The 144179-nt window shown below is 44.1% G+C and overlaps 2 protein-coding genes across 2 annotated transcripts; both read left to right on the forward strand.

The window, feature by feature from the left end:
- The first annotated feature begins 507 nt into the window (after positions 1 to 507).
- GEM (GTP binding protein overexpressed in skeletal muscle) lies at positions 508 to 12631 on the forward strand. Its single transcript, XM_045805952.2, has 5 exons — positions 508 to 641; positions 2002 to 2341; positions 8445 to 8521; positions 9620 to 9824; positions 11259 to 12631. Exons 2-5 carry the CDS (start codon positions 2011 to 2013, stop codon positions 11534 to 11536), a joined length of 891 nt encoding a protein of 296 aa, XP_045661908.2. The 5' UTR covers positions 508 to 641; positions 2002 to 2010; the 3' UTR covers positions 11537 to 12631.
- A 35781-nt stretch (positions 12632 to 48412) lies between these two features.
- On the forward strand, positions 48413 to 118661 carry CDH17 (cadherin 17). Its single transcript, XM_045805638.2, has 18 exons — positions 48413 to 48898; positions 58942 to 59012; positions 64290 to 64388; positions 77062 to 77196; positions 78111 to 78249; positions 80339 to 80497; positions 80601 to 80800; positions 82790 to 82921; positions 83223 to 83373; positions 87721 to 87936; positions 91703 to 91779; positions 93708 to 93899; positions 102579 to 102823; positions 105630 to 105760; positions 109990 to 110229; positions 115198 to 115314; positions 115449 to 115562; positions 117756 to 118661. The coding sequence occupies exons 2-18, from the start codon at positions 58965 to 58967 to the stop codon at positions 117854 to 117856; spliced, it is 2496 nt and encodes an 831-aa protein (XP_045661594.2). The 5' UTR covers positions 48413 to 48898; positions 58942 to 58964; the 3' UTR covers positions 117857 to 118661.
- The last annotated feature ends 25518 nt before the right edge of the window (positions 118662 to 144179 follow it).

Here is a 144179-nt window from a genome sequence, read left to right on the forward strand (position 1 = left end):
TTCCTCCCTCGTCTTCCAGGGAGAGAGTGACAGGAGGAAGGAAGAGGCAGCTCTCCGGGCAGCAGATGCGGCTAACACAAGCCCTGGCGACGCAAGGTGGCTGCAGCCCCATCCGAGAGGCTGAAGTCTCCGCGCGCGCCCGGCTGATCCCTGCTTTCCTGGCAAAGCCGGGGTCCCAACTCAAACCTGCCTTTCTCCACCCTGTGTCCCGACAGCTCGCAAGCGCTCTGCCGAGAAGCGCGATTAAGTGGCACTCAGCGTATTTTCCCAGCTTCTTGGACCCACCTGGTAAAAAGAAAATAAAACCAAATAAAGGAGCCCGGGATGGAACCCTCGTTATTTTTTAAAAGGGAGAGAGGGGTCACATGACTGTGAGTAACGGCCTCGGCGAAGTGGCTCCAAGTCGGAGTTTGCTGCAGAGCCGCCCCCTCCCGCCGGGGGCGCTGACGTCACGGAAAAGCCCCGGCGCGGGCCGGCCGGCGCGCTATAAACCGCGGGGCCGCGGCGGCTGCGGGCGGCGGCACGGACGGCGGGCACGGACGGCGGGCACGGCGCGAGCACCCGGCGCTCGGCGGCCCCGCATCGCAGCGCGCACCCACGCAGCACACGCCGACTCGCGGGCACCCGGCCGGCCGAGTCAAGTAAGCGGGCGGTTTGGGGAGGGGTCCTCTGGACAGCGGTGGGCGTGGGCGGGCGCGGAGTGGGCGTTCCCAGCCCGCAGAACTTTCTAAGTTGGGAAAAGAGCCCCTGGAAGTTGCCGTCTGCGCTGTGGTTTTCTGGTCGGGGGCAGTTTAAGGTGCAGAGGATGCCATTTGTCATCAGGTTCCTTAGTTCAGTTCAGTAGGAGGGTCACCTCCTCCTGCAGACTCTGTGGTCAGAGGGCAGCCCTTGCTGGTACGTCATGCTTTTGTTTGAACGCCAGCCGGCCAACTGAGGCACTGCTTAATGAGATTGAAAAACCGGCTGGTCATCCCCGTTAGTGGCCGGCGTGTTGGAGTGTGGAGTGTGGGTGTGAGTCTGGGAAGGGGAGTGTGCATTTCTCACTCTCACGAATGATCTTGCTTATACAGTGTATAATGAGAAGCCTTCTACTTTATCTCGAGTAGCCGGAGAGAACAAACCTCCGTACAAGGGGATGGAGGCTTGCAAAGGAAAAGTTGTAGCGAAGTTGTTGAATGGCATTTAGCAGAGTCTCTGGCCTTCTGATTTTCCTCAGGAAGGTGGAAATCTGAGCTGAATTTAAGAACTTTTGGAGTGGACGTGGTTTAATGAGAGTGAAACATTTTCTCTGCCAATTCAATAGGTCCGATGGTGAGCAGGTCATTTCCCTGCAGGAACAACAGGACTTGGGGCTGGGATTTTTGAAACATGATGTCTGTGGGCAAGAGGGCAGAGCCCAGGCATAAACCTCACACAGAAATTCTTTTTTGCCCCCAAATAATAGCTTATTCAGGCAGCTGGAAAGCATCAGGGCAACTTTACTAAACATGGAAGTTCCAATAAGTGCTTGTCCAGTCCAGCCAGAGGGAGTGATGTCATTGCCACGTGTTTCCCACCCAGGCACAAAAGCCCGCTGGACGCTGGTGCAATTAAGAGCCATGTTTAGACAAGAGCAGCTAACCTGGCCAGCTGGTCCCCAGCTGCATTAACTTGTTGCTTTTCAAGCCACCTCCGAAGGCTGCTGGTTTCTTCGGGCTGCCACTGTGTCAGTGCTGAGTGGGCTTCCTTAAGGCTTCCTTAAGGATGGAGGAAGCTAGAGGACAGTGGGTAATACTCACGGTACTTGTTTCCTTTTTGCAAAGGACAGTCTGCCTGAGGAACTGGTTACTAATTGAAAGCCTCTTGGATTTGGGGACAGCGTCCTTGGGGTTCCTTGGGTCAGGGTTACTTGGGTCTCACCGCATCTAACCAGATGCCACTGATGACTGACTGTGCGGTTGAGCCCCCTGAGCTCTCGCTCATGCTTACTAATGCTTACCCCTTGGCTGCTTTGCTCTCCAGGACCCGACGATGACTCTGAATAACGTCACCATGCGCCAGGGCACTGTGGGCCTGCAGCCGCAGCAGCAGCGCTGGAGCATCCCAGCGGACGGCAGGCACCTGATGGTCCAGAAAGAGCCCCACCAGTCTGGCCAGCGCGGCCGCCCTTGCGCTGCCCCGGAGGACCACTGCCGCCGGAGCTGGTCCTCGGACTCCACAGACTCCGTCATCTCCTCCGAGTCGGGGAACACCTACTACCGGGTGGTGCTCATAGGGGAGCAGGGGGTGGGCAAGTCCACTCTGGCCAACATCTTTGCAGGTGTACACGAGAGCATGGACAGCGACTGCGAGGTGCTGGGAGGTAGGTGGCCCAGCCCCACTGGGCTTCTGTCCATCAGCAGGGGTCCAGTCCGAAAGAACGAGGGGGTGGATCCTTTCTCTGCAGAGTTGGGAGTGGTGATTATGCGTCCTTGGCACGGGCTGGGGAAGCTGAGTCCCCAGAAAAGGCCTGGCATGGGTCCTCAGGACGAGAAAATGCAAATGCTCGCAGATGGAACCCAGGCCAGAAAGGGAATTTCTTAGATTCCAGCTCCGCAGGGACTGGGGTGTAGACAGATTAAAGAGGGCAGGGTCAGAGGGTCAGGATCCCTCCTCTGGCGTTCGCCAACTCTGAGCTGGACTTTTCAAGAGCTCAGTGTAGACACAGCTTTTTTCCACGGTTATACCTAAAACCAAACCAATTTCAAAAACGATTAGGGTAGATTCATCAGTTTCCACCATTATTAGAGTCTTTTGAGGGTGTAAAATAGTTTAATATCTCTATTTGAAATAGTACGATATTAAAAAAAATTTTTAAGTATATCAATGGTGATACTTATGTTTGTATAGAGTCTTACAGGTTTTCAAGACAATTTTCCATGTACTATCTCACTTAAAATATTTATTATTTAAGACTCGCCTATTTCCAAAACTGATTTGAGATGACATCATCACAAAAATGCGTGTGTTCCTCAAATACATGTAAAGCATAACACAGTATTCTGGGAAGTACTGATTGTCAACTGTATTCATACAGTGACTTTCAGCCGCAGCTTCCATCTTAGCATATGTGACAAGGGGAGCTGCAGGTCCTTATCTGCACCTATCGACATAACGGAAGAACCTTCCAGTGCTTGCCCAGGTGTCATGGTCTGTCTGCACTCTCACTTGAGCTCACAGCTGAATCACAGACCCCAGGGTGAGGAGATGCCTTAGTGGTGAGTTGGTTCTGCCCTCTGCTTGACGCACAGGAGCCCTGCTCCTTCCTCCCTCCTGTCAGCCCATCTCGGCTGTTTCTTCTTGACTGTCTCCAGTGTCAGGGAGTTCACCGCTTCACGTGGCAGCTCTTGAGCTGGACTGCAGATGATGACTCATTGATAGAACATTGATTTCTCTCCTCACTTCTGGAATCTCAGGGACGATAGCTAAATGAGAGTCAAGGAGAAATAGGGTCAGTATCGGAAGGCTGATTTTCTCTTTCTCTGTAAAGGCTGGTGGGTGACTGTCAGTATAGGAGAAAGGGAGGGAGGAATGAACACTAGAATGCACATTTGCTATGGGAGAGGCGCTTTCTTGGGTACCTTATATCTGCTACTGTTAATTTTGGTTCTTATAAAATTCCTGTACTCATAGGAGTAAACTGGCCTCAGGGATACCAAGTGTTTTACCTAGAATCAGTGGGGTAGCTGGAATTAGAACTCAGGACTTTGTAATCTTAGTTTGGGGATGTTCTTGCACGGCCATTGACAGGGAACCTGCTACGTCCCAGATGCTATACTGAGTCCTTCTCCTACGTTTTTCCTGATAAAACAAAAATTGAACCAATTTTGTGTTAATATCCTATTTTATAGGTGAAGAAACGGAGGCTTATGACATCATGTAACTTTCCCAGGGTGATAGAGCTAGTCTGTGGTATGGCTGGGAGTCAGACCGAGTTGTGTGCATTCACTGTATCCTGCAGCCCCCGGGTTTAGCGCCCACGTGCTGTGAGTATCAGGCGCATGCCTGGCTCCGTGCTAGGCTCAGGGGTACCCAGCGATGCATAGGATGCAGTATTCCCTCTTGGGAAGGAGTGAAGTGGCCGTGGCTGTAATTCAGAGCACGGCGAAATTGGTGAACACTGTAAGAAGTAACAGTAAAGTGTTTCGGGAGATTGACAGAAGGAAGAGATCAACCAGGAGTTTTGTTTGTTTTTTGAGGGAGGTCTTGAAAAAGTTAGTGGGTAGCAGACTTTCAAAAATGTTTGTCTGTTAGAGTGGTGTGGTGCTTCCCTGGAGGGTGGACTCCCCATAGGCACAGAGTGTTAAGGAGACTGACTCGTACCTGGAATTTGGGAAGGCAGGCTCCAGTATTTGGCTGGGGGGGCGCGAAGGGAAAATCCTTTCCTTATCTCCTCCAACAGAGAATCTTTGGCAAGAAGCTTGTCTGTTGGGCCATCCTATCTAATGTGTCCTATTTGAGTAACTTAATTTATACTGTCTAGGATTACATCTCTTATCTGTAGGCAGCTGTTGGAATCACTAGTGGCTTCGTGTTTCCAAAGAAGAAGGTTTTCCAAGGCATGCCTCCACATTGTTCTTTTTTCAGCATTAACCATAAAAAAACCCTCTACATAATACTCTCATCAGAATTTCTTCTAATAAAGATGGATGTTGTTACAGCTATATTGCAATAATCTTACGACTCTCTCTACACATTTAATGCCCTTATTTATTCGTCCCTTCATTCATTCCTAAATAGTTATGAACATACACCATGGAACTTGGTGAATCACTACGGGGCCGTGCAAAGAGTCCTAGGGCTTCCCCCAAAGATGCTTACAGTACGTGTGCTAGAGACAGATACACGCCAGCTGCACGCCAAGATCGGGTGTGATGAGTGTCTTGAAAGAGGTGTGAGGACAGTGCTGTGGGAAATCAAGAGGAGAGATTACTTCTGGCTGTGGAAATCAGAAATGGGTTCGTGGAAGAGGTGGTCTCAGAGCTGGACCCTAAGGACGACTGGGGTTTGGAAGCCCTGAAGTGGGTGGGAAGGTACAGCAGCTGCACACGGAGAGTCTGGAAAGAGCACTGGACTTAAGTGTGTCGCCGTGGGTTCGGAGCCCGGCTTTGGTACAGACATAGCTGAGCGCCCTTGCACGAAGGGCTGACCCTCCTCAGACCTCCTCGTTAGTGAAACAGGGACAATCGCTGCTTTACAGGATGTCAGAGGAGTCAAGGAGAGAACGCATGCTAAGCACGTAGCCCAGTGCCTGGCACACACGAAGTATGGAATGCACGTTAGAGCCGATTCTGAATCTACCATTTCCTTTCCCTGGACTTATCTTCCCAAGCGGGCACTTTTGTTGCTTCTGGTCCCCATCCCCTCTCGTCCTACTCTTGGCCAGGGGTCCGTGAGACGTCGCAAGACGCCAGCACGGTGTTCCTAGTGCAGGTCTTCCTTCACGGACCCTTGGCATCTCCTGGGCTAGGACAGCTGACCGCAGTTGAGAGTTTTGGGGGAGAGGGACGTTGGAACTCAGAGCTTTTGAGAGTCTGCCGGAGCCCGTTCTAGCATGAGAGAGAACACCTGTGCAGGTCCCACACAGCACTTGAACCAGTCCTGGACTGGAGGGTCCTCCACACACAGTGGGGGTCAAATGAAAGACAGGTTGATGTGTGCTAGTCCAGGGGAGATGGCGACTGTCACCAAGCTAGAAGCTCCGTCCCACCCCCTCAGGATGGTCTCTCTCGTTACGCGGAGTGTTCAGGTACACCCCAGCTGTCAGCGAGAGCACTGGAGACGTGAGGACTTCCCCAGACCCAGGATGCTGACAAGTCCTACCAGCCGATAGTCCTCAACCCTGGCTCCACACCCCTCAACCCAGGGCAAATTTCAAAGGACTCTTCGGAATTTCATATTCTTTGATCTCCCCTCTCCTCACCTGATTAGCCTTGAGAAGGCTAAAAGGTGAGTGACAAGGGGAGGAAGAGAAACTAGAGCTTTGGGTGCAGGCAGGGCCCTCTCCTGGTTAGCAGAGGGCCGAGAAACAGGATGCTTTGTGTGTCTGAAGAATCTGTGGGGCGGGTAGCCAGAGGCAGTATATAAAATGAGGTGTAATGCAGCGAAACAGGGTGGAGATCTATGGTTTTAGGCTCTTGGGTTTGCAGCACAATGATTTTCAGGCAGGGTTAAGGTCAGGAATCTTCCAGAACCGCAAAGCAGTTAGGCATCTGCTTTTTAAGGTGTAATCCTTAATCCACTTTTTCTCTAGGGTAATGATCTGGTATCTCTTAAACCAAGGGAAGATTCGGGTTTGCTTTTCCCCCTAGCTATTGCAGTGTAGTACGTTTCTGTTTGAACTGCTGGGGACCTAAGTGAGTCCTTTGTACCTGCTTTTGGGTGGTGAGTGGTGGGCTGGGGACAGAGAAGGTGCTGTTTTGGATTTCCTGAACACAGGGAAGGCTTTTAGAGAAAAGAGAAGAAATCCAAGGTAGCAAGGGGCAGTCAGCCGGCCCCCCTTCTGTGCTGCTCAGCCTCTGACCATTTGGCTGCATGAATATGCCTGTTGCGTCATGAGGCCCTACTCTGCAGTAAGCCAGAGTGTGCGTCCCACTGTGATCCCATTCATGCTGCACGTTGTCCATGGCAGACAGGATGGGCATAACAGACTTTTAATCCCCCAGTGGGACACCATTACCATTGATTAGAATGATACCTTGTGGACGCAGGGAGACTGACAGAAAGACAGAGCCATCCCATCCTTAGTTAACTTTCTTCCCATTTGTCCGTGTTTTCCTTCCTTTCCCTCTGCTGATTCCATTTCCTAGATGAAGAAATGTTTAAACCAGGAGCATTGCTTTTTATAAACCCCTCACTACTATAAAACAAGAGATGCTCTGGTTTCCCCAGTGTAGCACTGTTAAGCTAGGTTTTGGCAATAGTAGGAAACGCCATGTCTGGCAAGAACCAGCTTCCTCCAACCGAACAAGTGATGACAACAGCTAATATTTATTCCCTTTCTACTTTGTGCCGAGGCTTAACGTAGGTAATTGTCACACAACCATAAGGCATGAATACGGTTATCAATCCCATTTCATAGATGAAGAAATTGAGGCTCAGAGCACTTAAATGGTCCGGAGCCACATAGTTAAAAAGGAATGGCATCCAGATTCTAATTCAGGTTTGCTTGTGTTTATATCCCCAGTGCTGTAGTTCTCATTCATTCATTCATTTGATAAGTATTTGCCCACCTGCAGTGTGCTGCGCACTGTCCCGGGTGCGGGGCGATACAGCGGTAAACAGCGCGGAGGCACATCTCTGCCTTCACCTTCCGGAGGTGAGAGGGACAGAAAATAATCAAATAAGTTAAGTGGATTGCATGTTAGGTACCTGTAAGTACGGTGAAGGAAAACTGGAAGGGAGTAAGAAATACTGATAGGGGAGATGTATTGCAATTTTAAGTAGATGGTGAGGGAGCACTTCTCCTGGAAGGACGTAAGGGCACAAGCCTTTTGGATATTCCAGGGAACAGATTTCAGGCCAAAGGAGAAGCAAGAAAAATGGTAAAAAAAAAAAATCATTATGAAAATCATAATTTTCAAATGATGAAATTTAAAACAGGAAACTTCACTGTGAAAATAGAGTGGGGATGGGCTCGTTTGGATGCAGTTGATGGGAATCCCTCTTGCAAAATCCCTTAACTCAGCCAGGCCTACCCCCCAACTGATCTCTGGGGGCCGGAGCTGCTCTGGTCCGTTGTACTGCTCACCCTTCACCTATACTCAGTCTGGGCTCAAGTGCAGGGAGGAAAGTTTCCATTACCACGTGGAGCTGGAGGCCGCACTTACGCTGTACTTAAGATGGAAAAATAAACCCGTTTATTCCTAGGGAACTGTATTTTTTTAAGGGAGAAAACCTCAGCCAAGACAGGGATAGTCTCAAGGTTTTTTCTTGTGTGTCTCAAAACAGGAAAAGTGTCTCAGCCCAGAGCTCCCGAAATTGCCAGTAATCACCCCACTGAAAGGGACAGTGGATTTCCATGTAAGGCTCATGGATGAGCCTTACGGTTCCACTGGGTGGTTAGCATTTTCTCAAGGCATTATCCATTGACTGAGTCCAAAGCTCTCAGTGAGTTTCTCCTTATGAATGGTTTTCCTATAACAAAGGTCTAGGAATGATGAAAACGAAAGCCTTTCACTTCAAGTGGCTCAGTGAGACACATACAGAAGACATAGGCGTTCTGCTTAGGAAGTACTGGAGGAACATCCGTAGAATGTTGTCGAAGGTGATTAAAAAATAGTAATTTGCATTTGTGAGTATCTGCATATTTGCATTGTTAATTGCATATTTAATAAGCTTATGTTTTGCATGATTTTCTACATGATGCTCATGTAAAAGTGTTGTCTATTTTCCTGACTCCAGTATCACTGTTCTTTCTTTTCTAGAAGATACCTACGAGCGAACACTGATTGTTGACGGGGAAAGTGCAACAATTATACTCCTGGACATGTGGGAAAATAAGGTATGCAGAGCCTGTAGTTCTCCGCAGCTTGCCTTCCCACAGGCCGTTTGGTGCAAGGGTGATCTTGTCCTTTTCAGCGTTCTAGGTGAGGTGGGCTCATTTTCTTGATTAGCTTTTTTTTTTTCTGAAGTAGGAGACTGTTCTAAAGAAGAGGTCATTCACAAATGAGCTCTGAATAATAAGCAAGTTGCAGTGTTTTGCCCTTAGTTCTATTAAAAAAAAGACAAAAACGTATATCTGCTTTAGGGAAAGTGCCAACAAGGACGGATGATCATTTAAAGCTATTTAAAACCAGATTCAGGGGCGCCTGGGTGGCACAGCGGTTAGGCGTCTGCCTTCGGCTCAGGGCGTGATCCCGGCGTTCTGGGATCGAGCCCCACATCAGGCTCCTCCGCTATGAGCCTGCTTCTTCCTCTCCCACTCCCCCTGCTTGTGTTCCCTCTCTCACTGGCTGTCTCTATCTCTGTCAAATAAATAAATAAAATCTTAAAAAAAAATAAAAAAAATAAAACCAGATTCAATGAAAGTTGACATTCTTTTTTTTTTTTTTTTTTAAAGATTTTATTTATTTATTTGTCAGAGAGAGAGCACAAGCAGAGGGAGTGGCAGGCAGAGGGAGAAACAGGCTTCCCGCCAAGCAGGCAGCCCGCCATGGGGCTTGATCCCAGGACCCTGGGATCATGACCTGAGCCAAAGGCAGACGCTAAACTGCCTAAGCCACCCAGGCGCCCCTGAAGTTGACATTCTTAATACTAGTCTTCACCATTTGCTTTTTACAGATTTTGGGCTTCTGAGCCTATATGCTAGACCTTCTGTTGATAGCGAACCCTCCTCGTCTCACAGAAGTGTTAGAAATTTCATCAGTTGGGAAAGGCAAAAGGGAGTTGTGGGAAGTCGAAGAAGGCTCATTTTTGGTAGATTAGATAGAAATTAGAAATGTGGTTCAGCAGAGTCGTTGTATAATTTATCGACTTAAGCTGTAGGAGGAATTGGACAGGGTCTCCTGGGATACACATACTGTTTCTTTGCAAATGATGCTTCATTTCCCAGCACCCCCTCCCCCCCCAGCACTCAGGGAGTTTCCTCTCGTTTTATCAGGGGGAGAATGAATGGCTCCAGGACCACTGCATGCAAGTCGGAGATGCCTACCTGATTGTCTACTCCATCACAGACCGAGCCAGCTTCGAGAAGGCCTCCGAGCTGCGAATCCAGCTCCGCAGGGCCCGGCAGACCGAGGACATTCCTATCATTTTGGTGGGCAACAAAAGCGACCTGGTGCGGTGCCGGGAAGTGTCTGTATCAGGTGAGAGGGGTGGCGCCTGCCCCAGGGAGACTGGCTTGGGGTCCCCTGCTTTTCCTTCACCTAGGCGCTCTTTTTTTCTTCTTTCGTAAAGCTGGAACCAGGCACTCATTAAAATGCTCCGTGGAGTTTTGTGTAGAAGACTCCAGCATTCCCAGCAGACTGTCTCTGTGCTGATGGCCGCTGCCTTGTCCATCTGGGCTACTTTCTGGATTCCCATTTCCCCACCCTGGAATTCCTTTAGGGAAAAGATCATGCTTGGGGATTTACTGGTGCTCCCCAACCTTTTCTCCTTGTACTTTTCTCTTCTCTAGGGAACTCTTAGGAGTTCAGCGAAATAAAAGTAGTGTCTTTATGTAAGAATGAAGGGAACTCTGATGTGGGGAAACTGTGGGGGTTTCACTGAGAATAAGAATTCTGCTGTGGCTCCCTCTGGTTCCTGGAGACCCTAGGAACACCCTCCCGTCACCTACCTTTTGCTTCCTAAGTTTCCGTGAAGGCATCAATCTGATGGTGTCGCGTAGACATTTTCATGCTGAGTTCAGGGATATCGCCTGTTTGCTGGGTGATTCCCCAAGTGCTTTTGGGGCCCTTGAGATTTTATTGGCCTAATACAGATTTGGTTCCTGGTGCAATGGTAAAAAATAAAACACTGCATTGCCAGGCCCCACTCAGGAGAAAAGAAACCTGATGAATACTTCATGTATACAACTAGCTCGGGAACGTCTTACTCTTAGGAGACGACTGTCTACACTGATCATTTTTTTCTAACCAAAACTTGGAGACGTGGTCAGTGAACAGAACGGAACGTTTGCCATGAAGGCTGCTCCGGAAAAGCTTGGTTACACAGTTTGCTCTAACTGTCTTGTTCATTTGTGAAATCATCAACATTTTTTCAAAATACCTCATCAGAGCTTTAACATTGTTTTTTAAGAGAGGAAAGTCAAATAGTAGGATTCTTTTTCAATCTGGGGAAACCAGGTCAGGAGAAAGAGTTAAGAATCTGAGCGTGAGGGCGAAGCAGGCCTGGGTTCACCTCTGTCGCTTACGGGCTGTGTGAACTCCCTCACGCGTTGAAAAGCTCGCCCCCACCTCAGTTTCTTCATCCGTCTGGGAGGGGGACTGCATTTTTCAGGTAACATAGTGCAATTAATGAAGGCTGTGGTTTTTATTGTTAGAGTCGATATTACTATATCTGATGACATTGGACCTCCACACCGTGCATTTGTGGTGGACCAGCTCTAAAGCCCACCTCTTGCGCTTCCGCGAGTCTTCCTGTCACTCTGCCTCTCTCTGTTCCCTGGGAGGACACGTGTCACCATCATAGGACCGACTGACCTAGAGCTGCCTTGAGCCAGCTCCAAGTCAGGAGTCCTCCAGCTCGGCCGTGTGCCGTGGAGCTCCTCTGACTTTCTTCTCCGCTCCTCTCCTCACCAGAAGGGAGAGCGTGTGCTGTGGTGTTCGACTGCAAGTTCATCGAGACGTCGGCGGCTGTCCAGCACAACGTGAAGGAGCTGTTTGAGGGCATCGTGCGGCAGGTCCGCCTCCGGCGGGACAGCAAGGAGAAGAATGAGCGGCGGCTGGCCTACCAGAAAAGGAGGGAGAGCATCCCCAGGAAAGCCCGGCGCTTCTGGGGCAAGATCGTGGCCAAAAACAACAAGAATATGGCCTTCAAGCTCAAGTCCAAATCCTGCCATGACCTCTCTGTGCTCTAGGCCCCCAGAGTCACCCCAGATGTCCCCCTGATGGACATCGTTGAACACCTTTGGGACCGATAATCTATATTAGATTGGATCCTTAAGTATTATTAGATATGGCTTCCCCCATTGTAGCTGGGAATTAACTTGTTAGCCTCAAGGGCAACATAACGCATGGGAAACGAAAGATCTTTGTAAAATCAGTATTTATTTACAGGAAAAGCCTGACCTTGCTACTTGAACACCAAGACTCATTCGAGGATGTGTTTGGTGTTCACATGTGTTTCCTCTCTCCTCTGGATAGTAGAGAATTGAAGCCTACAAAAGAATGCTCAGAACAAGAACTTTTCGTTATTAAAATTTTACCCAGTGTTCTGATACATGAATTTGAGGCCAGTGGGTCATAGACAAATATAGGACAGCTGTCAAAGGATTTATCCAAAGGAGGGAGAATTTTTTTCTCCGTACCTTATATTCATGGAGCTCGGATCATAGAATCGGGCTCATCATAATCATGACTATTACTGCTCCATCAAGCTGTGAAAAGAAATGATGGACCTTGCTGGAAACTAAAGCTTAGCCAACAATTTTTGTTCCATGCCCACAGTTGGGGATCCAGAAATTTGTAGAATTGGGAACCAATACAGGTACCACTTATAGGATCAAAAATCATATCTTTGCTTCTGTGTCTTATAATTTTTTGTTTAGGGGAAAATTATTTAAATCAAGTTCTACTTAGTCAAACCAACATTGATGTTTTATTGTTTTTAAAGTCTGGGGCCATCAAGAATATATTTTAAAAATCCGAATTATTGATAACCTGGAGTGCAAAATGCCAAATTTGGAAATATAAACAAAGGTCTGAATTTTTATAAAACACAAAATGTAAATACTTCCAGTACTTTAGGTTGACCCTTGTATGCCACAGCTCTGCTCTATTTATTGTTTTTTTGCAAAATAATAACCATTTTAACATTTGATAAAGCGTATTTATGAATATATTTCTTAATAGGAAAAACGTCCATTTTATTACCATTTTCTATCTTTTTCAGAATATGCAAGTTTTTACCTATGTGTCTTATAATAAAAGAAATAAAATCTTTGGGAAAAAAAGGCATTCTTCAATGTTTTTCCTTCCCGAATAAGACGATTATGATTCTTTCCATTTGCTTTTAGAGCAAGAACACTCTACAGAAACATACCTGTTATTTTATTTCTTCTTTTCATTGGTGGGAGTCCCATTGTTATTTGTTTCAAAGACTATCCCTGACATCTCTCCTTCAGAACCATGATTCACAATAATGCAGTTATTTTTGGCTAATGCAGTTGGTAAGTATTTGGGGTCCTCTAAATGCTAAGTTACAATAAAAGCCAGATTGATCTTTTACTTTGGCAAATTCCTGACTGAACAGATGGGCCTTTGCTCCCTGAACACTCATGGTCCTAAGCTTGACTAAAACATTAGAGGAAATTATAAAGATTAGGGGGCAAAAAAAAAAAGGCAACTGGTGATTTTCAGCCTGAGATCTATCTTGCCAGGCAAAGCTTTAACCAAATCCTCCTCGCTGGCTTTATTATGGCTTGACCTTCCTCATGTGGTTATCTATCCAGTGGTGGTGTGTGACCCCTTGCTGATGTGGAACGACCCGGTGTCCCCCTTTCACATCAATGGCCCCTGCGTGTACCCTCTGTCACTTACCCTGCCTATGTTTCTGAGTTTGTAATCAGACACACACTAATCGTGACAACCATGGGACCTTGAATTTGCCTAAAGCACCAGCCCTGTGACTCGGTTCTGCTGGCCTGTTCTCCTTTTTCCAAATTGAGCGCAAGGTACCCATCTCTGTGCACTTCGCCTCTTTGAATTGCTCAAAGAAACAGTACAAGGGGATGATAAGAGTGAACATTCAGGTTTCACAGGCAACATCACTGCCATTACATATCAGTGTGTCTTTGGAGCAAAGGCTAAACCTTTGTGGCCACCGGTTTTCTCACCTCCAGAATGGGGTTGCTAATAACACCTACCTCGTTAAGATTGTGAGATGAACATCTTTTAATCTGCCAAACGTGAAGAGCTCAAGAGATGTCCATTTTCATTATCATACACCTTCCACTCTGCATAAATCAGTAAGTTTTATATGTCTGCCTTCCCCTAAATGGAATGGAAACTCCTTAAAATCGGGCACTGCTACTTTTCCCTTTTATTCCTATACTGTTCAATGCAGTCCCTTGTGTATATTGGGCTCTTACCGTGTTTCTTCTTGAATAGACCTTCCCAACAGCCCCATGAAGTTGACAGGCCATCTTACAGCAAACAAGTTCAGGGGGATAGATGACCTGTCCCAGCTGAGATGTTAAGTGTCTGAGCTTGGAGTAGAGTCCAGCTATGACTCGGAGTTCTTTGCATCTGTCAGTATCCCAAACTGTTTCCTGTAGACACAGCTCTTTTCATCTCCAGGTACCACCACGCACACCACACGATATCACCCTCCCCATACCACCCCCCACGTACATAGCACACACACTCCATACGATACCACACCCCCACCCTATGCCATGCACCACGCGCAGACCACACCGTACACACATACCACACATCACATACCCCACCCCGCACACGCCACAGCCCACATACACCATGCATACCTCACCCCCCACACATAGCACACACACAAACGTGTACATACAGCAAACACAGCACATATATCCCACACCACTCACCCCGCATCTCACACACACAACACCGCACACACGCACACACACCCTGAACATACACAGTCTTTGTTTCCGCTATTGTCTGTTCTCCCAGATTCAACCATCCCACTCGCTTATTTCGGACCTTCCCAGCCAAATGGCCAACAGCTGCCAAGACTCTCAAGCTCGGGGCCTATTGCGGATTGTCACACGGGGGCTCCCTCGGTTTGAACCGCGGCGGGACGACGCCGGGCGCGATCCAGCCTGAGAGCTCTACAGCTCTGGAGTCAGACGGACTTGGGCTTCACTCTGGTTTCATCACTTAGATGCACGACCAGGAGGAACTTCCTTCTTCCCTCAGGCTCAGTTTCCCATCTGTGACGTGGAAATAGCCGTAACACCCGCTTCACAGGTGTGCGTGGTGCGGTGAGGTGAGGTGAGACCTGTCAAGGTCATCAGCGCATGAGAACTGTGAGGACTTCTTTTTTTTTTTTTAATGATTTTTTATTACATTATGTTAGTCACCATACAGTACATCCCCGGTTTCCGATGTAAGGCTCGATGATTCATTAGTTGTGTATAACACCCAGTGCACCATGCAATACGTGCCCTCCTTACTACCCATCACCAGTCTATCCCATTCCCCCACCCCCCTCCCCTCTGAGGCCCTCAGTTTGTTTCTCATAGTCCATAGTCTCTCATGTTTCATTCCCCCTTCTGATTACCCCCCATTTCTTTATCCCTTTCTTCCCCTACCGATCTTCCTAGTTCTTATGTTCCATAGATGAGAGAAATCATATGATAATTGTCTTTCTCTGCTTGACTTATTTCACTTAGCATTATCTCCTCCAGTGCCGTCCATGTTGCAGCAAATGTTGAGAACTCGTTCTTTCTGATAGCTGAGTAATATTCCATTGTATATATGGACCACAACTTCTTAATCCAGTCCTCTGTTGAAGGGCATCTCGGTTCCTTCCACGATTTAGCTATTGTGGACATTGCTGCTATGAACATTGGGGTGCATATGGCCCTTCTCTTTACTACGTCTGTATCTTTGGGGTAAACACCCAGTAGTGCAATGGCTGGATCATAGGGTAGCTCAATTTTTAACTTTTTGAGGGACCTCCACACTGTTTTCCAGAGTGGCTGTAACAACTTGCATTCCCACCAACAATGTAGGAGGGATCCCCTTTCTCCACATCCTCTCCAACAATTGTTGTTTCTTGCCTTGTCTATTTTTGCCATTCTAACTGGCGTAAGGTGGTATCTCAGTGTGGTTTTGATTTGAATTTCCTTGATGGCTAATGATTTTGAACATTTTTTCATGTGTCTGTTAGCCATTTGTATGTCTTCATTGGAAAAGTGTCTGTTCATATCTTCTGCCCATTTTTTGATTTGTTTATTTGCTTCTCGTTTATTGAGTTTGAGAAGTTCTTTGTAGATCTTGGATGCCAGTCCTTTATCTGTAGTGTCATTTGCAAATATATTCACTGTGAGGACTTCTACTCCAGAGAAACGTTTATGCCTTCATTCATTCCCTCGTGCCTCCCTCAACTTTATGAGGCGCCCGGGCATCGCTGGGTGCTGGGACTATACTAAGACATTATCCGGGTCCTCAGAGCCCCCGAAAATAGTATATTTGCCTGTCCCCAAAAGCTAAAGAAGGTGGCATTGGTGGTAAGAAGAAACTGAAAAAACCATGGGAGGATTACACCTGGAAGGGGCTGGATTTGCTGCCATTAGATAAGATTCAAATGAAGGAAAACATTATTATTAAAATGACTGGATTCAATGTGGAAAAGTAAACTGGGCTATTTTTTAAAATTCCATTTTGGGGAAGCGGGAGCATGGGGGAAAAGTTGGTTTTGAAGCATCCTACATTTTTGCTCACTAATACACGACTGTTCAATACAGGGAGAGGCAGATGATTATGAGTTCACCTGACTATGCCTATGGAGGGGAATACACAGCACGAGAACGAGGTCGTGATATGTTAGTGGGAAATGGGCATGGTGGGGAGCGAGGACAACTGTGGAAAAATCCAGAATAGGATAGAAGATAAAAAGGAGCAGCAGAGACATGGGAAGTAAGGCGGTTGGAGCTTGGGTGGGAGAAAGAATTCCTTGCTTGGCTGGAGCAATCATGAATTTCTTCCTGGAGGAAGTGGCATTGAGCTTGATCTTGGAGGCTATTCAAGATTTCTACCAGTAAAATATAATTAGTTAAGGATCTCAAGACGAAATCTTTCTGGCGTTTGGATGGGCCCTAAATCCAGTGAGTGCACAAAGGGGGGGGGTAGAGATCGAGACTTGGATACAGAAGGGACACACAGGGAAGAGGCCCATGTAAAGATGGGGCAGAGACATTGGTAAGCCAATGAGTACCAAAGATGCCCAGGATGACCAGGAGCTGGAAAGAGAAGGAAGGATTCTCCCCTAATGTCTTCCAACTGAGTATGACCCTGTCCACATCACGATTTTAGATGTTTAACCTCCAGAGCTGCAAGGGAATACATTTCTGTTGCTTTTAAGCCACCAAGTTTATGGTAAGCTCAGCAGCCCTAGGAAACCAAGTACTTTGGGTTATTTAGGGCAACTTTCTTAGCATCTGTAAGCCTCAATTTCTTCATCTGTAAAACAAGGATAATACCCATGTCAAAGGATTATCGTGGGGATTAAATGTAAAGCACTTAATTTCTCGTGGTCCAAGAGGTGGAAAGTGAGCGATCTGCAAGAGAAGATGGAGAGCAGCTGCAGAGATGTCCATTTCCAGACCAAGAGGTTTGACTCGGTTCAGAAGACGATGCCGGCGCTTGAACGTTTCCAAACTGGGATGTGACAGGCCAAGTGGCACTGCTTCAGGACATGGCCCGGGAGAGCTGCCAGGCAGGAACCAGAAGGCATGAGATGCCCCTGTGAGGAGATCAGCGAGGAAGCCACCGGAACACCGAGCCAGGCGCACGCAGGTGTGCGCTGCTGGCTGCAGGGGTAGGGGGGCAGGGAGGGGCGCTGTTCATCGCGAGCAGCAGCCCCCCCAGGAAGTGCACGGAGGGGCTGCCAGGGCGTATGCGTCTGGCGGTGTTTGGGTTTTGTACCGGGAGGGCACTAAGGCCGGACGCCTACCACAGCAGACAGCGGGGCAGAGGCCATGGAGTGGGCGGGTGGCAGCTGAGTGGGGCAAATGCAAGCGTAAGATTACACTGGAGTCAGGGCTCGGCTTCTGACTTCGCGACTGTCTGGAAAACTGTCACGGAGCAAGAGACCCTAAACCATCAGTCCTCGTCCCGCCTAATGTCGGGGGAAGTGAGGCAGGAAATACGGCACACCTGCTCTTCTTACACTACGGCTAGGGAGACAGGGGTGCCAATAAGGAGTGGAGGCTTTTAGCGAAGGACTGCAGTTGGATGCAGGGGTGGCTCTGCGTAGGTGTGCACATGGAGGCATGCATGTGTACACGCGAGTGTATGCGTTGTGTGTGTGTGTGCACACGCGTGCGCATGTTGGCGAGGGGTACCGATGGGCAAGAGAGGCCTCACAGTAAAAGAAAAAGTAGAGTACTGCAGTTAGAGGAACTTGAAATATCCGCTAGACTCTCATCTTGCTCCACTTTTCGGTATATGCCAAAAATGAGGCTGCTGTCAGTGGTCTTACTGCAGCGTCCACCAAGGGAACGGAGTATTCGAGACGTGCACGTCCTTTCTGAAACTCAGGACGAGTTGTAATTTAAGTTTGCTGGGATTGTGGTCAAGTAAGTCAGACAAAAATGTGCCTGTGTCTTCTGCTGTTGTTTTTAACTACTTGAATCGAAGTAGAGAAGCTAACCCCTTACTGTCAGCTTTTAGAAACAGGGAAATGTGGGGGGACTGAGAAGTGCCCCGCATCTTACTGGTATCACCCAGAGGCCCGAGGGCAGCTATTTGACTCTGAGAAATTAGGCTGCCTTGTGGGGAATTTGAAAGTTTTGGAGGGAGCTTTCTTGAAAGGTGTTTGCAATTTTGTATGACACGTGCATACACGGACACGTAGATACATACATACACAACCAGACGTACAGATGCTTGTGGACGTGTTCACACACACACGTCTGCATTTCCACCAGCCTCGCTTAAAGGCAGGGAGTAAGCATAGTGCAGATGGCAGGTGTTTGAAAATAAAAATCGGATGCGGGAATTACAGCCCTCTCGGCAGTGTTGCCAGACGCTGCCCTACCAGGCGCACCAAAAGACACAAGGAGGAGCAAGTGTGCAAACAGCAGAGAATGGGTTCGGCACAGGGCTGTGAGGGGTGAAACGCCAGCAGTCAGTCGGCTTTTATTTGACTAAAAAAAACCCCGCCATCGGGTGTACTTGAAAGTGGTAATTTTTTTTTTTTTTGTACACGTCAGGCTGGACAAGGCCCTGAGATAGGAGTGGAAATCCTATTAAGTCCAAAGGAGATCGCCTTGTGACTCACCTATTTGACTACGAGATGGAGCTGGTGGCCTGCCAGGGTGTGTTTCACTATTTGGAAACAGCAGCGTGAGGAGCTTGGGTTATCTGAGGGATGATTGGGCAAAAGTAGTTCTGAGCGGAGGTCGAAAAAAAATAAGCGAAACCAGGCTGTCCAGCTGTCTCCTGGACGAGCCGGCAGCGCCAGGAGTCTGCAACCCCAGCGAGAGAAGTAGCGGCCCCAGGGGTACCCCCACCCAGCCCCCGGGGAGGGGCCCGTTTGAACTGTCGCTAGGAACTGTGAATTCTCTGAGTCACAGCCCAGATTAGCGTCGTCGACAGGATGCTGGTGCTGTTGTGACTTTTAAGGTCACATTTGTTAAGTGGAGTACAGGGTGCCAGGTAGGGAGCCACGGTTCAAAACAGACCACATGAGAAACTGAAACAGAGTTCTGCACAAGTCCTGGGCCAAATACACAGCACAGCAGGCCTCGGGGGTCCACATGGGGAGGTCAAGGCAGGTGCAGACAGAGAGGCCCTGGGGCACACGCCTTTATCAGCATTCGAGCTTTGGGGTTGACAGGCTAAGGCTGGGTTGGTGAATTCAAACCAGACTTGGCTCTTCTCAGGGCATCTATCAAAACTTACTTGTCTTGGGCTCAGGCCTCTGGCAGGTGAAGCAATCGTGTAAGAGTAATTGTGTCGGTAAGTGTGAATATCTTATGCCTTGGCGTTAAAGGCTTAGTTCGGTACTAGTCCTGGCTTTGCTCATTACTAGTGAGCTTTAAAATCCTCACATAAAATAAGAAAAGTGATACCAACCTCATAGGGTTTTTAAGATGACAAAATGTGATAAGTGAAAGTGATTTTTAATCCTAAAGAATATTCTAATCTCGGGGCGCCTGGTGGTTCAGCCTTTAAGCATCTGCCTTCGGCTGAGGTCGTGATCCCAGGGTCCTGGGATCGAGCCCCGCATCAGGCTCCCTGCTCAGCAGGAAGCCTGCTTTTCCCTCTCACACTCCCCTTGCTTGTGCTATCTCTCTCGCTGTCTCTCTCTGTCAAATAAATAAATAAAATCTTAAAAAAAAAAGAATATTCTAATCTCTGCAGGGCTATTAAAGTGTTATGCACATATAGGTGTTAATAGGACTTCTTTGCCCATCAGTTAGTTCGACAATGTTTGAGGGAGAATTACAGTGTGACTGGCACAGGCAAAGGTCTTTTGAAGTAGGTGGGTCTCTCAGCGCCCTGCCCCTGGCTTACCTCTCGGATCCCAGCATGTAGACAGTCGCCTACTTTGCTGATATATTCGACTGGCCCTGGTCACCGTCTCTTGGAATGTATAAAGCCAGTTACAAAACATTAGCAGTTGGGAAAATGCCAATGCTATCTCTTCTGGCAGCAAAGGAAGGGAGCTCTTAATTTTATTTCCTTAATTGTGTCTTTGAGAGTCTCTGTACAGACAACGGGCAATGAGAAATGCTATTTTAGGTGTTGAAGATGAGGACGTTTGACTCATTAAAAAATTGGGTTGATCGTGACCTTGTCCGTTCCCCTGCTTTTATGCTGACAAGTCTCCACCCAACAGATAAATGGGACTTGAGGGTTTCGCAGGTGCTTCCGGTTGTACTTGTGTGTGTGAGAAAGAAGAGGCAAAGGGACACAAAGAATCCACTTCCTTTGTGCCTGAGCGGGAAGATGCAGACTGCGCAGCCCTGCACGCAGGTGGCTGGAAAGATGGGATGGCGTGGCCGAGAAAAGAGTGGCTTCTGGAGTCCGGTTGCCTGGGTTTAAATCCTGGCTCCACCTACTCCCAGCTGGGTAGCCTGGACAAGTACCTTCATCTTTCATGTGCTCAGGTTTCTCATCTGAATAAAGAAATCAAATAAATGAATTAAAAAAGTACCTACTTCTTGGTTTTTGTTTTGTTTTGTTTTGTTTTGTTTTGTTTTGTTTACAGGAGATGAGAAAATGCGCGCAAAGCCCGGTTACCGGCCCATGATGAAAGCTCAAAAGCTTTTAGCTATGTTTTATTATTTTCTTATTCAAACAAACACCAAGAGCCTTCAGAGATCAGTTTTAGGAGGAAGCCTGGAGCGAGGGAGGGGCTATCTAACAAGAGACTCGTCTACCCTGGTTCCCTAAATGACTGTCTTTCCCTTGGGCAGTCTCGCTGCCATCCTGGTGGGGAATGCCTCCTGAATGCCGGGGCCAAAGGGGGGCCCAAACTCCCTGCTGAAGGAGTTCCACTTAGCGGCTGAGAACAGGCTAAACAATTCAAAAAGCTCTTTTTTAAGTCCTGACGTTGCTAAGCAACCTGTGTTCTGCACATCAACGGTACAGTCTAGTACGGTGGAGGCAATGAGCCCCCAATCCCTGGGGGTGCAGCCTGGGGCGCATTATCTCTGGCCTCTGGCCTGGCTCTCTTGTTTCCAACCTTCCACGCCTGCCTCCGAAAGAGGGTTCCTCTAAGTTCTCCCACTTGGGAACTGCCTCACAGATGTCTTGCTAGCAGGCCCCGGAGAAGCGGATGCCCCCTCTGCCGGCTGCAGCTGAGTGCTTTCCGTCTTAAGGACCGGCCCGCGGTTCCTTCCCTGCGTGAGGGGAGACCCTCGCCCTACTCCTCCGTGGGATTTTGTCCTCGAAGGTCCAGCCACACTGTGACGTGCCAACCTTTCCCCAAGTATGTTCTCTGGGACCCTTGCTCTCTGTGGTATTCATGTGAGTTCCTGGTGAAAGGGAGAATTCTGGGGTCAAATACATGCAGGGAAAGTTGGGTTCTAGGAAGTGAAGCAGGCTTCTTTTGTATTGTGATGAAATACACACAAGATGAAATTTACCGTTCTAACCAGGCCCAAAGTCCATTCACGCTGCTCTGCATCCATCACCACCACCCGTCTCCGGAAGGTGTTCCTCTTCCCCAACTGAGTCTCTGTGCACAGATCATGCCATGACGTGCCATGCCCCCTTTCTCCCATTCTGTGGGTTGCCTTCTCACTTCGCTTCTAGTGTCGTCTGCTGCACATTTTTAATTTTGATGAAGTCTAATTTTTTTCTTTGTTGCTTGTGCTTTTGGTTTTATAGTTAAGAAATCATTGCTGAATCCAATGCCCTGGAAGTGTTTTCTTCTAGAGTTTTGTAGTTTTATGTTAGGGTCTTTGATCTATTTTGAGCTAATTTTTGTATATGGTGTAAGGTAAGGGTCCAGCTTCATGTTTTTGCATGTGGCAAATAGGTCTCTTTCAGCATTTAGAGTTCATTGGTTGCAAGCAACAGAAACCAAGATAGGCTAACAATTGGAATAATTGGTTGAGTCTTTTCTTCAGTGTCTAAGTTAGACCTATCTCGTGCAAAAGGCAGGAACCCACGTCGCCTACGTGCCAGTGCTAAGCTGTGGTGGGTTTGGACTTCCCAAGTTCATGCTGGGAAGCGAGGAGTCAGACTTGAGTAATCCTCTCATAAACTCACAGCTGGAGTGATGACCTCACAGAAGCCCAGCAGAAATATAGTTTATGGATTTTGGTGGACATATCATCTCTGTAATGGGTACAAATTTCTCTGTGACACTGAGATATGAGGAATGACACATTTCTTTATTTTTTAAAGGAAAATTAAATCTTAGCCCAGCCCCTCCTCCACAGGGCTGGTCTTTTGGGGGAGACCTCCACTCCTTTGGAATATTCATGACACCATGGGATTTATTTGAGGCCAAAAGAGCTGGCCTCAAAGGAATGGTTACTTTTATCACTATTGTTCTTTCTTTTTAATTTTTTTAATTTTTAAATTTTTAAAAACATTTTCTTGAAGGTTTTATTTATTTATTTGAGAGCAAGAGAGAACGAGTGAGCACGAGCAGGTGAAAGGCGCAGAGGGAGAGGGAGAAGCAGACTCCCCGCCAAGCAGGGAGCCTGATGTGGAACTGGATCCCAGGACCCAGCGATCACGGCCTGAGCCAAAGGCAGATGCTTAACCGACTGAGCCACCCAGGCGCCCCACTATTGTTCTTTCTGATCCTCAGTACCCCACTGGGTGCTGGTCCTCACTGTGTACTGGGCACTGACACTCTGGGTGGGTTCCCGAGACGCCCTCCCCTGTATTCTCCTCCTCTGACCTCGGGCTCGACACAGGGCTCTTCGTGCGGCTCCCCACATCTCTCAGCATCCTGCCTCTGCAGACAGCCATGAGGCCGAACCCACACTGAAGTCCGCTGGCTTGTGGGGTGGCAGGCGGAAGGCTGGGATCGCCCTGCAGGAGTCCCATCTCCTCCAAAGGTCTGGAACTCCAATTCCATTTGTCAGCAAGTCATTCTGCTTCTTACCTCGAGGCATCAATGCCTCTCTCCCCTCCTGTGGAACATAGCGATCCAGCACCAGCCCTTGGGGGAAGGGGGCTGCAGCCTGCGGGTCAGACTTCCATTCCCCAGGGGGGTTTTCGATACCCCAGGGCCCTGATCCCAGAGGTTCCATTTCAGTACCAGAGTGGGGCCCAGCCCCAGCCCCCAGGAGAGTCTGATACAACATGTCTTCTGACCACACTTTGATGAGCACTGGCCTAGACCTGGGGACAAAGGCCTGACGAGTCTCCTGGGGGTAGAAAGAGCTCGGTCTTGGAAACTCCACAGCTGGTCTCCCAGCTTCCAAAAACGGAGAGCTACTTTCTTCTAAAGAAGCAACAGCACACAACCAATTCGGTTCAATTTTCATTTTCCGATTTAATTGGCCATGCCTCACCCCCGGAGAGCTGGGTTTTGGAAGTCCCTGTAAACACAGAGGAGAGAGTCTGGCTGTTGTGGCCTGGCAGATACTGGCATGACCTTGGCTAGGCTCCCGGCTTGCTAACTCTTGGTGTCTGACAGGCTTGTGGCTTGAAGTGATTAGGGGCAGACAGACGTGGGGGCCGACAGGGGCTTGTCTCCCCCAGGGCATAGCTGGGAATCCAGTCACAGATTTGGGACTCTTTTGTGACTTTCAGAACCAGGGCCTTTTATGTTCTGTTGCTTCTCCAAATTCCATGCAGGCATCCGTATTTCACTCTTTCACAGATCCTGGTGTTCGAGAAATGAGTGGCTGTTCACCAGGACTGCAGCAACGCCATCAGCTCCAGGTAAGGTGGGAATGGCTGGCTTTTAATTTCAAAACTTAGGGCCAATTGGCAGGGTGATTTGGGGCCCTCTGAAAACAGGTTTCAGGAGGGAGCGATCGGGGCTTTGGTAGGAGCCTCTCAAAGCTCTGACTGGCCTCTCTTTCTGGAGGGTCAGGTATAGGGATAGAGGGCATGCTGAGGGCAATAAGCTAGGACCCATGAGAATGCGCAGTGGGAATGTTCCTGGTGCTGAGAACGTGTTCTCTAGAACGTGACGCAGGAGGCAGGAAACAAGACACGGGACCTGCCTCAGTTCTTCCATGAACGTCTGGTCACCTCTGTGCTTCAGGATTTTTTCTTTGGTCAAGTGAAGAGGGTGGGGCTAAATCTATTAATTCAAAAATAAACATTTACTGAGCTTAATTTTTTTGAAATTTTTATAAGCAATTACAGAGAAGTATGTTAAGGGATTTAAAGATAATTATAGTTTTTAATGCTTATAATATTATCCATTGTGTTTCATGTATTTTGAACCCCTATTATTTGGTCCATATAAATTTAGGACTGTTTTCTTAATAAATGGATCCATCTGTTGTTAAAAAAAACAACACAAAAATAAACATTTACTGAGCTTTGATTAGGCACCAGGCTGTGTGCTAGAGGGATGTGACATTAAATAAAGCAGGATACGTGCCCTTGAGACAATGATTTCCAAGGTCTCTCGTCTGAGTCCATAAAATAATGCCTGGTCCACAGCAGCCCTTGAACACTGTGTTTTCACATGCGTTATCATGACCGCACTGTGAGATGGTTGTCCTTCCCACCGCGTGGGGGTCAAGTGACTGGTCTAAGGTCACACAGCTATGAAGCAGCCCAGCTGGATACAAATCCAGGTCTTCTGATTCTCAGTCCTGTGCTCTCTGCTCTGTAGCTTGCAGTCTATGACTTTCCTTACTGTCTATGATGCTCCCACCTTCCAGATTTTTCCACCCAGTGGACAAATAGCTCTCATTTGCCAAGCACTTACTTTAGGTCCTGCTACATGTGTTCTCGGGGAACTCTCACAGCAACCTCATTAGGTTCTGGTATTATTGTCATCTTACAGAGGAGGAAGGCGGGGCTCAGAAAGACTGAGGGCCTTGTAAAGGGTCATGCAGTATGTCAGTGGCATTTGATCCTAGGTCTGTTCTGGCGCTGCTGTGCTACATTGCCTTCTGGGATCTTGAAGAGAGATGCCTGGGAGCACAGTGGACTCTTCTCTCCTGCAGAGCTGAAGGCTGGTAATGTCCTTCCTGGGCTCCCACTGGAGGATGGGGAGAGAGCCAGAAGGCTCCAGGGAGCGGGTTGTGATGAGGCCTTGGCCAGAGCCTGCTTTTGGAGTCTTCGTGGGGGAACCATGACAGACTTCAAAGGCCACAGAGACATCCCAGGTCCCATAGATCCGGATGTCCTCATAGGAGTCAGCTGCAAGGAGGGAGCACCCTGTCATTTTCTAGAAGATATGGTGTGCACTTGCTGGGGAAGCTGCTTCTCGGGGCGGAGACCCTTCCTTTCCCCCGGTGCCTGCCATCCTGGGCTCCCTGCTCCCACCCTCACGCCAACCATGAGGACATTCTTCTTCCTGCAGCCTGCCTGCCGTGCTCCCTGTCCCCAGCCCTCGAAAGTCCGAACACGAATCAACCTCTGGCCGCGCGGTGCCACCACGTCTGGGCTTCTGCTTAGCCTCATGCCATTGCGGGAAGGCTGAAAAATAGTGGGGTGCACCCCTAATACACAGATGGGGAGTGTAGGTTTAAAAGGGATAGAATTTGGTCACCTCACGATCACTGGCAGAGAGCTGGGCCTGAAGCCCTGAGCTTACGGTTTCCAAGGGCAGGTTGCCGAGCTGGCCCGGCAACGCCGCAAGCATCGCTCGCTTCTGTATTTGCCTTTCGGTACCTTATCTTACCTGCTACAACCCTCGGAGGCAGGTGGTCGTTCTCCATTCTACAAGGGACGAGTGTCGAGCTTGGAGTGGTGAAAAACTTGCCCTAGGCCCGTGGGCCACAGGGCAGGATTCAAAGTCAAGACCGTCTCGTTCGCTCCACTGTGTCCCGCTGTACCTTGTCCCCCTTCTCCCACCTGCGATTCTGCAGACTTGCAGGGTTCAAAGGAAGGTTGGCTTCGCCGGCTGTGAGTGAAGCGCAGATGGCTCTTTACGGTGGGCGGCTGGTAACTGGGGTCCTAACAGCCCATCCATAGCTGACCCTCCAGGCCCTGGATTTTAATTATCTTGCAAGCGGCTCTGATAAGCTTGGACTCATTTGTTAGCAACAGGAAGCGTGTGGGATGTGCGGAGCCTCGCGGCACCGTGTAAGGTAGCCGGCGGCTTGGGAACAGCTGTGGGTAGAGTAGGCAGAGAGGCCGGGACGAATCCACCAGCGGTGGGGCCCCAGGCAAGGGGGCTCTGGAGGCTGGCGAAGTCGCCCTCCGGGGACCGCTGCTAATGGACGAAGTCCTGGCCTTTGCCGAGACGGGTGTGAGGCATGCTTGTGTGAGTCCCCGTGGGAGAGACTCACGGGCATGTTCTGAAACCCAGGGACCCTGAGCAAGCTCTCCCCGCAGCTGCCCTCCCAGAAAGTACGCGATTGATTATGATAAGAGCTTCGCACAACTGTGAGGCTTGAAATTGGTGTTGCAATTAGCGTGAGGAGAAGGTGCTTCACATTCCATTAATTTTTACCTGACCTGCCTGATCTCCCGGGGCAAGGCCCTGCGCACGCTGTGAGGGTCACGTCCTCTGCCGGGGCCGGCGGGCACTGCAGCCATGGATCCTTCCAGACTGGAGCGTGTATTTGTGAGATGGGCGAGCCGAGCAGATGGGGGTCTCATGAGCTTAATTGTCCTCTTTCCCACCCCCTGGAGACGCAGGGAGGTAAAATCAAGCCTGTCCTTTTGGAATTTGAAAGGGAAGTCAGGTGGCACAGTTTTTTCTCAAGAAAGCGTAATTCTTGAAGGGGGAGATTTCAAGTGTACACAGATGATTTTGACTCCGCGTTGGCAGGGAAAGGGAGAGAGAGAGAGAGAAACACAAGCTGTGGATGGGGCTCTTTCTGGGGGCCTGATAGTCCCTGTGACCCCTGGCCTTAGCATGCCCATGTCTTGGATTCTCCTCCCGGACAATGCGGAGGGTCAGAGAACATGCTGGGGTGCTTGAGGCTTGGTCCCAGCGTCACAGCCGAGCTCAGGCTCTGGGGAAGAAGGGCCGCATCTTGGGACTGAATTAGATCACTGGAGGGAGCCGGGAATGTCGATGTGACCTCGGGCCAGTCCCAGCTCCCCATCTGAGTGCCCTGTCGCCCCCCACCCCAGTGGTCACAGGGACCCTGAAGCACTGGCTCTGGCTGTAAACAGGGGGGACTGGATCGCAGAAGCCGATGGAACCATTCACTGGAGTGAAAAGTCCCAGGGACTGCTTAGGGTGGCATTTGCGTGGAACAGGAGAATTTAAATCTGGGGTCTGGGGTCACTTTACCCAGTCTTCAAATAAGGCCAGCAGGCCATGAATGGCCACGTCCCAGGCGGCCTGGAGGCTTGGAGTTTTAGGAATAAGCGTTCCGAGTTCCCACCACCTAATTACCCAGACAGCTCTCAAGTCAGACAGTCCCGGTTCCACCTCTTCCCTGTTGAGTCAGCTCGAGGAGTTTATTTCCCCTTGTAATCCTTACCCTTACAATAGGAAGGGCACAACCATCGCCCAGTTAGGGGGATGTGAGGGAATAATAGCAAGGGACCCCTGGGTCGGCTGCAGGCGTGCTCCTGAGCCCGGCAGCCTACAGACTCGCCTTTTCCTCTGATACCCCGAAGGCTCACTGGAGGCCCTTTCCATATTGTCCCATCTTCCTCCTTCACAGCTCTGAGTTCTCGGTGTGGGGGTGGGGGTGTTTTTCTCCCAAGGCCCCCCACTCTGATTTCCTGCTTCTGCAGGATTCTCAAGCCCCTCTGCCCTCCCCTGCTGTGACTCACCACCAGGTGTGTCCTCCTGTGACTCACCACCCCCTGCCCCTTTCTCCACTGGGAAAAGTGTCATTGACCACAGTGGCTGTGTCGACTGCAGATGTGAGCCTCATTGGGGCTGGTGCAGAGGGTTTACAGCACAGACCAGACAACAAGCAAAAACTGAGGATTAGGTATCAACCTTCTAGTGGCCATCCCCTGGTCATCTGTATTAGTTAGCGATGGCTACGTAACAAATCATCCTGAAACGCAGGGGTCACAGTTCTGTGCATCAGCCGGTGAGGATCAATGATACGGTTCTTCTGGTTTCAGCTGGATTCTCCCATGGATCTTGAGTTAGCTGTGGGCCATTTTGCTGATCTCGGCAGAGCTCTCATGTCTGGTGGCTGAGCTGGGACACGTAGGCTCTGTTTCATGTGGTCTCTCAGCTTGCAGCAGGTCACACTAGGCTCGTGCACGTGGTGGGGGTTGAAGCATGCAAGGTCTCTGAGATCCGGGCTCACAAAGGCATTGTGTCACTCCTGCTGCATTCTGCAGGTCAATGCAAGCCACAGGGCTAGTCCAGATTCATGAGCAGGGGAAAAGGACTCTACTTTCGGATGAGGGGTAGTTGCAAAGTCATACTGCAAAGGGCGTGCGTCTGGGGACCCAGCACACCACCTTTTCCCTCAGGGTCTTGCCTGCTGTCTTGTGGGTGGGGCTTTAGTCTCTCCTCCTGGACGGTTTAGAGCTCTTTCCAAATATTCTCTTCTCCCTGTTCTCGGGTTCCCAACTCTTCTTCCTACCTGAAGAAGACTCCAAATCTCCTACCCTTCTTATGCAGAATGTTTTTTCTTTGTTGACATCCTTTTCCGTCCCAGTCACATTCACACCAAAAATGGTCCTAAGCATGGTGATTAAAGTAAACCAGTGGCTCTCACCTGCCTGGGCCTCAGACTCACGGGCAAAGCTCTTAAAAATGACCGATGTGTGGATGTGAGTGTGATCTGGCTGTGACATCTGTCACTCTGCTGATTGCCTTGGTTGATTTGGCTGGCTGGCTGGATATCCCCTTTCTCCCTCATGGCTCCTTGTGCCTCCCTCCAGAGCTGCACGCTTGGTCCAAGAGGATGACCTTCCCAGTAGAAGAGGAATGTTTTTCAGTCAAGGGTACAAGTAGCTGGTGCTCCCCTGCTAGAAACTCCCAACAAGCTCTCAGGGCCCATTTGTAGGAGAATGTAGGGTAGTCAAGCTTCCAAGATTCCAGATCCCTCCAAATAAGTGTTTCATGTGGCAGCCTAACTTTCTTAAAAAAAAAAAAAAAATGAGTGATGCCTGAGTCCCACCCCCAGGACTGGGGGTAGGTTTTGGATATTGTGAGGTTTTTTTCTTTTTAAATTTTAAGTTGGCTGCATGCCTTGAACTTGAATTCATAACCTTGAGGTCAAGAGTCACATGCTTTACCAACTGAGCCAGCCAGTCACCCCTGGATATTGGTATTTTTAAAAAGCTTCCAGGCTGTTCTAACACATAACTGGAATAAACAAAAATACCATGTATCTCTGAGATAAATTTTGCTCCTTTCTTAAAATGTTGACATTTTAGAAGCTTTTTTTTTTTAAAGATTTTATTTATTTATTTGTCAGAGAGAGAGAGAGAGAGCATGAGCAGGGGGAGTGGCAGAGGGAGGGGGAGAAGCAGGCTCCCTGCTGAGCAGGGAGCCCAATGTGGGACTTGATTCCAGGACCCCAGGACCATGGCCTGAGATGAAGGCAGATGCTTAACCGACTAAGCCACCCAGGCGTCCCAAGAAGCTGTTGTTGTTGCTGTTGTTGTTTTCTATGCGTGAATCCCCCCTTTGTGTTATGTCTGTAAAGCATCCAGTGCACTGCACACACTCACTAAATATAGGCTATCATCACCGACTGTTGCCATCACGGGCACCACAGTGTGGTGGCAAGCAATGCGGGCTCTAAGTCAGAGCACTTCACCTCTCCGCCTCAGTTTTCCTATCTGTAAAATGAGGATAATTAAAATTCCTACTTCATAAGTACTACCTATTTCGCAGTATGCTTGTGGGTATTGCTTAATATGTCTTAATGATTGTACTTAGACACAAAGTAAGTGTTCAATAAATGGTGGATTGTATGTAATTATCGTTGGATTTATTCAGCACCCCATAGTTTACTAAGCTCACCCTCAGTTTGCTTTCTCTTTGATCCAGTTTCCAAATCAAATGTGATGACAACGGGTAGTGAGAGTGCTTGCATAGTACCGCCAGAGTGTACTCGTGTTGGAAGAAGGCAGACAGACAGCGCCATTGCTTGGCGGGACACTCGGCTCTGCCAGCTCCAGATCATTAAAAGCATTAAGAAAATTCTCTGGCAAACTTGGGTATCTTTTTCATTTCCAAGCTGAGTTTTCTTCAGCCCAAGCATTCATTTTAATGGAGGCAGCCTCAAATTTGTGCAATTACTTGAGTAGAGCATAATTGGCACATTTAGCTCAATTCAGATGTCCTGGAGATAATAGATGTGAGCAGGGATGCGAAAATCTAGTGGCAGTCTGGGCTGGGTCCGAGTGCCAGCCTGGGTGCGGTGGGGGGCAGACAGTGCGATGAGGGGCATGGGTGGACAGAGGGCATCTTGGAATCACAGAGTCAGAGTCAGTGGGACCCTTTGAGATCTAGACCCACACACAAGGAGGTAGGATTCTAGAAGAATTAAGCATATCCAAAGTCACATGACTGGTGACTGGTAGAGCTCAGACCAGGGAGAACCATGGGGATTTTGATTGTCATCGTGTCCCTCCTTGTGCCAGGCTTGTGTTGGGTCTTTGTCTTTACTACTTAGTTATATCTCATAACTCCAAGGAGTAGGGATTATTAGCTCCTTTTTGCAATTGAAAGAATGGAGTCTTCAAGAAGTTATGATGTCACAGCAACTCAGAAGTTAGGTCACAGCATAACCTGTGACACCACAAGGACAGTTTAAGGCATTGGAATGACATTAAAAAAAAAACTATGAAATTTTTATTCACTTTGAAACAGATTGCTCACCTGTCACCAGATGCCAAATGAGATTATCTTCATGGTACGGTTTTAGGAAGACCCTAAAAAACAAACAAACAGACAAAAGAAACAACACCAAACCACAAACTTCGCAAACAATGAAATCAGAAAACCCAAATCTCACTTCAGTTTCCTGTCATCTTACTCATGGATATGCGAAACCGAAATTAGAGCTCAATTTACGGTTTTAATTCCTGATAAAATGGAATCATTCTTGAAAGAAGCTAAAAATTAATGTGACAGGAATGAAACAATGTAGTATGGTGGCATGATCTCATATTTTACATAACCAGTTTGGGTTAAAACTTGGCCCACCACATATATGGACAATGCTGGAGGAATGGCATGGATAAGATCTTATTTGGTGGGAAAAAAGTCCAAATTATGAGATATTTAGAAAATATACAATATTATTATGGTCTCTCATAGAAACCAATGTATGTGATATTAAAATGCAAAATAAAATGTGAGAATTAAAAAATGATAAATCTCCACAGTCCTGATAACTGTCTTATAAGCACAAAACAGTTACAAAACTAGAACGTGATGTAGTAGGGTGGTCGGTGGTGGTTTTCAACTTGAGAGTCAGACTTCCTGGTTCTGAACCTGGTGGGACCTCTTTATTAGTTGTGTTACTTTGTGCAAGTTTACTTAACCACTCTGGGCCCATCTCCTTACCTAGAAAAACAGTCATAAAGACTATGGATGTACCTCAGAGTGTCATTTTTGAGATCTGAATGTGTTAATGTATTATTTTCTTCTCTTTATAGGAATCCTCTCCGGGATTACCTTATTGCTAGTAACACGTTTTTTGAATGAAGGCAACCACTTTCCTGGTTTCTGGACATTACTGTTACATTGGACAGTCTGCACATGGCTGCCCTGGTGTGGACTAACTGCTCTTGCACTGTTTTTCACATTAGCCATGATTTTCAGAGGTTTGGCAAATGTGCACGGACTAGTTCACTGTTTGCTGCAAGAGGCACTGTGGAAGGAAAGGCAGGTTCTCCTTTCTGGTTCTCACTCTCACCGGAAGTCGGCCATGATGGATGTGGCTTGTCCTGGACGTGCCTGTTGGGTGATACCCTATGGATTTGTGTGTTATTTTTATGTCTGCACCTGCAGGGTATGCCTGTGGCTCTGCCAAGCACTCAGCCTCTTGCCTGCTCCCCAGGCTTCCAGTCCTACTTGAGATCAGGCACTGAACAAAAGCAGGAGTAGGGTTATCTAGGGGGCACAAGAAGAAACAGATTTCTTTCTCTAGCCCAAATACTAACACATGCTTTAAAAAGCAAACAGCACAAGGATTCTATTCCAATTTTCTAATGTTTCTCTGGCTAAGTGTTTCTACTCTTGTTTCTACTCTTGGGTAGATCTGAGCATGAGCCCAAAACGTGGTTCCCCAAGGGGAGCCCTGGAGTAGGTCACCTGGGGTGCTAACAGGGGCCAGCTAGAGATCAAAGTGCAGCCTTGCCACTGGCTGCCTGCCTCTCAGCAGCTCTTTGGAATAGCTCCAACCAAACTATGAGCCGCCATTAATCTAAGTTTGGAGTTGGAGGAGATAAGAGACCCGGCAGATGGCCCGTGAGAGCTTTTCCAAGGCCTCATCGAGAATCTGCAACAAGTGATGATTGTCAAGAGGGTGTGAGGGATTGAGAAATGTGGGTGTGTCTTGCTACCAAAGCATCCCCAAATCTCTTTAGAAGAGGGGGTACGGTTTGCAGTCTGTTGGCTTGGATGTATATCTGGATGAGTGTTCCTCCCCCAGCTCCCCTAATCACAGATGAAACCATGCAACAGCATGCAGTATGACAGACTGACTATCACAGGTTTCTTCTGTTACAGGCATTTTGTCTGCACTTCACGGTCTCCTCACTTCTGGCACAGCATAAAGAGAAGTCACAAGTTGTATGGAATTTGAAGACCTGTGTTCAGATTTAGATTCTTTTATCAGCTGATAGAGGCACATCACTTAACCGAAAAGAGGTTCTCCATCTGTAAGTGGGAATATAACAATATTTAGCTCACAGGTTTGAAAAATAGCATCTTAGATAAATAATGCCTATTCTCTCAATCAATGGGTTGTTTTTCTCATTAGAGAAGAAGAGATCAAATCATACCTTGGAATCAATGCCATGATGCTCTCAGCAGGCATGTAGACTCTTTGGAGGTTTCTACAATAACCCTGCTGCCTTGCATCCCAACCTGGATACATCCTTCCTCACTTTGGGATGAATCTTGCTCAAGATGTAAGAGAAATGTATGTGTAAGAGAGAGAGAGATTGTGAGGGTTAATTTTATGTGTCAGCTTGGCTGGGCATGATATGTGGTCAAACAATATTCTGGATACTTCTGTGAAGGTGTTTTGGGTGAAATTAAAAATTTAGATCAGTGGACTTGAATAAAGCAGATTGCTCTCCCTAATGTGGGTGGGCCTCGTTCAATCAGTTGAAGGCCTGATTGAACAAAAGGCTCGTTCTGCCACCCCCCACACCCTCAGCCCCCAAGCAAGAGTGAATTCTGTCAGCAGATGGTCTTTGGAGTTGAACTGTAACATTGGCTTTTTCTGGTTCTAAGTCTTTTGGCTTACCCTGCAGATTTTGGACAGGCTAGCCTCCATCATCACATGAGCCAATTCTCTAAAAAGAAATCTCTTTCTGTATAGATACACATCATATTGGTTGTGCTTCTTTGGAGAACTCCGACTGATACAGAGGTAGAGAGCCAATGACAGCATCTGCATTCTCTGCTGCTTCATACCAGCTGAGGGACTTCATTCAACAACACAACTCACAGCATGTTTCCAGGAAGATTTTGCATATCAAGAACAGTCTTTTTGTCTTGTGCCTGCTTTTTATGTATTTGCTTATTTGGGATAAATTAAAGGCAGTAAATGAGGAATAGCCCGGGTAGTTATTAGATTGTACTGAGTTCAAGTAAATCTGAGCTCAAGCTAAGACCAAAGACACACACCCACTCCTCTTCTGAGGACACGACCCAGTTTGCTTCAGTGTAGCTCTATTTGAAGGACCCACAAGGCATGGAGCATGAGATTAACAATTCTAATATGACAATAACAACAATAGGTGCCACCTAGGAGCCCTTACCGATTACGGGCATACAGAGGATTTTACGCATATTATTTCCTTACACAGGACAGCAGATTTGGGAGGCCTCCCCCAATGTACTGGGCAATCATTTTCTACTACATTCTTTCCAATTCAGTTTTAAGTCTATTTTCTCCAAAATCTTCAGGCGCTGAAGTAAATATTTTGGCGGAGGTCATATTTATCTCGACCCAATGGCAGGAAAGTCAGTGTGGTCGGAGAATGTGTTATTCTGGGTAGGCGAGTGTTCTGGGTATATGGATTTCACATAGCCACATGCAGCTGAGCATTTATCAGATACATTTAATTCAATGAGAGATATTTAAAGCTCTGCCTCTCTGGAATATAATTGCATTTTGATGAGTCATAAACCTCTTCAGGACATTTTGCTGCTTCTGGGTCATCTCTACGGCCATCAATACTCATTGTATTGTATCTCTACTGTCTAATCAGTAGGAGGCTAAATAAATGAGCTCTCATTGCATTACTTGCCACGGGGGAAAAGGGACTGCATCTGTCTATAAAAATATCATTCATGATCTATTTAAAAGTGATATAAAGCGATGGGAAAAAGGAGCAGTGAGATGCACTTCCTTATACTCATTGCCCACCAGCACCTGCCAGGCTTTCCGAACGCTTTTGTCCGGGATTTGCTGCCTAGATAAATGACCAAGGCCTGAGCTGTCCTCTGAACTCACTTGCTTTCTGTAACAAGGTATTCATCCTGTCCCAGATGGTGCTGTTACCTGAATGACCCCTGCAGGGACACCAGCCATCAGTGTCCACCAAGCGCTGCCCTGGGGCCTGCCAGACCCAGACCGTGGAGAAAGGGTTTTGCAGGCAGACTTCCCTGGGTTAGAGGACAAACTAGATCACTTACCAGCTGTGGGACCCTGAGAAAATTATTCCACCTCTCTGAACTCCCCAACATCAGCTCCGATTTCCCTGATGGCTGGAGATACAGAACCGCAAATCATGCTGTGAAAGGCTAAAGGCATTCCCACAGTGGCTGCAAATTCCTGGGCGTAGTCTCCAGTGGTCAGTCGGCCCCTTGCCCCCCTACGTTCCCCTCGCTCACAGGTCACGGGCTCGGGTGTCTGCACGTGCTCTGTTTCACTCTGCACCCACCTGGCCACGCATCCCAGCTTCTGCGAGAGGCTTTGCATTTAGATGCTAACAAGGAGAACAGGTTTTATGTTTCAATACTAATATTTTAGGACTTTGACCTCCAAATTTACCTTCTAATTCAGGAGCCTTCATTTAAATTTTCTGAAAGGCCAGATCCCGAATGTGAAGCAAGAGGATTCAGCACATGGTAGGGTTAGGGTTGGGAACAGTCTCTTCTCAGGCAGCTTTCCAATGAGAATGTGCTCATGACTGTCTTTTAGGAAGGAAATGTCTTGATTATTTAAACAAACAAACAAAAAAACCCCATCACTCACCCATTATTGACCCAGATCCACTGCTCAAGAATAAGAAGTTAGGGAAGGTCAGGATGTGTGTGTGTGTGTGTGTGTGTGTGTGTGTGTCTCAAATTTTCTCATCTTAACTTTCTTTCTTTCTTTCTTTCTTTCTTTCTTTCTTTCTTTCTTTCTTTCTTTCTTTCTTTCTTTCTTTTCTCTTTCTTCTTTCTTTCTTTCTTTTTTAGAGATTTTATTTATTTGTTTGAGAGAAATCGCACGTGCACGCGAGAGGGGGAGCAGAGGCAGAGGGAGAGGGAGATGCAGGCTCCCTGCTCCATCCCAGGACCCTGGGATCCTGACCTGAGCCGAAGGCAGATGCTTAATTGACTAAGCCACCCAGACGCCCTGCATCCTAACTTTTCCTAATAGAAAATTATAAATGCAAACAAAAGTAGAGAGAACAGCGTCATGAACTTCCATGGACCATCACCAGCTCCAGCTGCTACCAGCTCATGTCTGATCTTGTTTCACTTCTGTCCCCCTGCACCTCACTACCCACCCTCGCAGCCCAAATGGATTCTTCGGATGCGAGCCCCAGACACTAAACCACTCGATCCATAACTCTTTCCATATCTATCTCTACATTGTAAGGACTCTTCGAGAACTGAAACCACGTAACTCTTATCACACCTAAAAATGGACAGCATTGGAATTTTCCTAATTGTTTCATTCCCCTACCCCCACTCTTTAGAAAGAATTGGTTGTTTCAACCAGGTCCAAAAATTCTCTTAAATATGTCTTAATCTATAGGCTGCTTCTCCCTCCTCCCCAACCCCTTTTCAATTTATATATGGAAGAACTAGAGTCTTTTGTCCTGTAGTTTCTCACATTCCGTATTTTGCAACCTGAGGTATCATATCATCTATAACCTGTTCCTCTGACCAGCATTTCCCGCAAATGAGTTGTTAGACTTACATTCTAGAGTTAGCAATTTGATCTGACGCAGGTACAAATTTTCATCAAGAAGTCTTCATAGGTGGTATTGCATAACTTCTCTCAGGAGCGCAGAGTGACCTAGTCTGTCATAGTCTGTCTGTTCTAGTCCATCATCTCTGCGGAGATCCATTATTTCAGTAGGGGTTGCAAAACGATAATATTCCTTCATTTATTAGCTGGAAGACTTCTCTAAAGAGAAACTTTTCTTTAAAAATTATTTGGCTACCCTGAAATTCAGTTTATATAGGAAAGGCAGGTTAAATCCTCGATTCTTGCCCTGTATTTACATGTTTCCAGAATAATACGTTGGTTCTTTACATCCTCCGAAGTTGATGAATACATTTTTGTTGTGATCTCATGGAACTTACATATTTCGTATATTTCATATTGTGGTCATTATTCTTATTGGTTCTCAAAATTTTCCATGTTCTGCCTGTGAAAGCCTCTTCCTGTTGGCTTCTGAATCTTTGCTACAACTGCAGGAGTTTTTGATAACTTTCTGGCTGTCCGCTATGACAAATGTTCTAGGCACATTTTGTAGATTTCCTGCTGCAGACCTAGAATCAGCAATTTCTCCAAGGAGGCTTAATTCCTTTTGTGAAAAATGGTATTTAAAGATCACAAACTAGTTGTAGGGCTGGCTGTTGCTTACAAGTTGGTCATTGTTTCCAGGCTGGTTCAGTGGACAGAATGATAAAAAATATTTAGGATAAAATACATCATGAGTTCCAGCTAATATTTTGAATTTGGATTGAGTGATGCAAGGTTTTTTATCTAACTTCTTTGATTTTATATTTGCATATTTTCTCTCTTCTGCCTAAAATCCTGGTTCCAAGCAATATTAACATAATTACTTTCTGCTTTACTATGTTTTGGAATAATGATAACAGTATCATTACTAATAGTATGATATCTGAAACAGTTTAAGATTCTTTAAAGTTATTTTTGTCCTTAAGCTCTATCCCACTAGGGGTACATGGTCAAATTACTGTTTTAAAATTACTTGGATTAATTTCCCTCAGTGTTTATGCGGCCAGCCCAATACAAAGTGAAGTTAGTTTGTTTCATTTGCTTTCAATTTTTAGGAATGGCAACTACTTTTTTTTTGGTGTTTTTTGTTTCTATTTTTAGCAGCTCTTATACATTAAATATATCCACCCTCTCTCTATTATTGTTGCTTTTGTTTTTTCCTAATTTATCATTTCTTTTTAATTTGCTTTTGGTGTTCATGTCCATGCAAAATTTTTAAATAAATTAATATTATTAAGTTTCTCAATGTTTTTGTTGCTTCTGGTTTTGAGTTAAGAAAGTTTTTCCATTTCCTGGTTGTACAGGAATTCACCTCTTAGTATTTGTATAGTTCCCTTAAAAAATTTTTTTTAAAAGAAATTCTGATCTACTTGAATTGTATTCTCGTGTGTGGTGTGAGGCATGGATCTTTCCCATATTCATGCAGGTTTTTAATCAGCGGTGAGTAGCAGTCACCAGGCAAAGACTCAGCTACTTGCTTAGGACCTGGAAGGTGGTTATTCTGAGTTGTTGATACAGTCTTTTCAACTCAGCAACTTCTGTGGTTCAGAGTCAGAACTCACAAACTTCTGTGGTTAAGAGTCAAACTCACCAGTGTCTGCAGTTGAGAACGAAAGTTCCTCAAAATTGTCTACCACAGACAAGAAATGTTAAAAGTAATTTGTACAGTGTTGAGCACAAATAGAGTTGGAAAAAGCTCCAAGAATCTAATTTGTCCGTAAGCAAGAGAGCTTCTATACTTCGGATGCCAGTAGTCAGGCAGAGGGCAAAGCTGACATGATTTTATGAATTGACAAGCCTGGCCTGTATTCCAGGCAAGGGAGGACCATTCTACCTGCAGCAGAGTGACCAGAGGGCTGCTTCCAGACAAGACCCCATTTTCTAGAAGCCAATTTAGATGCTCTGGGGTGGGAGATCACGTGGTTCAAGGGAAGCATAGAAGAAACAAGATTGGACATGTGCTGATCATTGCTGAAGCTGGGTGGTGGTACATGGGGTTCATGACATTATTCTCTCTATTTCTGTTTATGTTTGAAAATTTCTATTACAAAATGTTAAAATGAGAAAAATCAAGTCATAGTCACACGGCCAGGATGAAGCATTCAGTGTCTGACTACAGACTACAGATTCTCCTGTGGGCCTTCTGCATCCATCTGTGAATCAAATTAATCACCAGCAGAAAGATGATCCTAGATGGATTTCATTAATTAAAACCCCTGCAGAAAAGCCTCTATTAAGTTACATTTTAATGTTATATCTTTGCTTTTATCAATGGTGGATGTAAAAAATGTCTTCACAGAGAATGTTTCCTCATCTTCTATACAGTCAATGCAAAGAGATCTTACATTGTCGGATCTCACTCTAAAGTTGGAGGCTTGGTCTGATTCAAGTACATTTTTTTTTTCCACATGAATCCTGCATAGACAGTATTGAGTACTTCTGCCAGGTAGTATATAGTGATCAGTTTATCCATTTGTTCTTTGCCTATACTTAATATTTCAGGGTTGGCAAAGTGGTAATATTTGGATTCTATCATTCTCACTTCATGATTCACTGAAAGACGTCTATAAGAGAAACTTTTCCCTGTGACCCGAGAGTTCTTCTCCGCACAGCATGGCCCGCGTGACTTAAGCTTGGAAAATGCTCAAGGAAGTGACCACCAGTTGTTACCACGTCGGGAGGATCTTAGTGAGCCCAGGAGGCTTCTGAAATGGAGAGCTCTGAATTTGGACAGGATACTCTGGATGAATTTATATAAATATGTCCTGGACAGAATATAGGAGCATAGGAATAAATAAGACTGGTATATTATTGCTTACTTAAACATCCGAGAGTTTGCAAAAGCAACAATTCTACTTTTGGCATAAATTCCCCAGAGCTACTTTTTAGACTGTTACAAAACAGAGTTGGTTGTATACTAAGGCCTCTTCCGGTTAGTGGCAGTAAAGCCACCGCGAGGCCAAGTGATAAGAGGAAGGGAGTGGTCAGGGTGTCCAGAGTAGAAGCTGTAAGTAGAGCGTCCCTTTAAGTCAGGACCAGTGTTCACAGTGGCAAAGATCTTAAGTTACAACCGAGTTCAAACCCTAACGGGGTCATCTACCAGCTGTGTGCCCTGGAGCAAGACATTTGACTTCTCTGAGCTTCCATTTCCTCAGTTGTAAATGGGGTCTGGAGAGCAGGGTCTACTTTTCAGACTTGCCCACATGAGAGATAACGTAAGCCAAGCACTTTGCCCGATGCCTGGCACAGAACAGATAATTCTCTAAGTAGAGATAATCAGTGTAACTGCTTATCTCTCAGAGTAAATAGTTAAACAAGAATCGGGACTCATCCTTAAATCCAGTAGATGAATGTGTTTAATTCAGTGGATCAACAGGTGGCAAAATAACTTGTGGACTAATCAGGGGGTTACATTTGAATAAACTGTGCAAAGGTCCTCAAGGGGAGAATTGTAGGCTCCACAAAAGATGAAGATGTCGCTACGGGGCCATGGAGTCAGGGCAACTGTCCAATCAGCTACCAATAGAAACCAACTTCTCACTCTACTTCCAGAAATCATTTGGTGAGAAATGTTATGTCCAAGTCATGTCTGCTCTGATGTCTAATGATCCATCTCAAGCTTTCCACTGATGTTTGCTACAGTTAAGCTTTTTTTCTTCTTTTTTTTTATAGATCAGCTTTTAAAATAGAAACTTACACGAAGATCTGAACTTAACTTCGGTGACTTCCTTTGTATTTGGTTTGGTGTGGTAACGATGCCAGATTTTAATTTTAGTTGTCTAGCAGCCTCTGACACCACGAGATGGGGTGACTAGCCTCCTAGTTACTTAGGTTTATGACAGATGAGGCTAATTGCTCTTGGTTTCTGATCTGAGTGTGGTTGAGAGGGGCAGGTGCTTACGGCAGGTGGAGTAGAGTTGAAAACCTTATTAGAAAAGTAATTAATGGAAAATGTTGGGAATCTCCTCTTTCTACCTTCAATATACACTTAAATGTCATGGTACCATTTTTAGACAGAGTTTGGAGCTCTCTACAAAGACCCCTAATGCACCTTAGCGTTTTACCCCCTTGACTGGGCCATTGCAGTGAGGAGCACAGAGTTGGGGGGTATGGTATCAAGGGTCTAGTCCAAGATGTCCAAATTCATGCTGGTGATACATACAGAAGTCAAAGAATAGCATTAGAATTGGGATTCGGATCCTAACTTGCAAGTTTCCAAAGTCTGTGGTCTTGAACACTCTGCCTTAAAGAATGGTACACTAATTTATCATGGAGCTGTATACAGATGGGGAGAAATAAGTTCTCACTGTCTGTGTCAGGCTTGGGAAATGTGCCACTGACACTGTGACCCCAGGATGGGCTCCCCGGTAATTCTCCCCACATTCCTTTGCTTCGTGACCCAGAAAGAAAAGGACCAAAGAGCTTTGTGTTCCAAAGATAGAAGAAATTACTTCTCATGGCTCAAAGTCCCTGTAGACTCGTGCTAAATTCCAGAACGAAGGTCCCCAAGTCAGCATTGTTGTATTGGGAGCCACGCGATAGCCCAGGAATGGAGAGAATATTCAGTCACTGAAGGGAGGGTACATTTTAGAAAGCCCACCGATTCAGGGAAAATTCAGTTATTTGCTGGAGGCAAGGTGGGCCTGGCGTTATGTGTACCTCTGAGCAACATTGGTCACTAGGCCTGGCTTGTCTGAGCTGAGCTGTAGTAAAGCTAACCACTTCCTGATGAGTTCTGGGAGAGGGGGACCTTCCTCCAGAGCAGCTGAAAGAGAGCGACTGAATCCGAGTCAGTCAGGTGATGCTAGCGCTCCATGACAAGGGGGCTCAGGAGGAACCCTGAGAGCCTGTCAGCGGGGAGGAGATTCAGGTGGAAAACGCTCTATGGGATAAAGTGGTCGGTGTTACTCTTCATGGGAATGATCCCTGGGCAGTTTGCTCAGCTGGGACAGGATTCCCCGTGAAGTAACTCTCAGGAAAGGTGGTGGGGGATGGACAGCTGGTGGGAACTGCATTGGGGTCCAAGGGCGGCCATTTTGGCTGTGGATCTGTGAGCTGACCTGGCTGCTTGGTGCACTTGAACCTGTCCGACTGCGGTACCTTGTGGGTAAGTAGAGCTGTGTGGGGACATGGTCTGCAGGTGGGAACCGGCAGCTGAGGGGAGCCCGTTAAACGCTTGGATTTTTTTCTTCTATTCTTACTTGGATTCAAACCGGGGAGAGTCTATTTTTACCTTCTTTGTTCCTCAATTTTTTTATTTGTAAAGTAATAACAATAGCTACCTCAGGGGTCGTGGTGCAGATTGAGATAATAGAGAGAGGGAGCAGTTAGAAAAGGGCCTGGCAAGCGGCAGCTGTGAGACCGGTGTCTTGGCACCAAAGACCACCTCCAGCCCAGCTGGAGCGGCCTCTGTGAGATGCTGGTCAAGCCATTCAGATCTCAGCCAGGGGCAGGTGGGCGAGCAGACTCCAGCCATTGAGGATGCTCTCCTGGGCTTCCCCCACGCTTTGCTAGAAGGGCGATCTGGCACCCTGAGCACTTGCTGGTGAAGCCGGAGACTGTGGAATAGATTCCACCTTATCTGCTTCCCTCCACCCCCTCCCCCTGCACCGTGGGCTGCTCCTGTGCACCGGCTCCCACAGGGGCATTCAGCGAATCACAGATGTGAGATTTCAGTTCCTGTATTTTCTCATATAGCAACTGGAAAATTCCAGGCTAGGGGCGCCTGGGTAGCGCAGTCGTTAAAGCGTCTGCCTTCGGCTCAGGGCATGATCCCAGCGTACCGGGATCGAGTCCCACATCGGGCTCCTCTGCTATGAGCCTGCTTCTTCCTCTCCCACTCCCCCTGCTGTGTTCCCTCTCTCACTGGCTGTCTCTCTGTCACATAAATAAATAAAATCTTTAAAAAAAAAAAAAAAAAAAAAAAAAAGAAAATTCCAGGCTTAAGATAATAGGGTTTTCCCAGCAATTCTCCTGGGTTGTTAGTGAGAGTAGGCTTAATGTTATCCTGAGCGGGAAGACCAAAGACAGAAAAATTTTCTCTTCTTCATCTCTCAAGTTACTAGGTTTCGTAGAGAGGCAGCTGTAGGTCAGAGGTTTATCTAGTGTTGAACTGGCTGAGCTGAAACACTAGGAGACTGACCCAAGGGCCTGTGGTCACATGGGTGTTTTCTCCTTTCTTCTTTGCTTAGGGCAGAGATAATCTCCAAGTAGTGAAATGCTTTTATTCATATTTTAAAAAGTAAACCATAAAAGAGGAGATAAAATAATAAGTAAAGCATTAAAATTTTAATATTTAAATGAAAGGAAAATGATTAAAAAAAATCCCCAAGTATCTGTGATAAGAGAACACAAATGATCTGTTTCGAAGGGCCTGGATTGAGGTGACAGAAAATGTTTAGCCTATGTCTTGAATATTCATATCAGGGTGGGATTGGTTGCAGGGAATACTTCCCTTTTTTGGTAACATGTTTATTGAGATAAAATTCGTATGCCATAAAATTCCCCATTTAAAGTATAGAATTCAATGGTTTTTAGTATATTCACAGAGTTGCGAAGCCATCATTGCAAAGAAAATTTTAGAACACTTTTATCCCCAGTAAAAGAAACCCCAAATCCTTTAGTTATAACCCTCCAACCTCATGCCCTGCCCCCTGGCCCCAGGCAACCATTAATGTACTTTCTACCTCTATGAATTTGCCTATCCCGGACATTTCATATGAATAGATTCATACGGTATTTGGCCTCAGAGGTTTGGCTTCTTTCACCTGGTGTTACGTTCTCAGCGGTGATGCAGTTGTAGCCCATATCACTACTTCAATCATTTTTGTGGATGAATAATATTCTATTGTCTGGATGAACCACATTTTATTTAACCGGTCATCAGTTGATGGACATTGGGGTTGTTTTCACTTTTGACTATTATGAAAAATGCTGCTGTGAACATTCAGGTACCTGACTTTGTGTGGACTTAGTTTTCGTCTGTCTTGGAGAGATACCTGGGAGTGAAATCGCTGGGTTATATGGTAACTCTAGGTTTAAGTTTCTGAGGAAACATTCATTCCTGTTTCCCAAAGTTGCTGTATCATTTTACATTCCCCCCAGAAGTGTATGAGGATTCTGACTTCGCTAGTTCCTTTCCAATACTTGTTACTCTCTGCCCTGGTTGCTCTAGCTGTCCTGATGGGTATGAAGTAGTGGCTCACTGTGGTTTTGATTTCCATCCTGCTTATGCAGAGTGATGTTGAGACTCGGTTCATGGGCATGTTGGCTGTTTGTATACCTTCTCAAAAAAATGTCTGTTCAAATCCTTTGTCCGTTTTTGATTGGGTTTTTACTTTAAGATTTTTTTTAGCATATTCTAGATACAATTCCCTTCTTAAATAAGAGGTTCGCTATATTTTCTCCCATTCTGTGTGTTCTTTTCACTTTCTTAATATTGTTCCTCAAAGCAAAAATTCTTAATTTCTAGTAAGTTCAATTTGTTTTTTTCTATTGTTATTTGTGTTTTTGACGTCATAGCTAAGAAACCATTGACAAACCCAAGGTCATGGAGAGTTACCACTGTTTCCTTCTAAGACTTTTATCATTTTAGCTCTTACGTTTAGTTCTTTGATAGATTTTGAGTTAATCTTTCTGACTTGTGTGAGGTAGGGGTCCAACTTCACTCTCTTGCATGTGGATATCCAGTTTCATTACAGTTGAAAAGACTATTCCCCCTCCCCGCACCCCCAGGAAATACTTCCTAAGGACAGAATTTTCAGAGGCAGTCTCAACATTTTGGTGTCTGAACGAGAGACCCGCAGAGAACAGCGAGCACAGGGTCAGTGGGATAGAGGAGGTGGAAGCCAGATGCTACCGTCTGAATGGTGAACCGGATGTGAGCAGAGACTCACATGCGTGAAATCTGATAAGGGAGAGAGAGACAGGTCTCAGAAAACCGACAAGATTATTGTAATTTCTTGGAATTTAAAGAAAATCTGAGGTCAGATAAAAAGTTCCATAGACCAAGAAAAAGCGTCTGAGAGACGCTGTGCATATTTGGATCCACTGGACCCAATCTGCAGGAACAATATCCAACCAACTGCATCGTGGTCTGAGAGATTGTGCAGAAATGGACCCTATACAGCAGGGGGATGGTAATCTCAAGTATGGGCTTTGCTAAAGAATGTTTACTGACAGATGAAGCACAGGATCCCTAAGCTTGTGTTTCTCACTTAAGGGTCCCTGTGATCACTTGCAGCAGAATTCCAGAATGCTTTAGAAATGTTGGTTCCTGGGGTGCACCCCAGACCTACCGAACTAGGATCTCCTGGGGTAAGGCCCAGTTTTAATACACTCTCCAGGTTTGGAAAGCTCTGTAAGCCATCTGTCCACTGTACGGCTGATGATGGGGGTATTTACTAATCATTCCATTCACAGGATTGGTCAGCAGTTTCACGACACGGGTAACTAGAGCCAGGTTAAGGACCTCGCCTCTTGGGCTGCTGCCTGGAGCAACCAGCTACAGATGGAGTTAAATACAGTATTCCTGGAAGAAACCACTCAAACTGGGTCCACGTCTGTCCACGTAGTGAGGGGGAAAAACCCCGACCTTTGTTAGCGTCAAACTGTCTTTTCTGAATATTTTTAGGATGAGCACAGGTGGCTGTCAGCTAAGTTTTGCAACAAGCATGATGTAAAGTTTAATGTTTCTTACTTGGAATTAGTGATTTATTTGAGCTGAGTCTTAAATCATTTAATAGTTTGTTAAAGTGTTCTGCTTTTAAAACTGCCCCCCTCTGCTGTCTCTATAAACAACAACAACTACACAAAAACCCGGACTCAGACAAACCCAGAGACAAGTATCAGAGCTACCTAGAAGAGCCGTGTTGCTTAAATTCATCAGAAAATGGACACCGTCCTGGCCTGTGAAAGTAACCAGGGAAAATCTTGTTTCTGCCTAAAACATTCACTAGCAGAAAATTAATTTCACCTCGTTTCACTACATAAATTTGAAACAAAAGGTGTGAAACAAACTGAGGGCTTCAGAGGGGAGGGGGGTGGGGGAATGGGACAGACCGGTGATGGGTAGTAAGGAAGGCACGTATTGCATGGTGCACTGGGTGTTATACACAACTAATGAATCATAGAACTTTACATCAAAAACCAGGGATGTACTGTATGGTGACTAACATAATAAAATAAAAAATATTATTATAATAAAAAAAGATAAAAACAAATAAAATTTTAAAAATAAATAAAAATAAACTTTAAAAAATTGAAACAAAATGTGTAAGATATTGGTTTGAGGGCCTGAGAAATCCTTTACTTGTCTGGGTTCCCGTGAGCCTTGGGGGAGCCTGTGTGCAATCCTGACTGTTCCGAATTACTGAAATAAGCAACTGAAATGAGTTTGATTCTAAAAAATATTTACTGAGTGCCCATGGGAGACAAAGTTTGTGCCATCATTAAGTTAACAAGAGCAAGACAGATATTAAATAAGTAATTTAAAATATTCTTGTACACTTCTGTTCGGTGAGGCTTGTGTGTTGATAAACTCATGATAAAATGTTCTCAAAATGCATGCTATGTAACACACACAGTAGATATTAAAATGCAAGTGCATGAAAGACGGAGAAACTTAGCATTCATGGATTTCATTTACTCGAGGTGTCAAGAGTAAAAATATTGGAAATGTAACATACTTAGAATTTTAAGAATAATTCCAAATTTTCATGGAGTTTTTATCTGGGAGTCAATCCTAACTTTATTCCTTGCTAACTTGCATTGTTGATAAATTACAATATTACTGATACATTTTCTAGGGCTAATGTCGAAGGAATGGTTAACATTAGACAAAAGTGTTAAAATGTTTTTAAACACCGTGAATCAGTTAAAAGTATCTGCCCAGATCTTTTCAGTTCCTCATCTGTTTCTGTTATATAAATCATTTATATCTCCTTTGCTCTGAGAAAGGGAATCAGTAATTTGCCAATTAAATTTTCTTTATTCCCATTATTACTGAGTCAGTATTAAACTATTGAACTAGCAATATTTAATTTTTGGATGAAAATGAATTCCTAAGACGCAATGGTGTTTATCCTGAAACACAGGGCAGAACATATAGAATGATAAAATCCAGACAATTTTATAAATTATAAGTATATATAATTTATAATGATGAAACACACAGCTCTCAGAACCATGCTAACCGGTTATCCCGGAGAGCACAGAAAAAGTCTTTATAATTTACAGATGGGATCACCTGTTGATTTTTCCGATGGGTGGTTTTGGCCTTTTAGAGTTTAGTCAACCTCCTTCTCTGACTTGGAAGCTAGGGGCTAGAAGAAGCACAGAATGTACAGGGAAGCCCAGTTTCGGATCTTGGCTATCTTCCATCAGGACAGGTGTCGTACAGGGGCCTTTCTTCCTGTGGATTTTCTTATTAGTCACGTGGAACTAGAAGAACAATAATTTGGCAGATTTTATAGTTATGGTGAATAGGTTGGACTTTGAATCAGGCAGACCAGGGTTGGAGTCCTAATTCTGTAATCACAGGCTGTGTGACTTGGGCAAAAGGTAAAACTTTTGTTTTCTCTTTGTAAGATGGAATCTACTTTGTGTACATGCTGTAAAGATTAAGTGAGAAAACATATTTTTAAACTGATAAACCAACAGGCCATGAACACAGCTGTATATGATTGCCGAGAAAGGATGACTAAAAGTGATGCATATATTTACTTTATTTATTTATTATTATTTTTTAAGATTTTATTTATTTATTTGACAGAGAGAGACAGCCAGCGAGAGAGGGAGCACAAGCAGGGGGAGTGGGAGAGGAAGAAGCAGGCTCCCAGCGGAGGAGCCTGATGTGGGGCTCGATCCCAGAACGCCGGGATCACGCCCTGAGCTGAAGGCAGACGCTTAACCGCTGTACCACCCAGGCGCCCCACATGTATTTACTTTAAAAAACACTTTATAAGGGGCACCTGGGTGGCGCAGTTGATGAAGCATCTGCCTTCGACTCAGGTCATGACCCCGGGCTCCTGGGATCAAGCCCAGCCCCCCAATCATGCTCCCTGCTCAGCGGAGAGTCTGCGTCTCCCCCCATCCCCGCCCTTGCTCATGTATGTGTGTGCTCGCGCTCTCTCTCTCTCTCAAATAAACAGATAAACTCTTTAAAAAACCACCTTATAGATTTGAAAGTTCTTTTTTACATACATTATTTAAATGTTTCTAAAGAAGCAAACTCCTTTTAGAGCAATGCCAGTGAGAGTCTTGTCATTGATTTCAGGAAGTGAAACATACATGGGAAACTATTTGATTTTGTAGAACAAGGTCATTTTATTTAACTAATGGGAGGGCAGAGGTGTTGTGAATTTGAGAATTGCTTAGCCTCACTGACCTCATTTCCTGCAAGTTATGTTGGCTGTGAGACAAAGGAGAAGGATTTTTCCTAGACCTGCTAGTCCACTGGGTGTGCTAAACTTTTCACCTATGACGAGATGGTTTCACTTTCAAGGTTCTCAAGATAAATGAGGCTTAGAGCAATCCTGGGCTTTTAAGGGATCTGAGAAAGAAGAAGTCCATCTAGGCAGTGGGTTGTGCTCTTGTTCTTTCACTATGCCGGACACACATCTAGAGACAAATGGAGAGCACGCCACAGCTCAGGAGAAGCCCAGGAATGAGTATCGGAAGGTCAACAGAAACAGGATCAAGTGTGACACATATGACACAAAAGTGACATTGATTCTCCAGGGTGGATTTCCAGAGTGACTGAGAGATGGGAATCAAAAATCAGTCCAAAGGACACCTTGACTTAAGAAATCTGGGGCTGTTGGCTTTTACTGTTTAACTGGAAACCTCATTCTGAGTGGCAGAAGTAACTTGCTCTATAGGTAAATGTATTCTCAGAATTGTGAAGAGAATGGTGAAGGACTTGTGTGTGTTTGGGGGGCAGGCGACTACTGGTTGTTTCATGCAGACTTTGAAGAGGACCCTTGAACTTCAGAAGCAGGCACTGCCAGGTCGCCTCTTTGGCTACACCTTCTGAGTTATTTCTTATGTCTCTCCAGGCTGGTTATCAGTGAACTGCGTCATTGCTCAGACGTTGCACCCTGCACTCTGTGTTTGAGATGGAATTTACAAATATTTGTTAATTGTGTCTTCTATGCAGACACTATGCTAAACGTCGGGTGTACAAAATATGGATAAACTGTCTTGATGTCATGGAGCTCAAATTCTATGGCCCGTTGAATACATGGAAAGTTTCTCCACTTTAACTTCTTTTTGTCTTCTGATTTACTTCTCTGCATCCAAAAATTTCGGACACCTGCTTGGAGAGGTATTGGGTATGAATTAGCTTCTTTTGGTACAAACCCACTTCTTTTCTGTAGTGAATATAATGATACCTTTTATGACATCTGATGACCCCTGGGAATCAATAAAGCCAGTTGATGGTTAATGTTTGACTGAAGGTGAAGGGAGAGGCTGGGCAAGCAGAGCAGTGTAAAGGGAGTGTTCTCCAGGGAGATTCTCAAGCCCCAGCAAGAGTCTCAACAGCTGAATGGAAGAAAATAACTTTTAACAACCATTTTGTTATTTACTTACGGAAAGGTAAGGGTTGACATGTCTTAACTATGTTGATAACGTACTTCTTCAAGAATGACAGAATAGATGGTGGAAGGGGGGACTTAAGAAGTTGCTGGACAAATTTATTCCTTGAAGGTGCTATGTGGCTGGGAAGGGGAGGGATGTTTATTCTCAGTGTGACAAGTTTTACTTACGGAGCACAGTTTCTTTTTTGGTTTCTTTTCACTAGTCTCCCCGTTTTATAAATTTATTTAATGAAGTGGCTTTGGTTGGATCAAGGTTGACTGTGGAATTAAAGGAAAGAGGAGTTTGGGGATGTTTAAATGAGTGTTATACCCATTCTTTGTGATTAAAACATAAAAGTGCCTAGTCCTAAGATGCTCTGGGGCTCTGTATTCTAGAAATCAGGGTTGGAATCTCATTCTTATGCAGTGTCATCTCAGATGTGGTCTTCAACAAATGAACATTCTATCTACTTCTCAGAGAATGAAGTTCGATTTCAGATTATTAGGACTGTCTGGGCCACAGTGGGGGAGGGGAAATGCCTAGGAGAAAAGAAACCCTTTCTTAAAAGTATTGGACATAAGAATTGAAAACAGAGGGACAGACCCGCCTTCACAACTGGGAGAGCAAGACTTGGTGTGTGTGTCGGTCAGCTTTTTGGTGCTTGTTTCCAGCTTGGTGCTGGATGTTCCATCTGCTCACAAGCGATCGTTTTGAGATGTCAGGTTGTATACAGCTTGTTGTGTCTTCCAAGGTCTGGTCTCTGCTCTGCCTTGGTTTTTCCTTTATTGTGGGGGACTTTCTGGGGACAGCTGCCCTCGGCAATGGGAGATGCTCAACAGGAGATTGGAAGGGCGACACATTCTCTGATATTTTCTTGTTTTTATTTTTCTTTAAAAACTTAGATAGCAAGTGAAAAATAATTTAAAAGAAAAAGAAAGCACATTTGGGTGACAAGGAAAAATGGACAATGTTCAGCTCTCACCAGGAAGCGAAGTGTCTTTTGCTGAGTGAGGGTTTATTGCAGATTGCAGGGTGTAGACTTTATGAGTCTTCAGGGTTGGGCAGATGGGTTAGGCCAGTTTCGTCTTTTACCAGCCAGTGGGCACTGAGCAGATTGCTTAAGCTCCCTGAACCTTAGTTTTCTCATCTATAAAATGGAGCTACTTGCCTAACCAAGCAGTTGTGAGAGTAAATTAGATATGCTTGCAGAGTTTGGTATATTGCTTGCCACGTGGTAGATGTTTGATGAATGTTAGCTCTTCTCTCCATTAGAAAGTTCAAGTGTTAGGGGCGCCTGGGTGGCTCAGTTGGTTAAGCTGGACTCTTGATTTCAGCTCAGGTCGTGATCTCAGGGTCGTGAGGGAGATGGATATTTTCTTTTCTCCAGCTTACTTTGTGGTAAGAACACAATATATAATACATATAACATAGAAAATATGTGTTGATTGACTGGTTATGTTATCAGTAGGGCCTCCTGTCAACAGTAGCTGTTAGTCGTTAAGGTTTTGGAGAGTCAGAAGTTGTAGGCAGATTTTTGACTGTGCAGGGGTTTAGTGCCCCTAATCCTTGAGTTGTATAAGGGTCAACTGTGTAAGTCTTCTGGTGAGGTGTGGGTGTGGCGTCCTTGGACACTTGCCTAGATGACCCCTGGGAAAAGTCACTGTTGTTCAAGGTGAAGGTTGCATTTCCTGTGCCTCCTCCCTTCTTCCTCTTCCTCTTCTTCCTCTTCCTCCTCCTCCTCTTCTTCTTCTTTTTTTTTAAAGATTTATTCACTTACTTTAGAGAGACAGAGAGCATTTGAGGGGGAGGAGGGGCAGAGGGAGAGGTTGGGGATCTTCAAGCAAACTCCCCACTGAGCATGGAGCCAGGCCAATTCCAGGATCCCGAGATCATGACCTGAGCTGAAATCAAGAGTGGGACACTCAACCGACTGAGCCACCCAGGTGCCCCCACCTCCCTTCTTTTGTAAAAAGCAAAATATATGCTGGCAGAAACGCAACTTCTTAGTCTGTTGTCAACAGAACTTTCTGGAAAAGAAAATGTGCCCCCACGTTTCTTCCATGATAAAAGACATTACTCTGAGAAGGAAAGCTGAGCATGAGTCATCATGCCCCTTTCTCCAACGGCTCACAAACAAGGGCTTTTATGGGTCTAAGTTTACATGGATAAGCATATATAGATTTAATCGTTGACATAAAATTGGATTCATTCAGAAATCCCTGGTCTTGAACCTAGACTGGGGCTCATTCTATGGTTTACTCACTGATTCCACAAGAGAAAAGTACCTCAGTTTGTTACAGGAATATCTATCTACCTATTTGTTACTTGTGAGAACAAACAGAAATGTTTATGGAGGTACAGTAAATATAAATGTAATAAAAACATAATTATTTAGTGGTTGGAGTATTAAAAAAAGTTGATTTTCACTTGAGCATATGTAACAGCCCAAGCTATACCTGGTTATTGTGTATATGGCACAAAGAAAACTCGATTTCTCTTAAAAGATTCTATGTAAGACTGACATACTGAATCCTCTCATCCGTGATAGTCTGAATCAATAATTTCTTACCATATTTTAATTATCTTCAAACAGTAAGACCTGTGTTCTTGAGAAAGAGACAGAAGTCAAAATGGTTGATTTGTGCTCTTCAGGAATGCTTAAACTAGGGATGAGCACCTCTTCACCACCGGGAGGGATTTGTGCTCAGCCTCTGCGGTCAGATTGGCACCCCTTCCTCACCCTCTCTGAGCTCAGTTTCCTTTCCTGTAGGATGACAACACGACCTACCTTAGAGGATTGTTGTGCTATTTAAATGAAATAAATTGTCCAAAGTGCTTAACTTAGTAAGTGCTCATAAAATGCCAGCTAATTAAAAAAATTTTTTTTTCAACTAAAGAAAACTAACTCATGAATGAGATAGCATAGAGGCATGGTATTAGGAAGACAGAGTTAATTTCATTTTTCTTTGACTCTCTTGCCCATCCCAGTTGTCAGTTATGATCTAATTACAGGGATTAGAAAGTGAAGCTGCCACATGGCAGGACTGTACATTTTCATGACGTGAATCCTTGCCTCCGGGCTACTTTATAAATGAGCTAGAGTTACAGCGAGTGTTTGGGGGGATTTTTGTTTTGTTTTGTTTTAATCTCCGTGTCTAAACCCGATGGGGTGAAATCTAATTCAGATTTACCTCATACTGAATTTCTAAGGACAGAATGTGTGATTTTATTATCTTGACAAATGCTGATCTGTATGCTTTATGATACACAGATAACTGTTGTATAATACATGCGGAAACGCTTTGTCAAAAATAATTAAGCCATCTTTTATGAGACATAGCGATTCCTACCTTCCTCTTCAGGCCAGGGAAGGCCCTTACGATGCTCTGGCGGGGAGGGAGGAAAGCAGATTCTTCTCTCGCTTCCTCCTAGGGTTTCTGACGTACGAACCTGCACACCCAGGGAATTCAGCACTGATGTTCTTACTGCCAGCCTGTTCGAGACGCCAGGGAAGCACCATGGCTAGATACCCACCTGTTCCCATGAGGGCACCTCCCTTCCCTTTGACCTACCCTGACTAGCTTTCATTCAGGGCTGGGCACTGTGTGTGGCTCTGAGGGGAGTTTCCCCTTCCCTCACTCACTTCCAGGGAGTGTTGGGTGGAATGAAAGCTAGCCAGGAATGAGCTTAAACACAGGTATCAAAATACTCCTTAGAGCTCATTTTTTCTTTCATAAGAATAATTATGGTAGGAATTTATATTTAAATCAATCATATAGATTTAAAACATTTTAAGTCCTGGGGGGGGCGCATGTATCTTTCTTTTTTGTTGTTGTTGTTGAAGATTTTATTTATTTGACAGGGGAGAGAGAGAGAGAGAACATAAGCAGGGAGAGCAGCAGAGGGAAGAGAGAAGTAGGCTCTCCACTGAGCAGGGAGCCTGATGTGGGGCTCAATCCCAGGACCCTGGGATCATGACCTGAGCCAAAGGCAGATGCTTAACCAACTGAGCCACCCAGGCGCCCTGGGAGCATGTATCTTTCAGGAGCCCATTCATCTGACCATGAACCTATCGATACAACAAATAATCACCCTCAATTTTGTATGCGTGTAAATCCAGATTTGCATATACTGGAAGATTGGCGTATCTACATTACAAAGCTTAGTGAGAGACCAAAGTGCTTGTATTTGTGTGTTGGGCTGGGGGAACATCCATCCCTCCTTTCCTTCCTTCCTTCCTTCCTTCCTTCCTTCCTTCCTTCCTTCCTTCCTTCCTTCCTTCCTTCCTCCTAAAGCAGTCTGAAGTATGAGGCAGCAGCCTTGCTTTTATGGCTGCCTGTTTATTTCTAGCTTGTTAATGGCCACTTTAATTGGGTCCCTAATTTGCCAAGAGTGCAAATCACTCGGATCTTCCTGTGATTTTTTTAAACCTTAATAGATGTTATTGGTGCCAGAGATTTGCGAGTGAGATCAAAAAGATGGGCATGATTGATCTGAACATTACTTGATGAACAATGGTGCGAGCAGGCTTTTAATCTGATCTTTATTCATATCTGGATTTGCTTTATAATTTATGCCGCTCTTAGCTATATACCGTGCAGAGGTGTGATAAAAGGTGCACAGGGTCTATAGTGCTGTTTGGTCCTGGTGGTATTATGAATTCTAGTCACATCCTTTCCTGCCCACATCACCTATGATATTTGAAAACACATTTTCTAGTCCTCTCCTCCTGCACCTTCTTTGTTCTTTGGAAATGCATAGTTCAACCTTTGAGCAGGGTAAATTACTTGAATTCAAAGCCCTTAATGCCTTTTTTTTTTTTTTAAAGGATGAGAGATGACTAACTCTATTTAAGGTTTGCCTATCACTGAGCTTTTTGCAAGGGGAGAAAATCGATGCTTGTGTGTTGAGTTATTGAACGTTTGGAGACCTGGGACCTAGAAATTCCTTGTCCTTACTCAGATAAATGGGGAAATGACAAGAGTGTCTAAAAATGCCTCTTGGAGGAATTGGAACACAGCAGGAGAATTAATCAAGCCTTGAGTGGACCCCTGAGATGCCGTGGGTACTGCATGTGTAATAACTGAACACAGCCTTGTCCGAGGCCTCCTCTATCCTGGAATGGTGGTGCCTTTCTCAGTCAAAACCAGAGTTGCTTGGGGTATGAGTTTGCTAGGGCTGGCATAACAAAGCACCAGTGATGGGGTGGCTTGAACAATAGAAATGTATTGTCTCAGTCCTGGGGGCCAGACATCCAAAGTCATGGCCTTCAGAGGACCATGGCCCCTCCGTTCTGCTTGTAGATGGCTGTCTTCCCTCATGTGTCCACATTATCTTCCCTCCCGGTGTGTTTCTATATCCAGATTTCCCCTCCTCAGTGGGGAGTGGGCTTGTCCCTCTCCCTCTGCCCCACTGCTCATGCTCTTTCTCTCTCTCTCGCCAATGAATGAATGAATGAATGAATGAAAGAAGCAATCAATAAAATCTTTAAAAAAAATGGGGCCCCTTGTTGGCTCAGTCATTGAAACATCTGGCTCTTGATTTCTGCCCAGGTCATGATCTCAGGGTCGTGAAATTGAGCCCCGTGTTGGGCTCCATGCTGAGTGTGGAGTCTGCTTGAGATTTTCTCTCTCTCCCTCTGCTCCTCTGTACTTGCATTTTCTCTCTCTCTTTCCAAAAAAAAAAGAAAAAAGAAAAACTTTTTTGAATTTGTGGGAAGATGTGTAATGGATGAAGTGATACTAGGTGTCTCATTATGTTTATGAATAATTGCATAGGTGGAAACTAGCCCAGCAGTGTGATCTTGGGCAAGTCTCTTAACTTCTTTGACCCTCGCTTTTTAATTTTTCTCTCTAAGAGGTAGATTTTGATAGTACCGGCTTCATCGGGTTCTTATGAGAAATCAGTAAGGTAATGCATATAGAAGTCTGATTGTTTTCAGTAAGTGTTCGCTGCCTTTCCATGGTTGTTCGGCTGGACACTGATTCAGGGAGTGGGGGGATTTGTGTTTTGTGGGCTGTGGTGAATCAAGGCATCAGCCCCAGGCAGCAAGGCCAGCAGCCCTGATTCCATATTTGTCCAGGATTAAAAGCAAGTGGTGGTGGCTTTTCAAAATCCCCCCCACCCCCCAAAAAACCTTTGACCTGTGTCGCTAAGGATGCACTTGACCTCTCAGATAGTTGCCATAGAAACTGTCTGAATTTAGTCTTTGTGCCCGAGGGAAACCCCAACAAATAGCAAAAATTCCAAGCAGATGGTTGTAGCAACCATTTCAGGTAGTTTAGATAAAATGTCACTGAATTATCTAGAAATGTTCTCCAATCCTTGTCCAAGTAGTGTTGGTGAGGAAATCTATCAAGTGTGTGTGGCTTGGCCGTTTTAGGCAGTTTCAGCTTTAAACTGTGCTCTCCCTCCAGCAATATTATGATCCAGGATGTGCTACTCATTAGTGGAATTATGTCCATGCAAAGAGGAAATGGAGGCAAGACTTGTTTGAGAGGCTAAAGTCCCCTTCTGGCAGAATCCCCGCATTAGCGCCGTTTGCCTGGACGCATGGAGGTAGGGGCTTTGCCTCCCTGCTTCACTTGGTCATGAGAATGTGGCTGTGAAGGCTCCTTCTGGAGTCGTCTCATTGTCGGGGCCACCGAAAGCCAGGGAGCGTGAAAGGAGACGTTCTGTAGGACAATGTTCAAAATTCCGACGAAGCCCACGGGGATGGCAGAATGAATTTTTATTTAACAAACACTGTTGAACATATGAACTCGCTGAACCCCATAAATCTCGCAAGTGGGTACTCTGATCACCCCTGCTTTACGGATGAGTAGACCCAAGTCCTGGAGGAGCCAGCTGGTCGAACTCCGGGGTCCGTGCTCCCAGCAGCTGCCGCGGGGGATAGATTTGTCTGCAGAGGAGTCACGGGACCGTAGGCAGGGCGGTGGGAAAAGCAGTTACTTCCATTTCCCACTGGAAACCTCTCTGTGAGGGATGAGACGAACTGTAAATGACAAAATCAAGGCTAAGTGCGTTGCTGCTTCTACTTGTCAGATTCCTTGAAACATCCCAGACGGTGGCCTGTCTGAGTATCTGATGAAAATAAGGCATTTATTTTATTTGTATTTGCTTTTCTATCGTTCAGTGTATGTCTTTGGAAGATTAAAAGCACTAAAAAATCCGTTCAAGAAGAGAGGCTATGTATCCATGTATGAAGAACTATGTATAGTTCTTAACCTATTTACCGAGCAGAAATCTGTTATTGTATTTAAAAGAGGAGTGACACTTTTCATCGACGATAAAAATTTATTACTTTGCATCAAAACAAATCTTTAAATCTCAAATTAGGTTCCTTGAACATTTTATGTTTATTCTGAAAGCTCTTATAGATTGGACAAATTCATAAGATATCACTGACAGATAATTAAAATGTTTTAGAATTTAACAAACATCTGTTGAGGGCTTAATATATGCAAGGCATCGCATGACAAGCTGTGAGTTTAAAAAAGTTTAAAAAACTTTTAAACGTAAGGCCTCTGCCTTGAAGGATTTTGTTTTCTAGTACAGGCAATAACACAGATATAGGAATAAACGATAAAAAAAAAATCCAGGCAGGAGGGGCTTCAAGAGGAAGACACTTATGGCTGGAAATCAGGCAAGATTTCATGAAGGAAGTAGGAGCTGGGTTCTAACTCCATGATGGCAGACTCTGTGCCCCTTATTGGGTTATGCCACTTCTTAGCGCAGAATCTGTCCTATGAGAGAAGCTTTTCATAATAATTCAGTGCTTTTAATATCAACGGACAAGTTGGACGTAGACGGGAAGGTATGACAAGTAGAACACGTAGAGGTGAGGAAGGACAACCTCAGTCCAACTTCCTGATGCAAATATTGACTGTCCATTTACTCCAGCTGGCCTCGTGCTGGGTGGGGTGGGCAGCAAGTGCCAAAACGCATGGAGGCAGGAAGGCTCAGGGTACAGAGTCCATCACGGTAGACAGCGTTCCTGAGTGCGGGCAGGGAGTGGGAGATAAGGCTGGAAGAGTAAGTTGGGGACGAGTCTTTGAAAACTCTCGAATGCTGAGGAGCTTGAGGAAAATGATCCCCAAATGCGCCAGTACCATCTGTATTTCTGCTCCTCTTACAAGCTGACCATGTGCCTTCTGCTAGGTAAAAAAACCGAAACAAAACAAAAAAAACCAAAACGAGTTAGACTTAATAATTTATTCAGTCACACATTCCATATCGCAGTATGCCAGAGCCTGACATTGTTATTTATTTCCATGGGTCTCCACACCACATAAGCAGTCTAAAGGAGTAGAAAAATGTCTTGTTTGTGTTTAAGATAATGAGCCAATTCTAAAATGATGTTTGAACACAATGACCACATTAATTCTGTTGCAAAAGCTAATTTTTTAACATTCACAGGGTTTATGAATCTGATTGTCCTGAAGGATTTTAATCCTGGCTCTTCCTTAAAATAACTATAAAACCTTGGTAAAGGTCGCTTCAGGGATTTATATGCATTTTGCATATCTGTTTCTCTGTGCCTACCTCCGTATCTCCACAGCTCCCATACTACCTACGGTAGAAAGAGTTAAAAGAGGTTTGGGTCTTTAGGATCTGACAGATCTGGCTGGAAGCATGGCAGTGTCCCTTCCTACCTATGTACTAGGCAAATCACTTAACTTTGAACCTCCATGTCCTCCTAAATAAAAGCAGTATAACATTTCCTAACTCATCATGTCCATGAGAAACTCACACATTTTTTATTGAGCTATTGCTATGTATTTTCTGTCTGAGGAAACTGAGGCACAGGGAAATTAAGTGGTATACGCGTAGCAGCACAGCTCATGAAAGGTAGGGCTAGGTTTCTAGTCCAGTCTTTCTGACTCAGAATCCACTGTCTACACCACTGTTACACTGTTTGTAAAGGCCCCTCCCCAAATCTACCTCATAGTTGATACTTAACAAATGCTTATTTCTATCTTTATCTCCCAGGGCATTGGTGGCATTTGTGAGGCTAAAATGGGATAGTGCTTTTACCTTTTTGAAGTTCAAATATAAGCTATCCAAATGTAAGAAATTAAAAAATGTCAGGGACTACATTTTTAGAGTGGTTAGAATGTCAATAACCATTTTTTCACGCTGATTATATTAGTGAGATAAGTTCAATGTGGAAAAACGTAAAAAAAGAAAAAGAAAGAAAGGAAAAGATGAAACAGTAAACCAGGATCACCTTTAATCTGTAGAGATAATGAAGTGGTCAGAATTTTGGTGGAATGAATGCATTTCTCATTTTGCCGATCTTTTGGCATTGCTTTGGCGGGCCGGCATTGCGGTGGGCGACAACCTTGCTGTACAGGCCAGGTGGAAGATTTATATCAGATCTTAAAATCAGTTAGTCATGATGTGTCTCAGGGTGAAAGTTATAATTTCTAAAAAATGTGAAGCCACAAGAAAGAAAGGAAAAATAATACTGAACAGAAGAGAGTAAGGACAGAGTTTGGATTCTTATTTGGCTGCTTGTGGAGTAATAACAAGTACACTTTTTCCTTAGGCGAATTGCCCAGTTGACAACAATGTTGAGAAGACCAAAGGGTGGCTGGTGAGGGCTTTGAATGAAGGACTGTGAACATTCTTGTGTTCTTTCTGCTTGAGGAATCTCACGTATTTGCAGCTTTGAATCAGAACCATGAAAATGTTAGTATCTAGCTATCCCGGCATTTGCCGAAACATGTCTTTCCCATGCATATCATAAAAGTGAAAACTATACCTCTTTTCTATCATTTAAGACCTGTAAATGGAGACGATTATAATAAAGTGAAGCAGTTAAAGAAATGGAATTACCATGAGCTTCTTTTGAGATGTTGACTTGTGTGTTGCTATGGACGAGGTATTATGAAGCTTCCGGAAGACTGGCTTGTTCCCTGAAGAGAAGAAGCTGGCCTTTAGTGATCCCATTCTACTAGGCTTATAGCTGGATATTGTCCAATGATCCTTTCTGGCTGGAAAGACATGATTTTAACAGACTGGTAGCTGATCGCTTTTATTCTCTGGTTTATTCACAGGAGTTTCGATACAGAAAACTACAATGGTGCAAGTCCCACTTCATTGCTTGTGTTTCCTTGCACTTTATTTGGTAAGAGGATGTTCTTTATTTATTTGCTGGAATATTTTCTGCCATTTCTACCTCATACCAGGGAAACAATGATTATCATGACTTAAAAAAACCTATCAGAATTAAATTGCATACAAAGGACACGTAGTTTGCCCCGTGAAATGGCTACAAGTCATATGTCTATCCTTCAACCAGGCAAGTGCTTTTTTTTCAGCTCTTAAAAGCCAGTACTACTTAATGGGCAAGTCCATTTCAAACAAATCTTTGTATTCGTATTTAGACCCTCACGTATAGCTCAGGGAATCTGGAAGAAAAGTATACTGAAGCGTATATTAGAATGTGTATGTAGTATGTACGTACACATAGTTTATGCATATAGGTATATATTAGTTTATGTCCCTTAACCTTGACTTTTTTTTTTGTACTTTGACCCGTGAAAAATTACCACTGAATTATTAAGAAAAGCATTTTCTCTATTTTCAACTGCTCTGCTCTGTGCTTTTCTTCCCATATATGGTTTGGAGTATTCTGGTCAAAGTTGTCTTTAGCCATTTGTTGAGCCAACCCTCTCAACTGACAGGCTTCTACAGGTTGGAGCTGGATGGAACCAGGAGACACCCAGCCCTCGTTCTTGGGAAGATAGTGGGGTGCCAACTTTGTTATATTCACGAGGCTCATAAAGGTCATATGCTTGCCCAACGGTCTGTTGTATTAGGAAGCAAGATTATGGGGAAGCACTTGCTTCTCCTTAGAAGGAAGTTACTAGATCCTCACACCTCAAATCTTGGTTCCTTTCTTCTGGGACCCCAAAATAACATTGAATTTAAGTTCCTGAGAGCCCTCTAGAGCCCTCACAGCAGAAAATTTACAGAATGAAATAGAGCCTTCCTTCTGGGGGAGGGGAGGAAGCTACAGTTCAAATTTTATGAGCAAGTTGCCTCTGCACAGACTGGGGGCTCAAAGCTTGTCACTAGGACTGCATAAGGACTAGGGCAAACATCCCCTCTTGACTTATCTACGCTTCTCATCCTTCAGATGTCCTTTGCTCTCTATGTTATCACAGGGTGATAGTAAAGTCAGACCGGGGTACAAAACTGGCACTGCCACTTCCTAGTCATAGGAACTTGGGTGAGTTACTTAAGCTCTGAACCTCAGTTTTTTGCCCTGTGAAATGGATCTAATGAGAGTACTTGCCTTATTGGTTGTTGTGGCAATTAAACGAGATAATGCATTTATAAAGCCCTTGGATCTGTGACAGGCGTGATTGAAGCACTGGATAAATATTGGCTATTATTGTTATTGGCTGTTATTATTATTATTACTATAGCACTGTATTTTATTTTTACTTTTTTTTAAAGCAGGCTCCACATCCAGCATGGAGCCCAATGCGGGACTTGAACTCATGACCCTGAGATCAAGACCTGAGCTGAAATCAAGAGTCAGACACTTAACTGACTGAGCCACGCAAGCGTCCCTTACTATAACATTTTAAATATTCAGTGCCTCCACTCCTATGGACTTTGACTTCCATGAGGAGGACCATCATGTCATCTTTGTAGCCTCAGCACATAGCACCAAGCCAGGAGTAGGGTAGAAATTAAATATATAATTATGGATTTATATTAGGAAACAACGAGATCTAAGAGAAGATTCTGTCGTGGTAATTTGATATTAGTGGCCTTATCTTGTCTGAGAATGGGACGTGTATTTTTGTTTCCTCGATAAAAGGTTGGATATAATTTTTCCTTCTCTCCAATCTCAGCCCAGTGGGACTTCTACCTAGAGTAAGAAAACAGGGCCCAAACCTCTGCCGGCAGCAAGAGCCTTGCCCAGGAGATAGCCCCGTGCACACCTGTGTCTGGCGAAGGCGGGGGCGGGGGGATGTTACCTGTGTGGTGGGATTGCAGGGGTGCTAGGACGGAGCCACTTCTCTCTCCCGCGTCCACCCACCCCTGCTCCCAAACCCTCTCCTGTGAAGCCTGGAAGTTTGGTTGGCGCTTTCCTTCAGTGTAAGGCTTTGTTCAGCAGAGAGAGCAATGCAAAGTGATTGCCAGCCATGTATCTCATACTTCCACGGTCTCTCCTGTTCTTTTCTGAGTCCTGGTTTCCGTAGGGGGTGAGAAACATTGAGTGAATATATTGCAAGGGCCCTGAAGAGAAAGCGAGTGAGTGATTTGGGTTTGGGAAGGGTGCTGAATAGGGAGGCAGATCAAGGAGAAGCCACTCTAGAGTTTTGCCTGGGATTACACATTTTCTAGAAGGAAAAAGAGTTTGGCATAAATACTCTATAATCACTGCGGAGAAGTCTTACTGGAAAGTTTGATGAGGACGGCTACCAGGCAGGCGGATCTGGCAGCCGCATGTGTCCTTAGCTGGCCTGGAAGGCAGGGTGGCAGTGTGGCTTAGAGTTGTGGCTGGATGATCCAGCAGAGTTGCCTTCATCCCACATTATCTGTCTCTGCTGTGGGACTTCTCTGGAGATACTTTCTGGATCTTGCTGAGGATCAGAAGAAATGATACGTGTGGGGGGTTGAGTCCCACAGCTGTTGCACCGGGAACATTAAAAAATGTCAGTTTTCTTCCCCTCCCTTCCCTTCCTTTTGCCTCTTTGTGCAAGATGGTGGACATTATCCCTCCAACTCCTGCATGGACCCACTTTTCCTTTCACACCCCCCACATCGTCTTTCCCAGTCCTGGCAGTAAGCTTGATGACTCATGACAGGCACATGTATTTTGAAATCTTTATAGCCCAGATAGCCATGTTCATGACACAAAGGGAGATTTGCTGCCCTGTTATGAGAACCCAACTTTGAACCTTGCCACTGAGATATACTGACTAGTGGGGGTTTCGTCTGGATTCCATCACTGGTGTGAACCGCTGAAAGACTGACCCTTGCTGATGCGAGCAAAAAGTTGATGAAGGCCGTTTGCTGTTAAGTAGTGGCCTCACAGAAAGCGCCACCCTTGTCTTGTACCAACCATGGCGGGTGCCTGGACATCTGCCCCCGGTTCTTGTGTCCTGCCTTCTGGAGGAGAAGATGTAGAAAAGGAGTACAGGGGAGAAAGAGCCCTCACAGGAAGATAGTCCTTAAAAGGAGTTGATGAGCTGGAACTCTATACAATTTTTGTGTCAGTAAGGATGCTCTCAGTATAGACAACAGGAAGTTCAACTTTGGAGCGGCTGATTTTCCTCAGATAACAAGAAGCCTCAAGTGGACAGCCCAAGTCAAGTTTTGCATTTCTGTGATGTTACCAGAGACTTGGGCTTCTTTCTCTTTGCTCCTCCATCTTTTGAGCTGGTTTGTCACCTCATGGTTTCATGGCAACCACCACAGCCATAGACGTGAGGTCTATTGTCTTAGTAGGAACAACAGGGAAGAGGGTGGAAAATTTAGCCACACCTGTCTCTTTTCATTGGGAAAATGAAAGCTTGAACATACCTCCCAACCCCAGCAGACTTCACCTTTTGTTTCATGAGCCCAAACTGGGTCACTTGGCTGCCCTGATGGCTGCAGGCGAGTCTGGGTAGGAGACCTCTTGGCTTCCCAAGGGAGAGAGATGGCGATGGCTGGGGGCAGCTAGTCCATGGGCCTGCTACAACTCTGAGGGAGAGGAGACCAAATTCCAAAGCCCTCATTTGCCAGACAACCAGTATCAAATTAATCAAGATTCAGTGAACCAAGGAGTATAGTGGAAGCCCTTTTCCCGTACTCTTACCCTGATTATTATCCTCAGTATGTCCATCCCAAGAGTGTACTTGCTCTCCCTAAAGAAGTGGAAAAAACAAATTCGCTTCCCCCTAGTTCTTCTTACTTTCTTGGTTTTACCTCTCCAGCTCCCCAAACCATCTACTTCCCATATTATACTTCTGATCCTAACCCACCCCACCTCTGATTTCTACATACTTAGGAGACCTGAAGAACCACACAGGAAGGAGGGGACCCCAGCTTCGGGTATGGGTACTAAGTCCCTCATTCTAGAGGGTGCCCTCTGTGGGTGGGTTGATGACTGGCTGTACCTCCATGTGCTGCCCGTTGTGCTCAGCTTCACTTTAGAGGGACAGTCATGGTGGGAGATGGAGGGACGGCAGGGGCTACGTATGCTCCCCATCTTTCTGGGCTGGGAACGGTTGGAGTCACACCATCCTGTAAATCCTTGATGCCCCTGTGTTCCTGCCAGGTTGTCCCGGCCATTTTTGCTCCCTCTGGTGGGTAGTGGGGCACAGTGGCTGAGAACACCCACTGCAGAGACATAGGTACGAATCCTGCTTCCTGTCTCTACCTGGGCAAATTGCTTCACCTCTTAGCATCTTAGTCTCACCGCTTGGAAAACAGAGCTAACAGTTAAGAATTTGTCCCCAAGTTGTTGTCAGGACTAACTTCTTAGGACTGAACTCAGCACATACTGATTTCTCTTCTCCCTGTCCCAGCCACCACGTACTGCTATTCCAGCCTGGATTTGGGGGTCTGCAGAGGCTGCTTGCCTGTCAAGTTCAGGGGCTTTGGGTTCTAGAAACATTGTAGGGTTACTGCTTGAAGTAAACATTTTGTTATTTTTTTATTCCTACACGAGTGTAGACGGCTAATCAAGTGTTAAAACAGAAAGCGTTTCTTGAAGTCACAGTGCAAATTCAGGTTCAGCTTTGACTACAGTTTACCACGTAACGGTGTGCTGAGTAAGCGTTGGACTCAACACATCTACATCTTTCTCTCCCTTATAAATTCAGTTGTCCTTGAAGTGACTGTGAACCATAGGGTGCTGGCCATCTGCCAGAAATGTTCTTATAAACTCCTGCGAGTAGAGGAGAGGTGTTTTAAGGAGCCGGTATAAAACCGTGTGGTCTTTAGAAGGCAGAGTGGCTTTGTGGGAAAATAGAAATTTTGTTCGGTCAGATCCCCATGTGTGTGCTGGGTCAGCCACTTCTGGAATTTACTCTGGGCAAGTAGCTTCACCTCTGTGAGCCTCACTTGTAACATGGGAGTGTTAATATTCTCCCCACAGGGTGATTGCTTGAATGGTCAAATGAGAAAGACGGTGTAAGGCTAATGGGAAGCCATCTTGACATAGCTGAAGCTCAAGAATATAAAAGATCTCTTTCTACCGTTTTGACTGTATTTTGCATTGTTTTGAGCGAGGTTAGAATTTTGCGTTTCATGTATCAGCCCCGGAAGCCATAATAAAATCAGCAAGAGGCACGTATATATTCCTAATGATGGGTAGGGGGTATAGCTCAGGGGTAGAGCATTTGCATAATGATGGGTATGCCAATTTTCTCTTTGTCTTTCCTTTTTTTAACAGGCAACTGGATATAGCCAAGAGAGGAAGTTTAGTGGACCCCTGGAACCCATGACATTTTCCATTTTTGAAGGCCAAGAAGCGAGTCAAGTCATATTCCAGGTAATGGCTCCTCTTGATCACTGTTATCTTGATTTTACAAGCTCTCACAGAGGACTTTACTCCTTAATCTATTGTATAGCAGGAAATAAAATAGAGGCATGGCCGATCTCATTATCAAGAATGATTTCAGAAGCTAAGTTAAACAGAGAGATGGGTGGTCTCGGTCTTGTGAAGGGTTGTGCATGACATTTTCATTCAGACCTCTTCAACTGTGTCTGGGGGAAGTGCTCCCATCCCTGGGGTGGGGAGCTTGGTGCCTGTAGGCTCTGCCTGTCCCCCAGGGTGGGAAGGGAACAGACCTCTGGAGTGGAATGGCCATCTGACTCTCTGTCCAATGAGCATGCTGCTTGAAGCACTGGAAGATGGAGGTTCTTTGGCGGAGCACTGGAAGGGTGTGCTTTTCCTTACTACCTCCTCTGAACCCATCCCTGGGCCCTTGCCTATGGGTTGGCCGTGCTGGGAGGTGGTCATCTCCTATAGTTAGATAACTGAGAAAAGCATCAGATTGAGGGGTGGCCTGTAGATGGGAAGAAGAGACTCCAGCTATAAAGGACACTGAAAAAGTCCGGGAAATATAACGGGGAGAGAAAAAAAACATACTCTTGCAGTTACCAGAAGTCTGCAGGGGAAGCCCACTTGGCCTTGGAGTGGTTGAGGATGGTTTGATGAGCTTTCGGGGTGTGCCCATGACCCCCACCCCCCGTGCCGTGGGAGCAATGGAGGGATGCTGAACTACCCCCTAAGGGGGACGCCTTCTGTTAACTGCCAAGCATTTGTTTTGTTGGGCAGTTCCCGTGTGCAGAGGAGAGACTGAAGCCTGCTTCATTCCCTTCTTTCAGTTGGTACCAGATGAGTGCAAGGAGCCCCAGAGTACGAGCTGGAGCGGTGCACATGTATCTGTCCCCCTGGCCATGTGGGGTGTTAGAGAGGCCTTGACTCCTCCACTCAGCGAAGTCATGCCCTGAGGGATTAGCAAATGCTTTGAGAGCTCTGGAGTCTGATAGGCATTCACTTGGTGAGGAAGGGAGAGAAGAGCAGTTCGGCAAAGTTACAGTATGGACACCTGCCCCGTGCTGCCAGAGGAAGAGCACGCACTGAGGCTGGGCTGTGCCGAGTAGGTGTTCTGTGAGCAAAGGTCCACATTCCAGTGAACAGAATCAGGACCACACAGAGGTGGTCCCCAAGTTGCAAACCTCACAGACCTAGAACCTGGCTGGATAGGATGATTTCAGTCTCTGGGGATCCCATTCCTTGGGTGGCTTTACTTCTTTTTCTGTTCTTTTTCCATTAGCCACCTTAGCCTATCTTACTTCTTTTTCTGTTCTTTTTCCATTAGCCACCTTAGCCTATCTCTTTTTGGCCAGAAATGATAGCCCAGTTGTCATGGCTGAACATTTCTTATTTATGGGTGAGCGTGTTGGAGTAGAGGAGTGGGAGGTGAAGGCGACTTCCTTCCCCTAAGATCTCAGAATCTCTGTGTTAGAAAAGACCTAGGAGACTTTTGGTACCAACCATTTGTTTTATAGATAAGGAAATTGAGGCTTAAATAACTTAACAGCAGAGCTGAGATTAGAAAACAGGTCTCCTGTCTCCTAGTCAAGCACACCATGCCCTCCGCATCTTTGTAAGTGGAGAGGATGCAGCAAACCTTGTCACGGTAACATGCGCTTCGAGCTCTTTCTCACAGCGGTGGGGAGGAGTCGTACAGACCCCTTCATTTATTTTTTTATTTTTATTTTTTAAAAGATTTTATTTATTTATCTGACAGAGATAGAGACAGCCAGCGAGAGGGGGAACACAAGCAGGGGGAGTGGGAGAGGAAGAAGCAGGCTCATAGCGGAGGAGCCTGATGTGGGGCTCGATCCCACAATGCCGGGATCACGCCCTGAGCCGAAGGCAGACGCTTAACCGCTGTGCCACCCAGGCGCCCCCAGACCCCTTCATTTAGCATCACTGCAAGTATTCTTGCCTGGAGTGTGGGAGCCACAAACAGGCTCATTGTCCCATGAGACTGGTCCTTGGGTTAGTAAGAGATCTTAAAACAAAACAAAACAAAAAAAGAACTAAACAACCACAGACTCCTTTCTTTGGGGATTTACAACTAGCTCCAGCTCAGTACCCCAGGAGCTTCCAGATCATGACATAGTATAATACAAATCTCAGCTAGGTCATTTTTTTCTTTGTCATGAGATTTAGCTTACACACCGTAAAGTCTACCCTTTTAAAATGTACAGACATTGATTTTTTAATATATCACAAAGATGTGCAACTATCACCACTATCTAGTTCCAGAACATTTTCATCGACCTCAAAGAAACCCTGTATCTTAACAGCCCCCGTTCTCCTCTCTTCCCAACCCTTGGCAAATGCAAATCTACTTTCAGTATCTGTAGCTTTGCCTAGATGGACACTTAATGGAAATAGAGTCACACATATGGCCTCTTGTGCGTGGTTTCTTTGACTTAGCATGTTTTCGAAGTTTATCCGTATTGTAGCAGGTATTAATACTTTATTCCCTTTTTGTAGCTGAATAATATTCTGTCGTATGGATATATACTACATTTTGAATAGCCATTCATCAATTGATGGACATTTATGGCTATGATGAGTAATGCTATTATGGACAAGCGTATGCAACTTTTTGTGAGGACACATGTTTTCAGCTGTCTTGGATATATACCTAGGAGTGGAATTGCTGGATCTTAGTTAATTGAATGTTTAACTTTTTGAAGAACGTTAAAACTGTTCTTCAAAGCAACTGAACTATTTTACATTCTTACCAGCATTGTACACAGATTCCAATGTCTCTATACCCTTGCCAATGCTTGTTATATCTGTGTTTTTTATTACAGCGATCCTCGTGGGGGTGAAGTGGTATTATTTTTTTCTTTGTGGTTTGGGTTTGTATTTCCCTAACGACTAATGATGTTGAGTATCTTTTCATGTGCTTATTGGCTATTTTTATATCTTCTTTGGAGAAATCTTTTGCCTATTTTTAAATTGGGTTATTTGTCTTTTATTGTTGTAAGAGCTCTTTATATATTCTGCATATAAGCTCCTTATCAGATATGTGATTTGCAAATATTTTCTCACATTCTATGGATTATCGTCTCACTTTCTTGGTAGTGCCATTTGAAGCACAAAAGCTTTTAATTTTGATGGGATGTTTTTCCATTTATTTAGATCTCCTTTAATTTCTTTCAACAATGTTTTATAGTTTTCACTTCACAAATATTGTATTTCTTTGGTTAAATTTCTCCTGAAGTATGTTATTTTTTTTGATCATATTATAAATGGAATTGTATGTATGTATGTATTTATTTATTTACATATAATGTATTGTTTCAGGGGTACAGGTCTGTGATTCATCAGTCTTACACAATTCATAGCGCTCACCATAGCACATACCCTCCGCAATGACTATCACCCAGCCACCCCATCCTTCCCACCCCCCTCCCCTCCAGCAACCCTCAGTTTGTTTCCTAAGATTAAGAGTCTCTTATGGTTGGTCTCCCTCTCTGGTTTCATCTTGTTTCATTTTTTCCTCTCTTCCCCTATGATCCCCCTTGTTTCTCAAATTCCACATGTCAATGAGATCATATGATGATTGTCTTTCTCTGATTGACTTATTTCGCTTAGCATACCCTCTTGTTGCATCCACATTGTTGCAAATGGCAAGATTTCATTTTTTGATGATTGCATAATATTCTGTTGTATATATATATACCACATCTTCTTTATCCATTCATCTGTTGATGGACATCTAATCTCTTTCCATAGTTTGGCTATTGGGGACATTGCTACTGTAAACATTGGCATGCACATGCCCCTTCAGATCACTGCCTTTGTATCTTTGGGATAAATACCCTGTAGTGCAATTGCTGGGTCATAGGGTAGCTCTATTTTCAACTTTTTGAGGAACCTCCATACTGTTTTCCAGAGTGGCTGCACCAGCCTGTATTCCCACAACAGTGTAGGAGGGTTCCCCTTTCTCCATATCCTCGCCAGCATCTGTCATTTCCTTACTTATTAATTTTAGCCATTCTGACTGGTGTGAGGTGGCATCTCATTGTGGTTTTGGTTTGTATTTCCCTGATGCTCTGTGATGTGGAGCACTTTTTCATGTGTCTGTTGGCCATTTGGATGTCTCCTTTGCAGAAGTATCTGTTCATGTCTTCTGCCCATTTATTTTTTTTTTAATAATATTTTTAAATTATGTTAGTCACCATACAGTACATCCCTGGTTTTTGATGTAAAGTTCCATGATTCATTACTTGCGTATAAAACCCAGTGCACCATGCAATACATGCCCTCCTTACTACTCATCACCAGCCTGTCCCATTCCCCCACCCCCCTCCCCTCTGAAGCCCTCAGTTTGTTTCCCAGAGTCCCTAGTCTCTCATGCTTCATTCCCCCTTCTGATTACTCCCCCTTTATTCTTCCCTTTCTTCTCCTACCGATCTTCCTACTTCTTATGTTCCATAAATGAGTGAAACCATATGATAATTGTCTTTCTCTGCTTGACTTATTTCGCTTAGCATTATCTCCTCCAGTGCCGTCCATGTTGCAGCAAATGTTGAGAAATCATTCTTTCTGATGGCTGAGTAATATTCCATTGTATATATGGACCACATCTTCTTAATCCAGTCATCTGTTGAAGGGCATCTCGGCTCCTTCCACGATTTAACTATTGTGGATAATGCTGCTATGAACACTGGGGTGCATATGGCCCTTCTCTTCACTATGTCTGTATTTTTGGGGTAAATACCCAGTAGTGCAATTGCTGGATCATAGGGTAGCTCTATTTTTAACTTTTTGAGGGACCTCCACACTGTTTTCCAAAGTGGCTGTACCAACTTGCATTCCCACCAAAAATGTAGGAGGGATCCCCTTTCTCCACATCCTCTCCAACATTTGTTGTTTCCTGCCTTGTCAATCTTTGCCATTCTAACTGGTGTAAGGTGGTATCTCAATATGGTTTTGATTTGAATTTCCCTGGTGGCTAATGATTTTGAACATTTTTTCATGTGTCTGTTAGCCATTTGTATGTCTTCCTTGGAAAAGAGTCTGTTCATATCTTCTGCCCATTTTTTGATTTGTTTATTTGTTTCTTGTGTATTGAGTTCTTTGTAGATCTTGGATACCAGTCTTTTATCTGTAGTGTCATTTGCAAATATCTTCTCCCATTCCGTGGGCTGCCTCTTAGTTTTTTTTACTGTTTCCTTGGCTGTGCAGAAGCTTTTTATCTTTTTTTTTTAAAGATTTTTTTATTTATTTATGTGACAGAGAGACAGCCAGCGAGAGAGGGAACACAGCAGGGGAGTGGGAGAGGAAGAAGCAGGCTCCCAGCAGAGGAGCCCGATGTGGGACTCGATCCCGGAACCCCAGGATCACGCCCTGAGCCGAAGGCAGACGCCTAACGACTGCGCCACCCAGGCGCCCCAGAAGCTTTTTATCTTAATGAAGTCCCACAAGTTCATTTTTTCTTTTGTTTCTCTTGCCTTTGGAGATGTGTCATGAAAAAAGTTGCTGTGGCTGATGTCAAAGAGGTTGCTGCCTATGTCCTCCTCTACGATTTTGATGGATTCCTGTCTCACATCGAGGTCTTTCATCCATTTGGAGTTTATCTTTGTGAATGGTGTGAGAGAGTGGTCAAGTTTCATTCTTTTGCATGTAGCTGTCCAATTTTCCCAGCACCATTTATTGATTTCTTGATTGAATTATTTGTTTCTTGGGTGTTGAATTTGATAAGTTCTTTATAGATTTTGGATACTAGCCCTTTATCTGATATGTCATTTTTGCAAATATCTTCTCCCATTCTGTTGGTTGTCTTTTGGTTTTGTTGACTGTTTCCTTTGCTGTACAAAAGCTTTTTACCTTGATGAAGTCCCAATAGTTCATTTTTGCCCTTGCTTCCCTTACTTTTGGTGATGTGTCTAGGAAGAAGTTGCTGTGGCTGAGGTCAAAGAAGTTGCTGCCTGTGTTCTCCTCAAGGATTTCGATAGATTCCTGTCTCACATTTAGGTCTGTCATTCATTTTGAGTCTGTTTTTCTGTGTGGTGTAAGGAAATGGTCCGGTTTCATTCTTCTGCATGTGGCTGTGCAATTTTCCCAGCACCATTTGTTGAAGAGACTGTCTTTTTTCCACTAGATATTCTTTCCTTCTTTGTCGAAGGCTAGTTGACCATAGACCTGAGGGTCCATTTCTGGATTCTCTATTCTGTTCCATTGATCTATGTGTCTATTTTTGTGCCAGTACCATACTGTCTTGATGATTATAGCTTTGTAATAGAGCTTGAAGTCTGGAATAGTGATGCTACCAGCTTTCCTTTTTTTTTTTTTTCCAACATTCCTCTGGCTATTCGGGGTCTTTTCTGGTTTCATACAAATTTTAGGGTTATTTGTTCCAGGTCTGTGAAAAATGTTGATGGTATTTTAATAGAGATTGCATTGAATGTGTAGATTGCTCTAGGTAGCATAGACATTTTCGCAATATTTGTTCTTCCAGTCCATGAGCATGGAACTTTTTTCCATTTCTTTGTATATTCTTTGATTTCTTTCATGAGTATTCTATAGTTTGCTGAGTACAGATTCTTTGTCTCTTTGGTTAGATTTATTCCTAGGTATTTTATGGTTTTGGGTGCAGTTGTAAATGGCATCGACTCCTTAATTTCTCTTTCTTCTGTCTCACTGTTAGTATATAGAAATGCAACTGATTTCTGTGCTTTAATTTTATATCCTGCCACTTTACTGATTTCCTGTATGAGTTCTAGCAGTTTGGGGTGGACTCTTTTGGGTTTTCCACATAAAGTATCATATCATCTGCAAAGAGTGAGAGTTTGACTTCTTCTTTGTCAATTTGGATGCCTTTTATTTTTGTTGTTGTTGTTGTTGTCTGATTTCTGAGGCCAGGACTTCTAGTACTATGTTGAACAGCAGTGGTGATAGTGGACATCCCTGCTGTGTTCCTGACCTTAGGGGAAAAGCTATCAGTTTTTCCCCATTGAGAATGATATTCGCTGTGGGTTTTTCATAGATGGCTTTTATGATATTGAGGTATGTACCCTCAATCTCTACACTGTGAAAAGTTTTAATCAAGAAAGGATGTTATACTTTGTCAAATGCTTTTTCTGCATCTATTGAGAGTATCATATGGTTCTTGTCCTTTCTTTTATTAATGTAGTGTATCACATTGATTGATTTGAGGATGTTGAACCAACCTTGCCGCTCAGGAATAAATCCCACTTGGTTGTGGTGAATAATCCTTTTAATGTACTGTTGGATCCTATTGGCTAGTATTTTGGTGAAAATTTTTGCATCCATGTTCATCAGGGATATTGGTCTGTAATTCTCCTTTTTGATGGGGTCTTTGTCTGGTTTTGGAATCAAGGTAATGCTGGCCTCAAAAAACAAGTTTGGCAGTTTTCCTTCCATTTCTATTTTTTGGAACAGTTTCAGAAGACTAGGTATTAATTCTTCTTTAAATGTTTGGTAGACTTCCCCTGGGAAGCCATTTGGCCCTGGGCTCTTGTTTTTTGGGAGATTTTTTGATTACTGCCTCAATTTCCTTGCTGGTTATGGGTCTGTTCAGGTTTTCCATTTCTTCATGGTTCAGTTTTGGTAGTTTATACGTCTCTAGGAATGCATCCATTTCTTCTAGGTTGTCTAATTTGTTGGCATATAGTTGCTCATAATATGTTCTTATAATTGTTTGTATTTCTTCGGTGTTGGTTGTGATCTCTCCTCTTTCATTCATGATTTTATTTATTTAGGTCCTTTTTCTTTTCTTTTTGATAAGTGTGGCCAAGTGTTTATCAATCTTATTAATTCTTTCAAAGAACCAGCGGCTAGTTTCATTGATTTGTTCTACTGTCCTTTTGGTTTCTAGTTCATTGATTTCTGCTCTAATGTTTATTATTTCTCTTCTCCTGCTGGGTTTAGGCTTTATTTGCTGCTCTTTCTCCAGCTCCTTTAGGTGTAGGGTTAGGTTGCATATTTGAGACCTTTTGTGTTTCTTGAGAAAGGCTTGTATTCCTATATATTTTCCTCTTAGGACCACCTTTGTTGCATCCCAAAGATTTTGAACAGTTGTGTTTTCATTTTCATTTGTTTCCATGAATTTTTTTAGTTCTTCTTCAATTTCCTGTTGACCCATTCATTCTTTAGTAGGATGCTGTTTAGCCTCCATGTATTTGAGTTCTTTCTAACTTTCCTCTTGTGATTGAGTTCGAGTTTCAAAGCATTGTGGTCCAAAAATATGCAGGGAATGATCCCAGTCTTTTGGTACTGGTTGAGATCTGATTTGTGACCCAGGATGTGATGTATTCTGGAGAATGTTCCATGTGCACAGGAGAAGAATGTGTATTCTGTTGCTTTGGATGGAATGTTCAGAATATATCTGTGAAGTCCATCTGGTCAAGTGTGTCACTGAAAGCCCTTATTTCCTTGTTGATCTTTTGCTTAGATGATCTGTCCATTTCAGTGAGGGGGGGTGCTAAAGTCCCCTACTATTATTGTATTATTGTCAATGTGTTTCTTTGATTTTGGTATTAACTGGCTTATATAATTGGCTGCTCCCATGTTAGGGGCATATTTACAATTGTTAGATCTTCTTGTTAGACCCTTTAAGTATGATATAGTGTTCTTCTTCATCTCTTATTACAGTCTTTAGTTTAAAATCTAATTTTTTCTGAATAAGGATTGCCACCCCAGCTTTCTTTTGATGTCCATTAACATGGTAAATTGTTTTCCACCCCCACCCCCCCACTTTAAATCTGGAAGTGTCTTTGGGTCTAAAATGAGTCTCTTGCATACAGCATATTGATGGGTTTTGTTTTTTTATCTAATCTGATACCCTGTGTCTTTTGATGGGGCATTTAGTCCATTTACACTCAGGGTAACTGTTGAAAGTTATGAATTTAGTGCCATTGTGTTGCCTGTAAGGTGACTGTTACTGTACATTGTCTCTTCCTTTCTGGTCTATGTTATTTAGGCTCTCTCTTTGCTTAGAGAACCCCTTTCAATGTTTCTTGTAGGGCTGGTTTGGTGATCGCAAATTCTTTTAGTTTCTCTTTGCCCTAGAAGCTTTTTATCTCTCCTTCTATTTTCAATGACAGCCCAGCTGGATATAGTATTCTTGGCTGCATATTTTCCTCATTTAGTGCCCTTGGGACTGTTTACTTAATATCATTTTCAGATTGTTCTTTGCTTGCATATAGAAATACAATCGATTTTTTATATTGATATTTTATTCTGCAACCTTATTGGACTTATTTAATAGCTGTAATAAACTTTTTAGATTCTGTAGGATTTTCCATATATAAGATCACATCATCTATGAATAGGATAGTTTTACTTCTTTCTTTCTAATCTGGATGCTTTTTATTTCTTTTGCTTGCCTAGGACCTTGAGTATGGTGTTACATAGAAGTGGCAAGATTGGGAATTTTTTCTTGTTTCTAATCTTTTGGGAGAAAGGTTTTATTCTTTCACCATTAATTATAAGGTTAGCTGTGGGTTATTCTTAGATGCCCTTTATCAGGTTGAGGAAATTACTTTCTATTCCTAGTTTGTTGAGTATTCTTTTTTTAATCAAGAAAGAATGTTGGATTTTGTCAAATGATTTCCTGCCTCTATTGAGATATTCATTTGGTTTTGTGCTTTATTCTATTAACATAGGGTATTGAATTAATTGATTTTCATATATTGAACCAGCCTTGTATTCTGATATAAATTCCACTTGGTCATGGTATATAATTGTTTTTATATGTGGCTAGATTCAGTTTGCTAGTATTTTGTTGAAGATTTTTGAGTCTATATTCATAAGAAGTATTGGTCTGTAGTTTTATTGGGTTGTCTTTTATCATTTGCATGTCAGGATGATACGGTCCTCCTAGAAAGAATTGGGAAGTATTCCTTACTCTATTTTTTTGGGTAGCATTTGTTAAGATTTGGTGTTATTCTTTCTTTATGTGTTAAATAGAATTTACCAGTAAAGCCAACTGGCACTGGGCCTTTGTGTAAAGTTTTTTGATTACTAATTCGATCTCTTTACTTGTTATAGTTTTATTCAGATCTCCTATTTATTTTTTTTAGTCATTTTGATAGTTTCCACCTGTCTAAGAATTCATCCATTTCATGGAGGTTGTCTAATTCATGGGGGAAGTAATTACTTATCATATTCTCATTAGCCCTTTTTATCTCTATAACTTTGGTAGCGATGTCCCTTTTTACAGTCCTGATTTCAGTTATTTTGATCTTTTTAAAAAATATTTAATTATTGTTAAAGATTTATTTATTTATTTTATAGAGAGAGAGCGTGAGAGAGTGAGTACAAGCAGGGGTTAGGCAGAGGGAGAGAGAGAGTCACTGAGTATAGAGCCTGATTTGGGGCTCAGTCTCACAACACTGAGACCATGACCTGAGCTGAAATCAAGAGCTGGATTCTTAACCAACTGAGCCACCCAGGCCCCCTATATTGGAGATTTTCAATGCCCCCTAGGTCATCTTACTCCCCAGATGAACTGTTTGAGTATTTTGGTCAGCTTCTTGTTTGCATCAACTGTTATCACTGCCTCAGGTAGCTGCAATGTTAAACAATTATTGATGATTATTTTTGACAAATTCCCCAAGAGAAAAACTGTTTGTAGTGAGTGAACTCTGAGGTCAGATAAAGACAAGCCCTTTGAGTAGGTGTTTCCAGGGAACTCCAGATAGGTCAGATAATAGCAGTTGTTTGGGAAACTCCAAACCCTTTCTGCCCCTTCCATAGTGCTATGGCTGTAAGGCTGCTGGATTTCAAGGCACTGCTTATCTTGAGAAAAGACAATGAAATTAGGGCAAGGCAAAGTAATCACAAAGCTTGGTTCTTAGTCATAGTAATTTTCTTAAATAAACACGCCTTGGATTTTTCAAGCATTTGGTTAATTTCCAAGGTTCTGAAAAAGTTGATATTTATTTACAATTTTTTCCAGTTTCTCATTGCTTTTATGGAGGAAAAGTTTTTTTCAGATCCTTATTCCATCTTTGCCATTGATATCCTTAAAACACAAAATAGTAACACTTTTATTAATTATATAAACAACACAACATCAACAAGCAAACACTCACAAAAAGCTATTCACCCACAGTTCTACCCACTTAACACATTAACTATTTTTTCCCCATATCTTGCCCACTGACATGAATGCTTTGGTACTCTTACAATCATAGTTTAGATTTACTCTTATAGTCTCCTTTTGTTACTTTTCATAATATCATTTTTCTTATGCTGCTTCATAATTCATAGAATGAACATTTTAGTGATTAACATTCTATCACCTTTATGTTCTATAATAGTTTTATCATGTTTAGTTTTTGATCATTTAGGAGTTTTCAACTTTCCAGTATTATAAATAAGGCTACTTATACTACAAGCATATAGTTTACTGTTTGAGAAATATTTCCTTAGGATAAATTCTGTTAAGTGATGTTTGCTATCAAAGGCTACATTCTATGCCTCAAGTGATTTCCAAAGGGAAATTTGTGCTAATTTACATTTCCATCAATAATATATGTGTTTCTTTATGTCCTTTACAACATCGGTGGTTATTGATTTTTAATTTGTTAATAAAAATTATAAAAACGTGTTAAAATTGTTAGTGAGATTGAACAAACTGTAATGTCTGCTTTATTTTATGTGATTTTTCTATTCTCGTGGTCTTAAAAGTGCTATAACTATTCCATGAATAATTATTGATATTTTCTTCACTTCTGAAAAAGTAATTAAGAGATTATCATATAGAATTTTATCAAGTTAGGGGCGCCTGGGTGGCACAGTCATTAAGTGTCTGCCTTCAGCTCAGGGTATGATCCCAGGGTCCTGGGATTGAGCCCTGCATCGGGCTCCCTGCTCTGCTGGGAGCCTGTTTCTTCCTCTTCCACTCCCCCTGCTTGTGTTCCCTATCTCGCTGGCTGTCTCTCTCTCTGTCAAATAAATAAATAAAATCTTTAAAAAAAAATTTTATCAAGTTAAAGCCATTTTCAAATTGTTTTCCTTAATATTAAAATATCTCTTAATCTTTGTCACAATGTTTAGAAGTACCAGATGGCATCTTTTTTATCCTAACAATAAAGTTATTTCTTTTAATGTTTCTTAGAAGCTAGCAATGTTAAAGCTCTCAGATATTCTCAGAAAAAATCTCATCTAACTCCAGCTACAATTTAAAGCATTAATTGGCTTTTATCAATGTATTAAATTATATCATACATTGTTTCTTGAGGGGAATGTATTTTAAAGGTTAAATAGTTAATGTTCAAGCAAACTTTTAGAATGTATCACTTTATTTTTTTAAAGATTCTATTTATTTATTTGAGAAACACACAGAGAGAGAGAAAGAGAGAGAGAGAAAGAGTATGGGGGGCAGAGGGGCAGAGGGAGAAGGAGAAGCAGACTCCCCGCTGAGCAGGGAGCCGAATGTGGGGCTCGATCCCAGGACCCCGAGATCATGACCTGAGCAGAAGGCAGACTCTTAAATGACAGAGCCACCCAAGCGGCCCTAAGATGTATCACTTTAAAAGCTCAGATCTTATTTAGTGATTATACAAATGAAAATGTTACCCGAAATCGATGACTTTCTACAAATTCTACAACATTGTTTTTCCTTACAACCTAATCTGATTTTGCTTTTACCCAGTTTAAGGCCAGTCCTCCTGCTGTGAATTTCAAACTAACCGGAGAGACAGACGGCATATTTCAGATACAACCAGATGGACTTCTATATCATAACAAAACGTTGGATAGAGAAACAAGAGCTGTTCACAAACTCCAGGTGAATTGAGAACAAAGGAGCCTAGCTCTAGCCTCTCTGAGCACCTTTAGCTTTGTGCTGGAAGTATCACTGGCACCTTCATCTCTTTCAGAGAATCCTGTTGCAACTCTCTTGACATTAATGGCATGCTTTGCAAATCTCGTTTGTCCATTTTTTACCAACTACAAAGGGATACCCCTAGGGTATGGCAAAGATACCCTCTTCCTCAGGCTTTTTAACCAGAGTAACCCAATTTGAATTGCCAAGGCCCTCAGGTGGCATTACTTGTTCAAGTATGGCCATGCTCAAGCACCTGGATCAAACCAAGCCAACACTTCTCTGATATTTCAGTGGTATCTGCCTGTGGCTATTGCGTGGGATTTGGATGCACAGAGAAGTCGGCATCAGTGAGGGGACGGAGCTCCTGTGGGCCTTGCCAGAAGCAGAAGTGTTCAGAGGCTCTGACTAAAGAGACCTTCTCCCTCTTTGTCCCCCTTAGTTTTTCATGGTTGGCCTCTGAATACAAAGGAATGGTAGAGAGCTGATTGTAGAAAAAAGAGCAAGCAAAACTTCCCATCTGGTAACTTCTCTTGGCTTTGCAGGTTGACCACTAAAATGCTCTGTCAGAGGACATGGCACTTCCATAGGCTTAAGAGTCAAAATGTTCTTATTTCACGGATTCTAACTATTAAGAGAAGAAGCACGTCCAGTGTCCAGCATACCTTACTGCTGGAAAAACACAGACACGATTAGTGGAGTTTAACTGAGTGGGTCCCTATTTTAGTAGCTCCCAGTATGGGGCTGTTATTGGGGTCTTTCTCCCCTACAGTCACCAGGTTATTGAATCTTCGAGCTCTCATTCCCTTCAGCTGCCTTCGGATGTGTGAATCGGGTTCAGACTCATCAAGGTGGTTTCCTTTTCCTTTCTATTTCAGGTCTCAGCCCTGGATGCTCAAGGAACTGTCGTGGAGGGCCCCGTTCCCATCACCATAGAAGTGAAGGACATCAATGACAATCGACCCACATTTCTCCAGAAAAAGTATGAAGGCTCAGTAAGACAGAATTCTCGCCCAGGTAAAAGGCGGGAGGCCGGAGATACTTACGGAAAGACTATCAGGCGGAAGGGGCGGATTTGTGGGGCTCACAGCGGCAGCTCCCTCATTAAGCACTTCCTGTCATACTTAAATTTCACAGCAGCCCTCTGGGAGTTATTTTATTGTCCTCACTGCTCTGTGACGTGCTTTCTCAGCTTTGGCACTACCGACACCTTGGGGCCGATAACTCTCTCTCTGTCGGGCTGTCCCGAGCATTGTAGGGTGTTAGCGGCATCCCTGCAACCCCTCCCCCCAAGCTGCAACAAAAAAGATGCCTTCAGACATTGCCAGATGTCACCTGGGGGGCGAAATCACCCCAGCTGAGAACTATGATTCTAGAACGAGCTTTAGAACACCTTAGAGCTCTAGGACACTCAAGAATACTCTGGAAAGGTGAGCTCACTCTCCTAAATTCTCGCAGAAATCTTCATGCTCATGGTCACTGTTGGCTCCCAGTTGCTTTTCTTCTGTTACTCTCAACTCCTACTTACAGCTCCTCTCTTCACTTTGCTTCTACCCTTTATTTCCATAAAAGCCCCTCCTCAAGGCCTGGGTGTGTGGTTCTGTGGAAGATTTGGGCAGATGAAGGCGCATTATGTCGTAATATGAATATGAAGAAAATAAATGTGCATATTAGACTTCTGGGTTCTCAGAGAGACTCTTAGCCATTTCTACCAAGTCACTGTCAAATTTCCCTCTATGTTACTTAGTCTTCTCTATCTCTCTCTTCAACGCCCACTCCCAGGAAGAATATTCCTTTCACTTCATTACGCAGAGCATCTCTATCCCCGAGCTTAGAACCGAAGACTCACTTATGAATTCTGCTAAATAAGAGTCTTCCCAGTCTTACCCTTTCTCTCGTTACTAATAGGCTCTTCTAGATCAGTGGTTCCCAAACTTTTTGGTCTCAGTGTTCCTGTGTTCTTTTAAAAATTATTAATGACTCCAAAGAACCTTTTTTTTTTGAAGATTTTTTAATTTACTTATTGGACAGAGAAAGACACAGCGCGAGAGGGAACACCAGCAGAGGGAGTGGGAGAGGGCGAAGCAGGCTTCCCGCCGAGCAGGGAGCCCGATGCGGGGCTCGACACCAGGACCCTGGGATCATGACCTGAGCCAAAGGCAGATGCTTAATGACTAAGCCACCCGGGCGCCAAAGAACTTTTTTAAATATATGAGTTTTATCCTGTGATGTCCTGGTAAATGTTTAATAGCTGTCTCTCTGAGGGGAAAAGCCCCGATCTGTAGGATTTTCCAATTTCTGTGGTATAAATACTGCCACCATGGGTTATTTTAAGCTACCACTGGTGTTAATAATTGGCTCACGAAGTTTCTGGATATTCAACCATTGGCTCTCATGAGCTGGCTCTGGTACATCACTGATCATATCTACCAATATTTACTTTATTAGAATTAAAAAATTTAATTCACGGTAAGTAATAAACATATTTTAATGAAAAATAACTATTTTCAAAGACAAAAGGAATTATTAAGAATGGCTTTGTTTTCATCTTTGCATATCTCTTTGATGACTGGAATAATTAAATGTAAACAATTGAATTCTTGTGCCTTTTTCTGCATCCATTCTGTTGCCAGACGCTGTTTTGGTTGAAGCATAAGAAGCACAGATATACAGTTGGAAAAGGGAGGAGCATTGTAATAGCATTTTCAGATAACTCTGGATAGTCTTTGATACTATACCAGAACTCAACAAGTGGTGGTTTCTTAAAGGCTGGTGGCAATGTGAAATCTGAAACTGTATCAATGCATTTTCGGATACTCCTTTATGCTAAAATCCACTGAATGGTCTTGTGCTTCAGTGGATCTTTTACACGTGCATGAGTTTCGACTCCATCAAACCTAAAAATAATCTCAAAGACCCCTACAAGTCCCTGGACCATACTTTGAGAAACCCCACCTGAGTGGAAGGAAGTAGAATAAAGATTTATTTCCCCACTGGTATAAATTCTCCCATTCTGTCTCTGCCTCTTAGAAGATAAAAGTGGCTATGGTTGGTTTGGATGTCAATTAACACCTTTTCCCCCCTCTGGGGGTATTTCGTTCAACAGGAAAGCCCTTCATGTATGTCAACGCAACCGACCTGGATGACCCAGCCACTCCCAATGGTCAGCTTATTTATGAAATTGTCATCCAGCTTCCCAAGATCAACAACATCATGTACTTTCAGATCAACAACAAAACGGGGGCGATTTCACTTACCCTAGATGGTAAGTCAAGCGATGCCTTCATGGGACTGAGTCAGAAAAAGGGACCTAGATCTGTGTTACCTTTGGAGATGTTCCCTTTTCTCTTCTCTCCTACTTCCCATAGGATCCCGGGCACTGGATCCCAGTAAGAATTCTAACTACAATCTGGTGGTCTCAGTGAAGGACATGGGAGGCCAGAATGAGAATTCTTTCAGTGACAGCACATCTGTGGATATTGTGGTGAAGGAGAATATTTGGAAAAAGCCAGAACCTGTGGAGATTTTCGAAAACTTAACTGATCCTCACCCCATCAAAATCACTCAGGTAGTGCCCAAGGAGTGTCTCGAGACCACTAGATAAATGGCCTCACTTTGTAGAGGCCCATTCTCATGGTCTTCACTGATGTATTTCTTTGGTACCTTTTTACATAGCATAATTATAAACTCTGGACTTTACCAGCTTGGATTCAGATACACACACACACACACACACACACACACACATGCTTTAAAGGAGAACTTCGTTCACCTTTACCTTCCAAGTAGATACCACTAATGTTTGTGTACTGTCAGTAGTGTGGGATATGGCTGCACTGGAGTGGCTTGTATATGGTGCATAAATCATGTTTATGTACGTGATTTGAAGAGGAATTGTAAATATTTTTGAAAGGCTGCTTCTTATTCTTGTGACAAAACCTTTATGCTGTGGACTCATCCCATCATAGACTGATGGACAGACATTGGACTGGCCAAGAGTAGGAGTCAAGTAGGCAACCTGTACCCTTGGAGACCACCCTCCCACAACTCCTTCTCCTATATGTGCTTCTCCTCTTTATTCACATGTCCCCTTCTTCCCACTCCCATGGCTGGAGCTCTTATCCTGGGTCCGCTCCTACCTTAGATCCTGGAAATTGGCCCTTGGCTCTACCCAGATCTTACCTCTTCTGGCAGATCAGAAGGCTCCTTGACATGAAAGCTGTGGGTTAGTGAAAGAGCACTGGATTTAGAAGCAGATAACCAAAACCATGTGCCCGCTCCATTATTTTAATGATCGGTCATGAATGAGCTGTTTAACACTTCTGAGTCCCAACTTCTCATCAATAAAATGGGGATAACAACACCTCTCTGGTTGTTGTGGAGATTAATTCAGAGGTAGTGTCTGTGAAAGTGGGTAAACGGTATTAATGTTACCAGTGTCAGTTAGTAGGTCCCGTAAGGTTTTTCTGAATGGGTGTTGTTGTTCAGGGGCACTGGAAAGGCCCATCCCACCATATGTATTGTCCATCTTAAAAGGACTTTTAATTGTTGAAATGTTGAATTAATGAAATTCACCTTCAGGGGGGAAAAAAAAGAATGAAAGCAAGAGGTTTTCTGCTTTCCCAGCTAAGAAAATGTGTCAGGACTCCCAGCCGTGAGAGTTTCAGACTTAGGCCTTTACTAAAGTCTTATTTATTATTGAGGTTATCTCCATAAGGACTTACAAATGCTAAAAAGAACATACTTAAACATTGTGCCCTAGTTTCCTCATTCATAAAATGGGTATAACAATAGTCCCCACCACTCCACCTCATCGGGCTCTTTGAGAATTTAATGAGATAATACTTGAAAGCATTTAGAGTTGCATTGGCATGTGGCAAACCCCCAGTCCCTGTTACTATTAGTATTAGAATATCAGAGAGGCCAGGCTCTGTCTCTAGCAAGTGGACCGACCTTACGATTGAGTTTATTTTTTGCGAAGTTGTTTACAAACAACACTAGGAGTTGGCAATTATTCTTATCTCTGAAGTCTTTAAGACTAAATATTAAGGGCAGGAATGTGCTTTACTTATGAACTATTTGTCTTACTTAAATCATGGCATAGAGACAAGGTGAGAGTGTCTCCTATTGCTCTTGTCATCTTCACTGGGGAACTCGAGAAGCTTGTCATACATCTTGGCTTTGTTCTCAGATAGTACCAGCTGCAAAGTACAGTTCGTTTCTTAGACTGATATTTCATGGATAAGAAGGCTCCACAGTCAGACTTCCAAAAGAACAACCCACAGCCTCTTTAGAGGGTTCACAAAGAATTGGTTTAGAGAAGAAAAATACCCCGTGTGCTTTTTTTGAGCACTATAATTTGGTAAAAAAAAAAAAAAAAAGAGAGAGAGAGAGAAAAGGCTTATTTTTGGTTGAATATGAAGTAGTTATAGAAAACCACAGACGTACAAACAAGATTGTCAGAAATTTTAAATTGAGAGCCAAAAAAGAGTTTATTCCTTTCCAGTTCTCTTGGTCCTGACATATGTCTCTTGACAACTCCCCGTGGGCCTCATAGGTGCAGTGGAACGAGCCAGGTGCACAATACGTCTTAGTTGACAAGGAGAAACTGCCAAGATTCCCATTTTCAATTGACCAGGAGGGAGTTATTTATGTGACTCAGCCCTTGGACCGAGAAGAGAAGGATTCGGTGAGTAAATCTGGGAAGAGGTTCACGGGCAGCAAAGACAGAGTCCTGTGCCTGTGGACAACTCAGTGCAGGATCAATTTTATTTAAAAACAACAAAACCCCCAAACTGTGTTCTGAACCCCAGTACGTTATTGCTTTCAAAGACAAGAGAGCACCCTACAGATCTGACCCATTTCATTTTTGCTTGTTTCCCAGTTCCAAGGAAACTGAAAATAAAAGGGTAAATTAAATAGCTGTTTTCTCTGCCTTTTAATGGGGATGATGGAGGAGTCCTGTCTTAACACTGATCTTCCTGTTGTAGTATGTGTTTTATGCTGTGGCAAAGGATGAAGCTGGACAACCGCTTTCATACCCACTCGAAATTCGTGTGAAAGTTAAAGACGTTAACGATAATCCGCCTACGTGTCCATCTGCAGTGACTGTATTTGAGGTCCAGGAGAATGAAAACATAGGTAAGAAACGAGAGCGGTTCAAAGCCGTGTGACTCTCCTCAGTGTGTTACCTCCGCAGTCCCTTTCTCCTCCCTACCAGGTAAAAGATGGGCAGGTAAGTGTGATCGGGAATCATCTGTGCACGTCTGGCACAGCAGAGAGATTTGAATGCACTCTGGGAATCACACAGGTACAGTATTTCGGCTCAAACAATATCTAGGTAGTGTTCTTAAATTGGAGCCTTTATAACTACTACCACCACTGCAACCACAATTACTCCCACTACTACTACTACTAATTACTTCTACGCCCTCACCACTGCCACTGGCACCATAACCACTTATGCCGGTATCCTGTAAACATATATAAGGTTATCTCATTTGCAAGGTTTTCCCGTAGATTCTTATTTGCCTTCTAACAATCTCAATAACGGATAAAATCTCATCAAATGTGCTAAATAATTTAGATAAACAATTACATCCAATGTCAGATACCTGCAGAAAGCAAGCGCCAAAAATGGAAGTCGACTCTTGACCCTTGTTCCTCCCTCTCTAGGAGTCAAATAATAGCTCAGGAAGCTGGGAGATGAAGTTCAAGTCCTACCTCTTCTTGTCCTTGCAAGTCTTCTTGACCTGCTTTGTTACCTTGTATTGTGTCGAATGGTAGCCTTAGTTTTGTGCAGGGGACACTACTTTGAGGACGTTCGGATTTCTGGGAGTTTTATGACTTTCCTGGATTTGGGACAACTCTTGTCTATTGCCTCGTGGTGATGAGCCCATTGGTTAAACAGGCTGGCATTTCTTGAAATGTGTTTGTCTGTTGTTTTGTGCAAGTTTCAAGGCTTACAAGGTTAGCAGGCTCTTATGACTGCCACTCCTAGGGCTCTGCTGTCCTTGTGAGCCCATCCTCTTATGCTCTGTGGACACTCTCATCATTTTCTTTCTTTTCTTTTTTTTTTTAATTTTTTTTTAAGATTTTATTTATTTATGTGACAGAGAGACAGCCAATGAGAGGGGGAACACAGCAGGGGAGTGGGAGAGGAAGAAGCAAGCTCCCAGTGGAGGAGCCCGATGTGGGACTCGATCCCGGAACGCCGGGATCACGCCCTGAGCCGAAGGCAGACACTTAACGACTGCGCTACCCAGGCGCCCCTCATCATTTTCTTTTGATCGCTCTACTCTTCTTGCTACACATTTTTTGACACAGTGGGTGGTGTTCTGGCAGCATGATGGGCCCTGCTCCTATGGCTTCTTTGCTCAATGTGCATGTTTGTAAGTTTGTTTTCTTGCTGTCAGGAGTCCTATATAGGTGACCTGTTGTCCGTGTGTTCTGCTTAGGGCCTGTCTTTTTCATTTATTCTAATTCTTGCTGCAGCAGGAAGGGTTACATGACAGCTTGAAGGATTTTAGTTAATTACAAGAAAGAATCTTCTAACAGTGCTGTTGTGTAACAATGGAATGAGTGACAATAGCCAAGAAATACTTGTGGCGTCACCCTTTTTGAAAACCTCCCAGATTTCTGGTCTGTGATGCTGAATGAAGGCAGAGGACCTTTGAAGACCTTTCCAGATGATTCCTCAAGTCTCTTTGTATAGGGCCTAACATTTGGTGTATTCGTTATCTATTGTTGCATGACAAATAGTCCCCAAACTTTGCAGCCTTACACAAGCATTTGTTACATCACAGTTTCTGTGAGTCAGGAATCAGAGTGCGGCTCAGTTGCATGCCTTTGATTCAGAGGGAGAGCTTGGTGGGGTGGGGGCAGGGACAGCTTGAAAAATGGCGAGCGAGATGAAAGGTAGGATTTTTATAACCTAATCTCTGAAGCGGCGTCCATCACTTTCACCATAGTCCACTGATTAGAAGTGAGTCACTGGGCCCCGCCCACACTCAGAAGCACGGGGTTACGCCAAGGAATCAATATGGGGGGATCCTTGGGAACCATTTGAGAAGCTGCTTACCTTTGGGATGAGGATAGTGCTAGTTTTCTGAGACTGGTGAGGAAGTCGTTGTTGGTAGAATAAATTGTTCAGGGGCCCAGGGAGCTATTCTCCTCTCTACAGAATAGAATTTATTTTGTGACAGTATTTCACAAAGTGTCGAATAGTAGACTTAATGGGCCAGGAATTCTTATAAATCAACAGGGATTGAGTCTGTTTTTTTATATTTAGCCTAAAAGAGGTACAAAACAATGTCCCTGCCCTGTGGGGGTTTACTGTCTAGCTCAATAAAATACTACATTGTTCCTTAGTGTGTTGATATTCTCCTCTTTGGTGTCTTTTATTAGCCAGAATCTTGTGGGACTCATGCCCCCAAGTTTTAGCAATGCCAGTATTAATTCTGAAATCCCACTTGTTACCAAATCCTATGTGTTCATAGAGGAAATTTAGCTTCTCGTAAAAGCCTTACCTCCTTAAAGTATTTCTGAGTGCGCTAAGAGATGCTGTAAATACCTCTGAATCAATTTGGGTTCCCACTCGTTCCTGGCCTTTGTCACCCAGAGACCTAGCCCTCCTTTTACTTCTGGCCCATCCAGAAAGTTCTCTGCTCCCACCGAGAGGCATCCTGTACTGGAATTTCCCTGGTCACTGACGTCAACAGTCCTCATAGTGCCACTGACAGCTGGAATTTTCCTGTGGGGTGGGAGAAGAGTGTCCTCTGTGTTACACTTAACTTGCTGAGAGGAGAGGTCCAAAGCAGGGCTGCTCAGACCCCAAAGGATGGCAGAATTTAGTAAGATACTCTTTGATCCCAACGCTCAGACACTTAAGGGCAGATACATGCCACAAAGGTGACTTGGTTGTCACGGATTCAGAAAGAGCAGCGGCTACTCCATTGGATAAATATTCGCTTGTGCCCTGTTGGTCACGATGCTCCCTCCCCAGCCCACGGGACACATCTGCATGTGTCTAGCTCCGTTACAGACGTAACACAAGCACTTCCCTACCTCCCCCCTCAAAAAAAAAAAAAAAAAAGGCAAGGTCTCCAAATTTCCATGTAAGTCAGTGAATGCAAATTGATTGGGGAAGGGGTGAAACCTAACTCCACAACTGGGACGTATTCAAGTTTTAGCCCCACAGTGGGATTCTTGCTGCCTGTTGGAAACCCACAGTTCTCATTTCACAGAGCGAGATGATCCAGAACCTATTACAACTCACCCAGAACTGGAGGGAGCCGTGAGTCATAGCCTCTGTCTTCTGGAACTCCCTGGACCGAGACACTCACGGGCATAAAATACATAGGGCCATAAACCGCAGCAAGGCGGGGGATGTGTGCCTGGTCTTTGCCCCGGGTTATCTTCGGGGTGGGGTCAGTGTCTGCAGTTGTGGAGTAAAGTTGCTTAGAAACAAGCCACAGTTGGCTTTTCCTTGTCTAGTTAATACCATTTGTCTTGTCTGTCGGTGTCCAAGGATGGCTGTGCCAAATTACCACACTTCGCTTCAAACAATGGAAACGTATTCTCTCACAGTTCTGGGCTAGACAGCTAAAATCAAGATGCCAGCTAGCAGAGAATTCTTCCCAGCCTCTTCTAGCTTCTGGTGGCTCCTGGCATTGCTCGGTGCTTATGGTGTAACTCTGGTCTCTGCCTCCTCCTTCACGTGGCCACCTCCTCTGTGTGTGACTTGTGTCATCTCTACTTCTAATAAGAACACCAATCACTAGACTTAGGCCTACCCTAAATCCAAGATGATTTCATCTCAAGATCCTTAACTAATGACATCTGCAGAAACTGTATTTCCAAATAAGGTCACAGTTGAGGTTCCAGGAGGACATGAAGTTTTGTAGGACACTATTTGTTATGGGCTGAATTGTGTCCCTCCTAAAATGCATATGGTGAAATCCTAACCCTCAGTACCTCAAAGGGGGACTATTACTTAGAGCTGGGGTCTATAAAGAGATAGTTGAGTTAAAATACCGTCATTAGTGCGGGCCTTAATCCAATATGACTAGTGTCCTTCTAAGAAGAGAAAATCTGGACTCGGACACATATAGAGGAATGCCCATGTGAAGACACATGAAGACAGCCACCTACAAGCCAAGGAGAGAAGTCTCAGAAGAAACTAGCCCTGCCAACACCTTGAGCTTAGGCCTTTAGCCTTCAAATCTGTGAGAAAATAAATTTCTGTTGTTAGGTCTACCCAATCTGTGGTGCGTTGTTATGCTGGCCCTATCAGACTAATAATACACTGCTCAGCACTCTACATTATGGAAAGAGTTAGAAAACCCAAATAAACGTAAGAACTTCAGCCTGCTGCTCCAGTGATCTGCACCCCCTTCTAGGAGCGTGCTTATCCAGGGAAACCATTTTGAATACAGTAGATTACATAGAATCTGTAATGGATGGATTCCTTTTATGCTTTCTCCACAGGGAGCAATATTGGGACTCTTATTGCCCATGACAAGGATGAAGAAAACACTGCCAACAGTGTTTTAGTGTACAGAATTGTGGATCAAGTCCCCGCATTGCCCAAGGAAGGACTCTTCCTGGTCCAGACCTACTCAGGAGTGTTCCAGTTAGCTGAGCAGTCCTTGAAGAAGCAAGACACGCCACAGTACAACCTAACAGTGGAGGTGGCTGACAAGGGTTAGTATCACATCCGCTCTCAGAAGTGAAAATAGCTGTTTTCCTTCTCGTTGCGCTTTGTTAGGCTGTGCTGATGCCTGGGGGGTATCACAGGGGCCATCGAGAGCTCCTGTTCCTTCGTAAGATGCACATGGAGCACAGAGGCGCTTGGTCCAACATGGTAGAGGCTGGGGCTACGGCTCAGGCAGCATTATTGTATTGGTTCCAGTCCTCTGAGAAGCAGATGCCGGAGGGGATTAAATGTATAAGGATTTTATTAGGGGAAAGGCCATGAGAAAAAAGTGGTGGGGTGTCCGGAGAAGGCTGGGGGAGCCATCAGACCACAGGACAAGCCTAACCCTGAGTGAAGGAAGGCTGGTGGGAGCACCATAGACCACTAAGGGTCAAAAAAAAGTTGGCCAAGGTCCCTGGGAAGTCCAAAGTTGTCCATTGAAGGAGTCTGTGATCTCCTAGAACATGCCTGTCTTGGCCTGCCTGCCTTGCTCTTGGCCTGTCACTGGCTGGGGGCAGCCCATGGGAAGTAAGACCTCGGTGCAATCGTGCTGCTGGATTTCAGAGCAAGGCGGCGGGGCCATCGTCAGTTAAGTTCCCAGTTGTTGGAGGTCGGCAAGGCCCATTCTCATGGCTGCTGTGATCATGAACCTGAGTATTAATTGTATTTTCCGATTCTCCCTTTTGGACTCTAAGGACTCTATTGTATGAAAGTGGGGGAGAAATGCGTCTTTGGGCAAGTTCTGTCTTCTGTCAGCTCTCAGCTGGCCATGAGACATCAGGAGACATTGTTTCTGACTCCTATACAATTTCAGAGCAAGTGGTTCTTAATTTTTGTTGGGTCACATAGGCCCTTTGAAGATCTGATGAAAACTGCGTTCTCTAACAAATGTATACATTTTTGGACAATTGTGCACAGACACACAAGAACACATGTATTCAGAGCCAGATTGATTTTAGGGACACACACATTCCTGGGTTAAGAATCTTTCTTTGAGTTAACGAGCATGCAATCTCAGATGACCAAATAGTTCATAATCATTGTGCGAGGAGTCACAGATTATATAGGTATGGAGAAGAAAAGAACATCATTTCACACCATTCCTCGCATTTCCTTCTCTGTACAGATATTGACATATTGAAGAAAATTAGGGCTTAACAGGCCCCCAATATAGACTTTTGGGGAGTTAGTAATTTGGTCAATAGCAAGGGTCTAATATATGTCTAGAATTATGTTAAGAGGTACAACGGAAGTGAGTATAGTAAATCATCCCTGGGTGTGATGAGTTAACAGTTTCACACCCTTAGCCATCCATTCTCTTAACACACAGTTGCTGAGCACTCACCTTGCATGAGACCCTACTCGGGGTATTGAAGATATGCAGGTGAATAAGACCCAGGGTCTGTCCTCAAGGAGCATTCATGATAGAGGAGATAGGCACTGAATAAATAAATTACAAGCAACATGTACAAGGTAGCCCACGAAGGAAATGAGTGACTCGGGGAAGGGAGAGAGCAGATCAGGCTTTCTGAAAGAGGTGTCATTGAGCTGAGTTTTGATGGATGGATATGACAAGTTACAGAATAGTGCAGGATTTATGGAGGAGAAGAAATTCCATCTGCAAATGCATGGAGACCTGAAGTAATGGGAGGCTGTAAGAGTATAAGGGGGAATCAGATTACAAATTGTCCATGTTCGTGAGTACATCTATAGAAAATAGGGACCAGATCATAAAATAGATTTATACATAAATATACATGCATGTGTGTAGACGGAATTAAACATTCAGTTGTGTTCCGCTAGAGCCTAGAGACGAGGCTTAATTAGCGTAGTTTTACGGAAGATCAGAGAGGGCTCATTACCCAGGAGGCCACTACTGGCCCAAGTGAATTTGTGCAGAGCAGGGAGCCAGTGAGTTCAGGTCCTGGGAACCCGCCCCCCCCCCATTGTTAGCCATTTTTGTTGTCCTCTAATGTTCTGGGGACTGACCCCAGCTTTAATTAACATCCATTATTATAATTCAATGTTATTAGATCACAAGCATGGCCTCAAGGCTGGTGCATTGAACACCATCTCTGGAGTTACACCGCTTGAGTGTATCCATCAGGATCCCAGCAGAAATCAGCTTCTCAGAGGGAATCCTCAAGAAGAGTTTAAATAAGGGTTGATTTGTAAAGGTTGTGGGCGAGGTTAAGGGAACCGACTGGAGGTGTGAAGGGCAATGGACAGCCTGCCCTCCGCTGAGGTGTGAACGGGTGATCGAAGGGAGTATTCCCCGAAGGAACGCGCCCTCTGCTTTTGCCTACAGAAGAGGCAGCTGGGGGGAACTACCCCAGACCTCTCTCCTCCTGCCCCTCCTCCCATCTCCTGTCAGTGTTGCCGTTGGCAGCAGCCAAGGAGCCCGGATGCAGTTCCTGAGGTCGGTCTGCCGGGACATGGAGCAGGGTGAAGGGTGAAGAGCGGACAGAGAGGGCAAAGGGAGCACATGGATTTGAAGTCCGGCTTGACCACTCGTTAGTTGTGTGACCTCGATCTGGTTACCTAACTTCTCTATCCTGTGGCTTCCTCATTCATGAACTAAATGAGGACGATCTTAGTACCTACGTCATGAAATTCACATGACGGCGAAATGAGTAATGCTGGTAAAGCATAGTACAGTGCCTGGTACTCAGAGAGTGCTGACAATTTGTATTATGACAAGAACCCCAGTTCTGTTGTTATCTACATTTTATATATTAACTAACTGAGGTGCAGAGACCTCTAGTGACACACATCTGATAAACTCTCACACATCTGATAAGGGGCAGAGTCAGAATTCAGCAGTGGAACTCCCGAGCCCTGAGTCTTAGCTGTTATACAACACAGTACATCATGGCTCAGGGCCTTGGCAACCCCAACAAGGAACCTGTCATGTTGTTTCTCATTCTGGATATTTCCCTGGGCACCCCATCCCCATCTGTATTCTGCGCTCATCTTGGACCTAGCTTGAGCATGCTCTCTCAGACAAAATTTTGAATTGTCAAACCCACTCCTCAAAGCCTGTGTCATTTTCCCAGGGCTCCACGAGCTAATTCTTTTTTTTTTTTTTAGTATTTTTTTATTATGTTAGTCACCATACAGTACATCCCTGGTTTCTGATGCAAAGTTCGATGATTCATTAGTTGCGTATAACACCCGGTGCACCATGCAATACCACAAGCTACTTCTGACCCCCTCTTGCCTCCCATAGTCTGGGTAGCTAGGCCTCTTGAGAGGGGCTAACTGTACCGCTTCTTCCCTCATTTGAAGGAGCAGGCACCCGAGCTTCCCACCATAGAGGACAGAGAAGATGCAGGATGGCAAGTGCTGGAAGTCTTCAAAGAAGGAAAGACAGCCGGCTGAGCAACTCAGGGAAGGCTTTCTGGAAAGATAGTTTTGCACTAGGTTTTGAAGGCTGCAGAAGTTTCACTAGATAGAAAAGAGAGGTTGCTTCACGGGGAAAAAACCAAACCAAACCCAGTCTTGATGAGGAACATGCCTTCCCTGGGAAGGGGCGGTTGGAGGACAGCGGGACGCCCAGGGAAGCTTCTCTCAGAGCTTTCTCCAGCCTCCTTTTGTTGACCTGCTTGTGGGTGCAGGTGGGGAGCAGAGAATCCTGTCCCCACAAGCACTGCATGTCAGTAGCAGAATTGTGGTCGTGACTGTCACTTCCCTTGCCAATGTGTTTCTTGCAGATTTCTGGTTTTAATGCATGATGTTAAATGAAAATTTTTGTGATATGACTTTGATTTTCAGATTTCAAAACCCTCTGTCATGTGCAGATCCATGTTATTGATATCAATGACCAGATCCCCATCTTTGAAAAATCAGATGTGAGTAGTTTTCATTTTCATCTGTTGTTTTTTCTTTACTTTGTTCATATTACTTGACCCTTACTTCTGGGATAAAGACACAATGAATAGTTAGGAAGAATTCCAGACTTTAAAGGTAGCTTTATAGTCAGTACACTGGTAACAAACCCAGACCCCATCTGCAGTGGAAATCTTCAGGGAACAACAGCATCCACTGTTAGAGTATCTGGGAACATCTGTTTATAAACTTCTACCAATGGCTTATTTCTTCCAAGGGTTTGCTTAAAAGCTGCCCTGGCAAACTTTCTCAAATTGAAAGGAGTTGAATGGCTATTTGCATTTCATCCTTATATATTTTGTGACAGTGAATGGATTACCACTAGGTCTCAAAAAAAAAGCATTTTTAGTCAAAAACCTAATATCTGGAATACTGGTGATTTAAATTCCTTTTGCAATAACTGGGTAAGGGAAAGGAGAGGAAAAATGGACCTCTCGGTTAAGCCAAAGAAGAATGTGCTTAAGACATTTGCAAGAATTAGGAAAATTGGGCAGAAAGAGCAGGAGAAAAAAGATCAGTTGAGAAAACGTCAAGATAAATGTTCATTGACTTTGATGTGGGCTTTAAATTTGGGGGTGGCTTTACCACTGCTTCCCCTAAAAGGGAGGTCTGTATTTATCCTGGAGCAGAGAGAAGCGCATTTGACTAGATTGTGACTGTCATGTTTGAAGTTACTTATGGGACAGCCCAGAGCCCTGTGGTGATGACGATTGTAAATCAAAGTAGGGACAAGGCTGTGACAAAGGAAGGGAACTGATTTATGAGAGGACTTGGGGCAGCAAGAGGTGTGACTGAACATAAGGGGTAGCAGGTGCTGGGGCCCCGCAGGCATGAGATAAAGAGCCCATTCCTTCTCAGTGTCCACGAGCCCTTCCTTGGTTGTGGTTTGCTTGTGTTCCATCCACATGGTGGTTTTATGTTGAGGATAAGAACACCCTGCTTTGGGAGTTGGAAATGCAAACTGAGCCCTGGAGAGAGCGAGTGGGCATCTGTCCTTGCCCCGGGCCTCCTGGGGACCCTGCCTGTTACCGTCTTTAAGATCATGATACCGACAGAGACGATGTGGGGGATTTTCAGTGGAGGGGTGGGAGACGGTCCTGGACAGTGAGCAAGAACACAGGCTTTGGAGTTGGACGAGCAGGGGCCTAAGTCCCAATTCTAGGACTTCCTAGCTGTGAGCGCCTGGGTGGGCTTTACCTCTCCAATCCTTTGCTTTTCTGCCAAATGGAGATGACGCTGTAGCTACTCGATAAGGTGCTTTTTTGCTTATCTTTCCTGAATCCTTATCAGGCGCCAGGCATGAGGGGGCAAGTGCTTTATCTCTCTCAATCCGCACAGCAAACCCGAGGTAGGTTGCATTGCTATCATTTCCGTTAGACAGACGATGAAACTGAGACTTGAGGAAATGACGGGACTTCCTTCAGGTCACCCGGCTACTAAGTGGCAGGCCGAGGATTCAGCCCCAGGCTGTTTGACTCCAAAGTTCAGCCTCTTACCTCCCTTCCTTGATGGATTACAGATTAACTAAAATAATATATGTAAAGTGCCTGCCACAATTTAGGCTCTCGATGCACAGTAGCTCTTTGTTTCTATCATCGCTAGTATCATAATTGCAGTTAATAAACGCATTGGACGTGAGAAGGGGGATCTGTTTTAGAACCCTCCCAGTAGCTCCCCGAGACATGGTTCTGGGTGCAATGGATATCAGTCTACAAGGATGACTGATGTCAAAATCAACGCTACGTAGTTCTCACTAGGAAAGCACGCTTGGTGAGTATTGATCCAGACTATGACTTGTGTTCGCGGTGAATCCAAAGAGACAAATTTGCCCTTTGGCAATTATGCTTGATGACAATGGACATTCTCATTTCCTTCCCTGTTTTTTTCTTAGTATGGAAACCTGACCGTTACTGAAGACACAGTCGTGGGGTCCACCATCTTAACCATCCAGGCCACCGATGGTGATGAGCCCTTCACGGGGAGTTCTAAAATCCTGTATCGTATTACACAGGGAGACAGTGATGGACGACTGGGGGTTGACACAGATCCCCAAACCAATGCTGGATATGTCATAATTAAAAAGGTAAAGAGCCCCTTTAATGGATTTTTTTCTTTTTATAAATGAAGTTTCTTATGATGGTGCAAGATCGGTAAGCAGAGCAGTGGATTAGCAGTGACCTCGCAGTGACCTCTGTGGTGAGGGACTCCTAGAGCACTCATTCATTCTCGACCTCCTGAAAGACAGAAGGCCAAGATTCTAGTTCTGGGTCTGTTGCTAACTGAGCAAGTGACTTTTGTGGAGGGAGGTGGGTTTGCCATATAAGATATATAAAATATAGGATAAACAATTTTTTAGAATAAGTGTGTCCCATGCAATATTTGGGACATACTTCTACTAAAAGAACTGTTTGTTGTTTACATGAAGTTCAAATTCAGCTTGGTGTTCTATGTTTATTTGTTAAGTCTTGGGAGTGGGTAGGTTTTGCTCAGGGCTTTACCTTTCCTTTTGCAAATGTGGGGTATTAGACTGGATGAGACCTGCGGACCCTTAAGGCTGTAGACCCTCTATTCTAATGTGTCAACCATAGATTCTTCTTTAACAATGACTGGAAATTGGTAGATCTCCTTTCAAGTTTTAATAGACAAGTTTATCCTTTCATCCTATCCTTCCTGCCAACCCCTTGCTTTCATCTTTTATGATATTGCTAAGTTCATTGGCTCTACTTTATCTTATCTTCTGTAAGGACTAAGACGTCTAGAGCCAAAGTCATGATTACTATAGTACCTGCTTCTTTGTGCAGGATCTTTCTATCCTTCCCTCAACCCACTCCCACCCCCCACTGTACGCCTAAATCTTGACCTTTTTCTCTGTGGCTGCCTCATCGATGCTTCAGAGCATGTAAATGGTTTACCAGATGACTCAATAGGAAGCATTACTCAATGCCATCTGATATATTTGAAATTATAAGGGGTCAGAGTTACAGCAATAGTGAGTCTGTAAGCATGGCTGGCTGTTGAAGGTTTATAGTGTGTGTACTAGAGGCTGCAAAAAAAGGCTCAGGAGGAAAGTTTTGGACCAGAATCAAGGAAAGCTGAAGAGGAAGACAAAGTAGAATAGTTTCACAGAAAATGAATAGAAGCATGGGGAGAAAAGTGCTAGTGCTAAAGCGAGCCCGGGAGCAGAGTGTCGGGATTCTGATCCTAGTTTTACCATACACTTCACCTCCAACAAAGGGCCTCACGGGGCTCCAGCAGCGAGGTTTGCGTGAGGACCAACTGAAACCATTAGCATCCTGTGTCAGTCTGCATTTGGAAAAGGAGCGAGGATGACTCTCCCTGCCCTGTTCATGGCTGTCTACGTGGAGAAGAAGAATTGCAGAAGGATCAGATAAAGGAAAGGGTCGTTTTCAGAGCTGGCAGTGGGTGGTCCAGGCAGCACGGGGGATCCCTTCCTAGCAGGAGGGGGCAGATAGCTCCCAGTTTCTCCCAGGACCAGAGCTCTCTAGCCATCTAAGAGAAGGTAGAGAGCTGCCCATCTCAGTATGAATGATTCCCACATGTCAACACTTTCTCATGGTGGCTTGCTGTGAGCCAACTTAAGTTAATTTGACCATTTGTGGCTAATGGGCACCTGTAGGGAGATGTTGGTGACCCCGAATGATTAGTGGTGGGTGCGAGCTGTGAGTAGCCTTCCACACAACTTTGACACGAGGAGGCATGTTACAATTGAGCGGGCTCCTGACCAAAATCCTTGTCGTGTCCTTATTGCTTTGTGCTTGTATTCCTAGTGTCTGGAATGCTGCCTGGCATAGAGTAGAGTTTGATAAATATTTGTTGGTTGAATAAATAATTGAATTCTGTCCTATATACAGTTATTAGCAGACAGGCACAAAAACCGTCATCCAACTTGTGCTTTAGGCCTGGGAAGTCCTAGCTCTCTGTCCTTCGGGCACTGGGATAACAGTATTCTAGTGAGAGGATTGTTTGACTGTCCAAAGAAAGGGGATCTTAGACAGAAACAGAACTGAACTGGGATTCTAGAACTCTGAAGGGTATAGGCTGCTGGACTGGCCAGACGCTCCCACTCTCGTTCATGTGATGACTGAGAGATGATAGTATATTTTAAGCCAAACCACATGTCTTGGATACCACGAACATCGCCACCTTCCTCTCTTTGTAAGATCACTGCCAATTATCAAACCTTCTAGCACTGCTTGAGCGGGTTGGAGCTCAAGGCCTGCAGGAGCTGTCTCCGGAGTGTGTACCTCTGATTCAGGTCTCTTCGACGCTAAGCAGCAACTGACCCTAAGGTGTGGATTCTTGGTTAGGATACACCAGATGTTAACCAGCTGCCCTTAGGATGTCTGTATTCACTGTGACAGGTGCATGTATTTATACTGTTTTTCATGTTTTAAATAAATTAGACTCTATAATGTGGTTACCTGTGTATGACTTAGGCTTCTAATTCCCTGCCCATTAAGCTGCTAGGGGACTACCATTGCTTTTGAACCATCATGTTCATCATTTTTTAATGTTTAAAACTAGTTTTGGAAAAAACCACATCACATGAAATTTATCCTCTTACCTTTGTAGTGTACCTTCCCTAGATGCACACTGTTGTAGAGCGTTCTAGATCTCTTCCCGCTTGCATGAACGAAACTCTACGTTCCTTGAACAGCAGCTCCCCCTTCCCCCCACCCTCCAGCTCCTGTGATCAGCATTCTGCTTTTCATTCCTGTAAGTCTGACTTTTCCAGGTAGCTCAAAGAAGTGAAATCAAACATTCGTCCTGTGGCTGGCTTATTTCACTTAGCTTAATGTCCTCAAGTTTCTTCCATGCTGTAGCACATGGCAGGATTTTCTTCCCTTTTAAAAGGCTGTGTAACTGTGTGTATATGCCACATTTTCCCTGTGCATTCATTTGTCAGCTGGCCTTTTGGTTGTGTCCGCCTCTTGGCTGTTGGGAATAAGGCTGCGTGATCATGGGAGTGCCAATATTCTGTTTTCGGTTCTTTGAGGTAAGTATCCAGGTTCGGATTGCTGGATGATACTGTTGTTCTAGTTTGCAGTTTTTGAGGAACCTCCAGGCTGTTTTCCACAGCAGCTGTACCATTTCACATTCCCACCAACAGTGCAGGAAGATTCCAATTTCTCCACGTCCTTGCCAGCACTTGTTTCTTTTCTTAAATGCGATCATGGCCATCCTAACAGGTGTGGTTTTGATTGGCATTTCCTTGATGAGTAGTGATGCTGAACATCTTTAATATACCTGTTGGCTAGGTGTGTGTCTTGTTTGGAGAAACGTCTTTTAAGTCCTTTGCCTAGTTATTTCTAGGCAAAAATCAGGTTATTTTGGTTTTTTATACTAGTGAATTGCAGTGCATATCACCTCTTATCTGATGCAAATCACCTCTCATCAGATAAATGGTTTGTAAAATAATTTCTCCCATTCTGTTGCTTGCCTTCTCATGCTGCTGCTCATTTCCCTTGCTCTGCAGAAGCTTTTCAGTTCGATGTGGTCCCGCTGGTGTATTTTTGCTTTTACAGCCTGTGCTTTTGGTGTTGTATCCAGAAACTAGGTTTCTTAGTCACCTTTCTATCAGCAATGTTCACCTGAATTATAAAGGTGCTAATCGCAGGCAGAATTCGCTGAGGAAGCCATATTGCCCACGGCAGGCAGCTCCACTTCGCGGAGCACGTCTGCATCCCTCCTCTTTAGGGTCCCACCCTGACTCCAGCCAAGGCAGAACTAAGCTCCACTGTACAGATGGGGTTCAGGTCCCCCAGCAATGGTAGGGCTGGGAACTTGACCCCAGGCCTCTGGCTCCTCTAGAAAAATGGTTTCTGTTGAGGCCTGGTGTTGGCACCTACTAGCCCTGTGATCTTGACCACATGGGGTCAGCTCTCAAAGCCTTAGTTCTCTCATCTGTAAAAATAGGTAAAATAGTGACACCTTCTTGATAAGGATGTTGGAAGATTAAACATGAAAATACATACATAGCTTTTAGCACAGTACCTGGCACACAGTAAACTTGATAGATGTCCAGCATTATTTTAATTCTGATTAATTCGAGCTAGGGTGGAAGCCAGGATTCTGTCTGTGAGCTGATATGCTTTCCCCTCTTGCTGAAGGGGCCAAACCTGCCCAACCCAAGGGTCCAGTGGTGTGAACCAGGGACTGCTGACTCAGCCTCTCCAGGGGAGGGCCCGCAGATCAGTCATTTTAATATGCGCTCGGAGAAGAGGAGAAACCCCCTGTTTTTCTCCTTCGCTCTCCTACTACCACCGGACTTCACTTCTGCCACTACATGTGTGCGTTTTCCACACCAAACAATCCTTTGCCACCAGCCTGAAGGCCTACGATTTAACTAAATTCTGGCACTACCTACCTGGAGATCGTGCGGACTCCACAGGTGAGGGGCTCAGTCCCACAAGACTGCCCCTTCTTCGGAAGCCAATTGCAAATCACAGGTTGTCACGTGTACTTTGGAACAACTGGCTATAGGCTGGCTCTGTGACTCCCTCCTTAGGCCCCACTACTTGCTAAAACCGCTCACGGAACTCAGAGAAACACGCACATTGACTAGTTTATTGTATCATGGATATGATAAAGGACATAGGGGGACAGCCAGATGGAAAGATCCGTAGGGCAAGGTCTGGAAGTGTCCCCAGGGCAGGAGCTTTTGCCCCTTTGAGTTGAGGTGCCCCACTTTCCCAGAACATGGGATATGTTCACCAACCTGGGAGCTCTCTGAACTTGTGGGATTTTTATGGAGGCTTCACCATATAGACAGGGTTGATCATGAACTCAATCTCTAGCTTTGTCTCTCTTTCCTGAGAGGCTGGGGTGGGGCCAGAAGCGCTTGATCTTTCTGGTGAGCAGCCTCCGTGCTGAAGCAACCCAGGAGCCCATCAAGAATGGCTTCATGAGAACAAAAGGTACTCCTCTCACCCGGGAAATTCCAAGGGATTTAGGGACTCCGTGTCAGGAACCAGGGGCAGAGAACAATACATATATTTTCTATTATTTCCCACACCAACGTGATGCTGAGGCTGAGACAAGCTCAGTATTTACCGCCGCCCAAAGCTCCGGCCGGCCGTGCGGCGGAGTGCGGTACTCATGGTGGTCTTGGGGCCAAGCGGGCATCAGGAGCTGCAGATCTATGCCTCTGAGTCCTGCCTGGCTTATCAATAATTCCCCTGCGATCCCCTTCCTGAAATTCGGGGTTTTGTTTCAGCTTTAATTTCTTTAAATGCAAATGTTGTCCCTTCTCTATCACAGCTGGTCTTTTTGAATTCTCAGGCCTGGACCTATTTTTAACTAGGTCAAGTGTCACGTGGAAAAGTAACACACACCCTTTTTTCTTGTCGCCGATCATGGGTGACAGCGTTATGTGTCCCCAGTCTCCACTCCTCTCCCTCAGCTCTTCTGTCTCTGACTCCAGGTTGAATCCAAATCACTGAGTTTGACCTTTCCAGCAGCTGCGTGATGAGGAATTGTGGCCCGAGCATGTTTTTTCAGCTTATTTGATGACTACGTCTCTTCAGACAGGACCCGCGACCATCCCAAGAGGCCACGCTAGGTCTCTTGACTTGGCTTTGCAGGCACATCCACGTTATGAACGAAGATACACAGGGTTTGACAAGGCCTGTCCTTGACTAAGTTCTGCGGATGATCATTTGCTAATTTAGCGTCTTTCATTTCTGATTTTTTCCCTGGAAGACCCGGCTCGGTGTTTTTCCTGGTGTGAAAGTTAAGCACTGTGATCAATGGCAGGCTGCTCCTTTCTCATTTGTTCTTCCACTCGGTGTGCATTTAAGGAGCCCTGACTCCCTCTCCTAACGAGTCTCCCTGTCGGGGGTGGGTACCCTCACATGGCTGCTTCCAGAGTTATTTTCCTAAAATGCAACTCTGACCTCGTCAGTCTTGTGTCTCATGCCTCCCTCTGCTCTCAAGGATGAAGTTCCAGCTCCTTTGCGGGGCGCACAGTCTTCTCTGTCATCGATTTCTACTCTCAGCCTCACGCATTCTATCTCGATAACACAGGCTGCTTCCCATTTGCAGACATAATGTCTCATTTCTTTATCCTCCACCTCTGGGGGCCGCAGTGATGGGCTGGGAAAGCCAGGGAAGCCACCGAGGATCTGTTTGGTGTGAGGCTGGGATGCGCCTCCTCTGGCTGAGTGCACAGAGAGTGGAGCTGCCTGCCTGAGCTTGGGCTGGGCTACACCAGCAAGGAGCAGAGAGCGCATCCTTTGTCCACAGTGCGGGCTTGCTCTGGGGGCTGCTGCCTTTCTGTCCCAAATACCAGGCTTTCTAGGTTTAATGCTCCTGCCTTCATCCCCTGGGATGAAGAGTGGGTGTCTGGGGGTCAGAAGCCCCAGCTTGCATTCCGCCCCCATGTAGGGAGACCTATCTGACCACTTGGTGGTGATCAAAAGGTCATCATGGGGCCATGACCTGCAGACAGTGGGTGCTTATCTCTGTGAACCACCTCTTTTTTACATCTCGTCTGGCTTACAAAATTTTATATCCTTTATAGTATATCTTGTCTGTTGCTTCTTGTTTTCCATTTCAAATGGCCTTGAGTCTTCATACATAATTCTTTCTCTTCCATATGAACAACATTTCTATCGTACTTTCTATTGAACTAGCAATGGGTTGTGATGTTGTGTGTGTGTGGAGGAGAGGGGTTTCTGGAGAGTGGGAATTTTCTCCAGAATCTCTTTTCCACTGGAGCCCTCAAGGGCCCAAGAAGAACGAGTCCCTTTCTGTCCTGTTTCTTGACTGATACGTGATGGAAACTATGTGCCAAGGAAGAGAGGAGAAGCCAAGATGAGTATAACACAGAGAGCTTATGCTCAGTAAGGATCTAAAATAGATAACCAAGCAATTAGAGTCCTGAGTTAGGTACTGAGATTTTAGAGGACATGGAGCTTGTCCATTTGGGGCTAGCAGATGGGGATTGGGTGTAGAGAGGACAGCATTGAGCCAACTATGGCCTGAGGTGGAGAACTTCTTCAGATGTTAGGGAAGGGCAGGCCAAGCTAATGCAATCATGAGCTTTTCTCTTCTTGAATGGATATTATCTTTTCTGTTCAACCAATGAGAAACTGATATAAACTAAAGTTAAAAGACTGATAGCCCACCAAGCGGTCCTGGCTCTTACGGGCCTGGGAGAGTGAGTCAAATAGTGTAGTGTCCCTAATCTATAATGTGCTTTTTGGGCTTCACTTTGGTTCCTTTGTTTTTGAGGTCCCGGGTACCACTGAGACTGTGACTGTATACTCTCCCTAGGAAAAAATCACATCTGTGCATAATATAAATATTTAGATTTTGGTTTCTAGGGCTTCACAGATTCCCAGAAGCCTTTTTTTTTTTTAAGATTTATTTATTTATTTATTTGACAGAGATAGAGACAGCCAGTGAGAGAGGGAACACAAGCAGGGGGAGTGGGAGAGGAAGAAGCAGGCTCCCAGCGGAAGAGCCTGACGTGGGGCTCCATACCAGAACTCCGGGATCACGCCCCGAGCCGAGGGCAGATGCTTAACTGCTGTGCCACCCAGGCGCCCCCCAGAAGCCTTTTAATCCCAGATAAGAAGCCCAACTTCAGGGGCTGTTCCTCTTCAGCAGGCCTTTCGGACTAGGATTCTCTTCCCTTCATAGAATCATGGACTTAATGCCTTGAGAGAGAGCTTAAAAGTCACATGCAACCAGTTGCTGAAATGCTATGGAAGTCCTTTCTATGCTGGCCTGTCACATGTTGTTTAAGCCTGTTCTTGAAAGCTATCAGAGTTGGGCATTTACTGTGTTTTGAAGCCACTCCTTTTTTTTTTTTAATGATTTTTTATTACATTATGTTAGTCACCATACAGTACGTCCCCGGTTTCCGATGTAAAGTTCGATGATTCATTAGTTGCATATAACACCCAGTGCACCATGCAATACGTGCCCTCCTTACTACCCATCACCGGTCTATCCCATTCCCCCACCCCCCTCTCCTTCTATCCTGGGTAGCCCTGTTAGAATCTTCCTCATATTACATTCAAGTTGGTTTCTTGATTCTTGATTCCTGGCTCTGTCCAGCACGGTCTGTCACGAGAGCAGATCCTCCATCTTTCAATTTTCTCTGCTAACCTCTCCTACCCTTTATGTGGGTAAGTTCTTTATTTTGGGGTTTGGATCCTGAGGTCCCTGGGAAATCATTCTCTATACAACGTGGACGTCTCTATATAAGCATTTCCCCAGCTGTCTTCTGAGAATTTTCTCGAGAGAATTAGTAAGTTTCTGCTGAATGAATGAAGGATCCAGGGTTACACAAATTTAAGGGATGCTGTGTTGATTTCCTCTTCTAGGAGAGTCATAACGCATATAGCGTATTAAAAGCTCTAATGAGTCCTTCAGCAAAGACTTAGGCTCTTATCATCCCGAGAAGTGGGTTTTTGCTGCCACCAAATTGGGGACTGCTGCTCTATAAAAAAGTATTTATTTATTTATTTATTTATAAAGAGGGAGGGGAGGGAGAGGGGCAGAGGGAGAGGGAGAGAGAGAATCTTAAGCAGGCTCCACACCCAGAGTGGGGCTCGATCCCACACCCCTGAGATCATGACCTGAGCTGAAATCAAGAGTTGGATGCTTAACTGACCGAGCCACCCAGGCGCCCCTGTTCGAAAGTTTTTAAAGGACTGTTGGGAATAAACCTGTCAAGGAGGCTAATCATCCGCCAAGTTAATTTTTCCTCTTTTTTTTTTTCCCTAAACAGCCTCTTGATTTTGAAACAGCAGCCATTCACGATATTGTGTTCCAAGCAGAAAATCCTGAGCCTTTGGTGTATGGTGTAAATTACAACAGCAGCTCTTCTGCCACGTTCAAGCTTATTGTGACAGATGTGAATGAAGTACCCGAATTTTCCCAGCGCATATACCAAGCAAACGTCGGTGAAGATGTGGCTGTGGGCACTAAAGTGGGCAATGTGACTGCCAGGGATCCGGAAAATCTGGATGTCAGGTAGAGGAGAGCAGTGCCGGGCGGTCCTCGCTGTGCTGGGGCCATGGCCAGTGGGGAGGAGGGAGGACTGGGAGGGATAGAGAAGCGGGTCTGACTTCAGGGCGCTCCCCTAAGAAAGCAGCCAGTGATCTGAAGCTGTATCCCAGGGCACAGGGTGAACCTGACCTTGGTTCCAACGGTCATCAGTACCCTGGGGGCCTCCGCGAGAAATCAGGCTCAGGCAAGGGGGAAATGTGTCAGCTTCCATCCCAGCCCACTCACCACAAATCCCAGCTGAGAGCTGGTGAGCTCAGGAGATGGGGTCCAGGGACTCGGCTCCCCAAAGCCAGGCTCTGTGTCTGTACCCGCCGCGGGAGCCAGGGTTTGGGGCAGAGTTCCAGCCCAACTCCTAGAGTGGAAGGAAGTTTTTTCTAGACAAGGGGAATGAAGCAAAAGCCCAACTGGACAGTCTCACCCACCTGATAGGGTGAAGGGAATCTTCTGGATGTAGAGTGCCTATGTTCCTTGGTTCTCCAGACAACAGGTCTGGGGTGACAAGACTCATTCCAGAGCCCACTCCTGGAGAGGCTAGTGCTCAGGCTGAGGTGATTAAACAAAACGTGCAGATCTTTCCATCTTAACAATCTCAATCACGTTTTTCCCAGTGCAATAGGACCTATGCAGATTTGTCTTAAACTTGTGCGATGATTTGCCCAAGATATATGTTTGTGTATGTATCAATATCTATAACCTCTTTAAGATTGTATAGTTAATAAGCACATAGAATTTGAGCCCGGATCTTTTGCTTCTGTTTTATCACATTAGCACTACTATCTGTGGCATAACAAATACTTCAGCTTAAACCATTGGCTTAAACCATTGCATGTGGTTATAAATGACAATTCCTTAAATTTCTCAAAACATTTGACAGGAGTCACGCCTCCCAGTGAGCTTGATTTAGGTACTTGGAATCACCTCTAAGACCTTTTTCCTTGTCAGGGAGTCAAGTTCCCACCTACTGTTTACTCTCTATGTCCCATAAAGACAAAGGTAAGAGGGAAAGAACTGTGTGGTTTAATGTAGGTATTACTGTATACGTCAGAGTCACAGAGTATAATGGGGTACAAAATGCTGATAATTTACAACCATTTATTGTTTAACAAATGCTTCTGCGTTCTTCATGAGAATGTTATAAAAATCATTAGTCAAAGACAAGTGAATACAAATTTGAGTGTATGAGTGGGGAAAACAAAAACATTTAAGAAAAGTTCTTGGATCAAGGAAAAGGTATACTGTAAATATTATTAAATTGAAATCAGGAAGATGAGGAAGAAGACAGAGAAGGGGAGTGTCCTGTAAGAAGACAAATGAAAAGAGTGTTTCAAGAATGAGGAATAATCAGTCAATAGTTCTGATACTAGTAGTAAGTCAATTAAGAATTAAGGATGACTCCCAGGTTTTCGGCCTGAGTTCTTTCTTATTCTCGCGGCTCTGCAAACTCGTAATCCATCAGCATCCAGTGGTCCTTAAAGTATATCAGATCATAGGACTATTCCGAAAACCCTCCAAAGAGTTCCCATCTTACTCAGAATGAGATCCCAAGTACATAGGATTTCTTCATCACCCGCACACACAGCCTAACAGTGCTTGGCATATAGAGCATACTAATATTAGGAAAAAAACACTAATTTGATGAAAGAACACATCCTGACTTTTTAATCATTCTCTTGCTTCTGGACACGTAGGTTGTTTCCAGTATTTTTTTATTGTATAAAATATTTTGAATCTATGTATGAATATGATTCTTTCCTAACTTAAATTGTATTTTATTTGGGGACAATTCCGGAGGTGGTATTCTGTGGTCTGAAGACATGGACATCCTTATGGCGATGTTGTGTCCCTTCCCAAGGGGCTGCACTAATTGGTTTTCCAGTGGTTCTAGTCTTATCTCAGATTCAACTCTCACACACCTGCTGATGAGTTCCACTGAAAACACAAATATGACTAGATCGCCTTCCTGTTTAACAGCATTCTGTCGCTGCCCATTGCTTCCAATGATCTGGCTCTTTCCACCTCCCTGGCTTCATCTTTTGCCAACCACTGCTTCCCATTTGTACCCCAACACGGCTGGAATGCTCGACTCCCCCCCCCCCCAACCAGGCTGTTCCTAGGCCTCTCTGCATTGGCTCACGCAATTGCTCCTGCCTGAAGCATCCGTTTTCTTGCCCTAGTTGACATCTCCTGCTTCAGAAAGGCTTCTCGGGGACACCGCAGAGCCCCTCTCGTTGTATTTGCCACATTTTATTGGAACTATCTGTTTCTGTGTCTGTCTCCTCCACTCCCCCTTTTTTTTTTGGTAATCTCTGCTCTTGCTCTTCTGCCCGATATTTGCCAAGCACTCCATAGATGTTTGTAGAATGAACAATTTGCCGTGTCTCCAGCAGCCTCTGAGTAGCCACCTGCTCACCGAGCATCTCCACCTCTGGGTGTTCGAGTTTTCTTAGAGGGGGGGATTTGCTCATCAGTTTTAAAAGATGCTTCCACGTTGTTTTCATTGGAATCCTTTGATTTCTCCTCTGGAGTTTGTGACTATACCTTTTCTAATAAAATAAATATAGCCACGACTCTGTAAGGATGCGCAAATCCTCCTTTGGAAGATGGACGGTATGCCGGGAAAGCATTAATAATATAAAATAACGATCCTTTAAATACGCTGTAAGTGATATGCCAGGGACAAGGCTGATAGAACAGCATAATGGTCTTAACTGTCTTCTCCCCTTCACACACAGTAATGTGGGTTTTCTTTCGCTCTTTTCACCTTATGAAGTTATTCCCTGGGCAACAACAGGAGAGGCTGGCTTAAAATTAACCCCGTCACTGGCGAGATCTCTACTGTGGCTCCGCTGGACAGGGAAGCCGAGAGTGTGTATCGGGTGCAAGTGGTCGCCACCGAAGTAGGTGAGAAAGAAAAGCGACAGGTGGTTAGGGGCTCCATCAGTAGACATGGGGGGAGGGTGAGGTGGGCGGGAAACGTCACCAGGTCCCATTGTCAGAATATCTTCTAGTGGAAGGATGACAAAGGGACCGAAGTGGAGGGAACTGCTCACACCTTCCCTGGCTTGGTGCAAGGTGGGGTCCACCGGCGCCTCTCAGGCAGGGGTGCACCTGCAGGCTGGCCAGGCTCCGGGGTGCTGCTGCTGTGCACTCGCGTTTCCTGGGGGGGCTGCAGCTCCAGGGAAGCTTCCTGTGTCCCTGCTGAACTACCCCCCCTTCCTCCAGAGTGCTTGTGGGTTTCTCCCGAGAGCAGGGCCAAACCACTGCCCTGCTGACCTAGCCGTGACTGTCTCCTTCAGCCTTAAATTGCACCGGCTCAATCTGATCTGTACTGAAACAGAATATGTTTTATGCCGTGTTCTCAACTTCCATATGTGCCGGAATCACCTGGGAGCTTGTTCGAGAAGATAGAAGGAGTTCATCTCTGGAGATTCTGATTCACTAGGTTTGGGTGGCCCTGGGTATCTCTGTTTTGCTGAAATCGGGTGAGCTTTTGAAAGGAAAGACTTACTACGTAGACAAGCCAAGGATGTTTGAATCATCCTGTATAATCTTTGCATCCCATTTAATCCGGTCGTGGTGCTATATATTCCCCTCTGACTTTGAGTGTGGAGTTCCAGGGAACTTGAAAAATTGCAATATACACCCATAGGAATAGTATGCATACCAGTGATAAGGCTGGTGATGAAAACATTAGGTTTCTTTGCATTTAAATGGAATTTTCCAACTTAGCGTAGAAATTCTGTTGATCTTATGCTGGTTGAGGCCTCTAATTAAATAGCAAATATATCTGCCTAGTTTACCAAAAAATGAGAATGGAACAAATTAGGACTAAATAAATACAGTTTTAGACCGAAAAAATAAACTTCCAAATGTGAGGCCCACCAGGATTGGGAGGTGGAATGGGGAACATTCCAGTGGATGGGAATCATAAAAATGGTCCCTGCATGTGAAAGCATTAAGAAAAACAAAAGTGCCACAGTCAAGTTAAGCCAATGAGGGTAGAAATGCCGATGTCTGTGCCAAATTTGGAAGAGTTGTGTGCAAGCAGACACGCCTTGCTGAGACGGGTCGGGGACTCGCTCTCTCCTTTATTTCCAGAGAAGCACATTCCACTATCACGTTGTATACATTGAACTCTTGATTTAAAAGCTCCCGATTAATCAGTAGGAAGTTTCTGGCTGAGCCTTTATGCCGCACATTCCGCTACAACATACTGTGGGGATCAACATTTCACTTTGGATGTGTCCTAGAGACCTCTCACATTTTAGAAGTTCCATGAATCAAAACCAGGATTCAAAACCTTGTTCCCTTTGTTGGCTTTGAAACGATGCAGATAGAGGAAATGACTTCAAGGGCACAGTGGCTTTTCCTCCTTTGGTTAAGTGTGGTCAGGGCCATGGAAGACAGTTGAAAAGCAAAGCAAAAGGACAAGGTTCACTGGAATTAAAGCAAGATGGGGTCAGAATCTTGGAACCAGTATCTGTGACTGATGTCAGGGAGAATGAGAAGAGTCAGTGTTTACATTGCACTGGCGGCCCTGGTTTTAAGCACTTTGTGTAATAACTCAATCCTCATGCAACACCATGGGTAAGGTGCTATTATTGACCATATTTTATGGATGAGGAAGTCAAGGCACTGAGAAGTAACTTGCTCACCATCACACAGCTACCAACTGTTAAGGCTACAGAGTCTAAACCTTTCACCACTACACCATAGTAAATAACATTCAGGCAGCCCTTTAGTATTTTCAACAAACACAACCTGTGGGATCCTCACAAAGTCACATATTTTACAGCTGAAGAAATGAGGTATAGAAAACTTAACAAACGTACCTGGGTCAGTGTTGAGAAGAAATTGTGGGCTCTAGAGTCAGACTTCGTGGGGTGGAAAGCTCTCTATTGCTGTGTGACCTTGGGCAAGTCACATAACTCCTCTGAACCTCAGTCTTGTCATCAGTAAATGCACATCGGAGTTGTTTTGAAGTAATGTATACCCAAAGCAATCTGCACATTCAGTGCAATCCTGATCAAAATAACACCCGCATTTTTCACAGAGCTAGAACAAACAATCCTAAAATTTGTATGGGACCACAAAAGACCCCAAGAAGCCAAAAAAATCCTGAAAAAAAACCAACAAAACTGGAGACATCATGATTCCAGACTTCAAGTTCTATTACAAAGCTGTAATCATCAAGACAATATGGTACTGGCACAAAAACAGACACACAGGTCAATGGAACAGAATAGAGAATCCAGAAATGGACCCTCAACTCTATGGTCAACTAATCTTTGACAAAGCAGGAAAGAATATCCAATGGAAAAAAAGACAGTCTCTTCAACAAATGCTGCTGGGAAAACTGGAGAGCCACAGGCAGAAAAATGAAACTGGACCACTTTCCCACAAATATAAATTCAAGATGGATGACAGACCTAAATGTGAGACAGGAATCCATCAAAATCCTAGAGAACACAGGCAGCAACCTCTGTGACCTCGCCTGCAGCAACTTCTTACTAGACTCGTCTCCAAAGCAAGGGAAACAAAAGCAAAAATGAACTATTGGGACTTCATTAAGATAAAAAGCTTCTGCATATTGAAGGAAACAATGAACAAAACTGAAAGGCAACCTATGGAATGGGCGGAAATATTTGCAAATGACATATGGAATAAAGAGCTAGTATCCAGAATCCATAAAGAACTCATCAAAATCAATTGCAATGGCACAGCTAGGTATTTATCCAAAGGATACACAAGTGCCGATTCAAAGGGACACATGCACCCCAAAAATAAATAATCCAGTTAAGAAATGGGCAGAAGACATGAATAGACATTCTCCCAAAGAAGACATACAAATGACTAGCAGACCCAGGAAAAGACGCTCAACATCACTCATCATCAGGGAAATGCAAATCAAAACTACAGGGAGGTACCACCTCACACCTGTCAGAACAGCTAAAATGAACAACTCAGAAAACAACAGGTATTGATGAGGATGCTGAGAAAGGGGAGCCTTTTTGCACTGTTGGTGGGGATGCAAACTGGTGCAGCCACTATGGAAAACAGTATGGAGGTTCCTTAAACAGTTAAAAATAGAACTTCCCTACAAGCCAGCCATTGCACTACTGGGTATTTATCCAAAGGATACACAAGTGCCGATTCAAAGGGACACATGCACCCCAATGTTTATAGCAGCAATGTCCACAATAGCCAAATTATGGAAAGAGCCCAGATGTCCATCGACAGATGAATGGATAAAGATGTGGTAGATATACACAACGGAATATTACTTGGCCATCAAAAGGAATGAAACCTTGCCATTTGTAACGACGTGGATGGAGCTAGAGGGTATTATGCTAAGCAAAATAAGTTAGTCAAAGACAAATACCATATGATTTCACTCATACATGGAATTTAAGAAACAAAACAGATGAATATAGGGGACGGTAAGGAAAAACAAAATAAGATAAAAGCAGAGAGGGAGGCAAACCATAAGTGACTCTTAACTATAGGAAACAAACTGAGGATTGCTGGAGGAGAGGTGGGTGGGATGGGCTAAATGGCTTATCGGCATTAAGGAGGGCACTTGTGATGAGCACTGGGTGTTATATATAAACGATGAAGCACTAAATTCTATTCTTTTTTTTTTAAAGATTTTATTTATTTATTTGACAGACAGAGAGACAGCCAGTGAGAGAGGGAACACAAGCAGGGGGAGTGGGAGAGGAAGAAGCAGGCTCCCAACCGAGGAGCCTGATGTGGGGCTCGATCCCAGAACGCCGGGATCACGCCCTGAGCCAAAGGCAGACGCTTAACGACTGAGCCACCCAGACGCCCCTAAATTCTATTCCTAAAACCAATACTACACTATATGTTAACTAACTTGAATTTAAATAAAAAAATATTAGCATATTAATCTTAGTTATTATTATTATCAGTGAGACTTTTTAATTAGGAAATGAAACCAGGTCTGATTCTAAAAGCTTGTTATCTTTCTACTACCTCAGTATACCCAAGTGCTTGAACTGTGTGTGTGTGTGTGTGTCTGTGTGTGTTTTAAGAAAAGGAAATATCTTTTTCCCATTAAGAGGAAAATGAGAGAGCTGATACCATGTTTCAATCCCTCACTTCATTAGGTGGCTCCTCCCTGAGCTCCACAGCCTATTTCCACCTGACCCTCTCAGATGTGAACGACAACCCCCCTCGGCTAGCCAAGGACGACTCAGGCTTGTTTCTGTGTCACCCCCTCCAAGCAACCGGAACTGTCATTTTCGAGGCCACTGATGATGACCAGCAGTCATTTCGGGGTCCACAGTTTGATTTTTCCCTTGGTAGTGATATGTTACAAAACACCTGGGAAGTTTCCAGGATCAATGGTGAGTTGTCAAAAGTACATCGAACAGCACACTGATCAATGATTACAATTCGTTTTTATTTGCCTCGGTGTGCTTGCAGCCACTGACCACAGAGCTTTCTTCCATGCTGCAGGTAGGAAGTCCATGCTCTGAGAACTAGAGAGGAGCTCTTCAGAGGGAAGAAAGGCTTGGGCTTTGGAGGGAGGAAAGATGACCACACAGCATCCCCCTTAGTGTCCATCGGACAGTTGGATAATTGGACAATTTGAACAACACTGGCACAATTTCCAATGGCAGCTGAGAAGCAGATTTCATAACGGTTCTTAAAAACAGCTTCATTGAAATACAATTGTCATCCAATAAACAGCACATATTTAAAGCATACAATTTTCTAAAAATTGATAAATGTAGATACCATTGAAACCCTCAGCACAATAAGGATAAGAACACTTTCACCACCCCCCAAGATTTTTCATGCTCCAGTTGCAAATCCCCTTTTCCATCCCCCCTCCACCCCCCATCCCCAGGGAACCACTGATCTGCTTCTTGTCACTGTAGATCAGTTTGCATTTTCAAGAATTTTATCTAAATGCAGTAATACAGTATGTACTCTTTTTTGTCTGGCTATTTTCACCTAGCATCAAGTGACGCTGCGATAAGCATTTGGGAACAAGAATTTTGTAAGAGCATATGCTTTCATTTTTCTTGGCTGAATCCCTAGCAGTGGAATGGTTGGGCCATACGGTAGCTGCATGGTTAAATTTTTAAGAAAACGGCAAATTGTTTTTCCAGTTTGTAACATTTTCCATTCCCCTGGGCGCACGAGAAGTCTAGCTGCTCAATGTTCTCTCCAACACTTGCTATGCTTGGTCTCTTTGATTTTAGCCGTTCTAGTGGGGGTGTGGTAGCATTGTGGTTTTAATTTATGTTTCCCTAAAGGCTAATGGTGTTGAGCATCTCTCCAGGTGTTTATTTGCCACCCATGTATCTTCACTGGTGAAGTGCCTGGTCAAATTTTGTGCCCATTTGAAAAATTTGGCTGTTTGGTTTCCATTGTTGACTTCTCGCATTCTTTCTATAGTCGAGGTACAAATTCTTTGTCAGATAATATGTTAATAGATACTTCCTCACAGGACATGGCTTGTGTTTTCATTTTGTGACAGTGTCTTTTGAAGAACAAATTTAAATTTTTTTATGGTATCTGATTTATTGACTTTTAAATTTTATGTAATTTGTGACTTTTTTGCTGTAGTATTTAAGAAATTTTTGCCATACCCAAGGTTACTAAAATCTTCTAATTTTTTCCCTTAAAGGTTTTACAGTGTCAGCTTTTACATTTAGCTCCATGGTCCATTTCAAGTTAATGTTTTAAAAAAGATTTATTCATTTATTAGTTTTAGAGAGAGAGAGAGCAAAAACTCAGGGGGCAGAGGGAGAGAGAGAGAGAATCTCAAGCAGACTCCCCTTTGAGCGTGGAACCTGCCATGAGGCTGGATCTCAAGACCCCTGAGATCATGACCTGAGCCGAAATCAAGAGTCAGACACTTGACCAGCTGAGCCACCCAGGTGCCCCTCAAGTTAATTTTTGTATGTGGTATGTGGTTAAGGTCAAGGTTCATTGTATTTAATAGGACTATTTAATTTTTCTGATAATATCCTTTTCACATTGAATTGTCTTGGCAGCTTTGTCAAAGATCAAGTGACTACATGTATATGGATCCATTTCTGGACTTTTCTGTTTCACTGATCTCTTTGCCTACCTTTATACCAATACTACACTGTTTTGATGACTGTTACACTATAATAAAACTCGAAATCAGGTAGTGTAACTTTTCCAACAGTGTTCTTTTTCAGAATTTTTTTCATCTATTCTAGGTGCATTCCATATAAACTTTAGAATTTAGCTTGTCATTTCTACCAAAAAAGCCTATGGTGATTGTGATTGGGGATCATGTGACTCTGTAGCTGAATTTGGGGGAGAATTGACATCTTAACAAAACTGAATCCTCTAACCCATGAACATGATATATATCTCTATTTGTTTAGGTCTTCCTTAATTCCTCTGAGCAAAGTTTTAATTTTCAGTGTATATTTCTTGCAAAATTTCCCCTAAGCATCTCATAGTTTTGATGCTGTCTTAAATGGTATTGAAAAATTTAATTTTTAAGAAATTCCAGGATATGGGAATATAATTGATGATTTTTGTGTATTAATCTTATATCCTATGACACTGCTGAACTCATTTTGCAGTGCTCTCTCTTCCTTTCTTACGACTCCATAGGTTTTCTACATGGGCAATCCTGTTGTCTGCAAATAGTAACTTTTTTTTTTTAAAAGATTTTATTTATTTATTCATTTGACAGAGATAGAGACAGCCAGCGAGAGAGGGAACACAAGCAGGGGGAGTGAGAGAGGAAGAAGCAGGCTCATAGAGGAGGAGCCTGATGTGGGGCTCGATCCCATAAGGCCGGGATCACGCCCTGAGCCGAAGGCAGACGCTTAACGCTTAACTGCTGTGCCACCCAGGCGCCCCCAAATAGTAACATTTTAATCTCCTTTACAAACTGGATACCTTTTATTTCTTTATCTTGTTTCATTACTGGCTGAAACTATCAGTAGAATGTTGAATGAAAGTTGTAAAAGTAGAAATACCCTGGTTTGTACCTGATATGGGGAAAAAGCATTCAGTCTTTGACCATTACTTAAGAAGTTTGCTGTAGCTTTTTTGTCCATGCCCTTTATCAGATTGAAGAATTTTTCTCCTATTGCTAACCTGCAGAGAGGGTTTTCTTTCTTTCTTTAAACTGGGAATGGATGCTAAAATTCTTATATACATATTCTCTTATTCTCTTTTGCATCTATTGAGATGATTGTGTGGTTGATATTTTTGTTGTTGTTCTGTTGACTGGTGAATTATATCAATCAACTTTTGGATCTTAAACCAATCCCTTACTGATATAAAGCCTAGTTGGTGGTGAAATATTAGCACTTTTATATTTTGTTAGATATGATTTGCTAAAATTTTAAGGATTTCTCTATCTGTATTCTTGAGGAATATTGGTCTATGTTTTTTCTTTCCTTGTAATGTCTTTGTCTGGTTTTGGTATCAGAGTAATGCTGGCCTCATAGAATGAGTTAGGAACTATTCTACTTCTTCAATTATCTGGAAGAGTTTATGTAAAATTGTTTTTTATTTTTCTCTTAAAGTTTGGTAGAATTCGCCAGTAAAGCCATCTGGATCCAGAGCCATCTTTATAGGAAGTTTTAATTAAAAATTCGATTTCTTTAGTAGATACAGGGCTATTTAAGTTATAGATTTCTTGTTGGTTGAAATTATTAGTTTATATTTTTAAAATAATTTGTCTATTTCATTTGATTTGTCTAATTTATTGGCACAAAGTTATTTGCCATATTCTTTTATTATTCTCTTAATATTTATAGAATATGAAGTGATATCATCACTTCATTCTGATATTAGAAAATTGTCACTTTTTTTTCCTGATCAATCCGGCTAGAGTTTATTAATTTTATTAATATTCTCAAAGAACCAGCTTTTGATTTCAAAGATTTTTCTCTATTTTTTGTTTTGTATTTCAGTGCTCAGATCTTTATTATTTCCTTCATTCCTCTTATGTTGTATTTAATTTGTTGTTCTTGTTCCATTTTTATTAAGTGGAAGCTGCAGCAATTAATTTGGAAATTTTTGCTTTGTTAATATGGACATTTGGTGCAATAAATATATCTCTTAGTGTCATGTTAGCTGTGTTCCATAAAGTTTGATGTATTGTGTTTTCATTTTCATTCAGTTCAAAACACTTTCTAATTTCCCTTTACATTTCTTCTGTGACCCCTGGGTTATATAGAAGAGTATTAGATAGTTTCCAAATATATGGGGATTTCATACATCTTCCTGATTATTGATTTCTTTTTTTTTTTTAAGATCTTATTTATTTATTTTACAGAGAGAGATAGTGAGAGAGGGAACACAAGCAAGGGGAGTGGGAGAGGGAGAAGCAGGCTTCCCGCCAAGCAGGGAGCCGGATGCGGGGCTTGATCCCAGGACCCTGGGATCATGACCTGAGCCGAAGGCAGACGCTTAACGGCTGAGCCACCCAGGCGCCCCTGATTATTGATTTCTAACTTAATTTCGTAATGACCAGAGAACACTTGACTGGAATACTTTTAAATTTATTGGGACTCTTGTCTCTCAGTACTTTAAAGATATTGTTTCTACTCTGTTTTGGATTGCATTCTTCTTCTTTGTTCCCTTAAATCTAATGTATCTTTTTTTTCTTCAGATGCTTTTAAAATTTTCTTTTCCACCAATTTTAAGCAATTTGATTATTACGTGCCTTAGTATAGTTTTGTTTGTTTTTCTTTTTCCTGGGATTTACTAATCTTGGATCTGAGGATTTAGAGTTGTCATCAAATTTATTATTTTTTTAAATAATTTTTTATTATGTTATGTTAGTCACCATAGAGTATATCCTTAGTTTTTGATGTAGCATTCCATGATTCATTATTTGCATATAACACCCAGTGCACCATGCAATACGTGCCCTCCTTAATACCCATCACCGGCCTATCCCAATCCCTCACCCCCCTCCCCTCTGAAGTCCTCAGTTTGTCATCAAATTTAGAAAAACAATTAGCAATTATTTCTTCAAATATTTTTTCTCTTTCTAATCCAGTGTTTAATTCAATTTAACTTTAGAACATAGCTATAGGGGAATAATGATAACCAGCTATATTCAGTAGAGTTCATTCTACAGAGAAATCATGATCAAATCGCAGGATGTCTTGGCATCCTGTTTGACATTACGGAAGGTTCACATAGAGAGGTAATACTTTGGGTAGTTTAACTCATACTTACATTGAATCATTCCCTGGTCAACCTTAGCATGTACTGCAAAGATGAGCTTTATTCCTATTGATACGTGGTTCTGAGGTTGTGTTTCCATGTCATCCATTTTTTCCCTGATCTGACAGGAACTCATGCCAAACTTTGCACCAAGCACACGGACTTTGAGGAGAGAGTTTACAACGTCCCGATCCGCATCAATGATCGTGGTCAGCCACCCTTGGAAGGAATAGTCTCTTTACCAGGTAGGTGTTTTCCCGCAGACAACTCAGGATCGAGTCTGTCACCATGGGTAGTTTGAGAGAATTCTTATCTTTGATAAGGAATTCTGCAACTGCTTACTTGAAAATGTTTTACCAAATACTGTTCTGCTTTGCAGTTACTTTCTGCAAGTGTGTGGAAGGAAGCTGTTTCCGGGCGGCAGGTCACCAGTCTGGGATGCCCACGGTGGGCATGGCCGTTGGTATACTCCTGACCACCTTTTTGGTTATTGGTGAGTATAATTTCTCAGATTCAAGGATTCCTGCTCTGGGCCTTTGAAACATTTATCTCAGGGTCTCTGTTCAGGGCCGGTCTGCTGGCTGCTCACTGGCAATCTGGGCAATAGCCAGGAACACAGATCACCAGCAAACCATCAGACCTTCCCAGTTGAGAGCTGCTGCCTTCCTACAACCCTTTACTTTTCATTGCTTTGTTGGTTAGTTTGGGAAATATAATACAAGAGGCTTTAAAGCATAAACTGTTATATTTTGGACCTAGTTACCAAGATTTTGTGATGAAGGAGAAAGAAATGCAGTAGATGTGCCCTGCTATATAACCAGCCACTGTGCTCGATATGGGGGGTACAGCGATGGGCAAGACATACCAGGTCCTACATTCAGAGCTCACAGTCCGGTCTACCATTGTTGGAGTAGGTAGAGTCGGCCTTCCAGTGGAGACGCTCACATACCTGAAATGTTGCACAATTTCCCTTTGCATATTTTCATGACTGTGGACTCTGATTCTTTACTGCCCCGGAGCAATTTTAGCTTATCACAGGCCTTACCCTGCCTTGGCCCCGGCCAGGCCAGACAGCAGAGTCCCTATTTCTAGCCATCTTCCTTTTTTGTGTGAAAAGCTCAGTGCTTACTGTGGTAATGTCCTCTTTCAACTGTTGTCATCACCATAAGTTAAATATTAGAGATAGATCCTTCATCAAGCCAGATCCACTTGACTGAAGGGGTTTACACCGTTCCACATCCTTTCTCTTTTCAAAGGACGGGTGGGGTTCTTCTAAGAATTCTTCATTGTTCTCTTGGCTTCTGGTCTTTTCAGCCACGACCCAGTCTGTCACATTGGACTCTGATTCACAGGTCTAAAAGGGATCTCATTTCCTTATACCATTCCATCCAAATTCCTCATTCTCACAACAGGGAAGGACTTTTGTGACATAGTCACAACCCATCCTCACGTGTGCATGGGGATCATCTTTGCTCCCTGACCACAGGCTGACACACACTTTTCGTACTAACTGAGCTGGCCTTTTGAGTTTTCACTCACTTACCAAGGTCCCTTATGCTTTCTGTGTGTTTTCTGACTCTGTCCGCCCTTCCATCTTAAAAGGATTTTTGAGTTTATGCACCAAATAGTTTTCTCTCATGACAATTTAATCCCATAATTTTGCCACACATTAAAGATTGGATGAGTTTGGGGATATCTAAAGATAGAAGTAATAGGATCTTACGGTTTCATATTCTTACTTTTTTCAAAATAGGGTTGGGATAAGTGCAAGATTCTTTTTTTTAATTTTTAAAAGATTTTATTTATTCATTTGAGAGAGAGAGAGACACAGAGAGAGAGCACAAACGGGGGAGGAGAGGTAGCAGCAGACTCCCTGCTGAGCGGGAAGAGCAACATGGGGCTTGATCCCAAGACCTAGAGATCATGACCTGAGCCGAAGACAGATGCTTAACCAACTGAGCCACCCAGGCGCCCCTTAGTGCAAGATTCTTAATCAGTCTCTGAGCATCCAGTGTCTTCCACCATGATTCCTCCTGTAAATTTGCTGCCAGGTTAATTTCCTTAAAACAACTCCCCTTTTCCATATTGGTCTCTGGTTTATAGTACACAGTTAGTGCTAAAATGCACAATGTAATTTTATAGGAGTTCAGAGATAAGAGAAACCAGTAAGGTTAGGGAGTCTACCAGAGCTGGAGCCATGAGGAAGGCATCAAAGCAAATGGGGTATCTGGTGTGGACACACCTAAGCTTTAGGTAGGTGAACAGGTCAGAGAACAGCTTTCTGGTTGTTCTGATTGGACAGATTCCTCTAGAGAAGAGGAAGGACTGGACTAGACATTTGTTGAATATGTGCAAAGGTCAGGAACTCTGTCAGATGCTTACACACTTCGTCTTCAGCTTGCGTTAGGTCCTATACTCCTTGCTAAGGACCCAGTGATAGCCACCAGCTTAGATATGATTTGGGACTTGATACACGCTTACTGACAACAAGATAAATGATAAGTTTACGAATCCAAGAAAGCCAATGCCTAGAATCCCTTATTCACCAGGACAACAAAACTTTGTTGAACCACAAAAAGAAATGAGTCACATGAGTCATTTTTTCCTACCAGAGTACTACTTTATAAACGAATGTGATAGTACATTTTAAGATTCCATCTCTTTGACCCTGCGTTTTCTCTTTTAGGTATAATTTTAGCAGTCGTGTTTATCCGAATAAAGAAGAATGAAGGCAAAGATAATGTCGAAAGTGCTCAGGCATCCGAAGCCCAACCACTGAAAAACTGAATTTGAAAAGGAATGCTTGAGTTTATGTATTGAGTGCTATTTCAGTAACACGACCATTTAATCCCATAATTTCACTTTTTTATCCAGCATGCGCACGATAATTTTTTACAGATATACCCTCTAGCCCTTTAATATTTTATTACTTTTTGATATCTTGTGCGCTATAGACGTTAGAGACATTTCCCATTTTCCCATGACACTTTCCCCTCTGCAAAAGCTTTAGCTATTTATCCAAAACAAAAAATGTATGTGTTTTTTCCCTTTAGGGAAAGATGGACTGATGAAATATTCTGTTCATTTTCTCCTTATCAAGATTTATCAGCCATGTACCACAGAACTTCCTGGATTCCATCTGTACTTTCTCTAATTGCATCCTGTGTCCCCTTCCTCATGTCTCATTTGGTCTTGCACTAATTTTAAAACATTCATTGGAAAAAAGAACAAAGTGAAGTCTCAGGAAAAAAGTAACATGGAAGCCTTGTCCTTTGGTGTAAACGGGAACTCCTTGTGTTGTCAGCCTTCTTTAGCTCAGTGTGGCTTGTTTTGCTCTTCACTTGAGGTCCTTCCACTTGGAAATGGCCCAGCCTCCCACAGGCCACACACGCCCACTTTCATAAATTTTGGTGCAGAAACCAACCACTGACCAGATTTACTTACTACCTACCATGCTTATGTTCTGCACATGTTTTCCTTACGTGTATGTTAATATAGTTTTGCTTGCTGTATATTTAACAGTGAACGAAAATAAGAATGTGTGGAAGAAGTAGTGACAAAAATCAGGAATAAATGTTGACTGTGGTTTTGTTTCTTGGGCTCTTGGGCTCTGCTTCCTGGTTCTTTGCATTTGTTGAGGGAAGATCTGGTTAACAATGGTTACTTAACCTTGATGGGAATTGCCTCCCATGTAGAGTTGGTCTATAAGGAAGAGTCTACAGTGAAATAAAAAAAATCACTGCTTTCAGGACCATGGGTTGGGTTCAAGACAGATATTTTGAATAAGAGAACCTTAGACATTTGGAAGCATTTTTAGGTCTGGAACTATTGTCTGGCTCATGCTTTGAGCCTTGAAAGCATTCAACATTACAAAACCTCTCAGAATTTTCAAGAATTTTCTGGAAAAGAACTTGTATCTGAAAATGTACTCTTACAATGGCAGCTGAAGCAGGCCATGGAGTTCTATTTTTCATAAATAATCCTTTTTGTGGACTTCTATTATATTTTTATAGGCAAAAAAGTAAAACAAAGGAAAATATCTGAACTCTAAGACCTTAATATTGCTTTTTTGTGTGTTATCTTGTGCCTCAGACTCTTTTACCTGTTTTTTCACATGAGGCTCATTGAAAATCTCCTAATGGGTAAGGTTCTACCTTGTTTCACTGTACGTTAAAAGACAAAATAAGACAAAAATCCAAGAGCACCAAAAACAAATTTACTTCACAAATTATATCCCAACCCAAAGAATAGTCTAAATTTCTCAGTAACTTCTATAGATATTTTAATTATGTGGTTTTTAAAAAAAGATTTATTTATTTTATTTATTTTATTTTTTTTAAAGATCTTATTTAAATATTAGAGAGAGAGAGAGAGAGGACATGAGTAGAGGGGAGGTGCAGGGGGAGAGGGAGAAACGGACTCCCTGCTGAGCAGAGAGCCTGACATGGGCTCCATTCCAGGACCCTGAGATCATGACCTGAGCCAACTGACTGAGCTACCCAGGTGCCCCAAGACTTATTTATTTGAGAGAGAGCATGCACACACACACACACATACACAGGCAAGGGGGAAGGGGCAGAGGGTTAGGAAGAGAGAGAGAATCCCAATCAGAGTCCCTGCTGATCGTGGAGCCTGACATGGGGCTTGATCTTAGGACCCTGAGATCATGACCTGAGCTGAAACCAAGAGTTGGACGCCCAATTGACTGAGCCACTCTGGCACCCCTACTTGTGTGTTTTTGACCAAGAGTGGCTATGATGTGACATTTACATCACATGAAAATGTATCACTGCTTGCCCTGCTTATTTTCAAGAAATCTTGCTATCATTATTGAAAGACCAAAGCAGTCCCAAGGCAAGTCTGCTGATGTACGTTCAGGGGTCTATCTTGCCTCAATTCAGTGTTGTTCTCTCTGGACCAACTCGTACCACCTAACAATAGGCTGATCACACAGAACCTTCTCATCTAAAATCATTGATTAGTATTCATATTTTTCTTGCTTTTTTTTTTTTTTCCCCCTGGGGCAGGTCCTTTTTCTCAACCTTCTCTTCCTTCCACAAGCAGGTCCTACCCATTCTTAAGGTCTTAAGATCTGTTTAAATACTGGTCCCTTTGGGAAACCTTCTCTGATTTCCTATAAGAGACCAGGCCATTACCTCATCTAAACTTCCATGCCGTGGTGAGAAAAATTGTTTGGCCAGGATCCATTTCCTCTTCCAGTTTAAGTAGTTCTATTTCCACTGGGAAACATTTCCTCCACCCCTCACTTACCTATATAGTTTGGGTAGAGCCAACCCTTGTGTTCCCTCATTCTTTCAGCTTTAGAGATAGGTATTTTATCTCACTAAAACTTCCAGAATTCTAGTTGAAACTCTTAAAAATAGCTTTTTTTTTTTTTTTTTAGATTTTGTTTATTTGACACAGAGAAAGAGACAACCAGCGAGAGAGGGAACACAGGCAGGGGGAGTGGGAGAGGAAGAAGCAGGCTCCCAGCGGAGAAGCCCGATGTGGGGCTCGATCCTAGAACGCTGGGATCACGCCCTGAGCCGAAGGCAGACGCTTAACGTCTGAGCCACCCAGGCGCCGCTAAAAATAGCTCTCTTTAAGTGGAATTTGCTAAACTAGTAGGAAGTAAACTTAGAGTGTTCTGATCACCACGAAAGGTGAACCTGCCCCTGAACAAGGACCATGGAGGGTCAAGAGATAAGAGGAGAAAATTTGAAAGATGTTGAGTACCAAGATGCAGATGTGTTTGAGGGCAACCTTGCCCTGGACTTGTGAGCCAGTACATTCCTTTTTTACTTAAAGCTCAATGGATTTCTGGCCCTTGCAACAAAAAGAATGATATTTGAGCCTTGCGTATGGCCCCTCTCATGTTCTACAATTAGAGCCCATTTGATCTCTGCAATTAGTCTGGGACTTCTCAGAATCCTTTCAATGCCAGTATGACAAGTCTTGGTTCATAGTCGCTCCTCCATAGTTTTTTGAAGAATGCATAAGTGAAATAGTTGATTCATCTTGACTACTTATGCTATTGTCACATAAGTGCCACCCATTTGACAAATTGGAATGAATTCATGTGTTCACCTACCATATCCTCAAAGACACCTTAAACTCCCACTTCACCACACTTCTTCCCCCTACACACAAACCCTGATGCCCCATGCAAACATCCCCAAAGCTGGCTGCTCTGCGAATTAAAAAGCCCTGAGGGTTTCTGCGTGGTTAAGAAATAGCTGTGAGCCTGAGGGTCTCAGTGGTGGAGGGAGGAGGAATAGGTGGCAACTTTTGTGAACAGCTCTGTAGAATGTCTCAGAGGTTTCTGGGGAGCAGTAAATTAAGAGTGGAGATCTCCAGGCGTTGCTCCACGGTCTAAACAACCCCACAGGCAGGAAGCTGAGATGACCTCTGACGGAGCTAATGCAAGAATGAACCGATTCACTTCCAGGATTCCGTGTGTATAGCTATGCATCATGGGAGCTTGTTAAACTTGGAGCCTTCGAAGTTATCCAAAAAGATACACTATCTTACAATTCAACTTTTAAAAAATCAGTTGAACTATTTTTAAGTGTACAGTTCATTTGCATTAAGGAAATCCACATGGTTGTGCAACCATCACCAACATCCATCTCCAGAACATTTTCATCTTCCCAAGTGGAACTCTACCCATGAAACAATAACTCCCCACTCCCTTCCTCCCCTGAGCCTCTGGTAACCACTATCCTAACTTTCTGTCTCTGAATTTGATTATTCTAGGGACCTCATATAAATGGAATCCTACCATGTTTGTCCATAACATCAATGTTTTAAAATAGTAACAGGGAAAAAAAAAAGAAAACAGAAAATAGAACTCAAACCTCAAAGTTATCTCGGGAGGAGACTATCTCAAGACTAATGCTATTTTTTTTTTTTAAGATTTTGTTTATTTATTTGACAGAGAGAGAGACAGCCAGCGAGAGAGGGAACACAGGCAGGGGGAGTGGGAGAGGAAGAAGCAGGCTCATAGCGGAGGAGCCTGATGTGGGGCTCGATCCCATAACGCTGGGATCACACCCTGAGCTGAAGGCAGAGGCTTAACCGCTGTGCCACCCAGGCGCCCCTAGACTAATGCTATTTTTTATTTTGCCTGTATCCATATGTGTCACACACATTGTATACACTTAAATATACATTTTACACACATGTGAAGATATCCATACAGTGGATATGTTTGTTCCCTAAACACCACACCCCCTTGCCTTGCTCCTAAATTTCTCCTCACAAAAGCGTGTCTCGTTTTGCCTGAGTTCGAAGTGTAGCAGGTGTTGGACGACCAGCTGTCTACTACAGGAGTTCTCAGTGGATGCAGGTTAAAATCACCTGGGGCAGTTTTTCAAAAATACTCATTCTGTGGTTCAAATTAACAACTCAGGAAACGACAGATACTGGGGAGGATGCGGAGAAAGGGGAACCCTCCTACACTGTTGGTGGGAATGCAAGCTGGTGCAGGCACTCTGGAAACAGTATGCAAGTTCCTCAAGAAGTTAAAAATAGAACTAACCTATGACCCAGCAATTGCACTACTAGGTATTTATCCAAACGATACAAACATAGTGATTCGAAGAGGCACCTGCACCCCGATGTTTATAGTGGCAATATGCACACGAGCCAAACTGTGGAAGGAGCACACATGTCCATTGATGGATGAATGGATAAAGAAGATGTGGTGTATATATATGCCACGAAATATTATGCAGACATCAAAAAATGAAAGCTTGCCATTTGCAACGACGTGGCTGGAGCTAGAGGGTATTATGCTAAGTAAAATAAGTCAATCAGAGAAAGACAATTACCATATGATTTCACTCATATGTGGAAGAAACAAAACAGAGAATCATAGGGGAAGGGAGGAAAAGATAAAATAAGATGAAGTCAGAGAGGGAGACAGACCGTAAGAGACCCTCTAGGAAACAAACTGAGGGTTGCTGGAGGGGAGGAGGTGGAGGGATGGGGTAACTGGGTGATGGGCATTAAGGAGGGCACGTGATGTCATGAGCACTGGGTGTTATATGCAACTGATGGACCACTGAACTACCTCTGAAACTAGTAATACACTCTATGTTGATTAATTGAATCTCAATAAAAAAGATACTCACTCTGGGGCTCCCTCCCCAAATCAATTAGCATCTCCAGGCAGACGGCCATAACTTTAGCATTAAAAAAAACTCTCTCTGAGTGAATCTTAATGCGTGACCCCAGCTGAGGACCCTTATTCCGGACAATCTCCAGAGAGCGGAGTCAGCACCAGGGTGGTGGGGAATGTGATCCTATTAGGGTCTGAATCAGATTCTACTTCAGAACCTTGACTCCCCAGTCCTTTCAACTTTCTGGGCACCTTCAATTCTAACAGCCCTGCTGAGACCCCTTCCCAGCACAAACAGGGACCCTGACCCAGAGCTCAGGGGGTGGGGGTTGGCGCTGGCAAGAGAGCCATTCCTTGGCCCACAGAAACCCTTCAACTAAGAGCAGCCTGGTGGGGCCTGTTCCAGGTCATTCTGCTGTCACATGGGAGCCTGCGAACCTCAACCGAGAAGCTGAGAAGACGGAAGCCGGGTAGCTGTGGGAGAGCAGCCCTGTGTGTAGCCGGAGCTGGGCAGGGAGCGCCAATGCCACACATTTCACCATAGATTCATCGCTCAAAAATTACTCTAAAAAGGCGTGTCTGCCTAAAGTGACCCTCTTGGGTCTGTGCTCGTAGAGTTGGCTATGCACTCGTAGAGTTGGCTATGTAAAAAAATATTATCGACCATGTAAAAAACAAAGAACGTTTTTTATAATACAACCAACTACTTTCCATTTTACTGGTTTTCCATTTTTACATACTCGCATGGTACAGGCTCCATTTAACATTTCAAAATGAATTCCTGAGAACGTGCTATGTGTTAGTCACTGGTAAGCCATCCGGGCCCTTCAGGCACGGAGGCCTCTTGACATGGTAGATACTTCTGACGGGTCAGGGGCGACCCTGGAGTCCAGGCCTGGTAAAGTCGCCAGTGAAGGCAGGAGCCATCCTTGAGTCTTGTGAGTTATCTGTTGACAATAGCCATTGGTTTCTTTGGACAGAAACCAAAGCCTCCTTTTTCCTTGTGGTCCTCATCCTGAGAGAGGCAGCTGAGTGGGCAGTGAGACAGGAAGGACAAGCGAAGAAGGGGCAGGCCATGGAAGCAAGCGTTCATCTGATTGAGAGAAAGCATTTTCAGTGTTTCCATCACAACAACTGGGCTGATGTGTAGGTCCAGGATTTGAAAGGCTACATTTGGAAGTGGAGGAGGGTGTGCACATGGGAGGTGCAGATAAAAATAGCACGTGTGTTTACCTAGCATTTTTAGTTACTCTTGAATTAAGCACAGGAGAGGGAGGAAACAGGATCTATTCTTGGTAACAGAATATAAAACTGGGCCTCTTTGGCTCCTGGCCAAGAAAAGATCCCAACGACAGAATTTCTGGTGGCTCTGCTCAGACACAACCGAAGGGAGGCATGGCCTGGTTGGCTGATGGAGGACGCAAAGAACCAGGAAAATATTCTCCAGGTCCACTGCAGGGCAGGAGGAGAGAGGCTGTGGCTGAGGTTCCCTACTTAGTTTTGCCTTGTACAATGGGGTTTCAGATAGCCTTCTTGGGGCCTCTAAGGGGGAAGGGATTTTCCTCAGTAAGCCAGTGTGGCCTTGTGCACGTTCGCTGAAATCCTGGCATAGCCCGTGACGAATGGCGCAGAGGTGAAAGCTTCCAGTGGGTTTGCGTTCTCCCGGAGCTATTCCACATCCTCTCAGCTCAGCCACTTGTCCTCTGGCAACCCAAACCATGCTTGTCTAGGCAGGAAAGGCAGAAGGGTCGCCTGGGTCCAGGGAGGCACTAGTGTGTTCTCCAGGAGACCCTCCAGGAAGCGGAGGCCAAGGTGGAATGAGACAAGGAAGAGACTGATGGGAGGACAGGCCTGGGAGGGGTAAGAGGAGAAGGCAGGGGAACCCCGGAGCAGGATAGAAGTTTGATAGCTGTTGAAGAAGAGAAAGAAGAAGGATGGATAGGAAGAATGTCAGGTCCCTGCTCAGCGAGGCTCTGAGAGTTGGGGAGTGGGGCAGATGTCGAGCCCCAAAGCAAAGATTGTCTGTCTGTCTGAGCTGTGTTGGATCGGAACCCCTCAGCTTTGGAGCCCCTGTTGTCTTGGTTGCTGACTGAGGGTGTGATCCTGAAGGTGGGGGCGGAGGCAGCCAGTTGGGGTGCAGAGCTGAGCCTGTGCTCCCATGGCTATCGAGGTTAGTTTGCTCTTTTGCTCTTTTATTTATTCATCCCATATTTACGGAGCCCCAGTCTGGCCAATTACCGAGCTGGCCAATGAGGAACACAAATGACAGTAACTAATTATTCTACAACATTAAAATGTGCCAGGCACTATTCTAAACACCTGCTAATATATTACGTCATTGAATGCCTACAACTACTGGATGAGGGAGATGCAATTGTTACGTCTACTGTATGGATCAAAAGGTTCTGTAATTCATACAAGGACGCACACCAAGTACGAGACCCCAGCAGTCTTTCTCTAAAGCCCAAAGCTAGCATATTTATCTACTGTGAGACGCCATCTGTTGTAAGACACACTGTTATTTTATGCATATTTTATGTGCTAAGAAAGAAAAGATCCCTGTCCGTTAACTGCACCATGCCATTATTCGTAAGACGCATCCTCGAACTCAGAGATGTTAAAATATGAAAGCGTGTGAACCTTGAATGGACAATTGTTACACAAAGGCGCTGCTTCCATTCTCACAGACTCCACAAGCCCGCAGGGGAGACAGACGACCGCCATGCACCGCGGTAAGCATCCGGTGTCACCGACGCCAAGCAGGGGCAGGGAGAGGAGTGAGTCACTGCTTCTGCCCGAGGTGTCTGAGAAGCCATCACTGGGGCCACAGCACCCAGCTGGGTCCCAGGGTTTCTCCAGATAGAAAAGGCAGGATGGAATTGGGAAACATGGGGTATTTCAAGACCATGGTTGATAACGCTGAGGCTAATAATAAAAGGACAAGAGCTAATCATTTATTAAGTGCTCATGATGTGAGAAGGGCTCTGTGAGGAGGGCTCTTCATGCATCATACCATTTACTCCTCACAGAGGCCCGAGGAGAAAGCACTCTTCGAGGCTTGTTTTACAGGAAAGGAATCCGAGGCTCGGGAGGTGAGCTGATTGGCCCCGCGGTGCACAGCTTGCGGATAACGAGCCAGGACAAGAATCTCCAGACTTGAGCCGCGCTGCTGGACCGCCTCTGAGAAGCGAGGTGGTTTGATAACGCCCTATTGTAGAATCGGAATTTGCTAGGAGAGTAGAACGTAAACGTTCCTGGAGAACACGCTAGCGCCTACCTGGGCCCCACGTTCAACTGTTGAGTATTTGCTGAAAGTTTCCCCTGAGCAAAGCTCTGTGCTGGGCGTTGAGGGGATCGCTGAAGGAAGTCCTGGACCGAGCAGGCACTGATGCAGGAATGAAGCCTACGGTCGGGGCCATCCGCAGGCCTGCCAGGTCTGGCCCCTGCCGGCCTCCAGCCTCTTCTCCTGCTTCCTCCCCCTTGCTCACCATGCTTTAGTAACACTGACCATCTGCACTTCCTGGAGGAAGTCAAACTCCTTCCACTTCGGTTCCTTGACATGTGCCTCTGCCTGGAAGTTTCTCTTGCCCTGCCCCTTTTGTGTGGCTGGCCTTTGCTCTTGCTTTAGCTCTCAGTGTAAAGGTTGCCTCCTCTGAGATGTCCTGCCTGTTACTTTCTATCATAACACGTGTTAATTGCCTTTCTAGCGCTCTTCATAGTGTAATAATTGCGTCCTTTATTAGCCTGCTTCTTCAGGGGCCGAGACCTTGTTCGCGGCTGTGTCCCAGCACTGCGCATGACTGCTGGTGTGCCGTAGGCGCTCCATTTTTGAATGCATGAATGGCTTAGCTTAGAATCTGATTGCAGAGCCAAGATTTAGGTCTAGGACACAGAAAACAGCTGCTCAGCCTCTCAAAGAGTGGAGAGATTGATATGTGCTTTGAACAGGAAGGACAGAATTCAGAGACAGGGATAGCCTGGGAGGGAAAACCTGTTGGGGGAGAAAATGCAGTCTGTGGGAGGACAAAAAATAGTTTTCTCTTCCCTGCAGGTTTGAAGCACCTTCATTTTCAGTATCTGGAATTGTCCTAGCTTTCCTTACACCCTGGGTTCTCCTACTACTTGTTGGAACATGGGCTAAGGTCCTGATGGCCAGTTGTCCAGGCTTCTGTCCCTGGGGTGTTTTGTGGGACCCTTTGGGAGACTGAACACAATATTGGGACTGAACTTTCCTATGGCTTCTCAGCCTGGGAATGGGGCTGTTCTGGGGAAACCATCATGGATGCTGTCTCATTTTTACTGGGCATCATGGACCAAATGACTCCCAGTGTCCAGAAAGGACCTCAAATGCCCATATTTTAGAATTCCTTTGAGGATTTTAGAAGTAGAGATAGATCTCACCAATACCAGTGTCTCCAGTCAACTATTCCTGGTTATTTTTTCCCACACAGAGATATAATAGAGTACATAATTTGATTCACTCACTGAATTACGTACTTGCAGAACTTTGCATTTCATTGATTTTCATACCATACGTTTTGAAGGTTTTTTAGGTCTGTATGGATTAAATTCCTAAATGCGAGACCTGAAACCATAAAAATTCTAGAGGAGAGCAAATGCAGTAACCTCTCTGACATCAGCTGTAGCAACTCCTTTCTAGATATGTGTCCTGAGGCAAGGGAACAAAAGCAAACATGAACTATTGGGACTATACCAGATGCCTGATGTTCAACAGATATCTATTTATCTTACTTGTCTAGAAGGATGTCTCTCTATAGACTAGCAAGTCTTGTTTTATTGATTTATTCATGTGTTGCCCTCCCCCACCTGACCCACCCCACCCCACCCAGCACACACTCTCAGATCCTTTAGAGCAAAAGACCATGTCTTATTATAATTGCGATTCTGCTGACACCAAAGAATCTTCTATCAAACAGCTTCCTGGTAAATGTTGGATTAAACTGAAGAGTTCCAAGTCCTTCTGGAAGTGTGGTTCTCTGCTCTTTTTAGCAGAGCAAGTTGCCTCAACTCACCTGAGTCCAAAGTTGTCGCCTATTTTTTTTTTATGTTTTTTTATTATATTATGTTAGTCACCATACAGTACATCCCTGGTTCTTGATGCAAAGTTCGATGGTTCATTAGTTGTGTATAACACCCAGTGCACCATGCAATATGTGCCCTCCTTACCACCCATCACCAGTCTATCCCATTCCCCCACCCCCCTTCCCTCTGAAGCCCTCAGTTTGTTTCTCATAGTCCATAGTCTTTCATGCTTCATTCCCCCTTCTGATCATCCCCCCTTTCTTTATCCCTTTCTTCCCCTACCGATCTTCCTAGTTTTTATGTTCCATAGATGAGAGAAATCATATGATAATTGTCTTTCTCTTCTTGACTTATTTCACTTAGCATTATCTCCTCCAGTGCCGTCCATGTTGCAGCAAATGTTGAGAACTCGTTCTTTCTGATAGCTGAGTAATATTCCATTGTATATATGGACCACAGCTTCTTAATCCAGTCATCTGTTGAAGGGCATCTCGGTTCCTTCCACGATTTAGCTATTGTGGACAATGCTGAAATGAACATTGGGGTGCATATGGCCCTTCTCTTCACTATGCCTGTATCTTTGGGGTAAATACCCAGTAGTGCAATGGCTAGGTCATAGGGTAAGATCAGGAACATGACAAGGATGCCCACTCTCGCCACTATTATTCAACATAGTACTAGAAGTCCTTGCAACAGCAATCAGACAACAAAAAGGGATAAAAGGTATCCAAATCGGCAAAGAAGAAGTCCAACTGTCTCTCTTCGCAGATGACATGATACTCTATATGGAAAAGCCAAAAGAATCCACTCCCAAACTATTAGAAGTTATAGAGCAATTCAGTAATGTGGGGGGATACAAAATCAATGCTCAGAAATCAGTTGCATTTCTTTTTTTTTTTTTTTTAAGATTTCTTTGTTTATTCGACAGAGATAGAGACAGCCAGCGAGAGAGGGAACACAAGCAGGGGGAGTGGGAGAGGAAGAAGCAGGCTCATAGCGGAGGAGCCTGATGTGGGGCTCGATCCCACAACGCCGGGATCATGCCCTGAGCCAAAGGCAGACGCCCAACCGCTGTGCCACCCAGGCGCCCCATCAGTTGCATTTCTATACACGAATAATGAGACTGAAGAAAGAGAAATTAGGGAATCCATCCCATTTACAATAGCGCCAAAAATCATATGTTACCTTGGAATTAACTTAACCAGAGATGTAAAGGATCTATATTCTAGAAACTATAAATCACTCTTGAAAGACATTGAAGAAGACACAAAGTTGTCGCCTGTTAACTATATAAACCAAAATCCATGTCCCCCTTGTCAAAGACTATTAAAGAGCCTAGAAATCTCATTTTAACCTTAACTGATCTGTGACTTAATTTGGGGAGCCTTTCCTTGCTCAAGATTAGACATTACTGAACAAGAATACAAAAGAATGAACTAAAAATAACTTTCTACCATAATGGAACAACAATTTAAAAATCATCTAAGCAAAACTCTTTGCCGCAAACCTCAACCCTTTAAGAAGCTTCTAGCTTTTTCAGAATTTGAAGGGAATATTAATTGTCACATTTCAGCCAAGGACAACACCATGTGATGGAGCTAGGAATGAAATCATTTGGGTATGTATTTTCTGGAACCCTGCCCTGAATAGTTTTCTTCTTGACATATGTCCAGCTGTTTAAAACAGCTTCACGTTAGTAATGCTCATGGCTTTTTAAATAAAATCCTGTCTAGAATATAAAAGAAACATGGCGAATGCTCAGAGTGAGGGAGAGAAAAGGAAGGAAGGAAGCATCTGTTGAGGGCGAGGGAGCATTCACCCGGATGGCACCTGGTGAAGCTGCTGTCAATGAAAGCCTTATGGAAAGAGTCCTCTTGGTGGCTGACGTGATCTGAACTCCCAGAATTCAGATGCTCTGAATAGCTAAGAATCATCTTCTTCAGATTCATGCATTATTCACGAATGACTATTTATTATTTCTTTATCCCTAAGAAGCCGGCGGAAAGTTGTGGTAACATCCGCTACAGCCGTTGTTCCTGAGGCTTCCTCACCGTTAATCTTCTTGCTCAACAGAATCCTGTCAGGTCTTCAGAAGGAATTTTGGATGTACCCAGATTCCAGGTTCAAGGACTCTTCCCCCCAGTGATGACTGAGTAAATGTTTACAGTAATTTTTACCCACCTGGGATCATTTCTGTCTCTGTTATTTTACCATGACCAGAGCCTGATCCTAAGATCAAGTGGAAAACATTTTAAGAAAATAAAGGGTATGAAAACCCCTTCGTGAGGCCAGATCTGTGGTGTTACGGAGAGACAGCTGGGAACAGTCAGCCAGAAAGTGCTGCAGAATTCATAAACCATGTTAAGAGTTTTGGTGCCCTGGAAAAAGCTCTGAAATGTTCCAATCATTAAATTACTTGACTGAAATCATTTTCAGATGAGCAAATTCAGGACAAACATTACCAACTTTTTAAAGTACATCATATGTTCCAAAAGCAAAATGGAAAACAATAAAGTGGAATGGCCTGTTTTTACCCCACCTGCTTATACAGGTGATCTCAGATTTAACTCAGAAGTGGAGTCAAAAGAAATCTCCAGTAGGTTTGTCCTCAGAGCCAATAATGTGAATCTAGGAGCCCTGGGCCACTGATTCGAAGGAATTTAATCTGTAAATGATTCTGCCAGTTAGAGTGGTTAATGTCAGGGCATCTAACACATGGGAGAAGCTCAGGAAATTGTCATTTCAGTGAGGCATCCGTCCTTGGGCAGATGACATTCGATGAAGAAAAGAGCTGAGAACTTGAAGTTTGGCAGAGTAACATGGACCTGTGAAAGAAAGTAAAAACAGCAGCCAAATAAAGGTAAGACAAAACCTCGCAAACTGAGGTGTTGACAAAAATTAGAGAAGAAAATTGTAAGAAGGAGCGAGCCGTCGACAAGGTCAAACGTAGTCAGATGCCTTGGAGCCCAGACTGGAAAGTGTCAAGTGGGTTTAACAACAAAGGGGAATCTGGAGGATACTAGAGTTTGCATATGAGACTCATTCAGTAGGCAGTCTCTAAAATTGCCCCCCAACCCCTGGCATTCAAGAGCTTGTGTGCCCCCTGCACCACCCCCCAATGCCCGCCTCGCCAGCCGTGAGTGTGGGCTGGAGTTAATGGCCCAATCCTAGTCAATCGAATCTGGCAGAGAAGTTGGAGACCCCTGCAGATATTGGGTAACAGAAATTCGGTGGCTCTTCTCTCAGGCCGTCCTCTCACTTTCTTTCTCTCCTTTGCTTGTTCTGGAGGACGCCGCGTTGTGAGCTGCCCTGAAGGGAGTGTCACATGACAAAACACCTGATGCTTCTGGCCGACAGCCAGGGTGGACCTGAGGCCCGCCAGCAGCCGGCGTGTCCAAGCACATTCCTGCAATCATTTACTCTGTTGGGGGTATGTCTTCATAGACACGGGTTTCTTTCATTTCTCTCAAGAAGCACCACCACGTCATTGCTAAAGATCACTTTGCAGCCAGTCTCTCACCTAACAGCAAGGAGTGGTGGCCCTATGGACTTAAGGATGGACACAGAAGACACCATCCCTAAATGACTGGCCAACTTAGCTTTCCTTCTTCAAGCATGGAACTCTGTTAGCTCACGATTCTAACTGGTTTCTTGTACAAAAAGAAGGACTCTGGCATCATTCAGCTCCACCTCTGACCAGCTGGCTCTGTGGACATTGGGGAAATAGTTAAATAAGCAGTGCCTCAGTTTCCTCACAAGTCAAATAAAGATAATAATGGCTCCTCCTTAATAATAATAATAATAATGAACATTTGTTGAGAGCTTACTGCATACCAAACACTATTTTTTAAAAAACAGAGTTATCTATCCATTTTAGAAAGAAAGACAGTGAGCAGAGGGAGGGGTAGAGGGGGAGGGAGAGAGAAACTTTAGCAGGCGCCATGCTCAGCATGGAGCCGGACTCAGGCTCGATCCCATGACCCCGAGATCACGACCTGAGCCAAAACCAAGAGTCAGACGCTCAATCAACTTCGCCCCCCAGGCGCCCTGCATACCAAGCACTATTTTAAGCACACTAAATATGTCAAACTTATTTAATCTTCACAACTCAACGACATAGACTTTATTATTATTACTGCATTTTATGAGAAAGAAATTGAAGAAAGGGTAAGAACCTTTGCTTTGGTCACACAGTGGGTAAGGGGCAGAGATTGGATGGAGGGTTACTGACAGGACTGAAGGCCATAATGGATCTATGTGAAGCCTTGCCAGGCACATAGTAGGTGCCCTAGCACACACTAGGTGTTATTTCTAGGTCACCTTCTGCCTATGATATCACCTTAGAAACAATTACAGAAATCTGTAATTGTTGGAGGACATGAGCGAGGAAAGTAGCACAAATAAAAGCATTGAATCTTTTAGTGAAACCAAGTTAGCGGGATAGTGACGTGCCAGGGGAGGCAGTTCTGGGTTTTCTAGAAAGCCGTCAAGGAGAAGCAGCCAGCACAAGTCAGGCCCAGGGCCAGTGCGGATGGACAACTACAGGCAAGCTCGGGAGAGGAATGAACGTCGAGTTCTCATAACAGCTGGAAAGGTCTAAGAGAATGTGAAGGGGACGACTGTGCAACAGACTTTCCCACTTTCTAAAATAATCTACAGTGGTCTAATCCTTTTGTTTTTCTGTTTCATAACTGGAGAGTCATTGGCTTTCTTTCGGCCTCCCAGATAACCCCACTCTATTAATATGGACTCTTAGAACATTTTTTCCATTCCCCAAGATAGACTTAACGCTAACCGTGCTCTTGACTTCATCTGTAGCCAAACTGAATTTTTTGCATCTTTACTTGTGTTGCCTCCAACCCTGTTTAAAACTTGTCACTGAGTTCCTATTTTTTCAAAGATGTTTCCTGCAGTCAAAAAGATTTATTCTTTAATTGAACTTCCATGGAAATAATTTTAAGGGTCTTTTCCCCTCTTTCTTCTTTACAACTCTTCAGCACAAATTTCTGTTGTGATGTTTTTCAGAAATGGGACTTTTGGGGACTGTCTTGTGACGTGTGATGTCCTCAGAGCTTTCCTTCTCTGACCAAGGTTAACCCCCTACCCAGACCCTTGGCTCCCTTCTCTCCTTCTTTCCCCTTGAGTCTACTCTTGGTCTTCTGTCCCACCATCACCCATGTCTCCCTCCCCTAGGTGCCCCTCCCACAATCTCATGACTTCCTGTCTCTTCCAGTCTTGCTAGTTCCTGAGCTGTCTTCCTCTTTCCTCCCTGTGGCGATCAAGTCTCTCCAGCAAGTGGTAACACTTGTACTTTCACTCATTCGGTCCTACTACCCTCTACCTCTCCTTGCTGACCTATGGCCTCCTGATTGTCAAAGTCAATACATTTCCCTGATTTTGTTCTCCTTAATCTCTGGGTAGCATTTGGCATTGTTGACCCACTGCACCCTTCCTGAATTTCTTCTCCTTCTTTTGGCTTCCCTTCCTGGAAGAAGTGCTTCCTCCAGGCAGCTATCTCTGATTTCCCCAAATAAGATGGGACTCCATCCTCCCCACAATTGCATGTGTCTGTGTCACATCTTCATATCCGTCCTTATAGATGATAAAGTCCCTGAGAGCAGTGACCTTGTTTTTATACCTCTCCCCACACACATAGATACACATACGACCTGGAGCTAAGACAGTGTCCTGCTCAAGACAAGTATTTAGCAAACATTAAGTACAGATGTAAACATGGTTTCAAAATTCAGAATGCAGGCTGACTGAGGCCCAAAGATGAATTTGATTTGGCCCACTTAATAGTTTAAAAAGATTTGAGTTAAGGATCAGCATTTAAAAATTGGGATATTTAAAAAACTTAAAAAAAAATTGGGACATTTCACATAAAAAACTAGGATGTCTTGGTTACTTTCTTTGACAAGTCTGATTTAATCTGGTCTGGGTCCCCATTCCTACACGCTAACAGTTAGCAGGATCTGAGCATCCACAGTCCCCTTGGGTGGGACACATGTGTCCCAGTTTTTCACTTTATTCGTTGACATTTTTTTTTGGTCCCTCTAGGTACTTTTGTTTTATGAACTCTTGACAAATGAACCAAAACAACTGGATTAAGGAAAAACAGACTCTTCGGTTTATCCATCAACTTATCTATTGACTCTATTATCTGGCTACCTGTTAAGAATTCAGAGGGGATGGAAATTGGAAGTCTCTCTGAGGTTCCTATAAATGGCGTGGATCTGGAGATAATGTTCCTCCTGCTGATACAGAGTCTCCAACCCCAACACACACACACACACACACACACACACACACACACACTCCTTTGATCTTTGGTTATATATATGGTTTAACTTCAGTTGCCTATTGTCAGTGTTCCCCCTACACACACCCTCAACGCATCTTGGTGTCCATTTGCCTTCATTCATATGGTTGTGAACTTTTGGTTGGTGAGCAATGGAGGAGGAAGAGCCTTGGTGGGGGCAGGGAGAAGAGGAGGAGAGGTTTGGAAGGCATGTAATGTGGTATCTGTTTCTCTAGGGCTGGCCCTTTGGACTGAGTGTACACTATGGTGAAGAGGAAGAGTCCAAAGCTAATGTGAGTGTCTGCAGGGGCTCTAGAGAGATCTGCCCAGAGGCCCCAGCAGACACAGAATGGCCAGATTTGTAAAGCAGGCCCTTCTGACCTTTGTAAAGAACTTCTGGACCTCTCTTCACCCAGAAGCCTGAAGGGTTTGGAAGTGGATGAGATAGTACTCTTGGCCTGGGTTGTGGCCTTCTTGTGATGGGCTATGACTGTGGCAAGGCTTGCCACCCTGAAGGCAATGTCGATGGCAGGGAGCAGAAATGGAAGAACAGTGCATGTCAACAAACTGGTTGTGGATCACTTGTGAAGCGCCTTCTGAGCACTGGAGCAAATGGAGACCATCTCGCTGAGGCTCTATCATTACACAGATGGGGCACTGAGTTATTAGACATTGGTTTACAGATATCTGTGTTCACATCTATATTCATTGGGATATAAAGTTGGCCTCTTCCCCAAAGAGACCTAAATAACAGTGACTTAAATGAAGAGTTGACTTCTCTTATGGGTAGTAGTTCAGGGAGATGGTCAGGGCTGGTATGGCAGCTCCATAATCATCAGGGCCTTAACTACTCCTATGTTACTGCTGTGCCATACTTTTATTTTTCCCCCAAAGATTTCATTTTTAAATGATCTCTACACTCAATATAGGGCTCGAACCTACAACCCTGAGATCCAGAGTTATATGCTCCACTAAGTGAGCCAGCCAGGCACCCCTGCTCTGCCATCCTTAATATGTGGCTTTCACTTCATGGTTCTAGATGACCCCCCCCCCACTCTTGCCATCGTGTCTGCATTCCAAGCAGTGGGAGGGAAGAGAAGGGGAAGGGGTGAGGACATTGCTTCTTTTTAAAGGCACAACAGGGAAGTTGCACAGATAATTTCTTACATCCCATTGGCCAGAACTTTGTTACAGGGCCATCACTAGCTTCAGAGGAGGCTGAGAAATACAGTGTTTAGCTTGGTAATCATGTACCAATTTAAAAATTCTATCTCTCTAGAAGAAGGGAAGAGTGAATATTTGATTCAACCAGAAGTCTCTGCCGTAACAGCTGTCTCTACTGGACTGGAAGCTCCTTGATAACCAGCTCTTTGGCAACCCTGATTCTACCAAGTGCTAGCATAATATGGATGCACAGTTGATGGCTCGTATACAAGATCTGCCACGAAATCTGCTCTTGCTACCCTTGTCACATAGGCAAGTCACGGAGTTAGTGCCATCCCGTGCCAATGTCCGGGAGGGGCTCTACACAGAATCATCCAGGGCACAGAGCTGCTAGTGAAGACTACAGAATAGTTCTGGGCGGGTGGGTGCTTGCTTGAGGAAACCCAATTTATAATCATCTTTATAAACAACCAAAGAGAACCCTCAGCCAGTAATATTAGGAGACCAGCAGCCTGAATTTCTTCACTGGTTTATGATACAGATTTTCACAGCATGGTTCCTTTGCCAGTTACCCAGAGAGGTAGGTACTGGGAATGTCTTCTTCTGTGGCCTAAGGGTACTAATGGAGAGCAAATAGCTTTGTTTTTTTTTAAAGTAGCTTCCACGACCAGCATGGAGCCCAACATGGGGCTTGAACTAACGACCCTGAAATCAAGACCTGAGCTGAGATCAAGAGTTGGACACTCAACAGACTGAGCCACCCAGGCACCCCCAAAGAGCTTTTCAATTAAAGATCAATGCACTGCAGAATTCTAACCCTGCAGGAGGTTTGGCTAAAAGTCTCATTGCTTGAGGGTTTCCAACCTTCCTTAAAGGGCTTGTTTCTAGACAATAAAGATTCCTGGCTCCAGGGCTGATGTGTGCTTGGGAACTCTAGAAGGGTGGGTGTGCAGACCCCCCTCTCACTCCGTCCTTGCATGAACTGTGCAGGCCACCATTTCCCAAGGTGTTGCCAAGAATTTTTTTTTTTTTAAAGTACATGGTTTCAAGCATGTCATCTGTAAGAACAAGAGTCATATTGACAAACATAGTGACATGGAAAGAGCATGGATTTAGAATCAGACTTTGTATCAAGCCGCCACTCTACCACGTAGGTGAGAGACTTTGGGTGAATCCTATAATTTCACAGAGCCTCAGTTTCCTCATCTATAAAGTGGGATGCATGTCTCAGCAGGATCCTTAAAAGAATGAGGTCAACTAAAATTGTGTATCAGAAAAGCACTTTGTACCCAGAAAAACATGGTGATAATGTTATTTGTGTGCGTGTGTCTGTGTGTGAGAAAGAGAGAGGGAGAGAGAGGTGATGTTATTTTTAAGTCTAGGATGCTAGGCTGCTCTGGCTGATTAGGAAGCTCTGCCTCAGATCCCTCCCCCATGTGGGGAGGAACATCTGAAGAAGAATCACATTTGCCCCCACCCCCACCCCACCCCGTCTGGCTCATTGTTCCTGTTGGCTCTCCTCCACAGCCGTGAATGGCCCATTCTCAGGTTAGTCAGCAGATTAGAGCTTGGCATTAGAGTCAGAGAGACCTCACTTTGAAGTCTGCTCTCCAGTTCTTGATTGAGTTACTTAGCCGTCTGAGTCAAGATTTCCAAGTGGGAAAATCTAGCAGTGCGTCCGTTAGGATGCTTTTGGCCACAAGTAGCAGAACAATCCAGTTTGTACTGGCTTAAGCACTAAGGCCATTGATTATGTTACATAACAGGTTGTCCAGAAGAATTCAGGTTACAGGGCTTTTTGATTCCGCAATTCAATTATACTATGGAGGAAGCGGGTCTTTACCTCTGCAGGCCCTGCCGGCCCCACACGGGCTCTGCCTCAGCTCTTAGCTCTATGGTTACAGCTGATCTAAGCATCAAAGACTAAGGACACTTTTCTAAGAAGTTCCCCAGCAGCATTCTCCTCTCAAGTCACTTTCTAGATGAGGGGTCTCTGATCAGATGGGCACCCGCAAATGTGGGGGAAGCCAGTGGCACAAGTGGTGAAAGGATTCACGTGAGGCAGACCAAAGGAGCTAGAAGTTTATTGACTCCACCGGCAAGGGAGCAGCTGGCAGGACAGGGGCGGAGAGGCTGTCCGCCATGAGGCAGTGGGTGGGGGCTCTTTTTAAAGAAGGAATGTGAGGAGGTATGGGGACCTATGGAATTTTCCTTTTTTAGGTAACTGTGCCTGGTTGTAAGCAGCCCATTGGTCAGCTAGGGCTTATGGCTATTTTGAGGCCTGCTGGGCCTGTCTTCAGCAGGGGGAGTTTGGGGTCACTGTGGGCCCTTTTACCTTACTCAGATTTCCATTGTTCAAGCCTATTGCCTGAAAGTGGCCTCTGAGGTGGCCATTCCTAAACCAACCACCAGGAGGGGGATGGGCTTACCCTGAGAAAAATCAAGTCCCTCATTGGAGCAGGAATGCATGTGTTTTTTCCTGAGGCTGCACTAAGAAAAACAAAACATGACACCGGTAAAAGAAACGGAAAAATGGATGCTGAGTGGCCAACCAAGAGTTTCCTCTGCCAGGATTCCATCAGCCCATCAGGGTTATGTGAGGGTTAAAGGAAATACGGTCATGAAAGGGAAAACACTTGTTCCCTTTATTCACTACTCACTGAATACTTCTCTACTCCAAGTGTGGGGGGTGTGGTTCCTACCCCCCATACCAAGCAATTCTCTAATTCTTAGTGGACAACAATTGGGTGTCCTAAAAATTTAACTCAATTCCAATCTATTGGCACTATCTACTTGCAGACAGCATCAGATCTCACAGGTTGAGGGTTCAGTCCCACAAGACTGTCCCCAACCCCCACTTTGAAGGCCAATCACCAGCGCAGGTTATCCTCTGTGCCTCTGGGATCTAAATCTGAGGTTCTCATGCTGGCCTTCTCAGGTTTAATAATTTGCTAGAGTGACTCAGTGAACTCAGGAAAACAGTTTACTTACTAGATTACTGGCTTATTATAAAAGGATACAACTCAGGAACAGCCAGATGGAAGGGAGGCACAGGGGAAAGTATGAGGGCTCACCACCCTCCCAGCACCTCCATGTTCAGCAAACTAGAAGCTCTCTGAACCCTGTACTTTAGGGATTTTAACAGAGGCTTCATGACATAGTCAGGATTGATGAAATCATTGGCCATTGGTGATTAAACTCAATCTCCAGCTCCTCTCCCCTTCTGGGAAGTGGGGGATTGTGTGGGGCTCAAAGTTCCAACACTCTAATCACAAGGTTGGTTTCCTCGGCAACCAGCCCCCCCTCCTCTTGGGCTTTCCAAAAATCACTTCATTTACATAAACTCAGACGTGGTTGAAAGGGGCTTGTTATACATAACAAAAGATTCCCCTCTAGCCTTTATAGCACTTACCACTTAGGAAATTACAAGGGTTTTAGGAGCTCTGCCAGGAAAGGAACAAAGACCAAATACGTATTTTTTACTGTATCACAATAACACAGGTAGTGAGCGCTTAATTAATGGTGCCCATTAGCATTACTGCTCTCATTTTTCCTTCTCCCATCAAACTCTTTATTCTGGATCTGGCTGCTTCAAGATCCAGATGTGTGATCCTATGGACAGTCCAAAAATGTGGCAATTTCGGGTACCAAGCAGCATTGTGGGACAAGACTTCAACAGAGGGGACAAAAACCCTCCACCATAACCATCCGGAAGTCTCCTCAGGACCTTCGTTGGGCACAGGCGTCCTTGAAGCAGCTCCAGAGCCCTCTCGCTGTGCTTGCTGTGTTTGGGGAGCAGAGGGCCTGGCAGCGGCCCTCAGAGGTCGTTCTGTCGCTGCAAGAGCTTGGCCCAGCAGCTGGCGAGCTCTCTGCCTTCATCACCACCCCCAAGGCCCGCACTCCTCTTTCTTTGCTAAATCCAGCAAATGAAACCGTGTGCTCATGATTCACAATGTCTTTTTTGGCAGAGTTATCCTGAGCAGAACTGCGAAGGCAGTAAGAACAATATTTTGAAAATATTAATCTGATATAGTTTTCATTTGCCTGTAGTTCTTGAGTCATAAGTCTGAGCATTAGGCTTATTACTCAGAGAAAGAGGGCGGTTGCTTCTAAAAATAGCAACATACTGTTTTTCATAATCCATTCTTGGGTATGGGTTTCCACTTTAGAACATTCCAAAGCATAGAATGGGTTATTTTTTACAAGGCCATCTGGCTCAAATGCCTGCTCTTAAGACACGTTCCTCATGTTTCCCAGTTGGGGGTAAAGGAAAACAGCATCCCATAATACCTCCCCGATGGGGGTCCTCTTATTCCCCACAGTAGATTCCTTCACTCTTCTCTCTGGTCTCATTTTCTCCTTGTGCTATTCTCTCCACCTGTCTTTGCTTTCTCTTTGCCGACCATTTTTTTCTACCCATCCTTCAAGACACAGCTCAAAACTCATCTTAAGGAAATCGTTGTTGAACAGCCTTGGATTATACAGAGTCAGTTTGTTGCCGGGTGAACTGGGGAGACCCTGGGCCCTGAGACCTCCACCAGCCCATCCCAGGGATGTCACTGGAGGCTCCTGGTCTCGATGCAAGAGAGAATTCGAGGACAGACCAGACACAGTGGATGAACGGTGGAAGCAGAGAAGTTTATTAAAATGAAAGTACACTCGGGGCGCCTGGGTGGCTCAGTCAGTTAAGCATCTGCCTTCTGCTTGGGTCATGATCTCGGGGTCCTGAGATCGAGCCCCATGTCGGGCTCCCTGCTCACTGGGGAGTCTGCTTCTCCCTGTCCCTCTGCTGTTCCCCCTGCTTGTGCTCTCTCTCTCAAATAAAATAACAAAACCTTTAAAAAGGAAAAATGAAAGCACACTTTCGAGATGTGAGAGCCGGTGAGCTCAAGGGAAGTCTGAAAGAAGGTGTTAGTTGTACCGTTGTTTAGTTCTGCCATATTTATCTATTCCTAAGACAACAATACAGTAATTGCACACATAATAAATAGAAAAAATGTAGGTGCAACCAACCTTAGTAATTGGACGTTTCATTCTAATTACATAGACGGTATTCTAGTGAGTACAGAGGTATCAGGTGACAGAGAAGAGATATTCAGAAATTTGTTGCTTCCTTCTGAAATGTAACAACACCTACCAACCAACCAACAGAAATTCCAGTGAGATGTTGTTTCCTCTCATGGGCAGGTCTCTGTGGCCTTTGAAGTTGATCACCATGGTGACACACATCCTCATCAGTGTTCTGACCTTGTGTAACACTAGCCAGGAGTATGGGCTGTAGGGGCAGGGATCCTCTTGCTTACCTAACTCTATGGTTAAGAGCAACCCCTCACACCTGTAGGGAAAAAAGAGCCGTATCTTAGAGGCAAAGCAGCGCCCAGAACACATCTTTCTTGGCCCCAAAATTCCTTGTGATGGATTCATTAGCTTCCCCTTGGGTGTTCACTTCGATGTAGCTAGTGAATGTTTTTAACTCAATCAATATTCTTAGACATATATGTACACACGTATGTGTATTCCAATTATCCAATCTTTTCAATATTCTAAAAAATTTCACAAAACTACAGAAATTTCACAAAATTAAAACAAGACATCAGCCATTTCTAAAGCAAACACTGAAAATGTATTATACTGAACTGATAAATTCACAGCATTTACTCATCAGACCCAAGAGGCAGAGGGACGCCTTAGAACAGCTGAGATTATGAGATGCTGAATTAGCTGTTAATAGACTTTTGATCGAGGTTCACTACTGCTTCCACCCCAGACATTAGTAATCAGACTAGCATTTTTGGATTAGGTCCTTTCTTTTAGACAAACTTCATCTGTCCTGCCTACAAGATTTTCCAAAGCTCCCATCTGCTGGGACTTTTTATCTGATACTTTAAGTTTCCTTTTCTTTTAACCAAACCCTTTACAAGGATATGACCTTCTCAAGTTTTAGATTTTTAGTTTCTTTTTTCATATACCTTTTATGAGGAGGTATTTTTTAAAGATTTATTTATTTATTTATTTATTTATTTATTTATTTAAGAGAGAAAGAGAGAGAGAGCAAGCATGGGGAGGGACAGAGGGAGAAAGAAAGGGAGAGAAGCAGACTCCCTGCTGAGTGGGAGTCTGACATGGGCTGATCCCACAACCCTGAGATCAAGACCTGAGCTGAAATCAAGAGTCAGAGGCTCAACCCATTGAGCCAGCCAGGTGCCCTGGGGAGGTATTTTTAAATTTTTTTTAATTTAAAAAAATTTTTTTAAAGAGTTTGTTTATTTATTTATTTATTTATTTATTTATTTATTTATTTATTTGTCAGAGAGAGAAAAAGCACAAGCAGGGGGAGCAGCAGGCAGAGGGAGAAGCAGGCTCCCCACTGAGCAAGGAGCCTCATGTGACTCTATTCCAGAGCCCTGGGATCATGACCTGAGCCAAAGGCAGACGCTTAACCGACTGAGCCACCCAGGCGTACCAAGGAGGGTTTTCTTTTTTTTTAAATTTCAATTCTGTAATGCTTTTCATTTCTTTAAGCATTTAATGTAATTAATAAACAATAACTTCCTATTAGGTAAGTCAGTGACCACTTCATTCCCTCCACTATAAACACTCTTGTAAGTAGTTATGTCTTGAGATATTGCTCCATGAATAATTCAGTGAAAATTAATATTTTTGTTGCGTGTAGATGAGCATGTTTGATAAGAGAATACTGTATATCATTTCATTCAGTTCTCTCCAAAGGTCCACATTAGCAGCCCTCAGTCAAGTGACCTTTCCCTCTTGTCTCACCTTGGCTCAAGGAAAGATGTGCCAGTGACAACTCGTATGAGATTCTTATTTGCAAGTTTCTTAAATTTTCTGGAATGAAATGCTGACTCACTATTGGAAATGATTGTGTGTTCGGATCCAGGGTTCCTGGGGTCCAATAAACAGGCTGGGGTCAGTTGGATTTCAACTACTTCCTACGCCTGCAGATAACGGACACTATCTGAGATCACAAGAGAGATCTGAGGCAGAAATAGTGACGTAGGAAGTTATTTGGAAAATAAATCCTCAATCCAAATTGTATTCTATCACTCTTTCTCAAAGTACACTTTTTCAACATAACATTTATAATAATTTTAATGATGTGTTTGAGTCTTTAATTTGTTAATGTTCATCTCCGCTGCCCATCACAAAGCTCCAAGAGGGCAGGAACCATATCTTTCACTATTAGTGTTATAATTTTTGAAGTATTACTTACCTATATAAACATACACCAATCTTAAGTACATAGGTTGATGGAAATTTTTATGTGCACATACACCCACATATCTACTGCCCAGGTTAAGATATAGATCACTTCCACCACTCCAGGAAGTTCTTTAATGTCACTTCCGAGTCAATATTTCTATTTTGTATCATTATAGATTAATTTTGCCTGTTCTTGAACTTCATGCGGAGTTCAGGGTACGTATACTCTCTTACGTCTGGCTTTTTTTTTCTACTCAATGTAAGTGTTTTTGAGGTTCATTCATATCTTTCTATGTCTTTAGCTTTTTTTTCTTACTAGTATATAATATTCTATTACACTAATATATCACAATTTATATACCCTTCTCCTGTTGATAAACTTTGGAGTCATTTCTAGTTTAAGCCACAATGAAAAGTCTTGGAGAAGTCCTTTTGTGATGTACACATTCATTCCTCAGAGGAGCATGCGTAGGGTAGACATGCTGGCAACGTTGGGTAAGCATACGTTTAACTTTGTATATACCACGAATCAGTTTTCCCAAGTGGCTGTACCATTACACACTCCCCCCAGTAGCAACTGAGAGTTCTGTTTGTTCCCCATTCTTGCCAGCTCTTGGTGTTGTCATTCTTTTTGGTTTTAGTCATTCTGTTTGATGTATAGTGGTATTCCATTGGGGTTCCATTTTGTATGGTGAATAATTATGTTGAATGAAAATCTCTCTCAGGATTCTCCTTTCTCTCCCACAGTCTGCAAACGGAACTATTTGTTGATTGAGCAGAAACTAGTTTGACTAAATATAAATGCAGATGTAATAGAGTTTATATTTCTTAGTTTCTGCTGGCCCAGTTTGTGAGAGTTCTTGGTTCACTCCAAAAGCATAGAATTTCTATTAGAAGCTTTACCTTTAATTTCTGTGACATGTAGAGAAATAATCTCACCAGAAGGGATTTTTCCTTGTGCCATTATATCTGAAAGTTTGGTTCCACAGAGGGCTTTTGTAGGATGGTATCCTCGGTTGAATAGTGTCCCCTTAAAGTTCATGTCCACCTGGAACCTCAGAATATGACTTTATTTGGAAACAGGGTCTTTGAGGATATAATTAGTTAAGGTGAGTTCATATCAATTTAAAGTGGGCCCTAAATCCAATGGTGGGTATGTCAAAAGAAGGCCATGTGAAGACCCAGAAGCACATGGGGGGAAGGAAGACCATGTGAAGATGGAGGCTGGAGAGATGCGGCTGCAGGCCAAGGAACACCAA

Source organism: Ursus americanus, chromosome 9 (assembly GCF_024610735.1).
Source record: "Ursus americanus isolate L20-20 chromosome 9, mUrsAme1.1.p, whole genome shotgun sequence".
Lineage (NCBI taxonomy): Eukaryota > Metazoa > Chordata > Mammalia > Carnivora > Ursidae > Ursus > Ursus americanus.

Excerpts from the sequence above, each read along its gene's own strand:
- GEM (XM_045805952.2), top strand. The coding sequence starts at position 2,011 with ATGACTCTGAATAACGTCACCATGCGCCAGGGCACTGTGGGCCTGCAG. Across the intron at positions 2,342-8,444 it reads CGACTGCGAGGTGCTGGGAG|AAGATACCTACGAGCGAACA; the intron begins GTAGGTGGCCCA and ends TTTCTTTTCTAG. Across the intron at positions 9,825-11,258 it reads CCGGGAAGTGTCTGTATCAG|AAGGGAGAGCGTGTGCTGTG; the intron begins GTGAGAGGGGTG and ends TCTCCTCACCAG.
- CDH17 (XM_045805638.2), top strand. The coding sequence starts at position 58,965 with ATGGTGCAAGTCCCACTTCATTGCTTGTGTTTCCTTGCACTTTATTTG. Across the intron at positions 59,013-64,289 it reads GTTTCCTTGCACTTTATTTG|GCAACTGGATATAGCCAAGA; the intron begins GTAAGAGGATGT and ends TTTTTTTAACAG. Across the intron at positions 93,900-102,578 it reads GATATGTCATAATTAAAAAG|CCTCTTGATTTTGAAACAGC; the intron begins GTAAAGAGCCCC and ends TTCCCTAAACAG.